The sequence below is a fragment of the Cibotium barometz genome, chromosome 41, assembly GCF_041138505.1.
Source record: "Cibotium barometz isolate CiBa-2024 chromosome 41, ASM4113850v1, whole genome shotgun sequence".
In the NCBI taxonomy this organism is placed as follows: domain Eukaryota; kingdom Viridiplantae; phylum Streptophyta; class Polypodiopsida; order Cyatheales; family Cibotiaceae; genus Cibotium; species Cibotium barometz.
Genome location: NC_141086.1, coordinates 32,141,226 through 32,274,329, shown reverse-complemented (window position 1 = coordinate 32,274,329; position 133,104 = coordinate 32,141,226). Strand labels below are relative to the sequence as shown.

Genomic DNA, 133,104 nt, shown 5'->3' with positions numbered 1-133,104 from the left:
CCTCCTTCACTTGCTTAGCAAGCCTCTCTCTCTCTCTCTCTCTCTCTCTCTCTCTCTCTCTCTCTCTCTCTCTCTCTCTCTCTCTCTCTCTCAGGCCATGTTCAGACTGTACTGACAAAAGAGCTTGCATTTAACCATGCCCACCTCCTTGGACACCAAACGGCAGCACCCTCAATAATATTCTCACACAAACCCTCTTCATCAACAAATGGGCATATCCCAAGTGGTTAGACCCTAGGTTCAATCCCCAGTAACTTTCACACAAGATCACCATCTTATGTATGTTGTCAGAGGGTTCCCGCTCGGTCAACTTGTGGAGGCCGGGAGCTTTTTCTACCTCCCGGACATGTGGGACGTGAAAATAAACAAATCATTTGTTGCCACCTCAAAACACTACATCTTCCACCACTACAATCTAAAAGCTAAACATTCTAGCCTTAGCCTCCATGTTTATGCGAAACAGGGGGGAGGGGGGGGGACTAAAGTTAAGATTAATGGCAAAACTATGTCATTTAAAAAAAAAACATTCAAGCCCTTTTGTCAAACATGCCTAACTACTATAAAAGTACCACCAATGTTATTGCCTACCTTGAAACATTGTGTTGCACTCATCTTTAGTATACTATCTGCTCTCTTCTTCCTCATTCATATCCTTCCAGAATCTACCAAGGTCATCATTGTCTCTTTTCTTCCTCATCCGTATCCTTCTTTAGTCTCCCAAGGTCATTGTTGTCTCTATTATTCCTCTTAGAGGAAAGGATAATAAATTCTTTGTAGACATGATAAAGAAGGATGAAGAGGAAGATAAAATGGACTTGTAGGATGAAGAGGAGGATAAAATGAACTTGTAGGATGAAAAGGAGGATAAAATTAACTTTGAGACACAAGAAGGAGATTTGTCCATATGAGTACATGCACATGCACTTTTTTTACTCTACTTTGATTAAAAGTTTTACTCTACTTTGATTAAAAGTTTACAAAAAAGTACACCACCTGCACACGTATTCATGTGCCACAAAAAACAACTTGCACACAAAAAGTCTTATGAGTTTTTCCAAAAGGTAAAAGTGCATCCTCAAGCACCTTATACTCATGATGTTCTTTATTTTTCGTACGTCAAAATATGAGTGATTTGATTTGTGATTGGATACTTGTGCAATGCTTGCCATTGAAAAAAACTGACCAAAAAAACTCAAAAACTCGTACATGAGTGATTTGACTTGTGATTGGATACTTGTGCAATGCTTGTTACCATTGAAAAAAACTCACCAAAAAAACTCAAAAACTCGTACATAAAAAGAAATTTGCCACATAGATACCCCCCTCAAAAAAAGGGTGTCCTCCATCAATTCAAAAAAGGGTGGCCATCAATAAAATGTGGATTAATCCCAATAGCATACATTTAATGCTACAAAGTGAAAACAATAACAAACTACGAATTCTAAATTGTCTTATTGCATGCTCTAACATGATACAAATTTATTGCCAAAAAAGTGGAACACTTGACAATAAAGGGAATTAAACCTTAGTTTTATGTCAAAATGATTAGATACATCTAAAATTTTACACAACATCTATAAAAAATGGAGTTGCCTAGAGCACACTTTCCCAAGCCAACTGCATTTAGCCATGTGGTGAGCAAGATGAGGATTTTTTTTCATGTGTGCAACGAGAAATCTCTCTCTCTCTCTCTCTCTCTCTCTCTCTCTCTCTCTCTCTCTCTCTAATCAACCAACACTTGCTCAATGTTCCAATACTATGCACTAGCCCACCCTACACTACTTACATGGCTATTATCCTCTAGAGTCCACATTGATAGTCATTCAAATAGATCCATCAACACCCCCCCTCCTTTAGATTGTTGCCTAGCAAACATCATCTCTCTCTCTCTCTCTCTCTCTCTCTCTCTCTCTCTCTCTCTTTGACCTCTCACGGATGTTAAAATCAACGAGTCTATCTATGTATCTCTACCACTCTTACATATCCAATGTGCCACCATAGTTATACACTAGACTGACTACCCACCTCACCTCCAATTCTTAATAACCTCTAAAGTCCACAAAGATGACCAAAAATCTTTAATCCATGCATCTCATTGTCATCCATCTCATTGCCCTCTCTCTCTCTCTCTCTCCCTCTCTCTCTCTCTCTCTCTCTCTCTCTCTCTCTCTCTCTCTCTCTCTGTGTTAACCCATGACGGACATTGAGACGTACTATGTTTTACGTCATTAATTTAAATATTCTGAGTCATGGGCCGGGCTTGTCGGCACCATATGTTAAGGATGAAGGGATTGGGTGATCGCCGATGAGAGGCGCACCTTGAATATCAGTAGGATAAGGGTTAGGATCGGCCGGCTATGTATGGGCGCCCAAGTGTGAACGGCCAAGTAACCTATAAGAGTCAAATGTAACCCTAAAATCCTCATTCTCATGTGTTGTGAATACAAGAGTGCTCTTGCCTTATCTCCCTGGTTTCCTTCTCCTGCGTGTGAGAGAGAGAGAGAGAGAGTGAGAGAGCGATCGAGCATTGTGTAGCGGCACGGCGGCAGAGAGGCGGTAGAGTGGCGACGGCGGCTCCTCCTTCACGGCTGCGCGCGCGAATCCTTCAAGGCGGCGGTTGAGCGGTGAGTGACACACCCTTGCATTGTGTTTGAGCTTCCTTCCCTGGTTGTATGCTTGCAGCCATTCGTGGCTCGCATACGGTGTCCGGCAAGTCCCCAGCTACGACCTGTGCGGCAAAAGCGCACATTTTTGGCGCCACTGCCGGGGAGTTGCCCTGCACCAAGCTCCAGTTTGCAGCTCGAGCTGCTGCGTGAAGTTTAATTTACACTGCAGGAAAGGCGTCTGTGTTGCTGTTGAGGTGTTTCTGTGGTTTTCAATGTCTATTTCTGTAATTTGTCTTCTGCATTTCTGTTTCTTTTGTTATTTTTCCGCTCCGCGTGTGGGCGTGCATTCTGTTATCTGGTTTTCTGCGTGTGAGGGGGGATTTCTGAATCCCTAGACCTGTGCTGTGTGCGAACTGCACCACGGCCAAGGCTGTGAACCTTAGATAGAAACTCTAGAAAACTTATCCCAAACCAAAAAAAAAAATTAATTTTAAAAATAATAAAAATAATAAAAATAAAAAATTAAATTTTTTTTAAAAGAAAAAAACCAAACGTGTGGAGAGGAAAGATTTTTTAATTGGAGAAAAAAATTTTGAAAAGAAAAAACCCAATTGACCCACGACCCCGGCTTCGGTCTCGGTCTCTTGATATATATATATAGGAGAGTGAGCCTCCATAGCTTTCTTTCAAGTGAGAGCTTATGGGAAGTTGTGCCCTATATGTAGCCCACTCCCCAAGGAGTAAAGTGAGCATGTGGGATAAAGCCCTCACCCTTTCCTCCACAAGCAAATAGGCTTTCGTCCCTTCCCCCCAAGGGAAACGGACTGTTTTGAGGACTACAGGAGCTCTAGATAGGCGAACACGGTGCTGTAAAGCACACTAGGACCCTTTGAACGATACGCTCGTTTCGAGCTATCACACACCCTAGTCCAAGTTCGATCGTAAGTAAGGGGGTCAAAAACGAGTTAAAAACAATCTAAAAACAATCTGAAAACAAGTAAAAACGGGGTGCGAAACACCTAAGAAACCACTTGTGTGAGTTTCAAGGGTAGTTACTAACGCACGTAGGGTACCCACGTCACATGCATCTACGTTCTGGTCGGGTCCTAGAGCCTGAACCACTAGAAAGTGTTTCAGTTTATGCAGGCTCACACCATCCCTCCACGTTGGCATCTTGGCCTTCGGCTGGAACCCACGGCTGGAACCCAAGGGAGTGCAACCCAAGATCCACGAATAGTGGATAGTGACTCGTCCTCTGACTCAGAAGCCATGGAAGGACACCCTACCAAGAACCCTGAGGAGACAAGCCAAAACATGCCAGGTTGGGCCCCACAACCCGGATCTAGCATGTTTAGTCGTCTAATAGAGACCTTTAGTAGAGCTACACGCTCTGAACATGCGACAAGCGAAGTAAATGAAGAAGGAGGGGTAGTGGATTCGCCATTCACATCTTATGTAGACCCTACCCTCCCAAAGAGTGTCCACGTGGATATTCTACCCACTTCGTTTAATGAGGGTCCTACTGAGCTACCACATTCCGATGCTCTTCCTAAAGTAGAGGTCCCTAGAAGCCAATCCATAAGAAGTGACATTGCGTCCACTTCAAGAGAACCGTTTGGCACACCAAGTCTAGATGGGATATTTCTCAATGAAAATTGGGAATATGATCTACACACAGAGACTCTAACTGACCTATACACGGGTTACACATACCATGTAGGTTGGTTAGAAGTCCTACGATCTACATCTAGCGCCACTAATCTAGAAGAGCAACAGCAAATGATATGTGAGGTTATTCATAGAATTATCCAATTTGAGAGGCGAAATAGGGGAGTGAGCTTAGTTTCCACTGGCCCTATGAGATTTTTGGATACGGGCAAGGCCAAACAACCAACCCTATCACAATTGGAGACTCCCTCGGTGAGTCCCATAGACCCTTCGTATGTTGTTTCGCCTGGAGTCTCAATGCAGGTTGAGCCCACGAGCAGTAACTTTAGTTTTCCAACCTTGGCTCAACTTTCCATTAAGGAATCCACAATGCCTACCCTAATGATGAGCATGACAGAAAGCACACCTGTTACCACTGTAGTTAGTACGACACCGCTACCTAGTGGAACAGTACATACAACAGTGCGTGCCGGTGCCTATCAACCATATGTACCTATCGCTACTCATGCTCATGTAGCTCCTACGCCTCTTAGTATGCCAATGGCGTATGCTCCACGACCGCCTTATCACAACCCTTATCCAAGAGGAGCTAGGCCTAGTCACATATCATATCCTACATCATTTGCCAACATACTCAGACCAACGCCAACTCCTATCAGCCAGGCTATCCCAGAAGTGCCTCAACCAGCTATGCCTACTCACTTAGGTGATCTCGCAGTGTTTGCTCAGACAATCGGACGATCTATTGCAGAAAACATGCGGGGCATATCGGAGAGAGAGCCTAGAAGCAAGGCAGTACAAGTGGCTAAGCTCACTCAAAACTTCAGTGGTAACGAGGATGTTAGGAAGCACATTGAAGTCTTTGAACACGTGTGTGATTCCTTGGAAGAGCACAATGAGTTGCATAAGTGTAAAGCCTTAGGCTTAACCTTGAGTGGGAAGGCCGGAGATTGGTATCGAACCTTAAGGGTTGAAGAGCGCACTCACTACCCCACTCTCAAGAGATTGTTCTTGAAAGAATACATACGCGAGGGTGTGCTTTGGGGGGTAGCATCTCAACTCCAAAAAGCTGAACGCGAGGAAGGGGAGTCAGTGAGAGACTTTATAAGTCGATTGAAGCATCTAAATTCTCGCTGCACTCCCGATGAACGCTTCAATAACAACCAACTCCTCGATAGATTCATCTGAGGATTGCGCCACGAGGACATTTACAATGGCCTAGTCATTAGAGGTCTTACAACGTGGGAAGCAGTCACTGCCAATGCAATCCAGTTAGAAGACAACTTGATGATTGCAGGTAAAAAGGTGTCTTCAGAAACAAAATCCGTTAGTTCGCAAGTATCTGGGCACGAGCCAATGACGGTGAAACCTATTGCCAAGGAGCCCAAGATATCTGAAATGTCTGTGACCGACCTTACTAAGGCTCTCCAAGAATACTTTAGGGGTAATCGAGCTCCTCAGAATAGCCATATGTACCCAAGGAGAGAGCAACAATGGTGTTTGGTGTGCTTAGGACCACATAGCACGAGTGAATGTCCCACATTCAGAGTCAAATTCAATGGGAATTGCAATGCATGTGGTAAGTACGGCCATCAATCTAAAGATTGCCTAGTACTTAAGCGAATGTTGGCAAACCAGGCACTACTAGCCTGGTCAAACACACCTCAAGTACCCGCGCTAATGCCTGCACAACCTGTCGAGCAACCGTCACAGCACATAGTTCCAAGGAATCCGAATGTAGTCCAGTCTGTGCCGTTACCACCGCCAGTGCTAGGACCACAACCTCCACATCCACCAAGGATTACCCCCGTAAACCAGATGGGTTGTGAGTCACATAGTGCATGTGGGAATTATGAAGAGGAGATAGACCCCACTGCTCCATACGGGATTGATACGTTTGAAATGATTCCCCTGTACTACATGGAGGATCATTTCGGGCAAGTTAAGCATGTATATCAAGCGGGTGCTCTTGCCACAAGAGGGCAAAACCTTAATACCTTGGCGAGGAGACCACCTCTTCAATGCTATGAGTGTGGTGGACCGCATCGTGTAGCGGAGTGCCCTAATAGGCTACAGAAGATCGCTACTCAAATGCAACCAAATCAAGGGAGCACATCGGGAATGCCAGTACTTACATGTAATCGTTGTGGTATAGATCATTTGATTGCTCAATGTCCACATAATCCTAATGCACCCAAGATTACACCATTGAATTTGGTTGAGGTCACCAACCAAGCACGAGGAACCACACCCGTTGTACCCGCGAATGTAGTTACACAATCAATGCTTCAAAATCAAAACTACATTCTTGAAGAGAGGGATACTGCATCAATCGCTCAGGCAAAGAAAAAGAAAACACGGCGGAAGAGATCGCTTAATGCCACGAGCTCCAAGCCTAGTTCAAAGACTAACATAGGGACAGGAGACGACCCCGTGTATATGAATGATCCTGAAGATGATTCCGATTCAATAGAAACCATGGGGACCAAAGCCACTACCTTAAGGGAGGAACCCACTCGTCGGGAGCTCAATGAAGGAGAATCAAGCGAGTACATAAATAAGAGAAAACAGAAGGAAACTTCCTCGGCCCCACAACCAAGTCAGTTAATGCCCTCTCGACCACCCAAACTAACTGAGACTCCCCAAGACAAGCATTGTGGGCCAAAAACCCTTAAGAAAAAGATTGGAACTTACCCAAACCCAGTTAAGGAGATTGAATAAGTGCAACACTTAAGGGGTTTGGTGGAAGAAACACAAAGAGAACTGGAGCCAAACCTGAGAAAAATCAAAATTCTAGACACAGTGTTTCCTACGCAAGTTCAGCCTCACATGAACCATAAACCGTTAGCTATACCTAGTATCATTCAGGAAGAAAGTGAGGATAGGACATCCGGAAGTGGGCAAACACCCTTCTTGCGGGAAAGAATGTTTAGTGAGGGAATGCCTGACCCCATCCATCTTCACCAGTCCCTAGTCAAGGGGCGATGTCTCAAAAAGTATCGTTGAATGTGTCTAAGCTAATGGATTTCATGTCCTCTGAAATCAGAACCACGATTATATCCAAATTATACGGAGCTCCTGAGCTATTCTTAGCTCTTTAGGCTTTTCTCAATGGAGAACTAAAGGCAGGGCTACCACAATTTGCAAATATGGATAGACCTGACACGCTTCAAGATGAAGGGGAGCATTGGGATCTACAACCCAACTTAGATGAAGATTCGATCGTTGAAATACCTGTTAACAAGTTGGGACAGTACTTTGAAGGTGACGAATCTAATGCAACCCTCCCCATTACTACCAAGGGATTAACTCTAAAGGGAATCCTTGATGGTGGTGCTGGCGTGAGCATTGTGACTAAAAACTGTTGGGAATCTATGGGGAGACCTCACCTCGAAGTCACAAACATAGTGGTTAAGATGGCAAACGGAACTATTGCTAAACCTATTGGAATGTTAAGGGACCTTAAGATCAAGGTTCTGGGGTACAAGGTAAGACATACCTTCATTGTAATGGATTTCTCCAAGCATCCTATGTCACAAATGATCTTAGGACGTCCTTTCATGAGGGAAGCACAAATGGTGCATGACTGGTCGAAAAACCATGTCTACCTACAATTCCAGGACTCTGTCATTCGAGTTGATCTTGAGAATGGTCGTGCGCATCCTTTAGGAAGCAAGGTTATCATCGATAATTGATCGGATACCACTGTTCACTCTGCCCCATTAAGGTATTGCTATACATGCAAAAAAGAGACTGATGATGGGAATGATTCTCCTTATATGGATGTCCTACCGGGTATGACTGAGTCGGATAACGTGGATTGGGTACACCTAGCGGCAACCATAGACACATGGGGAAATAGAGGCACAAGCTGTGTAACACCTGACGGGCAAGATATGCCACCGTTAGTGCCAATAAACATGATAGGTGTTATGCACTTGACTCCTGATGGCGAGAACGTGGCAAACTCCACCGACACTGAAAGTAGCGAAGACTCTGACCAATGCAACTCTGAGTATGAATCTCAAGAAGAAACTGACCCTGAGCCTGATGGGAAAAATGAATCAAATATTCACCCAAATGTGGAAGCAAGGTGCTCAAGGCCTAGGACAGTGACCTCCTGCAGTTCATCCGAGAGTGAGGGGGACACAAGTGAAGATCGACCAAGTGAGTTTGAATATGATAGAAACAAAAATCAAAAACTTGGCAAGAAGAAAACGAGACATAAGCGCCAATGCTATCGAGCTAATGTACGAACTGTAATAAACAAGGAAAGATCCACTGCAGAATGGCTTAGTTATGTAGGAGCCATTCACGCTAATCGGAAGTTAGCAGATAATTGGGGACAATACCTCCAAAGTGTCATGTGGTGTATTCCGCAACCTCATGACGTCGCCCAATTAGAAATTGATGAGAAGCCAAAACTAAGTCGTACTGCAAAGGCGACAAAACCAAGAGTTGGCTCAGCAGCAAAAGGAAGTGGAATTGAAAGAAAAAAGCCTGGCACAACAAGAACCAGTAGACTTACACCCCGCACCCGAGCATTTCAAATCATTCACCACAGGGGAACGTAAAGTAGTCTACACAAAAGCCCAACGAACGCCTACCAATGGGAGTAGCGGTGCCTACGATGGCCCTGCGGGTAGTTAAGGAGATAGACTTAGCAGATCCGGGTGAGGAGTCTAAACCAGTTTTTATTGCTCAAGACCTCACTAAGGCGGAAGAAGCTGCACTTATGAGGCTTCTTAAAGAATTCAAGGACATATTTTCTTGGACATATCATGATATGAAGGGTGTTCCGCCCTCGCGGTGGTGCAACACACGATTCCAATGATTAGCACTGCTAAACCAGTCCAGCAACGTCCCTACCCAATGAATCCTAAGTACGCAAAGATTGTACAAGAGGAAATTGAAAAGATTGTAAAATGTGGATTCATATACCCTATTGAGCACTCAGAATGGGTTTCTCCGATAGTCATCGTACCAAAGAAGAATGGGAAACTCAGAGTGTGCGTTGATCTCAAAAAGGTTAATGCATCCACCAGAAGGGATCATTACCCCTTGCCATATTCTGAACATGTGCTTGAAAGAGTGGCTTTATCACGGAGTTTGGAGTGTTTGCCTTTCGCGTCATGGCTTTTGGCTTGACCAATGCACCTACAACATTCCAACGATTGATAAACACGGCCTTTAAGGAATATCTAAGGGACTTCTGTGAACCTTTCTTAGATGATCTTTGTGTTCATTCCTCTTGGGACGAGCACTTGATATGTTTACGAAAAATATTTGAAAGGTGTAGATTATATCGCATCTCCTTGAATCCTTTCAAATGCCAATTCTAGGTTAAACACGGAGTTATCTTAGGGCATATAGTGTCCAAAAATGGGATTTCCACGGACGAGAGTAAAATCAAGGTCATTCTGGAACCGCCGCCACCCACCAACTACAAGAGAGTCCAACGCTTTATGGGCCACGTTGGTTATTATCGAAGGTTTATCCTCTTCTTCGTCGAGATAGCTCGACCATTGTATAAGCTTCTCATCGAGTTTATTTGGACCGAAGAATGTGATCGTGCCTATGAGCTATTAAAGAAGGCCTTGGCAAGTGCTCCAATCTTGAGAATGCCTAACTGGGATTTACTCTTCCATGTGCATATTAATGCATCAAACTTTGCTATTGGGTGTGTGTTGACTCAACCTGGAGAACACAAGCTAGACTACCCCATTAGCTTTGCAGTTGAACGATGCTGAGATGAACTACACCACTACGGAGCGAGAAGGGTTGGCAATGATATATGCAGTGAGGAAATTTCGTTATTACCTCCTTGCCACCAAGTTTGTTTTCTATGTGGATCATCAAGCATTGTTGTATCTGGTAAACAAACCATGCTCCACAGGAAGAATCACACGATGGCTATTGATTCTTCTTGAGTTTGATTTCACTGTTGTTGTGAGACCTGGCAAAAAACATGTTATGGCTGATCATTTGTCTCGCATACCTAATGGTGAGGCTCCTACGGGGGTTGATGATGACTTACCGGACAATGCCTGAATGGAGTGAGAAGATTGTTAACTTTTTGGTTAATGGCTTTCCACCCAAGGAGCTTCGTAAAGATCTAGCTCGAAAGCTGATCAAAGAATGCGAACCCTATTGCCTGATAGCCGGGACTCTTTATAAAAGAGGAAAGGATGACGTTCTTAGGCGTTGTGCCCGCGAGGATGAGTATCTATACATTTTGAAAGAGGCACATATGGGCGTAGCCGGTGGTCACTTCTCAGGAGACTTAACTGCGCGAAAGATCTTACAATCAGGGTATTGGTGGCCCACTATGTTCCAAGACACATCACTCTTTGTGAAGGGTTGCGATGAATGCCAACGATACAAGAAACCCCAACGGAAAGATCAGATGCCCCTACATCCAATCAAAGTAAACCAACCATTTGAAAAGTGGGGTTTAGACTTTGTAGGTCCAATTAGCCCAGCGGCCCGAAACACACAATCTCGCTATATTATTGTGGCCACTGATTATATGACCAAATGGGCTGAAGCGAAAGTGACACGTAAGGCAGATGCGAGGACAACAGCCAAGTTCCTCTTTGAAAATATAATCACACGATTCGGTTGTCCTTTTGAACTTGTGAGCGACAATGGTACGCATTTTATAAATGAAGTGATTAAGGAGCTCACAACAAATTTCATGATATCCCATCATAAATCTACTCCTTATTATCCGCAAGCGAATGGCCAAGCCAAGAGTACCAACAAGACCTTAATCTCTGTTTTGACAAGGACAGTTGAAGCTCATCGCACGGATTGGGATCTAAAGCTTACGACAGCTTTATGGGCTTATCGTACTGCGTACAAAGTGGCTATTGCACACCATTCAAAATGGTATATGGCCAAGAAGCAGTCATGCCATGGGAATTTGTCATTCCTACTCTTCGTGTTGCTACTCAAGAGGGTTGGGATGGTAATCCCTTAGCAGAGCGTCTGTATATCCTTGAGCGGCTAAACGAAGACAGACAATTGGCTGTGTACAATGCCCTTGTGGAGAAGGATAGAAGGAAAAAATGGTTTGATCGCCACCTCAAGGACAAGGACATCAAGGTTGGGGATAAAGTCCTGATGTATGGAGTGTGAAACGAAAAGAAGAAGCTCAAATATGCTGGTAAGGGACCATATAGAGTATGTGAAATTACCCCGTAAAAGGTACCATCAGAGTGGAGACTCTCGACGGAGTTGAAACCATTGGATTCCTTAATGGGAGTAAATTCAAAAGATACTATGACCTCCTGAGCCAGGAGGAGTTACATGCAATCCATCAAAAGAAGGCAGCTAAAGAACAAGTTGAGCTTAAAAAGATACAAGCGAGAGTCGAAGCCAAAGAACGTCAACAGCGTGCTAGGCGACAACGAGAAGCCAACTTGGGAATTATGCAAGTATTTTTCGAGGAAGCAGAGGAGGATGCACTGGAATCTGACCCACCTCTAAGATACCCAATTGAGTTACAGAGTCCTTACGAGGAGGTGCTGTATAATGCATTATTGGATACAGGAGCGCAACTCAATTTGCTATCATATGGCGTGTGGTGTCAACTTGGAAAACCACCTTTATCCAAGAGCGCTATACAAGTTCAAGGAATCAACAAGAAGAAAACCCCTGTCTCAGGAATTCTGCACACTCCGGTTGCCTATGATGACAAGGGGACCGTAATTCAAAGCTTTTTGGTTATGCCTGCTGGTACCATGGAAGGGACTGTAAACTTAGGGTGCAAATGGATGATGGCCACCAAGTGCAATATCGATTGGGTAACCAGACAAGTCACAACGCAAGAACCAACACTAGGTCTGACCGCTCAAAATCCCGCACCTAAGTCATCCACTCAAATATTAGATAATGAAAAATCACAAAGTCCAGTGGCAAAACCATCTTCCATTGTTGGCCACCCCTCTAACGCTTCAACGCCAAGAGTGGAAACAGGCAAGGTGGTCCCTAAAGCTTCGCTTACTATGCCAAAGAGTACATACAAATGGGTCCCCAAAGCTTCGTTAACAGCTACTTCCCCTGCTCAATCTCGTTCAGCCACCAAGAAGCCTCGTAAAAGGAAAGCAGCTACCCACCCGAAAAAGGGCAATGTAACATCACGATGGATCCCTAAAAAATTATTAGTAGCCCAAGGGTACTACGAGGGAAATGACCAGATTTGGGTCCCTAAACATAAGCTGAATCCCTCTACATCACCTGTAAAACCTTGCAAACCAATTGTTGCCACCCCAACGATAATTCAAGAGCGTGGTAAGGGAAAGGTAACAGAGTGCTCCGCACCACTTCTTCCAGAGTTAGTTTGGATTCCCAAACGATATCGATCATTACCACCTAGCTCAGGAAGGGGGGAGCCACATGAAGCTTCTAGCTCCTCATGCCAGGCACACACTCATATAGAAGTTTCTACATGCTCTACACCTACTCTTGTCAACACCCAACAAAAAACCGATGAGTCTACGTCTCCCCTTGTAATAGTATCGTCGGAAACCATTTCCTCCATTCGTCAATGGGAGCGTACACTACCATCTCTGCAATTGGATGTGGCCACAAGGGTCATAAAAAGCTATCTGCCCACATCACAACCTATGACCCACTGGACAAATTGGTTCCAAGAGGCTGCAACATCATTGCAAATAATATGATCTACCCAAGGAAAGGGGGAGCATGTATTCACGCTCGACATTCTAATGCTTCCTCCTCAACCTTTTCCCCTGACCATGTAATTGCCAAATTCAAGGGGATGTATATATATAGCTTCATACATTTAAAAAAAACAAAGAAAAGAAAAACAAAAAATAGTAAAAAGAGCAAGAGCACAAAAACAAGAGAAATATCTGTATACAATCAAGAACTAGATTGTCCTGTCATAAACCTACTGATGCTATATTTGTGTTTACAGATATGGCAGATGCCCGATCATCATACACTTCATCCACTCCTACCTTTGGTGAGAGGTATCATCTGTACCTTTCTCAGATATTCCACATGTGCTACCCTGTAATTGAAACTGAATGGGATCATATAGATGTACTAGCCAGAGAGGAAAATGTTGAGGAATTAGAATGGCTAATTCGCCTATTGACCATGACTGACCCCTACTCCGTAGAGGACATATCCCCGATAGCCCAATACTTTCCTTTTCCACAAGATGACTATCCTCGCATGGTTACATTTTTGATGAGTTTATGTGGATGGGAAAATGAAAAGGAAATATCTGACAATGATGAATGGACGGATGAAACTCATGGCACTACTGAGGTTGACTTTATTTGTTTGGATGATGCGGATAGAGGCTTAGCCTTAGGGCTAGAGCCAGGACTCTACAACATCCTCTTACCGTATCCTCAGTAGTAGTGTGGTGACTGGTAGGTAGGTTAGCGTTTTCAAGTTTTTTCTAGTTTAGATTCCTTAAACAAGTCTAGAAATTTTCACACTAATGTGCCTCTCGAGGTATAGTGCTTGTTAGTTGATTGTACAGGTTGAAAAGTTTGAGGTGGGTTCGCTTTCAAGTCCTGAGACTGCCGCAACGTTCATCAAAATATATCTACATCAAATTGCAAGCTGTCTCGTCAAATCAAGGAGATCTCCAATTACAGGTGTAATTCTTCCATACCCACTCTCTTTTGTTGCTTATGAGAGTAATATATCAAACTACTGACTCCTTGAATATTCTCTCACCCTCGCTATGGTAGGAAGAGTAGGAAATAAAGAGAGGAGCCAAGGGAAGCACCAAGGTGAGAAACCACCTCCCAAAAAATAAAAGTGTATTATTGATGAGCAAGGGAACATCGCCACCATTGAGTCTAGGTTAGAGCTTAAGATAGATACAAAAGGTGACAAAGAAGCTTAAAGGAAGAAATAGAAAGGTAGAAAAGGGGAAGGAGGCCAAAGACCCGGGCAGTTTACTAGCTCTCCAAAATTACCAAGCAGACATCATAATAATATAAGAGACATTATTGACGACTATGTAGTCGTCAAGCCCCCAAGGCTGGATGGGTACAATACCCTATAGCTTTTGCAATCTCATGCAATGAAAGTGCAGATATATAAAGCTACATTGAAAGAAGCATAAAGTGCAGATATATAAAGCTACATTGAAAGAAGCATAAAGTGCAGTGCAGAGACATGTACAACATGGCTAGAGGGAGGAGGGGTACAACAAGGCTAGAGGGAGGAGGGGTACAATACCCTATAGCTTTTGCAATCTCATGCAATGAAAGTGCAGATATATGAAGCTACATTGAAAGAAGCATAAAGTGCAGTGCAGAGACATGTACAACAGGCTAAGGCGCTCCGCTTCATAGAAGGGATTGTGCTTGAAGATAAGCTAAAAGTAGAGGTCAAGATAAAAGAGAAAGTGTCTTTTGAGATTTTGCAATCTCATGCAGTGAAAGTGTAGATGTATGAAGCTACATTGAAAGAAGAACAAAGTGCAGTGCAGAGACTGCACAAGAGGCTAAGGCCCTCCCCATATAAAGGATTGTGCTTGAAGATAAGCAAAAAGTATAGCGATAAAAGAGAAAGTTTCTTCTTAGCACATGCAAAAGATAGCCCTACTGGAATAACACCTATTAAAGTCCTTCTTAGCCCTACTGGAATAACACCTATTAAAGTCCTTCTAGAATAAAGTCCACAAAGATTGTACAGAAAAAATTTAAATCATCAATAAATGAAACACATATTTGGTAGAAGCACACTCTAGGGCTAGCGACATGCTAGTTAAAACATTTAAAATGCAAAGAGCCTTGGAGCAGAATACAAAGGTTGTGTTGTAGAGTAGCATATGAGGGTCAAGGATGACCATGCAAAGCTTTGGGGGAGGAGTTGCAATCTCTAAAGATGCACAAACCTCCTATGTGATAGTGAGAGCCCATGCAATAAAATGAAGATGATTAGATATATCTTGGGTCTCACATTCATTTTCTAGGGGATGTCGCTCGAAGACCCCTCTCCATGGGGGATGGACCTAGTTAGGTGTTGCCAAGCCATACAATCATTCGACCGCACAGGGTCATTTGTCATATAGCTACTAGAACCACCAAGGAATGGAAGAAGGATTATTAAGCTCACTCAAGTAATATTTATAGTTGCAAGACTTATGGTTATTTTTTTTAAAGACAAGCCCAATTTTGTAAGCAAAGCTATTTATAGCTCCTTGGGATATTTTTTGGAAGAAATATTCGCATGTGGAAAGTAGAGCCACGAGAGAGAGAGAGAGAGAGAGAGAGAGAGAGAGAGAGAGAGAGAGAGAGAGAGAGAGAGAGAGAGAGGATGTGAACAAGGAAATAATTTTAAACATAGAAGAAAAATAGCTAGAGATGAAGATGTATGAAGAAGAAAAAAGATGTATGAAGAAGAAAAAGAGGAGAATAAGAAAGGCTGATAATGGGATATATTGAGTCATGGAAAAAGTAACTATAAGAAAATAAAAAATAACTATTACCAGTACATATGCATGTAATATTAGTATATGATCCTATGTATGAGGTAAACTGGCCATGATCAACTAATGGTAACAACTAGTGGTAACTAAAAGAAAATAAAAAACAACTATTACTAGTACGTATGCATGTGATGTGAGTATACGATCCTGTGTATGAGGTAAACTAGCCATGGTCAACTAATGGTAACTAAAAGAAAATAAAACAACTATTACTAGAACATATCCATGTGATATCAATATATGATCCTGTGTTGAGAGGCAAACTAGCCATGATCAACTAATGGTAATGCTCAACCTCATCCAATACCTATATGATAACAACTAATGGTAATGCTCAACCTCATCCAATACCTATATGAAGGTGGCTAGAGAGGCCTCTATGATGGAAGCATGTCATGACATCGAATAGCCTCATGGATCTGTATTTATTTGGCCACAATGCCTTTGGGTCGGAGGGCAGCTAGCTTGTAGAATAGATTGAACTCTATTAGTGTGGTTGGACCATTAATGTGGGTGATGGGCTTTGATGTGGATGCATATAGACTAAAGAAATATGAAATGGCCCTCTGATAAGTATTAGATTTGCCTCTTAGAGCTATCTTAGAAAAGTGGTGCCAAAGTGTAGCACTAGACGATTTTCACAAAACCAGAGGTCTTCCATCGCCTTAAGGTTTTAGGGTATAGATGCTTAGACCAATTTGTGGAAATCTCTAGTTAAGCATGATTGGCGTGAACATAACTGGGATGGGTGACCTCCCATAACTTGGCCCCCACCCAATTTCTAACATGGTATTAGAGCCATAGGTTGAAGTGCAACCTCTAAGCCACTAAGCTGAGCCTTTGAGCCATGAAAACTAAAAAGTTCATCCTCCAAGCTAAGAAAAAGTGGACAAGTTGGAAGGGGTGTTGAGAAAAGTGGTGCCAAGGCATAACACTAGAACATTTATACAAAATGGATAGACCAGAAGCCTTCCATCACCTTAAGGTTTTGGGGTTTGAATGGCTAGACCAATTTGTGGAAACCTCCTATTAAGCATGCATTAGCATGCCCACAACTCGTATGGGTGACCTCTTGAGACTTGGCCCCCCACCGAATTTCCAATATACAAGTCTGCATACATGCTCATGCATCTCTCATCATCATATTGCATCATCTGTTCAAGTGGACCAAACCCCTCTCAAATATTGCATCATCTGTTCAAGTGGACCAAACCCCTCTCAAAAGAGGCAATGGAATCTCCCCCGTATTTTATAGTAGGTTGGGCCACCTAAGCTTATAGTGTGCCTCATTTTCCACCTGTGGTGCTCTACATATCCGATCCTCCGATGAGGAATCATCAACACTATTGCCAGTCTTAACTCTAAGACGATGAGAGGATACCCGATTGGGATTTCGTGCTAAGCTCTGAGGAAGGGGACACACCCATGTCTAATGTATGTGAAGCCCTTGTAGATCCAACTGGATAAAACCATTGATATCCTACTACTATGAGAGGCCCAAGAATGGAGAGTCCAAAGTATATTGGAGATGATCCATCTTGGAGGCCATGAGCCTCAAACCACTCAACTATCTCGGAGTACCATGCTAGTGAGGATAATGATAGTGATAGTGCTGTTGAGGAGGAGGGTAGTCAAGCCATCCTAACCCACTCCCTCCTGATATTGTATCAGAAAGACTCTAGTGCGAGCCTTGGTGGGGGACAATCCATGTTATGTATATCATAGATCCCTGGCGATGTTGGATACTAGGTGATGGGGGCATCTATGACCAACGCAAGGGGGAAAGGGGGGGGCACCCCAAACTTTACTAGTATGACCTTATATGGCACCGATGGCTTACTTCTAATCATGCATGATGACATCATCACTTGTAGCCTCTCTATGCTCTTCCATGTAGCCTTACCTATACTTGCTTCCCAAAAAAATACACCATACATAGCTAGTACAACCTTATGTGGCACTGATGGCTTACTTCTAATCATGATGATAACTTCATTACCTGTAGCCTCTCTATTCGCTTCCATCCAAAAAAAAACTACACCATACATAGTTGGGTGTACCAAAGTGTCAAAAATCCAACACTTTGTACGAGGCTTTTCCATTTTCTTGTAACCTCTCTATGCTCTTCCATATTCTCTTCCAGCCTCTAAAAAATCCAATACTTGGTACGAGGCTCTTCCATATTCTCTTACATATTCTTGTAATCTCTCTATGACATCATTACTTGTAACCTCTCTATGCTCTTCCATATTCTCTTCCATCCACTTACGGGCGGGGAGATCAAGATTAATGTCATATGCATGTACAACGATATGGGCACCACCACTTAAGCCAATGGTGGGCCCTTAACCCCAAAGCTATCCAGAGAGGCCACTATCTCATAAATGTATAGACCACATAGTGTGAGAGATGGTAGGCAACCCTTTTTCACCCCAATGTCCCCAAAGAGTCCATCTAGTGCACAAACCTGTCTCCAATCACTGCCTCATAGAGCCCCTACGAGTGTTCGAATAGAAGGGATTGGTGAAAAGCTTTACGAAAATCCAAAAAGCAACCATATACATGTGACCTCACCTCCTCTATGATGACTGTGTAAATGCTTATTCGTAATCTTCATAGCTATGACGTGGTAGCTATATTATTAAAACACAGGCCTTTGCATGCTCTATCTTAGCCTTATTTAGGAGGATGTAGTCAAGAACCAATTAGGAAAGGTAGCCTTGATCATGTAATCAAGAAAGTGAAATTTCCAAGTTGAAGAAGGTGGCATCAAAGAAAGCTATCGGCAAATTGCAATTCATAATGAAGCTGAAAGGCAAGACTATAAAAATATATGGTGGGGCAAAGCATCACATGACAGTGTGGTAGCAAGTGCTAAAGGAGGCTAAGCAAAAGTAATTCATCCACAATTTAAGCACCATAGCATGAAGGTAGTCCCAAAGCTAGCAAAAAGAATGGATGGTTCATCAGATATCAAATTTTTTCTATCTTCAAATTTTTTGATGTAGTTTTTTGGAGGAGAATTTGGAGTTGTTTTGTTTCTGGAATATTTTGTAACACGTGATGATGGATCTAACATAACTAAGATTTATTTCCAAGGAATACTTTATATAACCCAAGTCTTAAGATGGTTACATTCATAATCAATGATGCCTTGAACACACGACTTTTAATTTCAAGCACATTTTATTCGACTCAAGCCACAAGCGGTTACATTAAGGACTGCCCAAGTCATAAGGAGTTACTCTAGGGAACTATTGATAAATGAGATGATGAAGTGAGGCAATAAACAATGCAATTCCACAACATTGAGCAAGCATCCCACTAGTTCCTATTTATGAGAATTAACTTGATTGGCTAAAAAAGTACCTAGAGTAGCTAAAACAGTGAGAAATTATATTTTTCAAAAGTAAAATTTGTTCACATGTAGCAAATCCATCCACTTTGATCCCTTTACCAACTTGACTACACACCACTTTGGTGACAAATTGTAAGGATTTTAAGTTATAAGTTGATAAAAATTGAAAATGGATAAGTTTTTGGAAGTATGTGAAGGTGTAGATATACCAGACATTTATGCTCATCTCCAAAATATTTTATAATAATTTTCTCTATGTGCATTTTATGATAATTTCTAACGTTTTGAGCAGAAAAGCTTTGTGGGTCTCTATGATCCAAAAGCCCGAAGGGTTTTGCTTAAAGCTTGGTGGGTTTTGCGTTTCATGATCTCAATCCCTGGATTATTTCAGAAATCTCAGTTTTAAGGCAATTTTAGGGCCTTTACAGCAATTGGGTCCCTTCATTTTTCAATTCTAATCAGGTAATGGGCTCTTAACAGCAGTCTAATCAGCTCAAATTTGCTAACAAGCTCATGTAATCTACACTGTTAAATGTTAGATTAATATTATTGATTAAAATTTCCTGTTTTTTTTCTTTTTTCTTTTTGATTTGGCCACATAGCATGGCTAGGGTTTCTTCCAGCTTCCCTTTCACAAGTTTGCATGGCCCCAAACTGGGCAGCCTGTTTGTTGGACGTACGGCCATGCGAAGGAAAAACAGTGTATCCATCTTTGTACGAGCAGCTGCCGTGTCCGCCCCCTCCTTTGTGCCCTCTTCGGACATTGCCCTTGGAGAATTAACACGGCTAGATTTTCCAATTTTGAACCAGGTAAATCACTCAAATCATTGCTAGAGTTTAATTATTGCATGCTTGTCCTTTTTTCCAAGATTCTTTGCGTTGCATTCTTTTGAAAATCTTATTTCCTTGCCTTTGTTTTGGCTTTTTAAAAAAATTGATTTTCTTTTTTCAAGTAGTTCTTTATTGAAACTGTTGATAAATTCCAGTCTTTTAAAGCTTTTCAAACTGCACCACTTATTCTCCTCTCTATTTTAGAAGTTTTTTCTTGATTAATAGCACAATAATGTCCAACCTGGATCAACATACATACATACATTCTAAACCTACTGCACCATGAATGTATGTAATCCTTATGAAGGCGATTTTTTAATCCATAGTGAATCTCTGATAAAAGAATATCTTCAATCTCCGCACGCACGCACGCACGCACGCGCGCGCGCTCATTCTAAACCTACTGCACCATGTATGTTTTTAGCTCCTCTAATGGTAATTCTTTTTTCCTTGCTGAATCCTTGATAAATGAGTTTCTTCGATCTCCACCCACATGCCGCTCGCGCACATACACGCATGCACATACACATACACGCGTGCGCGCCCGTGCACGCTCCTGTGCATGCACTCATGCGGACACGCGCGCACACACACGGGGTGTGAACATGCATGCCCAACCTGCTGCTGCACTACGAATGTACCTAGCTCTCTCTCTCTCTCACACACACACATACACACGGGTGTGTGAACATGCACACCCAACCCTGCCGCACCACGAATGTACTTAGCTCTTATGATGGTAATTAGTCACACTATAACTATATTAAAAAAAACACTAAGTCTACCACACTATGCGTATTAATTTGTTTCCCCCCCCCATTTTTCAGGAGGTGAATGGCTGCAAATTAGTGTATATCGACAATGCAGCCACTTCCCAAAAGCCTGTGGCTGTCTTGGATGTAGTGAGAGAGTATTACGAGACATACAATTCCAATGTGCATCGTGGCATTCATGCCTTAAGGTATGAGGTATTTTGTATGGAGCATATACATCGTTGCATTTGGACAAGTTAGTGTGCGTAAAGTTTTCAATTTTGTGTTCTCTTTCAACTTGGCACATAAGCAACATGAGTTCACTATAGAAAGCTTGTGAACTTTGGCTAGTTAAACTGAGCAGTACTCTCTAAGCTAAGGTGTGAATTACCACTTGCCACTGATCATATAGAGAGCACAAAAGACATATTAATACACCATGTACGAAAGCCACACAATTAAACTTATCCCCCTTATCAAGTTTAAAAGCACATAGAGCAACAAAAAACACAAAGGCTTCATGATGCAATGTTGCCAATCACAATCTCCCAAAGATCTCAAAATCCAATGGCTAAGATTGAATTTGTAGTCTCACCTACCTTCCTTAATATAGCATAGAGTAGTTTAAGTAGCTGCTCGGGGCCCAATGTCAGGAGGTTGCTCTCTCTCTCTCTCTCTCTCTCTCTCTCTCTCTCTCTCTCTCCGGTTGTCCCTTTGCAGACATTGTGGAGTTCTCCCAACAAGGAGACATCCTCTTGTTGGGAGAGTTTAATCCACGAACGAAGGAGATGCAGGTACACATGTATGATTTCCATGAAGATCCATCCATGTATGGTAGCGATCATCATTAGATAATGGGAACATCACTCACTGTGGAAGATGCTTCTTGGATATGGGAGCCATGCATGAGCTGCTCATTTATAATGGGATGTCTGGTTGGCCCACGTTCAGCTAGCCTGACCTGCTTTCCACATAATGGTGGCTCGAGTACTGTGGATTATTTGATGGTGTCTCCTGCTCTTATATGACATATCTGCGAATTCACTATCCCATCATCCACCCATTGGGGCAGATCATACCTACCTCTCTTTCACCATATCTTACTCTCCTAAAGCACTGACACCAAAACCCCCTATATCTACATTCACCATGACCTTGACACAGTTTACATTGATCACTTATACTGCTACAGAGCCACTCTTGATCTCTCATCAGCACTGCTGGCCATTGATCTATCATGCATGAATCTGCCTGAGCAAGCTTGCTGCACACTCTTTGCCCTACAATTAGACAACCAGTGGGTGTGAAAAGGTCGGCATCGCAAGATGTAAAGACTCTGTAGAAAAGATGGGGTCCATCTGCTCAAACTCTGTACCATGAGTTGCCCAATGTTGTACATAAGTACACGCCACTGAGGTGGGCATTGCAAGATGAAAAGACTCCACATCCCCCTCTGAAAAAAGATATCGTCGGACTGAAATAAGCCCAACGTGATTTTGATCCAAATCCAAAAAACTTTGGAAGTACCATTGTGCCTCAGGCACGGTAGCAACCACAGATCCAAAGCATCCCACTTGGTCCAAAAAACCATCCTCCAAAACAACAAGCCTGCAGAACTGGCAAGGGGAGGGGCATCCTCAGAAGCATCACAAAGAGAGGTAGAGATAGACTCCTCACAATGAGGAAGGGAAGCAGGAATATAAACTGCAGTGGTAACAAAGTCCTCAAAAGCATCACAGATAGCAGAAGACTGTTCCAGAAGTAGAATCAGATCCCAAGAATCAGCAACAAATAAATGATCCATGTGAAAGGATCACACCGCAAGGGCAAAACACCCTCCTTGAACACTGCAAAGAACACAAGCTCGGACAAAATAAACTCTGCTCAGGATCTCTGAAAAGATCACCGCTCTCCTCCAAAATCTGTAAACTCGTGTCATAGAAGAAAGTCTCCACAGATACAAAACAGCTCCCGAAATTGATCCTCAAGTGAAGTAGCTGGAGATAGGCCCCCTTTGAGTGTAGAAAACTCCTGTGGGAGGCAAAATGCAGCCAAAACACTGCTATCCAGCAAAAATAGCACTCCACCGCCAACAGAAGGCAAGGAACATGTAGAAACCGGGAAATCGTGTAGGCCAGGAACAAAACACAGGTATAGATGCTCCAAAATCAGCAAAACGCTGACTGAAGTCTGAAATTTAGAATCCTCCTCAAGTACCAAACTGCCTCCAAAGCCACAATCCAAACAAGAAACCCCCTCTGCAAGTGATCTGTGTCCACTGGAGAAGAAAACGCAGCCAAACAAGGGGCTACAAACTTGAAAATTCAGGCCAACCAGTGTCCACACCTCCTATGAGGAAAAACGCTGAAGAGAAGGTACCTTCAAGTCCAACAGATGAAGCCCAGGTGAAGGTAGAGCTACCAACAAGATCAGTTCAGAAAAACGCAGCAACGAAGGTTGCAAATCTGAAAACGCAGAGGTAAAAGGGGCTGTAGAACAGGCTGAATATGGAAACGCTGAAGCCTCATATCAAGAACTGCTGTAGAGAACAAGTACAATAGGGGGGGGGGGGGGGGGAGGGATGGCACAAGATAACCAAAAGGGACAGGCGCTGGCCTAGGGCCTAGTAGAAAGCCCTTTGAAGAGGCCAAAAGGGGAGCCCAGAGAGCTCCAAGAACAAGGCATGGGAAGGCAAGCCCAAACAGGCCAAAAACGCAGCCTGTTGGGACAGCAGTGTTGCTGCCCAAACCCTGAAAAACAGCCGCCTGAGAACCCTTGGAAGGTGCCGCCTGAAGAGCAGGTATGCTGCCCTGAAAAAACACCCCTGTCAGGCCGCCTAGAGGCTGCCAACTGACGCCCTGATGAAGAGGGACTGTAGCCCACTGAATTGGGGATGAGTCAGCCCTTGATTGACCTGAAACACAAGCTTCATCGCGTGAAAAAACGCAGGTCTGTCCACAGGCAGAAAAAACGCAGAAATCAAGAGGTAGAGGAGGGAGCATCCAACGCTGACGATCACCGGCGCTCTGATACCATGATAGAATGTGCAGCGGAAGAAGGGAAAGTGGAAACACAGGAGAGAGAGTGAGAGAGATGGAGAGGAAACACAGGAGAGAGAGAGATGGAGAGGAAACACAGGTGAGATCTTGCTCTCAATATCATCAACAAAAGGAATACATGTCCTGAGCAAGAGGGGAGAACCTTGTATGTGAGGGACTGCAGCAAACAAAGCTAGGCAAGCAGTGAGATGAGGTAGGCATGCCGGCTATATATATGCCGACATGAAGGCAGCCGACTGGTGATAAAGCACCACCTTCACGACAGGGAAAATACCCAGGACCATAAAATGGGGAATAAATATGGGTAAAATATATGTGAGGGGTGACCAGCCCCTTTGACTAACATGGTCAGCCCTAGAGCAGTCACAGGGGACGAAAGGGACGGACTGTTAGAACGGAGGGACGCCGAGTTGGGACGGTTTAGCAACGGGGATGGCAGGGGACGGTCGTACGTCCTCACAAGGGACAGTGAAGGGGACGTCAGCAAGAACGGGGACGGCTGTGGGGGGACGGCAGGGAGCCGTTGCGCGCAGTCAGACTGGTTTTTTTTGCTTGTTTCTAGCCGTTTGCGGGGCCGTTTCTAGCCGTTTGCCTTGGCTGTTTCTAGCCGTTTGGCTTGGCCGTTTGGGAAGGCCTTGAGCCCTTGAGGCTTGGCCCTTGAGGCTTGGGCCGCCTTGGGCCTTGGGCCTTGGGCCTTGGCCCTTGCCTCTCTCTTGCCTTGAGGCTTGGCTTTTAGGCTTGAGCCTTGGGGCCTTGGGCCTTGCCCTTGAGGCTTGGTCCTTGCCTCTCTCTCTCTCTCTCTCTCTCTCTTGCCCTTGCCTCTCTCTCTTGCCTATCTAATATCTATATAAGAACAAGGCTACAAGGCTACAAGCACACACACATCCCTTCAAGTTTTCAAAGTTCAAGCAACTCTCTCTCTCAACTTTCAAGCCTCGCGCCTCAAGCTACACTCTATGAGTGTATCTACTCTCTCTAGTCTCTCTCCCTCAAGCTTCTTCTAACGTAGTAACTTCCAACTTCCAAGCTGCTCACACAAGGCCCTACTAACTACTATCTAGGATTCTAGACTCTCTCTCTCTCTCTCTCTCTCTCTCTCTCTCTCACCTCTCCCTCAAGCCTCTTGAGTCTTCCAACTTTCAAGTCTCTAGAGTCTAGGCCTCTAGGCTCTCTCTCTCTCTCTCTCTCTCTTCGCTGTTCGCCGCCCCCTCACTGCCCGCCTGCTGTTCGCCTGCTCGCCGCCCTCTCACTGCTCACCTGCTGACCTGTCGCCTCCCGCCTGCTGTTCGCCCTGCTCGCCGCCCCCTCACTGCTCGCCTCCCTCTCTCTCCTTGAACCTGTCGCCTCCTCCCAACTTTCTCTCTCTTCGAACCTGCTGCCCTCCCTCCCGCCGGCTGCCCTGTTCGCCGCTTTCTCTCTCGTAGCCGTCCTCTCTGTTCGCCGCACAGTACTGCTGGCACCCACCCTTTCTCAAATATGCAGGCCCGCCTCTCTGTCCTATAGGTTGTGGGCCTCCCTATCCCCACCCACCCTTGCTCAGGCCCCCAAAGCAGCAACATAACTCTCTCTCTCGCTTCTTCCATGGCTTCCCCCTTGCGCAACCCGACAAAGGCGACCTTTATGGTCACAAACAAGAGGATAACAAATGTGGAAAAGGAGATGAAGGAATGGAAGGCAAAGCCAACTTTCTCCAAATGGTATTCAATGAGGGTAAGCGGTGGAAAGAGGAGAAGGAAGACCTCATGGCAGAAGTCAAAGACCTTCACGGGGAAGACCACACGCTCAAAGGCGTAATTTCAGCTCTTCAAGGGGAGCTTGCAGAGGCTAAGGCAAATGGTGGACTTGAAGAAGGTGAAATTCAGCCATCCATGATAGAAGAGCTCAAGGTTATCAAGGAACAAGTACAAGCAATTAAGGAAGAAGAGAAGCAACACGAAGCAAAGACTTCCTCATGGGTGGAGGTCATCACCAAGACTCAAAGGAAGATGGATGAAGCGGAGAAGTGGATAGAGGTCGCCAAGAAGGGTAAAGGTAAGGAGATAACAACCCCTACACCTACAATCATTAACATGACTTTGGAAGAGGAACAACGAAGACGTACACGTGCTTTGCATGTGAGGATTACCGGCCTTAAAGACGGGGATAAAGTTGAAGAGGAGGTGAAAGAGCTTATGGTGTTGATGGGGATTGACAGTCCGGCACACGCAAAAGCCTGGAGAGTGGGCAAAAAAAGCGGAGGCAACGGGGAAACATCAAAGGAAAGAGCTCTCATACTTCGCTTCCCCTCTATTGAGGCGAAGAAGGAGTTCTTGAAGAGGCGACCCACTTTAAAGAATACAGACATTTTTCTTGGTGACGATCTTACTCTTTCACAGCTTGCACATATGAAGGAAGTCATGCCAGAGATTAGGGCGGCAAGAGAAAAGGGAAAGATATAATTTTATAGAGAAGGGAGGGTGGTCATCGTGGAGCGACGCTCTACATGAAGGTGCGAGACCTATGGGACCAAATTAACGCTGGCACAGCCTGGAACTGCAATGGATCCCTCAGACTTGATGTAGGTGCCTTTGAGGACAGCTTTAGAGATAGAGATATAGTCTTCTACTCGGAGACTCACCAGGCCCCTGGTCAGATGATGCCACAGGTGACAGGATACAGATGGGTATCTGGCCTGATCATCTCTCCGAACGATGTGTAGAAGCGGTTGCAGCTCCTCCCTGAAAAGAACTACAACCCCCATCTGGGTGAGACTGAGGGCCGACACAGGCAGATTCCTGTATATTGCCATATGCTATTTTGCTCCTAGTACATTGACATATGCAGCACCGAGAGGGCAGTCTCCTTTCTCTGTGCTAGATGATGACATATGGGAGTTCTCTAGGGATGGAGACATCATCCTGTTAGGGGACTTTAATGCCCGGACGGGCAACCGCCAGACAGCCTTTTATGATACCTCAGAGGAGATGCTCAGAGAGCTGGACACTCTGGATATGGGATTAGACAGACGCTCACAGGATGTGGAGTGCACAGAGTATGGGAGATATTTGGTAGATATGGGGACTGCACATGGGTTGGCCATACTTAATGGCTTGCAGAGGTTTCCGTCAGCAGCTGGATTTACTTGCTTTCCACATAGACATGGTGCTAGCACAGTGGATTATGTTATGGCTATGCCGAGCTTTGTTGCATGCATTGAGGACTTCACAGTTGGATCTCGGCCCATTGTGGTAGTAGTGGATCATGCATTGTTGACATTGACCATCTCTTTTCACTTCACCACAGCTCAGAGGACACGAGGGGCAGATCACACTCGATATACTTTTACTTCTGAGAGTGATGCTGTCTACACAGACGGGATTTATAGACGTCTGTACGCAGAGGAGCCAGGGAGACCTTTGGAGGAGCTGACCCATATACTGACAGAGACTTTACAGGATGCAGCGAGAGAGGCATATCCACATACTCAGCCTGGCCAGAGACAGCGTTCTCGGTGTATGCCCTAGAACAGCTGGTATGATGAGGAGTGCAGAGAGACAAGAGCCCGCCTGTAGCGGGAGGTTGCTTTGGAAGTCACTACTCACCGACAGTCACGTATTGCCTTCCGGCGCCTTGTGCGAAGGAAGAAGCGGGCCTTCCTTGCTCAACCAGCTGTTCTTGAGCCAGGATTCGAGGGAGGCTTGGCGTTTGTTTCATGAGTCCTGCCCTGCTTTGGCCATCACTTCTACAGAGGTCTGGGGTAGCTATGCAGCATCTCTATATACAGTTCCTGGACAGACACCTTTTCCTGACCCGCCAGCACCATGCCCACAGACATGTACTTTCTTTACCGCAGAGATGGTAAGGAAGGCCATTGATAGGATGAAGACTGGGAGAGCATATGATCATGATGGATTGGTTGCTGAGCACTTTATTCATGCGAGAGACATGCTGGCAGAGCTTCTAGCAGTGATGTTCAATCGTGCTATGTGTGAAGGCTTACCTGAGACTTGGAGTAGGTCCACCATCGTGCCTATCTTCAAGTCAGGGGACCCTATGGAGCCAGGGAATTATCGCACTATTATGATTGGTCACACACTAGCACGATTGTATGCATCCATTCTTGAGCAGCAGTTGAGTAGATGGGCAGAGAGAGAGGGCATTCGAGCAGAGGGACATGCAGGGTTTAGGAGAGGTTTCTCTACTCTTGACCACATCTTGACTCTGCTGGCCATTATTGAGGAGGGCAGGTCGCATGGGCGACGGATTTATTGTAGCTTTGTGGACTTCCGCAAAGCATTTGATATAGTGCCCAGAGCCAGATTGATGAGGCGATTACAGGAGATGGGGGTACCCACAGAGCTCATATGGGGGATTATGGCTTTATATAGATCAGTTGCAGGACAAGTACGCACCCCAGAGGGGGTCTCTACTTTGGTTCACTCCACTATAGGAGTGAAGCAAGGTTGCCCGTTGTTTGGTATGTATGTGGATGAGGCTTCTGACTACATTGAGAGATTGGGGGATAGAGGAGCCCAGCTAGCAGGAACATGGATCCCACTATTGTTATATGCTGATGATATTGTGTTGATCTCTGACTCCCCTGAGGGTGTGCAGCGTCATCTGGATGCTTTACATGAGTTTGCACATGATAGTGGATTGTCTGTCAACCTTGGCAAAACCAAGGTTATGGTGTTTAACACCACGCCACAGTGGGTTAGGCGATCAGCTCCCACATTTACATATGGGCAGGAGATTGTGGAGTATACAGATGCATATACATATCTTGGGGTAGTATTCAGTGGGCCAGTGTTTTCGATGAGGAGAGCTGCAGAGACTAGATTGACTAGAGCACATGCAGCCCTGGGTGGTTTGGAGAGGATGTGTTCGCAGGTTCAGTTTCAGGAACCTCGAACGAAACTTTGGCTTTTTGACACTCTAGTGACATCAGCTATGCTTTATGGAGTGTAGATATGGGGACCTTCAGTGGGCCATCACAGCGCAGGCGGATGGTGTTGGGGTAAAGGCATTATGCCCACCCTTATAGTGTGTACTAGCCCATAAGTTTTATAGTACATAGTACACTTAGTACTTTTAATGTACTAAGTGCACTATGTGTACTAGTGCAAATATACATGTGTGATAGGGGAGTCACACACTCATACATTGAGTTGACTTATCCCCACATGTCTCTCTCTCTCTCTCTCTCTCCCCCTTCTTCTCTGTGTATGTCTCCCACATGAAACTCTAACTCTCTACAGCTGAGCTTCCGTAGCTCCTTCAACTGGTATCAGAGCCATGGCGATTGCAACTGCAGCATTTGCTTGAAGAAGCAGGGGTGCGTGTCCACAGGCATTTTTGACGCCAACTGCAAAGGCCACCGGTTTCACCTCTGTAGCTGACTGTGGAGGTAGTAGCTTTCGCTTCACACACCATATCCTCCAGTGCAGGGCAGCGCACAGCATTGAAGAGCCACGGGCAGGGCCGCAGCGTTCTTCCCCTTCCTTCATTGGTCGCTGGTCGCCTGTACGCAGAGCTGTTGAACTAGTCGCAAGCAGGTGGTCAATAAGCGCACGCAGGCGTTGGGCGGATACGCGCATGCAGGCAGGCGGGCGTCCATACTGAGGCGAACACGCCTACGAGCGAGCCGTCGAAGCCAGGCAGTGACTTTGTCGGGAGTGGAAGCGTAGTCAAGGTGTTAGACGTGGACATCGTGCTGGCCGAACATCTCTAAAGTAGCTAGCGTGCTACTCGAAGAAGCGTGGCGTTTCTGGTGCTGGTTAGCGTATTGCTGGCAGCGGCGTACCCATTCGCAGCCTCTTCTACAGTCGCTGCCCTTCAACCATACTTCCGCTTGAGGAGCCCTCCATTGGCTCAGTCTTCTACAGCACGCTTGAGGATACTCACGCCTGAGGAGCCCTTCATCTGCACAATCTTTCTGCAGCAGCATCAGCACGAGTCAGCAAATTTGACGCCCCCCCCTTTTCTGCAACAACAGAAATCAGTTGATTTCAGAGGAAATTGGATGTCAAAATTTGGGGCTTTTGATGTAATTGTGCCATTGGGCATTCATGCATGCTGTATGATGTGAGCAATCTCACATTTGGGGCAAAATTGCAGGAAATTGGAGTGCAAATCAAAGGGCTTTTGTGCCAATTGGGTTGATTTGCATGCAGGCACTGGCATTTGATGTTTTGGGCAATGTTTTGATGCCTGTCAAGCACTCAATGTGCCAGTAAATCAAGGGGCTTTTATGTATTGGATGTATATGTGGCCGGGGGGAAGCATTGTGAAGACTCTGGATGCCTTCATGTGCATTAATGTACCATTCATGATCAGAAATTGATCTTGAATCAAGGGGCTTTTCAAGATTTTGTGCTTGTTGAGCTTGGCAAAGCAGCAGGGAAGACTTTTATGTCTTGAACCCTCAGTAATCCACTTGCAGTCAAGGGGCTTTTGCCCAATTTCTGTCCGGGACTGTTGTATGCAGTGGTGAGGACTGTCAAGGTCTGATTTTCACTCATTTGGACAGCCAGGAGAGCATTTATTGCTACTGTACTTGCTGGTACAGATTTGGTACAACTTTGTACAAGTTTTGGCATGGCTGTACATTGATTTGAGTGAGGAAAAGGTTCATTTTCAGCTGCTGTACTTGCCGGTATAGATTTGGTACATCATTGGTGAGCACTTAGTACTGCTGTACAATACTTTGGAAGGGTAACAGAGCACATCTAAGGTGCTGTCATAAATCTGCAGCAACCAGATTTTGGTGATTTTATCACATTCAGTGGGAAGAGAGTTGCATTCGTGCTTCCGCAGTGGGAGATAAACTTTGGGAGAACAACTGTGAGCACTTTGTGTGCTTTTGGTGCAGTGTTTGCACATCTTGCAGGGAGTCAGGCATTGACAAAGGTTGCATATTGCTATGGCAACCACAGGTGAGAGCTCTTCATTGCTTCACATCAAGAAGCTTGAAGGCTCACATAATTATGACATTTGGCAAACCCAGTGCTATAATGTGTTGCTCCAGAAGAAGCAGCACAAGCCCATCAAAGAAAGGGGTGTAATGCCCGCTTCTCTTACTGCTGAAGAATGGGAAGATATGGATGAGCTAGCAAGATCCACTATCATGTTGTCTGTGTCAGACACTTTACTTTTCAGCATACGTGAAGAGAAGACAGCTTGGGGAATGTGGCAAAGATTGCAGGACTTGTATGCCCAGCAAAGTGCCTCAAGCAAAGTGTATTGGTTGAAGAAACTCATAGGTCTTCAAATGAAGGAAGGGGCATCTATGACAGCCCATCTAAATGAGTTTAATGGTGTTGTCAGCCAGGTCATCAATCAAAAGTTGGCAATGGACGATGAGTTCAAAGCCACCTTTCTCTTATGCACTTTGCCAGAGAGTTGGGACACATTTAGGGCAGCCACTAGCAATTCAAATGCTATGCTGTTATATGCAGATGTGGAGGGTGCTCTCCTTCAAGAGGAGATGAACAGGAAGAACAACTCTGTTGGAAAGTCCAATGCAATGAATGCACGTGGGAGATCCCAGCAAAGGGGTAAAAGCCAAGAACGGGGAAGAAGCAGGTCCCGCTCCAAAAAAGACTTTGAATGCCATTATTGTGGCAAGAAGGGACATTTCAAAAAGCAATGCTACAAATGGAAGAATGATCAAAAGGAAAAGGGCAAAGGAAAAGACAAAGACAAAGATGAAGCCAAAGATGCAAAGCCAAAGGGCAAAAGTGGAGTCAAGATTGAAGAAGTCAATGTGTCACATGCAGGTGACAGTGAGGATGAAGTCCTATTCACGTCTTCACTTGATGCCCATTCACTTCTTGCAGGAGATGGTCATGGTATGCACTCATGGATCATTGATTCAGGTGCCTTCTTTCATGCCACAGGTTGCAGAGACTTGTTTGTCAGGTATACTGCTGGCAATGAAGGAGTAGTTTATTTGGGTGACAACCATGCATGCAAGATTCTTGGCAGAGGTGATGTGAGGCTTGTGTTTTCAGATGGCTCATAGCTTATGCTCCATGATGTTAGGCATGTGCCTGAGATCAAGAAGAACCTGCTTTCTACTGGACAGCTTGATGATGCTGATTATGTTACCACATTTGGTCGTGGAAAGTGGAAGATTAGTAAGGGCTCACTGGTTGTTGCCAGAGGCTCTAAGGTGGACACTCTTTACTTCATGCATGCTAATGTTTGTCATCATGCTAATGTAAATGCAACCGAGCTGCCGGAAATCTCTGTGGCATAGCCGGTTGGGACACATGAGTGTCAAAGGAATGGAGCAATTGTCTCGTTTTGGTTACTTGCCTTCTCTAAAGTTCTCAAGTTTTCAGTTTTGTGAGCATTGTATATATGGCAGGCAACTCCAGTGCCCCCACAAGAAAGCTCTTGGACAGAAAGATGCTCAGTTAGAGCTTGTGCATACAGATGTATGTGAGATGCCTCAGCTTTCTTTGGGAGGGGCAAAATATTTTGTGTCCTTTATTGATGATGCCACACGCAAGGTGTGGGTTTATCCTCTTCGTTTGAAGAGTGATACATTCTCAGTGTTTGAGAAGTTTGTTGCTCATGTTGAGAATCAAACTGCCAAAACACTGAAGGCTTTGCGTTCCAACAATGGTGGAGAGTATATGTCCAAACAGTTTCAAGACTTTTGTGATGCTAAAGGCATCAAGAGTTAGCTCTCTACTCCTTATGATTCTCCACAAAACGGGACAGCAGAGAGGATGAACAGGATCATTCAGGAGAAGGTCCGTTCTATGTTGTCACATGCTGTGTTACCTCATGGTTTTTGGGCTGAAGCTGTTATGACAGCCGTTCATCTTATAAACAAGTCACCTAACACGAGGCTTGGTGGGAAAGTGCCAGAGGAAGTATGGACAGGGAAGCCTCCGTCCTACAAGCACTTGAGAGTGTTTGGTTGCGTTGCGTACGTGCACATACGCAGGGAAATACGCACCAAACTTGATCCTAAGTCTCACAAATGCATATTCCTAGGATATGGTGACAGAGGTGAAATGGGGTATAGACTTTGGGATCCAGTGAATAGAAAGATTATACGCAGCAATGATGTCATTTTTGATGAAACATGCATGTATAAGGAGCCTGGCAGAGTCATCTTTGATGATGATGGACATCATGGACAACAACCAAGGGCTGTAAATCAGCCATTACAGCAACAAAACCAGCCCTTAAATGGTGCTGAAAATGGTCCAAATGGACAGCCAGAGTTGGCAGAAGATATCCCTATGGATATCCCACAGTTAGAGGAGATACCGGGCATGATCTTTCAACCTTATGGCATGGAACAGGAGCCACCAATAGGTGATATGCAGGCTGGACATCAACCTGCAAATGATGGTCATTGGGTACGGAGGTCCACAAGACCCTCCAGAATCCTTGACAGGTTTGTTCCAGGGGTTGACTACTTGATGCTCACTGACTGTGGGGAGCCCTCATGTTATAAGGAGGCTTTACAGAGGGCAGACAAGGCTCTTTGGGAGCGTGCTATGAAGTCAGAGATGGATTCTCTGCACAAAAATGGAACATGGAAGTTGGTGCATTTGCCTACAGGCAAGAAGGTTTTGCCATGCAAGTGGTTTTACAAGCTCAAAGTTGCACCTGATGCAAAGCCAAGATACAAAGCCAGGTTGGTGGCTAAGGGCTTCAAGCAGGAACATGGTGTGGACTTTGATGAGATCTTCTCTCCAGTGGTCAAAATGACCACACTTAGAGCTGTATTAGCTTTGGTTGCTCATGATGATCTGGATTTGATTCAGATGGATGTGAAGACTGCTTTTCTTCACGCCGCACGGTGATCTCCATGAGGAGATATATATGCAACAGCCAGAGGGTTATGCAGTGAATGGAAAGGAGAAGCTTGTATGCAAGCTGAAAAAGAGTCTTTATGGGCTCAAACAGGCACCAAGGGAATGGTATCATAAATTTGATACATTCATGAAATCCCAGGATTTCAGGAGGAGTGACATAGATCACTGCTCTTACACCAAGAAAGCTTTTGATGGCAATCTATTGATCCTCATCTTGTATGTTGATGATATGTTGATTGCCGGGAAATCTCGTAAAGAGATGGATGCCTTGAAGAAGAGGCTGCATCAGACCTTTGATATGAAGGATTTGGGTGATGCAAATCACATTTTGGGTATGCGGATACTTCGGGACAGAAATCAGCATGTGTTGTATTTGTCTCAGAAGGAATACATTGGCAAAGTAATACAGAGGTTCAATATGGAAGGGGGGAAGAAGACTAGTACTCCGTTGCCTCCATATGTGAAACTCAGTGCTATGGACAGCCCACAGTCGGATAGTGACAGGGCTGATATGGCCAAGATTCCGTATGCTTCAGCTTGTGGCAGTCTCATGTATGCCATGGTTGCTACCAGGCCGGACATTGCATTTGCAGTGGGAGTGGTTACTAGATACATGGCCAAACCTGGCAAGAAGCATTGGGAAGCAGTGAAAGGTGTCATGAGATATCTGAAGGGCACACAGGATATGTGCATCTGCTTTGGCAAACAGGATGCATTAGTGCATGGTTACACGCATTCAGATTATGCCGGTCATCCAGATAACCGGAAGTCTACTACCGGTTGTGTGTTTACATTCACAGGAGGTGCTGTGTCATGGATATCCAGGATGCAGAAGTGCACTGCCTTACTACTACAGAGGCCGAGTATATTGCAGCCACAGAGGCTTGCAAGGAGGCATTATGGCTATCTCGGTTAGTGGTTGATTTGGGTTATACAGGGGATATTCCATTGTTGCATTGTGACAGTCAGAGTGCCATCTAGTTGGCAAAGAACCCTGTCTTTCATGCAAAGACGAAGCATGTGGATGTGAAGTATCACTTCATCAGAGAGGTGATAGAGAACAAGCAGATTCAGCTTGTCAAGATTCATACGGATGACAACCCGGCTGATCTGTTGAGAAAGAGTTTGCCTCCAGAGCGGTTTGCTCATTGCAGACACTTGATGGGCATTGGATGAGGCCAGTTTCAGCCTTGATATGGCCTTGTATATTATCATGTACATGCTGATTTTTTCTTTTCCTTCATTTAAGGGCCTTTAAGTGGGAGATTGTTGGGGTAAAGGCATTATGCCCACCCTTATAGTGTGTACTAGCCCATAAGTTTTATAGTACATAGTACACTTAGTACTTTTAATGTACTAAGTGCACTATGTGTACTAGTGCAAATATACATGTGTGATAGGGGAGTCACACACTCATACATTGAGTTGACTTATCCCCACATGTCTCTCTCTCTCCCCCTTCTTCTCTGTGTATGTCTCCCACATGAAACTCTAACTCTCTACAGCTGAGCTTCCATAGCTCCTTCAGATGGAGAGGTATGGAGAGGCCTTTGGTATCTATGATTGCTAGGATGATTAGAGCCAAGGCCGTGGTACCTCATGAGATTATTCGAGCAGAGCTGGCGGCTGCCCCTCTGGTGATTCAGGCTCTTACGAGATCAGTCTCCTACATACATGGCTTGTGGGATCTCCCCCGAGACAAATATGCACGCCTCGCCCTTGAGTCCTCCCGACAGTTAGCTTTACAGGGAGACACGGCTTGTTGGTATGGACAGATGACATCTTGGTTCCAGGCACATGGTTTTAGCATGGACAGATTGCCTCCCTTCCAGTATTCTCTGGATGCACCCTCTGTCACTCTCACATGGACAGAGATTACCAGACTCATCCGTCAGGATTTAGTTCAGCTGGACATTAGGAGGACATGGATACAGCCGACTGAGGAGCTGGGCACGAAGATGGCTTTCTACAGAGAGCATTTTCTTCAACTCACAGCAGATGGTTTTGTTATCAGACCCAGTTACATGGATGTACACTTGTCTCATGCAGTACGATGTGCTATTGGTCAGATTCGCACATCCTCACACCAGCTTGAGATTGAGATTGGCCGATATAGAGGTATACCAGCTGAGGCTAGGATATGCCGAGTATGCCATGGGGAGCCAGAGACAGAGCTGCATTATATATGCCATTGTACTGCATACTATGAGATACGTGGTCATTTCCACTGTTTATTCAGAGAGGGTTTTGGACCACTTTCCAGAGTCATGGGGTACCAGGACCAGAGGTGTTTGGGATTGTTCTTGCTTGAGCTGCGGAGATATAGAGATAGCTTGCTTAGGCGCACAGAGAGCCAGACTCAGAGGCACATTACAGACTTTTTTAGTCCAGCCATCACTGCACCAGATGGACCACAGCAGCAGCAGCAGGACATGGATACCGCCCACACCAGCGGTACACTGATTGATCGTGCGATTGAGCTTGGGTGGTCCAGACGCCCACGACTACGGAGGAGGGCATCCCAGCATAGATGGAGGTTGCAGCGGCGGATCTGGATTATTCTTGCGAGACATGCAGGACACCCAATCAAGGTGCTGACCACAGAGGATATTGAGGAGATCCGCCAGCGTCCGATGCATAGTTACCGCGGAACGGGAACGTTCCGAGAACGTCGGATGCTAGAACGGGAGCGGGAACGGGAACGGGAGCGGATCGGGAACGTCGCGGAACGCCACGTCATATGACATGTCAGCATATGACACAAAAAAATGTAACTTTTTGTATACGGATAGCCAAATATGCTTCATAATATTTGCTCCCCCAAGACATGAACATACATTTCTGCAAGCAAAACTTATTTTTTTATTTTTTTTATTTTTATTTTTTCGGAACGTTTCGGGACGTTCCGGGAACGTGTCTTCGCCCGGAACGGCGTTCCGGCGTTCCAGGAAGGCGGAACGACGTTCCGTGGTAACTATGGTCCGATGCGGCACATATTATGAGATGGAGGCACCTCCATAGTGTACCCCCCCGTCTCATATGATATTGTAGCCCCTCACTCTACTCCACTCACCTCCATAGCGTACCCCCCCCCCCCCCCCCTCACTATATTCACACCCTATAAGGGTTTCTGTTTACCTTCCAGTTCCAGTTTCATTTTCTAGGTGCCAGTAGTATCATCTTTATTTTTCATTTTCTGGTTTTTTATCCAGACATTGTATCAGATCCACCATGATGTAACTTTTTGGTCTCATAGGTCATTATGGCCTTTTGAAGACGTTAATATAACATTTCATTTCATTTCATTTCATTTCTCTCTCTCCCTTTCTAATTTGCTCAAGGCTCAAGACATCTTCAACCATGGCATCCTCCTCACGTTCCGGGGCTTCCCGTAGAAGGACAACGGGATGGACATGGTGGGAGGAGGTTAACTACACCCCATCCGCTCATGGAGGTGGTTCTCGGCCATGGGCATGCAAGCTTTGCCCGTATCGGCGAACGGGTGGCGCCGACAAAGTGCGAGCCCACCTCTTGCATGAGGGTGGGCATGAGGTGAGGTTTTGCACCAATGTCACGCCCGAGAAGAGACGGGAACTTCTTGACAAGCTTGCCGTCTACGAGGTGGTCGAAGCGGCAAGAAGGACACCATGAGTGGCCGTGGATCCCGCAACGATGGGGAGAGGAACTCAAGCCTCTACAATGGAGTCATGTGGTGGATCGGGATCATGCACGCCATCACCTTCACCGTCGAGTTGGGATGTTGCTCCATCTGAATCCGGCCTTCAGAATTTTGACGGGCGGTGAACACACTTAATCACACTTAAATCGCTTTACGAACTGGAATAATAAACTGGGAAGAAGAAGAAAAAGAAAAAAAGTGGAGCTAGAGTGCTCCTGCACAAAAGACCAATTGGCCCCAAAGTGTGGCGCCCCCCGCCGCAGGTATTTATTTATCAATCGAGGTCGGCGTAGCCCTTGTACAATTCCTGAGAAGAAATCCCCTTGCTCCATGTAGAGGAGATCTCCTTGAAGCTTTCACCCAATTTGTGTTGTGGGATACAAGAGCCTTGGCCCCCTATTTATACAAGTTTGGGGGAAAAAGCTATGCTTTTCCCCTTAGAAAAATCTATTACAAAGGCTTTTTTCCCAAAAGACTATCGAATAGTTTTTTTCTCTTTTTTTAAAATAAAATAAAAAATACTATGGGCGCTAGCTTTTCGAAAAATCCCACGCTGCTTTGTTTTGCGCGATTTTGGGGCTACCCGGCGCTTTTTCTTTCCTTCGCTTTTTCCTTGCGCGTTTTGCTGCCGCCCGGTAGCCCATCGCATGTAGCTGCCCATCGCCTCTCTCTTACGCTTGCTGCACAGCGCTCCTGTCTCTCTAGCTTGAGCGCCTGCCTGCCTACGTGGCAGCACCTGCAGCCATGTCAGCTCCTGTTGTGCAGTAGCCAGCTGCCACGTGTCAGCGCCAGCAGTCAGCCGCCAGTGCCACATGGCAGCGCCACGTCACTTGCTGCGTTGGCTGCTGACTGGCTGCACTTGGCCACCTCTACACTGTGACCCGACTGCCCCTTGCTGTACTGGCTGCAACCCTTTCTGCAGAGCTTCTACTGGGCTGATGTGTAGAGCTTCTATTGGCTGATCTGCAGAGCTGCTGCACGTGCAACAAGGCAAGAAAAATTCCCAAAACATATACATGCACATGAGCATGCACACACATGCACACACACACACCAAAACATGTATCTGTACCCACACACGTGTACCATGTTACATAGGCATATACAGAGCAAAACATGATTAGTGAATGTTAAACATGCTTAAAACATAATTACAATGCTTTAAGAAAAGAGGTAAAATACTCAGTCCTGTAGCATACCCCCCTCTTAAAACAAAGCAATCGTCCTTGATTGTTCATTCAAAGGATCTGCGAACTGAAACAGAACCTAAGAAAGCAACGAGAAAACTGTCCTGCCAACTGAAACAGAACATCTGAAAAACATAAATCAAGAGCATCCACCTCGTGAATAGTCATGCTTCCCTGGATGCTTTACCTGTGCCGCTCATGGCCATCCCACAGGACCCATGATCAGCAGTACATCATGAACATGAGTAAACACTGATGCATATCAAATGAAAGTCTAGAATAGGCATCCCCAAAAGATTCGTATATCCATGAATCAAACCATGTGACTAGTACACATATATCATAGAAATCCCATAGGCAGATATACTGTCAGTTCAGTATCTCGGGTGTGCTGATAAGAACACCAAAAGCGACTTCCAGATCTCATCCAAGTGAACTCTGTGACAAGGGAGCGGAGTCACCCCCCTCTTGAGTAACAGGTAGTACTCCAGAATCCACAGCTGAACCTGTTGAAGCACTTTCTAAGGTAGGCTCCAAACCAAAAGCCTCGAGGTAAAGTTGTAGTATCCTCGGTGAATCTGCCAAGTCACCCTCCTCCATCCACTTCGAATCCATAGGTGAATAGTTCACAAACTTCACCAGATATCGACATGAAACTTTTCCTCTGACTTTTCTTTTTTTGTGTGCCAAAATCTGTTCTGGTTGAAGAATCTCATCAAGTTCTTCTACCTCTGGTTGTGTCTCATCAACCTGATATGTAGGCACCTCACATCTGAAAGGTCTAAGAAGACTCACAAAGAATGCATTATGAATCTTCCAATGATCCGGTAACTGAAGACGATAAGAAACATCACTCATCTTCTCAATCACCTAAAAAGGTCCATAGTACCGCATACTCAATTTAGGATATAAACTCTGTTTACCCTTCATTTTCTTAAGTCTAGCCTTCTCAAATCTCAAAAGTACCCAATCACCCAAATCAAAAACCAATGATCGACGGTGTAGGTTTGCTGCTTTCCTCTGTTTCTCTTGAGTACTTTGAAGAGCCACCTTGACCTTCTTGTAAGCCTCATCCATATTCTCCACAAAACGATCTGCCTCAAAGATCTTATCTTTTGTATGTAGGATCGGAGGTACTTTCTTCCCGCCTTCCACAATCTCGAAAGGTGCCTTACCTGTCGAAGTGTGAATGGTGGTGTTGTAAGCAAACTCCACCAAAGGAAGATACCTTTTCCCACTGTTCCTTATGATCCAAAACATAACACTTTAGAAGATCCAGTACAACTGAGTTGGCAATTTCCGATTGCCCATCTGTTTGTGGATGAAAAGACGATGAGAACTTCAATGAGGTCTTCATGTTCTCGAACAATACTCTCCAAAATAAACTCGTCATTCGAGGATCTCGGTCACTGACAATAGATGTGGGCATCCCTTCGTACTTGAAGATATTCGTCAAAAATATCCTCACCATTTGCTCTGCATTAATCTTCTTCCTGACTGGAATGAAATGAGCTTGCCTGTTGAAACGATCCACGATAGTCCAAATGCCATCATTCCCACTCTTTGTCCTAGGAAGATCAAAGATAAAATCCATAGCAATACTCTCCCACGGTCTATCTGGAATAGGCAAAGGATGAAGTAACCCAAGTGTCTTTTGACGGTCAAACTTCACCTTCTGACAAATGATACAATCACAAACAAAAGCATCAGCATCCAAGAAGGTAATGCTTCCAAGTAGAAAGAGCATGAATAATCGCAAGAAGCTCCTTCTCATGTACTTGTAGATTCCTTTTTGCTGGTGACAAAGTTCTATTCTCATAAGCAGTAACATGTCCATCCTGCACAAAAACAGCTCCAATGCTATTTCCGCATGCATCGCACTGTACCACAAAAGGTTTTTGTAAATCTGGTAAAACCAAAACTAGACCAGTGGTGGTTAGCTTTTCCTTAAGCTTGTTGAAAGCTTCCACTTCCTTCTTTGTCCATCGGAATTTTACATCCTTTTTGGTCAGGTGATGTAAAGGTGAAGCAATCTCTGCAAAGAATCGGATAAACCTCCTGTAATATGAACAAAGTCCTAAGAAACTTCTCACATCATGAATAGTCTGCAAATCCGGCCAATTCTTTACCAGTTCAACTTTCGCTGGATCCATCCTGACGCCATCCTTAGACACTATGTGCCCAAGAAAGTGAATCTCTTGCATGAAAAATTCACTCTTCTTTCCGTTGACAACTAACCTATGCTTTTTGAGTTCCTCAAAGACTTTGGTCAAATGCTCTCGATGCTCCTTCTCTGAATGAGAAAACACAATCATATCATCAAAGAAGGTGCCCACAAAAGCGCGGTGGGGTCGACAAATTCCATCCATCATTCTGTTAAAAGTCGCTGGAGCATTCGTAAGACCAAAAGGCATGACCAAAAACTCATAAAGTCCAAAAGTTGTCCTGAAAGCTGTCTTGTGCACATCTTTTGGTCTGATGCGAATTTGATGATACCCACTTTTCAGATCAATGCGACTGAAGTAAGCTGCTCCCTGTAATTGATCCAAAATATCATCGATTCGAGGTATAGGGAACCTGTTCTTGATGGTAATCTTATTCAATGCCCTGTTATCAATGCACATCCGCCAAGAACCATCTTTCTTTTGTACCAAAAGCACTGGTGAACGCGAAGAGCTCGGTTGAATCAACCCTTTGTCCAACAGATCAGAACTTGGCTCATAATCTCTTCTTGTTGGGCAGCACTCACCCTATAGGGTGGCTTATTCGGTGGTGAACTTCGAGGAATCAAATCAATCCCATGATCCTCAGGCCTAGCAGGCGGCAACTCCCCTGGCAAAGTCTCTGAAAAACAATCTCGAAAACTTTTGAGAAAGTCCAACCTTTCCTTGTCCAACTCAGACAGGTTAGAATCTGTGGTATCCTGATTCTCTTTAACAAACACTAAGTAAACAGAAAGATGTTTCTTTATTAAACGAGAAATGGTCGAGGCCGATACAACAGGAATAGATTCTCCTTTAAGCTTTACATCAAGAGTGTGTTCCTTATTCTTGTGAGTGAGAGAGATTGTGAGGATTATGTGGTTAATCCTGCATATTGTGTACTAATTACTACTTAAGTAATTAACTTAGAACAAGAACCTTCAGGAGAACACTTGAGACAAGATTGAATTGACTTGTTGTTATTAAACTGAGTACAATAGGTCTCTTATATAGGAAATGAAGAGACACATTTGAAGAGGCATGTCCTTTGATGAAAGGACATGACCTTAGACGAAAGGGTACAACTTTTAGGCTAAGGGATGTGTCCAGTCGATGTAGAGGCACAACCATTCACTAAGGGATACAACCATTCGTCGAAGAGATGTGGCTATTCGATGAAGAGGTACATCCTTTGACGAAGAGTCGCAACCAGTCGAGGGTAGGGGTTCCCTTTGGCTGGTAACTCTTTGTATCTGCAACAGTAATCAGCAATGAAGAGAGAATCTGATATATAAACACGTCACAATCGTGACATTCCCTCCCATTTAAAATAAAACCCAAGGGTAGTTGTTGAGACTCTGGAAGAAGGGAAATGATTGAATTGCTTCTGCATCCAAAGCTCTAGCTGCTAGATCCCATGTCATGGCATTATTGTTGACCATAACAATCTTGCATATACCAAACTGAATATTAACTGCATCTGCAACTTGTCTCATCTTTACCGAAAGTATGAGAATCATATCTGGAACTCTTTTATTAACATCATTGGTAACTTCGAGCTTTGTCCAAGAAAAGACTGAATCTTTATCTGCTTCAAGTGAAACTATTGGTAAATTATCTGATTGTGTCACCACGCTTTCCGGCTGAGAGGCGACAACCACCTGTTGGATGTCTGAAAGGGATTCCACTGATTTTTCTGGAACACAAAAGTCTTCAAGTGTTGTCGTAGGTTGAGAAGAAATATCTTCCATATGCTTTTCTTTGCTCAGAAAGTTGTTCTCGGGACAAGTTATGTCCAAAGATTTATTTGTAACGACTGAAGTCATGCTGCAAGAGTCTGCATCTGATTTATCCTTTGCACCACTGAAGGTAAGAACTGGAGTCTTCATTTTTGAAGAAGAATCATCATTCACCACGGCGTCCGGTATCTGGTCAGAGACAAAGACTTCGTTTTGCACGAGCGGTGACGAGGCTTTTGTTTTTGCCTGGACCACAGCCAAAGAAGTTGTGTGCATTTGGGAGGCCACACATGAACCAGAACCTCTTGAATCGTCAGCTTTATCAGCGGGTATTAAGGCTTCCAGAGTAGGAGGAGCATGGCATGGCTCGCAAGGGGGAACTTGTCCAGCGTTGCGGCATTCACGACCGAGTACTCGACTAGGGTCGGAAATATGTGCCACTATGTGAGCCCACTTCGAAGAGATTAATGACTCTTCAAGGGGAGATCTTCTGAAAGCTTCATATTGCTGCTTTGGCTTCTGCTGATAGTGATTCAAAGATGGATCTTTCTCATAACTGTTGTAATGCTGAGAATGTTTGCGATGAGCATGCAGAGGCTCGAACGAAGGTATTTCATGTCTGGTGGTCTCTACAGAACTGTGCTGAGGACAAGAAACCTGTTGTGGGTGTTGTACGCCGAGAAGTTGCTTGCCGGGAGCTTGAGGAGGCTTTGGCTCACCATGGATCAAGTGTGACGAAAAGGTAGCCAGAGAAGGCTTCAAGAGTAGTTGAAATGCCTTCATTTTGATTGTGCTAGTAAGAACCATTCAATGGAACATGTTGCATGCCAAGAAAGCCATTGCCGGAGACGAGAGGCGTACATGAAGAGGGCTGCATCCTGGGGGGGTCTGGTTGCCGAATCGCCAACGGAAAGGGGGGGTGCCGGTTCACATTAGCGCACGCCTGTTGGTTTTTTTTTTATAGATTCGCTGGTCGGGGGCTGGCCGTTGGGTTCTCCTTTAAAAAAAAAAAAAAATGTGCGCTGGTGGTTTCCTTGCCCTTCGCTCGCTGGCGGGTGGCCGTTGGGTGCTGGCTGCCGGCTGCTCACGTGGCTGGTGGAAGCCACGTGTATAAAGGCTTAAATATAAGCCTTAGTTGATAGGTGTAAAGGTGACGGCCAGCAAGGGGTGCGTCGCTTCGTAGGGGTGCCGTCAGCAAAGCGAAAAGGTGGCGTCAACCACGAATCGACGATGAGGCGCTTGGTCGGCAGCCTGCATGTACGAGGCTCACGACCGGCAGCTTCTTCCAGCAAGCAAGGGCTCACGCCGGCAGAGGCGAAGAGGGGGGGAAGGGTTGGTCCTTGATGAGGCGCACCCAAACGGGGGAAAGGGGGCTGATTTCGTGCACGCGGAAGGAGGCTGATATGCTCGCGCGTCAATGAGGGAGGCTGATATGCTCGCGCGTCAAAGAGGGGGGCTGAAAAAAATAATTTTTGTGTTTTTTTTTTTGAAGAGGAGAGGTGGATGAGGGAGTGCCGCGGAGAGGGTGAGGGCTTCACAACCCACGGGTAGGAAAAAATTTGCTCTGATACCACTGTGAGGATTATGTGGTTAATCCTGCATATTGTGTACTAATTACTACTTAAGTAATTAACTTAGAACAAGAACCTTCAGGAGAACACTTGAGACAAGATTGAATTGACTTGTTGTTATTAAACTGAGTACAATAGGTCTCTTATATAGGAAATGAAGAGACACATTTGAAGAGGCATGTCCTTTGATGAAAGGACATGACCTTAGACGAAAGGGTACAACTTTTAGGCTAAGGGATGTGTCCAGTCGATGTAGAGGCACAACCATTCACTAAGGGATACAACCATTCGTCGAAGAGATGTGGCTATTCGATGAAGAGGTACATCCTTTGACGAAGAGTCGCAACCAGTCGAGGGTAGGGGTTCCCTTTGGCTGGTAACTCTTTGTATCTGCAACAGTAATCAGCAATGAAGAGAGAATCTGATATATAAACACGTCACAATCGTGACAGAGATTTTCCTGTTGAAAGTATCTACTACCGTTTTAACTTTATGGCACCAAGGCATACCCAACAAAACATCACAACCCTCCAAAGGCATAATGTAGAAATCATCCTCTCTGTCCGTGTAAGTCTGCACACTGAGACGTAGTTTCCCAATGATCGGTGTAACCTCAACTGAATGTCCAAGACAAGCCAAAGTAGCCTCATGCAACACACCCATCTCCTCTTGTAAGATCCCTGTTCCCACCGAGCAACGGATTCGGGGTACTGGCAGCGGAAGTAGCGCTTCTCGCGCGGGACAGGGGTCCCACACTCGGGGCCTCGCCCACGGATATCCGGATAAGAGACTAATCCGTCGGTTGTTCCAAAACCGAACCCGGAAAAACTTCCTTTACCGGAAAGCACGGGCGATTCCACCAGGATAACTTTTTACTCTAACGTAGTCAAGATCATTTCTGATCGAGATGATCCGATTACATCTATAAGATACTTAGTCAGTTCAAGGAAGAACTTGCACTTGGATCATTGGGATCAACGCTTTTTTCCCCATTCAAGAGGCACAGCCGTTGATTCCTATCCATAGAACAGTTTCTGTCCGGGATTTATTATTATTATTTTTTCTATCGTAAAAACAAAAGTTTGAGTCTCGATTTACGGATCCATCAGTCCAGCCTAACCCCATCCAATCCCATGGGTTAGCCAACCGCCCAACCACTGTAGTGATGGGATCCAATTAAAAATTTGGTTAGGTTTTGTCCCGGGTACCAAGGAAAAGAGTTCCAAGGCCCCCTAGCCGGATGTTCATGCAAAATAAAACTAGTCACACCACTCACACACCCAATATGAAATTGCCTTTTTCAACCAGATTCAACCAGTTTAAATCAATCCTTTAATAAAACCATAGTATCATTGATCACCATCTTCCAATTTATCCAATTGATTCTTAATTTCCCATCATTCCTTCATCAGAGTATCTATGGCATCATTGGCAACTAGAACGCTCAGGAGCCGTTTCGATAGTTCCTAGCCCATAATACTTGGCAACATAATCACTTAACAAGATGGACTCTCGTTGAAGATCAGCAAGATCAACCAACAGATCCATATAAGGAGCCATGGACTCATCCATTGAAGACCAGCAAGGTCAATCAACCAGATCCATGCTCGATTTCAGAAAACAACTCCAACTCTGTTTCAATATCTTCCTCGACGCACGCGTGGGTATCCTAGGCAACCCAGAGCCCGAGCACCGTATGGTCAGCACCCTCTAGGATCCTTCGCAGGTAACCTAGCGCTTCACGCATAGGCCGCTTCCTTGGCCCCTCATCCACCGTACCGGAAGCTCACCATTTTAATCGCACCGAGGCTGGTCAAGACCTCGGCCGACCTTGCTACGCGAGACGTCCTTCATTGACTCCCCGTCAGCAGTTGCAACTTTACCATCACGACTTTAATCACAAGACGGTCAAAATGCTCCCCCCAGCATTCTTGACATAAAACAATCATTTACAAACAGCATTTACAAACAGTATTTACAAACAGTTTACAATACAATTTCTATTTTAACTTTCATTTTTCCACATTATCCTTCATCAATCTACATTACTTATTCCATATTCCATTTATATGTATACTCATCCCATCACATCATTTCTATCTCATCACTTCAGATTCCCTCACATCGCATATCGTATATTCACATCCATACATCCACATCTATATGCGTACATTCACATCTACATGCATACATCTACATCTCTATGCATACATCCACATCCACATTCACATTCACCTCCATACATCTACATCTACATGCATACATCCACATCTCCATTCACATATCTATACATCTACATCTACATGCATCCATCCACCTCCACATCCACATCTACATCTATACATCTACATCTACATGCATACATCCATATCTCCATTCCCATCTACATCTATACATCTACATCTACATGCATCCATCTACCCCCACATCCACATCTACATCTATACATCTACATCTACATGTATACATCCACCTCCACATCCACATCCGTATCTATACATCTACATCTACATGTATACATCCACATCCACATCTATACATCTACATCTACATGCATACATCCACATCTCCATTCACATCTACATCTATACATCTACATCTACATGCATCCATCTACCTCCACATCCACATCTACATCTATACATCTACATCTACATGTATACATCCACCTCCACATCCACATCCGTATCTATACATCTACATCTACATGTATACATCCACATCCACATCTATACATCTACATCTACATGCATACATCCACATCTCCATTCATATCTACATCTACATGCATCCATCCACCTCCACATCCACATCTACATCTATACATCTACATCTACATGCAAACATCCACATCTCCATGCATAATAAAATTCTTTTAATTAATCTAGGATGATAGTTCCTAGAATATGGTAGGAAGTCCTCTTTTTATGCTTTGAATGAATTTATTTTATGCATAATTTCTATAAAAATTTTACCATAGCTCCGCTACTATGACTGATAAATCTCAATTTTTTTCTAAGGGATAAAGCTCATTATTAAAGAAATAGTTAGAATGGTCTCTAATTGGATCATCAATCCATAATGGTCTCTAATTGGATCATTAAGAAAACAATTAGAATGGTCTCTAATTGGGTCATCAATCCATAATGGATTGAATCATCAATGTGCATAAACTAAAAGCATAGCAAAAGCCATTAATTTGGCCTCAAGCATAGCTTAATCTTGGATTAAGGAAAAGCTTTATGAAAAGCTTCATTTGGATTGAGAATGGGTCATGAGTATGACCATTTCTTGAGTGAGAGAGAGAAATTATAAAAACCATTAGAATTTAAATATAAGTGGAAATTAACTTCTATAGCATTTATTAAATTATGTAACTCTTCACTACTATTCACCAATTAACTTCAATAGCATTTAAAAAATCCTTATCAATTAAACTTCTCAAGCTTGAGAGGGGTTGAGAAGAGAGAATCATTGAGAAATCATAGAAAAGATCAAAATTCAATATACTTACCTTATGATTTGCTTGATTCTTTATTCACGGTAGAGGCCCCCAACCAATCAATTGGTTTAGTATGTTGATGGAGTCACCAATGGGGATTGAAGAAAGAGAGAAGTGTCAAAAACTAGTGAATTATTAAAGAATTCACAGTTCTTGGCTTAGGTGGAGTAACATAGCATAAGACACTATATATTTTGGCTTAGATGGAGTAGAGTAACAAGGTATAAGACTCTATCTAATTTGGCTTAGGTGGAGTAGAGTAACAAGGCATAAGACTCTATCTTATTTGGCTTAGGTGGAGTAGAGTAACAAGGCATAAGACTCTATCTAATTTGGCTTAGGTGGAGTAGAGTAACAAGGCATAAGACTCTATATTTTTTTTTCAACAAGGGAAGGCTTCTATTTATAGGAAAATTTGAGCTCCTAACCAAACAAACTGATTCTAGAATTTTCCAAGTCAGTTTGGTCACTTTTTGACCATTTTTAGGTCAGTTAAGCTAACTTTTTGGAACTAGACTTGAATTAGGAGAGAGGAGAGATGAAATATCTCAATTTTTATGAGTTTAAAACTCATTCAAGCATGTGAAATATGCACCTCCTTTAAAGAATTCCCCTTCCTTACATATGTGTCAAAATTGTATTGCTCATAGTTTTTTACTAATAAACCTTGTACATTTTCAACTCTTCATCTTATGTGAAATATGCACCTCCTTTAAAGAACTCCTCTTCCTTACATATGTGTCATAGTTTTTTACTAATAAGCCTTGTACATTTTCAACTCTTCATCTTATGTGAAATATGCACCTTCTTTAAAGAACTCCCCTTCCTTACATATGTGTTTATTTACTAATAAACCTTGTACATTTTCAACTCTTCATCTTATGTGAAATATGCACCTCCTTTAAAGAACTCCCCTTTCTTACATATGTGTTTATTTACTAATAAACCTTGTACATTTTCAACTCTTCATCTTATGTGAGCATTTACTCATTTTTGGGTATCTTCTTTTACAATTTGGATTTATCTCCTCCCTACACATGGATTGATGCTATTGGCCCATAGAAACCTTAATTGGACCATAGTCTAAAGATTTCTGAAAATCTAGACCCTTAGGCTAAGGTTCTTTATACCTATTTCCAATTAATTCCAATTGCACATTGGAAAATTCTTTTTAAATTTCTGCTTCAGGGAAACTCATCTGAATTATAAGAGATATTTTTCTATCCAAAAATATTCAAAATCTGAATATTCTCTCTCTAGAATATTTTCTCTCTCTAGGTTAAAACAGTCACAAACAAGATCTCTTATATTTCAGAAAAGGGATTGATTACAGGAGAATATACTAGACATCAAAAAGGGGTTTGGGGAGGAATCTTACATTCTACCCCACTTAAAAAACGCGAGATGTCCTCATCTCGCAACTTGGAATAATTTCGCAAGATGCACGAATATGAGACTTAGAGAAAAATTTTAATCACGATTAACCACCAAGAAAAGTCTTAAAGAGAGCAAGATTCAAAATAAGAACAAGATTTAAACTTTATTCATTCACGGGACTTATACAGTAAAGATAGAAGAACTCTTTACACTTTCATAAGCCCGTCCATCATATGGTCACAAAAGCAGTCCTCACAAGCTGCACAAGTATAGGGTAACTCATCTATGGGAATGATTCTGCTGGTTATTGTCGCACCTATCTCAGTGGTATGAGGTGATCTAAGAAAAGGACCTCTGAGAGGCAAGCCAAAAACGGGATAAAGGCATATCTTCTCATGAGGAAGAAAACACGTCAGTAAGAAGACCCGCTCAGAAAACCCAAGATGCCTTGATCTCATGACGCAGTAGTATCGGGGACCCAAACCCAAAGCTTCAATAACCATGGCCAAGCGGACATTGTTACGAAAGTGCTGCTGACCCCAGGGTGTTACCCTAGTTATGTTTTGATAGGTCCGCCATTTGGTCTGCGCTACAGAAGTTCCTAGGTGAGGAAAAAGTGAGCGCTCATACTGTTCTATAAAGTCTTTCTTCACAGACTCTCTTGCATCTTGAAGGTGAGAAATCATCATGGATAAAACTAGTTCTTGTTGCCAAGCCATGAAGGAGATTAAGAAAGAAAGGAGATTGATGGGAGTAAGATTATTGTGAGCGACAAGTAAAAGTTACGACTTATATAAAGGAAGGAGCTAGCGTAACCTAGAAGCCAACGGTAACTTGCCACTGAAGTTTTACCGTCTTTCCATGATTTGTGTTTGACACATTTTTCTATAGAAGGCATTAAGAATTTTGAGATGAGGAGATAAAAGAAACTTGTAGGCTAAGTCACCTACTTTCATTGAATTCAGATATAAGGATCACAATATCTGGGGGATAACTTCTTATACTCCCCAAGAGATAAAGAACTTCTTTTGGGCCATACTCGAATGAAAACCAAAACCTTGGTATCCAAACACCGATTCTCACTTCTAAACTCATTGTTCTAAAACCTTAAAATAGGCGTGACTCCTGAGAAGTATTTTAGGAAAAGGGGTATTCCTTTTTTAAACAGAAACTTTCTTTTATTTTAGAGATGGAATAATTATAAGATCCGAAAGGGAGATTCTTACTCCTATATACCTCGAAGGCTGGGGAGGAATCTTACATCCTACCCCACTTAAAAAGTGCGAGATGTCCTCATCTCGCAAGGTAGAGGACAGCTCTTATTCTTAAGATCCAATTTTTATTCTGGGGTTGCTTATATTCTGGTCAACCCTACAGAACACTGGGATAAATATCCCTTATATAGAACTCATCATTAAATAACAATTCATTCAGATTATATCATTCATATCTTTAACATGATAATAGTCCATTAGACCGAAAAGTTTCCTTCGGGACATTCCTCCACACGGAAATTTCAGTCAAGCAAGTTCTTAATTTGACATCCCTTAACTTGATCTACCGGTCAAGTATTAACAGTAGCAATCTGACAGCACAACCCACTAATCTCATAGTGAATTGCTGAATTCGTTATCATCATTCTAGTTATGAATATCATCACAGGGACTCGTCCCATTCCCCCTCATTGTGGTTTCATTATATTTCAACTAATTTTTAAAAATCAACATTTTTCAATCAGCATTTTCAATCAGAATCCAAATCAATTCATTCATTCTCAAACAGAATTAAAAATCATATCAATCACATTCGAAATCATCATCTAGATAGCATTAACGCTTATAATTTCAAGTCTTAGATTTACTCGTATATACTGTCAGTAAAGAGCTGCAGTATACTCTCGGTATATACGCGTAGTCACGGCCCTTGGAATTATAATGTAAATACTATCATGTCTAGGCCTCAAGCAAGTCAGGGATTCTATATAATTGCGGTAATTCCATCTGAAGAACCGATTACCAAAATTACGAGTTTCAGTTTGAATATCAAATTGTATGAATTATATCACACAATTATAACCTTTTTGTGTTTCTTGATAAATTTTTGACATATTTGTCTTCTCAGTTGATCTTTATTAACCAAATGCTCTGATACCAACTGTAAGATCCCTGTTCCCACCGAGCAACGGATTCGGGGTACTGGCAGCGGAAGTAGCGCTTCTCGCGCGGGACAGGGGTCCCACACTCGGGGCCTCGCCCACGGATATCCGGATAAGAGACTAATCCGTCGGTTGTTCCAAAACCGAACCCGGAAAAACTTCCTTTACCGGAAAGCACGGGCGATTCCACCAGGATAACTTTTTACTCTAACGTAGTCAAGATCATTTCTGGTCGAGATGATCCGATTACATCTATAAGATACTTAGTCAGTTCAAGGAAGAACTTGCACTTGGATCATTGGGATCAACGCTTTTTTCCCCATTCAAGAGGCATAGCCGTTGATTCCTATCCATAGAACAGTTTCTGTCCGGGATTTATTATTATTATTTTTTCTATCGTAAAAACAAAAGTTTGAGTCTCGATTTACGGATCCATCAGTCCAGCCTAACCCCATCCAATCCCATGGGTTAGCCAACCGCCCAACCACTGTAGTGATGGGATCCAATTAAAAATTTGGTTAGGTTTTGTCCCGGGTACCAAGGAAAAGAGTTCCAAGGCCCCCTAGCCGGATGTTCATGCAAAATAAAACTAGTCACACCACTCACACACCCAATATGAAATTGCCTTTTTCAACCAGATTCAACCAGTTTAAATCAATCCTTTAATAAAACCATAGTATCATTGATCACCATCTTCCAATTTATCCAATTGATTCTTAATTTCCCATCATTCCTTCATCAGAGTATCTATGGCATCATTGGCAACTAGAACGCTCAGGAGCCGTTTCGATAGTTCCTAGCCCATAATACTTGGCAACATAATCACTTAACAAGATGGACTCTCGTTGAAGATCAGCAAGATCAACCAACAGATCCATATAAGGAGCCATGGACTCATCCATTGAAGACCAGCAAGGTCAATCAACCAGATCCATGCTCGATTTCAGAAAACAACTCCAACTCTGTTTCAATATCTTCCTCGACGCACGCGTGGGTATCCTAGGCAACCCAGAGCCCGAGCACCGTATGGTCAGCACCCTCTAGGATCCTTCGCAGGTAACCTAGCGCTTCACGCATAGGCCGCTTCCTTGGCCCCTCATCCACCGTACCGGAAGCTCACCATTTTAATCGCACCGAGGCTGGTCAAGACCTCGGCCGACCTTGCTACGCGAGACGTCCTTCATTGACTCCCCGTCAGCAGTTGCAACTTTACCATCACGACTTTAATCACAAGACGGTCAAAATGCTCCCCCCAGCATTCTTGACATAAAACAATCATTTACAAACAGCATTTACAAACAGTATTTACAAACAGTTTACAATACAATTTCTATTTTAACTTTCATTTTTCCACATTATCCTTCATCAATCTACATTACTTATTCCATATTCCATTTATATGTATACTCATCCCATCACATCATTTCTATCTCATCACTTCAGATTCCCTCACATCGCATATCGTATATTCACATCCATACATCCACATCTATATGCGTACATTCACATCTACATGCATACATCTACATCTCTATGCATACATCCACATCCACATTCACATTCACCTCCATACATCTACATCTACATGCATACATCCACATCTCCATTCACATATCTATACATCTACATCTACATGCATCCATCCACCTCCACATCCACATCTACATCTATACATCTACATCTACATGCATACATCCATATCTCCATTCCCATCTACATCTATACATCTACATCTACATGCATCCATCTACCCCCACATCCACATCTACATCTATACATCTACATCTACATGTATACATCCACCTCCACATCCACATCCGTATCTATACATCTACATCTACATGTATACATCCACATCCACATCTATACATCTACATCTACATGCATACATCCACATCTCCATTCACATCTACATCTATACATCTACATCTACATGCATCCATCTGCCTCCACATCCACATCTACATCTATACATCTACATCTACATGTATACATCCACCTCCACATCCACATCCGTATCTATACATCTACATCTACATGTATACATCCACATCCACATCTATACATCTACATCTACATGCATACATCCACATCTCCATTCACATCTACATCTACATGCATCCATCCACCTCCACCTCCACATCTACATCTATACATCTACATCTACATGCAAACATCCACATCTCCATGCATAATAAAATTCTTTTAATTAATCTAGGATGATAGTTCCTAGAATATGGTAGGAAGTCCTCTTTTTATGCTTTGAATGAATTTATTTTATGCATAATTTCTATAAAAATTTTACCATAGCTCCGCTACTATGACTGATAAATCTCAATTTTTTTCTAAGGGATAAAGCTCATTATTAAAGAAATAATTAGAATGGTCTCTAATTGGATCATCAATCCATAATGGTCTCTAATTGGATCATTAAGAAAACAATTAGAATGGTCTCTAATTGGGTCATCAATCCATAATGGATTGAATCATCAATGTGCATAAACTAAAAGCATAGCAAAAGCCATTAATTTGGCCTCAAGCATAGCTTAATCTTGGATTAAGGAAAAGCTTTATGAAAAGCTTCATTTGGATTGAGAATGGGTCATGAGTATGACCATTTCTTGAGTGAGAGAGAGAAATTATAAAAACCATTAGAATTTAAATATAAGTGAAAATTAACTTCTATAGCATTTATTAAATTATGTAACTCTTCACTACTATTCACCAATTAACTTCAATAGCATTTAAAAAATCCTTACCAATTAAACTTCTCAAGCTTGAGAGGGGTTGAGAAGAGAGAATCATTGAGAAATCATAGAAAAGATCAAAATTCAATATACTTACCTTATGATTTGCTTGATTCTTTATTCACGGTAGAGGCCCCCAACCAATCAATTGGTTTAGTATGTTGATGGAGTCACCAATGGGGATTGAAGAAAGAGAGAAGTGTCAAAAACTAGTGAATTATTAAAGAATTCACAGTTCTTGGCTTAGGTGGAGTAACATAGCATAAGACACTATATATTTTGGCTTAGATGGAGTAGAGTAACAAGGTATAAGACTCTATCTAATTTGGCTTAGGTGGAGTAGAGTAACAAGGCATAAGACTCTATCTTATTTGGCTTAGGTGGAGTAGAGTAACAAGGCATAAGACTCTATCTAATTTGGCTTAGGTGGAGTAGAGTAACAAGGCATAAGACTCTATATTTTTTTTTCAACAAGGGAAGGCTTCTATTTATAGGAAAATTTGAGCTCCTAACCAAACAAACTGATTCTAGAATTTTCCAAGTCAGTTTGGTCACTTTTTGACCATTTTTAGGTCAGTTAAGCTAACTTTTTGGAACTAGACTTGAATTAGGAGAGAGGAGAGATGAAATATCTCAATTTTTATGAGTTTAAAACTCATTCAAGCATGTGAAATATGCACCTCCTTTAAAGAATTCCCCTTCCTTACATATGTGTCAAAATTGTATTGCTCATAGTTTTTTACTAATAAACCTTGTACATTTTCAACTCTTCATCTTATGTGAAATATGCACCTCCTTTAAAGAACTCCTCTTCCTTACATATGTGTCATAGTTTTTTACTAATAAGCCTTGTACATTTTCAACTCTTCATCTTATGTGAAATATGCACCTTCTTTAAAGAACTCCCCTTCCTTACATATGTGTTTATTTACTAATAAACCTTGTACATTTTCAACTCTTCATCTTATGTGAAATATGCACCTCCTTTAAAGAACTCCCCTTTCTTACATATGTGTTTATTTACTAATAAACCTTGTACATTTTCAACTCTTCATCTTATGTGAGCATTTACTCATTTTTGGGTATCTTCTTTTACAATTTGGATTTATCTCCTCCCTACACATGGATTGATGCTATTGGCCCATAGAAACCTTAATTGGACCATAGTCTAAAGATTTCTGAAAATCTAGACCCTTAGGCTAAGGTTCTTTATACCTATTTCCAATTAATTCCAATTGCACATTGGAAAATTCTTTTTAAATTTCTGCTTCAGGGAAACTCATCTGAATTATAAGAGATATTTTTCTATCCAAAAATATTCAAAATCTGAATATTCTCTCTCTAGAATATTTTCTCTCTCTAGGTTAAAACAGTCACAAACAAGATCTCTTATATTTCAGAAAAGGGATTGATTACAGGAGAATATACTAGACATCAAAAAGGGGTTGGGGGAGGAATCTTACACCTCTGGTTTGATGCCCAACTTTGCTGCAAGCTTGATGAAATTTGCACGAGCCCCAGGATCGAAAAAGATCAAAACCTGTTGATCTCGAAGTCTTCTCCATGCTCTGCACAGCTCTGAAGATGCATCCCCTTGCTTCATCCCTATCAAGTAAGGTACTAGTCCAGCAGACGGTTTTTGTTTCTTTGCTTTTGGCTCTTCCTGTGAATCATCTGCGTTTTAAGTGCTCTCTTCGGACACCTATAGTACCGATGTCCCTCTTCTCCACAAGAGAAACATTTGTTGCCAGCTATAAGCTCTTTCTTTTCTTCATCTGTTCTTTGAGATAAGGGTTGAAATTTTCTCTTCTTGGATTGCCCCTTCTCTCGTGGTTCAGTGTTTTTGGTCTCCTTTGACTCCTTTGCCTCTTTTGATACTTTCTTGGAAAAGAGACGTTGATCCTTGAATCCTGACATCTGACCAGTAGCATGGCATATCCAGTCTGAGCATTTTCTATCATCTGAGTCATATTAATGACCTTTGTTTTAATGCAATAATCACGAAGCTCCTTGGGTAACCCATAGCAATATGTCTCTACCTACTCAACTAGTGACACGGGCCTAAAGGATGTGACCGGTAGCAGAGCATCCCAAAATTTCTTGTTATATTCTTCCAGATTGCTACAATCTCTGGAATCTAATCGATGCCAAGTTGTCATAACATCCACCTCAAAAGTCTTTGTCAACCATAAAGAAGAGAAGATTTGCTTGAACTCCACCCAAGTGCGAGGTGCTATTCCCTGATCTTTCGAAGAAGTGTTGACCACCATTGAAGAGCATTTCCCTTTAGGAAAGAAGCTGCCTTCCGTACCTTAGATGCCTCTGTGAAGTTACCACCAGAAAATGCCGACCGTGACATGTCCATACATACCTTGGAGGACAGCTCCTGCGGCCCTATTGGAAGGCTCCCCATCCGCAACAAAGCCCACTACATGCTCGGGGCCAACGATCTCCGTGGTGGTAGCCCACTCTGCCGCAAGCACATCTGTGCTCTTCCCGGTGCCGGATGCATCATGAGATGAGATGAAGTACATCTCTACCACGCCATGAATACTCCTCTTGCGGGTGTCACTCCATCCATCCACAATGAGGGAGACTCCGTTCCTCTCCCACTGCCGCTTTGTGTTGTCGGCCGCTTGCTCTACAATGCGCTTCTCCTTCTTGAGCAATGTAGTGCGCAAGCTCTCGGATGAGGAGGGCATATAGGTTGAGCCATACTCCCCAATCTTCTTAACCATGACCTTGAAGTATTTTCCGACCATTGAGGAGGCCAACACCATGGTCTCCTTTGTCCTCAACCACAAAAGACTTCGGCATGAGTTCAACAAGAGGTCCTCTCTCTCCTTAAATATTCCGACACCCGGTTTGCCTACAACTTTCTCATGTTGGGCCGGTTGAAGGATTGTAGCGGTGCTTTGAGGGGGCTTTTCCTTAGCGACGAGTTTGTCGACATGCAAGAGTCCCGTACAAACACTGGCCAAGAGTGTAGGTTACGGGCGGATGATGCCTCTTGGTGGGAGCGTGTGAAGACCACGGATGCTGTGGTGAGGCCCATAGTCCACCTATTGAGGATTGTAGACGCTATGCAACCATGCATAGGCAAGGTCTACGAGGTCATGGATCGCATGATAGAGAAGTTGAAAGACTTCGTGCATAACGAAGGCAGATACGAGGAGATCCATGCCTTGCGTCTAGGAAGGTGGAATTCCTACTACTCTCCATTGCATGCAGCAGCTTATGTGGTGGACCCAGAATTCCAAGGCAACAAGCAAGAGAGCGACCGGGAGGTGAGCGCTGGATGGAGGATCATCTTGGACTGTCTTGTGCTTGATGCATCGGTTAGGCGCAAGATCAGGGACCAGCTTTCTATGTACAGGTCATTTCATGGCTCCTATGGCTGTCATGATGCACAGATTGACCGCTCCAAAGTTGGTGCTGCTCTATGGTGGGAGGACTATGGTTTGGATGGACCGGAGCTACAGCAGCTTGCCATCCGCATACTTAGCTAGGCTGTCAGCTCCTCTTGCTTTGGAGCAACTTTGGAGTACCTACAGCCACATTGCCTCTAGGAAGAGGAACCGACTCGGGGTAGAGCGTGCCAATGACCTTGTCTTCGTCAGGCGCGAACTTGTTTGGTTCAGCCAAGCTCCTCACCTTTTTGCTCTCCCGTGCTTCTTGTCCAAAAGAAGGATGGGCCATTCCGCATGTGTGTGGATTATAGAGTTCTGAATAAGCTCACCATCAAGAACAGATTTCCAATCCCGCGCATTGATGACATTTTGGATAAGCTTGATGGCTCGGCTTGTTTAAGTCGTATTGATTTGAAGAGTGGTCATCACCAGATATGAGTGATGCTAGAGGATGTCCACAAAACTGCATTCAGGACAGTTTTTGGATTGTATGAGTTTTTGGTGATGCCTTTCGGTCTCACCAATGCCCCAGCCACATTCAATCGTATGATGGATAGGATATTTCGACCCCATCGAAAATTCACAGGTGTATTCTTTGATGACATCTTGGTTTTCTCCAAGCATGAGCAAGAGCATAGGACTCATTTGGCTACAGTGTTTGAAGAGTTGCGGAAGCATAAACTCTTTATTAATGCCAAGAAAAGTGACTTATTTCTTTCAGAGATACACTATTTGGGCCACATTGTATCCAAGGATGGTGTAAGAATGGATCCTGCCAAGATTGAAACCATTCGGAATTGACCAGAGTTGCAAAATGTACATGAGGTACGTAGCTTTCAGGGGTTATGTTCATATTACAGGTGCTTCATAAGGCATTTTGCTATGATTGCCACGCCTTTACATGATCTCACAAAGAAGAAAGCCAAGATGCCTTTTTGCAAATCAAGAATGCTATCATATGTGGACCCGTCTTGATTGTTCCCGACTTGCAAAAGCCATTCATGGTGGAATGTGATGCATGTGGGAATTGTATAGGGGCTGTCCTAAATCAAGGTGGTCATGCAGTTGCATATGAGAGCCGTCGATTGCATGATGCCGAGCTTCATATGGACATCTATAAAAAAGAGCTCTTGGTTGTAATTCATGCCTTAAAGATATGGAAACATTATCTTCTTGGGGCTGAATTTGTAGTCAGGACAGATCATCAAAGCTTGAGATATTTTCTATCTCAAACAAAGCTCTCGGAGAAGTAGATGAGAATGGCAAACTTTCTTTCCACGTTTCATTTTCAGATTGTACATACTCCGGGAAAGAAGAATGTAGTGGTAGATGCATTGTCCAGGAGGCCTTACGTGGCTGCAGTTTCAGTGGCCTCTCATGGGGACTTATCTGCCATGTGAGATTTGTATCATTTGGATGCTGATTATTGCCATATATGGACTGATTTGATGGCTGGTCACTCACATGCCTCTTATGTGATCAAAGAGGGTTATCTTATGAAGGATAACTGCTTAGGTGTGGTGAAGGATATGCGTCCAAAGGTTATGGAGGAATTTCACGCTCCACCTTATGCTGGTCATAGAGGTATCATGCCTACTACACGCATGATTGAGAGAGATTTCTTTTGGCCAAGCATGCGTAAAGACATTGAAGCATATGTACGTGCATGTCTTACTTGCCAAAAGGTGAAATTTGATAGGCAAAAGCCTCCAGGTTTACTTCAGTCATTGCGTATTTCCTCGCGGCCATGGGAAAGCATTACTATGGACTTCATAATGGATTTGCCTAGATCCTAGCATGGGAATGATGCTATTTGGACCATTGTGGACAGGTTTAGTAAGCAAGCTCAGTTCTTTCCCGTCAAGAAAACCATTAAAGTTGATCATATGGTGAAGCTTTTTCTTGCTCACATCTTCAAGCATCATGGTATGCCTAAGTCCATTGTTGGGGATAGAGATCCCAGGACTACGAGCCTTTTCCGGAGGGCTTTATTTGATAATATGGGCACTAAGCTTGAGTTTTCATAAGCTTATCACCTCCAAACGGATGGCCAAAGTGAAGGTGCAAATTCAGCCGTGTTGGATTTGTTGAAGTGTTATGTGGTAGATCAAAAGACTGCGTGGGAGAAGTATCTTCCACTTGTAGAGTTTGCCTACAACAACACAGTTCATGTCTTAATGGGAAAGGCCCCATTTGAGATTATTTATGGTAAGAGTGGTCTTTCCACCCATCCTTCGTACAAAGAATGAGATTTTTGCAGCTGATGAGTATGTACGTGACTTGGATGTAGCCTTTGCTCAGGTGCGGTCAACCATTGCAAGGTCACAAGACAAGCATAAAAGGGTTGCTGACAAGCATAGAAGGGACATGCAAGTCAAGGAAGGTGATTGGGTATTGCTGAAATTTGAGAAAGCTAGGCTTCGGAAGAGGCCAGGACGAGAGGGATCATATCCAAAGCTTTCTACTCGATATCATGGACCCTTCAAAGTGGTTGACAAGATCAATGAAGTGTCCTTCAGGCTTGCTTTACCTAGTCATTGGAAGATTCACAATGCTTTTCATGTGAGTCTTTTGCGGAAGTATGTGGGGCTAGATCCAGAGGAGCCTGTCACAGAAGATTCGCTAGAAGTTGATGAGCTTGAGGAGATCCTTCAGCCAGAGCAGATTGTATTTCACAAGGAGAGGAAGTTACCACATGGGAAACTTTCCAGGAGATACCTTGTGAAATTTAAAAATTATTTGTCAATTAATGCAAAGTGGGTAGATGAGGATTATTTTGTTGACTACCCTCAGCTTTTGGAGGCATATCTTGAGGCTTTTCAGTTGAGGACAACTGTTTAGAAGCCCGGAGGGGATGTCACCATTTGGTCCATCTCCATTTCTGGAGCCACTTCTATGGGACTGTCACTCCATAGAGCGGCCAGATTTGTGCCATGTTCACATGGGGCCAGGCCAGTGTCCCATGTGAAAGGGCCAGTCTTTTGGTGTCACACGGACTAGTGTCACCCGTGTGTGATCAGTGCTGCATCACGTGGACGGGAACCAGTTTCGTGCCACCCGTGTGTGACCTGCTTCGTGCTGTATTGATGGGAGCCTGTTGGTGCCACCTGTGTATGGCCAGGATGGCGTGTTACCTATGGGACTGTAACTCCATAGGAAGACGAGGATATATCTTTGTATTTCTGTCGCGCCAGTTTTGTGCCTGACAGGAACTTCTTGTACAAATTTCATGAAAGAGAGATTTCGTCCATTATTTGTACACATGCATTTATGCCTGCATGCATAAATTTTTTTTGCATGACTTGTTTGCGTGTGTCTGCCTGTTATGCCATGCCAATACACTGGACGGGGACACTCCCAGTGTACCGTGGAGTGCTGTTTGCTGACTCGGTGGTGTGGCGTGTGAACAAGTGGTAAGTATTTTCATTTTGGCCTTTTTAAAAAGTAAAATCTATAAACTATGGTAAACCTTAATATTTATAAGGTAATGTGTTCACACCCATTTTAAATAGGGGCTGGACATTTGTTTTTGAGGGTGCCCAAAGTGTTAAATTGATTTAAGGTTTTATAACCTTAAAAAAAAAAGCTTTGCATGGAACCTTCTTGGGATTTCCCCACGTGTGCGGTTGGTGGGTTCCTTTCTCATCATCGCCTGCTGGCTGGCTACGTTTCTTGCTCCATCGCCTCTCTCTCCAAGGAAGAATTCGGTGATGTACCTGCCTCCTAGCTGCTGGCCACCTGTTCTACCTGAAATGTATCCTACTGATGTTCTTCCCACGTGTTGAATCCAGCCTGTACCTGGCTGTACCCGCCTGCTGTATCTGATGTGCTGGCTGCCCACGTGTACCTGCAAACAGTGCTGGTTGCCTTCTTGTACCTGCAAACTGTGCTGGCTGCCTATGTGTACCTGCAAACTGTGCTGGTTGCCACATTTGTACGGGCTGGTTGCCCTGTTTACATCTGTTGATTGCACCCATTTGGAGTACAACAAAAAGGGAAATGATCTTCTTTGCTGAGATTTGATTTAAAACCTATGCCACGTATTTGTTTCTATATTTTATTTCAAATTCAGATAACAATTAAAGTTAAATGTTGTTATTTCAAGCTTTGTGTACGCAAGTTACACCTCCAGCTACATATACCTTAGAAGGCCATTGGGGATAGTGGTTTTTTCCATGATTGCCCTGACCGCGCCCTCACCTATAGAGGAGGAAGTGAAGGTCATGTGGGTATGAGGAACAACCAGGTACAAAGCTTATCTGGGAGAACCGGGATACGTTCCCTCCGCGGTGTATACCGCGGTGTATATCTGTTGCATGCGTTAGTACGGGCGTGCCTGTTTGTGCACGGTCCCGGAAGACCAGTGAAAGGCAAGTGTGCACCCAGTGAAGGTGGGCATGAGCCCGTGATTTGAGGCTACTTCGACCAACACCTCTACATCGACTTGAACTAGTTTTGTTTGGTTGTTTTCACTCCCTGGTGGAGAAATCTGGCCTCTAAAGAGAGATGACCGGGCTTTGATATCAATGTGACCGCTCCCTACAGGAGGCCTACAGATCGGAAGACAATATACACATATTTAGAACACTCAATCTAACTAATATTAAACAATGGAAACAACATCAGCAACACAAATACTGGAAATACTGAAAATACAAATGACACCAGCACTAGGGCCGGAAGGGCCGCCCCCCCCTCTCAATACTTATTGTATTTCTTGGAGTATTTATATTTGTACAAGTGTCACGGGCGTGAAAGGCCAGATTTTTCCACCAGGGAGTGAAAACAACCAAACAAAATTGGTTCAAGTCGATGTAGAGGTATTGGTCGGAGTAGCCAAAAATCACGGGCTCATTCCCACCTTCACTGGGTGCACACTTGCCTTTCACTGGTCTTCCGGGACCGTGCACAAACAGGCACGCTCGGACTAACGCATGCAACAGATATACACCGCGGAGGGAACGTATCCCGGTTCTCCCAGATAAGCTTTGTACCTGGTTGTTCCTCATACCCACATGACCTTCACTGGCTCTTCTATAGGTGAGGGTGCGGTCAGGGCAATCATGGAAAAAACCACTATCCAATGGCCTTCTAAGGTATATGTAGCTGGAGGTGTAACTTGCCTACACAAAGCTTGAAATAACAACATTTAACTTTAATTGTTATCTGAATTTGAAATAAAATATAGAAACAAATACGTGGCATAGGTTTTAAATCAAATCTCAGCAAAGAAGATCATTTCCCTTTTTGTTGTACTCCAAATGGGTGCAATCAACAGATGTAAACAGGGCAACCAGCCCGTACAAATGTGGCAGCCAGCACAGTTTGTAGGTACACATAGGCAGCCAGCACAGTTTGCAGCAGGTACAAGAAGGTAGCCAGCATTGTTTGCAGGTACACGTGGGCAGCCAGCACATCAGATACAGCAGGCGGGTACAGCCAGGTACAGGCTGGATTCAACACGTGGGAAGGACCATTAGTAGGATACATTTCAGGTAGAACAGGTGGCCAGCAGCTAGGAGGCAGGTACATCACCGAATTCTTCCTTGGAGAGAGAGGCGATGGAGCAAGAAACGCAGCCAGCCAGTAGGCGATGATGAGAAAAGGAACCCACCAACCTCACACATGGGGAAATCCCAAAAAGGTTCCATGCAAAGCTTTTTTTTTAAAAGGCTATAAAACCTTAAATCAATTTAACACTTTGGGCACCCTCAAAAACAAATGTCCAGCCCCTATTTAAAATGGGTGTGAACACATTACCTTATAAATATTAAGGTTTACCATAGTTTATAGATTTTACCTTTTAAAAAGGCCAAAATGAAAATACTTACCACCTGTTCACACGGCACACCACCGAGTCAGCAAACAACACTCCATGGTACACTGGGAGCGTCCCCGTCCAGTGTACTGGTACGGCATAACAGGCTGACATGCAAACAAGTCATGCAAAAACAAATTTATGCATGCAGGCATAAATGCATGTGCATATATAATGGACGAAATCTCCCTTTCATGAAACTTGTACAAGAAGTTCCCGTCGGGCACAAAACTGGCACGACAGAAATACAAAGATATATGCTCGTCGTCCTATGGAGTGACAGTCCCATAGGTAAGACTCCATCCTGGCCATACATGGGTGGCACCAACAGGCTCCCGTCCATACAGCACGGAGAAGGTCACACACGGGTGGCACGAAACTGGTTCCCGTCCATGTGACGCAGCACTGATATCACACACGGGTGACACTAATCTGGCTCCCGTTTGTGTGACACCAAAAGACTGGCTCTTTCACATGGGACACTGGCCTGGCCCCATGTGAACATGGCACAAATCTGGCTGCTCTATGGAGTGAAAGTCCCATAGAAGTGGCTCCAGAAATGGAGATGGACCAAATGGTGACATTTGTAGCCCTTGTTTGGCTGCGTTTTCTTCTCCAGTGGACACAGATCACTTGCAGAGGGGGCCTTTTGTTTGGATTGTGGCTTTGGAGGCAGTTTGGTACTTGAGGAGGACACTTCATTTTTGATTTCAGTCAGCGTTTTGCTGATTTTGGAGCATCTATACCCGTGTTTTGTTCCTGGCCTTCACAATTACCCACTTTCTTCTCGTTCCTTGCCTTTTGTTTGCGGTGAAGTGCTGTTTTTTTACTGGACAACAATGTTTTGGCTGCGTTTTGCTTCCCAAAGGAGTTTTCTACACTCAGAAGGACCCCATCTCCAGCTACTTCATTTGAGAATCGGTTTTGTGAGCTGTTTTGTATCTGTGGAAACTTTTTGTGACAGGAGTTTACAGATTTTGGAGGAGAGTTGTGATCTTTTCAGAGATCCTGAGCAGAGCCTATTTTGTTTGAGCCTGTGGTCTTTGCAGTGTTTGCAGAGAAAGGAGGGTTTTTTACCTGTGAGGTGTGATCCTTTCACATGGATCACTTGTTTGTTGCTGATTCTTGGGATCTTGTTACCATTGCAGTTTATATTCCTACTTCCCTTCCTCATTGTGAGGAGTCTACCTTTGCCTCTCTTTGTGATGCTGCTAAGGATGCCCCTCCCCCTGCCAATTCTACATTTGGTTTGCTGCGGTGTGCAGGTTTGTTGTTTTGGAGGATGGATTTTGGACCTGGTGGGATGCTTTTGATCTGTGGTTGCTAATCGTGCCTGGGGCACAGTGGTACTTCCAAAGTTTTTTTGGATTTGGATCAGAATCAGGTTGGGGTTGTACGAGTCCGACGACATCTTTTTTCAAAGGGGGATGTGGAGTCCTTTCATTTGGCGATGCCCACCTCAGTGGAGTGTGCTTATGTACAGCATTGGGCAACTCATGGTACGGAGTTTGGACAGATGGACCCCATCTTTTCTACAGAGTCTTTATATCTTGCGATGTTGACCTTTTTAGAGGATGCTTTTGTGCAACATTTGGCTACTCTTGGTACAGTGTTGGAGCAGCTTGACTCTATTTTTTTTGAGGGTTCCAGTGAGGAGCAGATTGCTTCTCCCAGGATTGATTATTTTCAGGATCTGATCTTGGTTGGTTATGAGGATTTTCATACCTTCTCCAGGCTGGATACACGACATTCGACTTCGAGGAGCGTTCTTACACTTGGGTTTGGAACCATTATTTGGAGCAGCACGTCGCAACCTACTTGGTTGTTTTCTTCTAGAGGAGCGGTGTACCTGGCAGCTTGTTCTGTTGCTTTTGTAGCTAAGTTGCTAAGAAGATTGCTTGTGGAGCTTTCTTGGTACCTGTTTCTGTAGTCTTTCATCTATGATCGAGGACGGCGTCTCTGGCTTCTTGGAGTTCACTCAGCATCCTATGCTGAGAGGGGGTGTAGCCATCATCCCCTTGTTGCTAACTTCCTGTTTGGTGTCCTATTTTAGCCTCTAGGGCTGACCATGTTAGCTAGACGGGCTGGTCACCCCTCACATATTTTTCCCTTATTTTATCCCCACTTTATGGAGTCTTGGATATTTATCCTAGTCTTAGACATTTATCCCAGTCGTGTGGATGCTAGTCGGCTGCCTACTTTTGGGCATATATATAGCCGGGCTTGCCTCCCTCATTAGTCACTGCATTGTATTGCTTAGCATTGTTTGCTGCAGTCCCTCACATACGAGGTCTTCTCCCCTCTTGCTCGGGACATGTATTCTTGGTTGGTGATATTGAGAGCAGGGTACTATGCACGCATTTGCTCCAAGGTTCCTTGAAATTTGGGTTCTTAGCATACATCGCCTTCATCGGCATGAAATAATCACTATGGTAACTCTCTGTGGTGTGCACTGGATGCAGCCTTCAACTCAAAGCGTTGGCGGCTACCACATTCTCGTTACCAGGCAAATAATCAATCTGAAAGGTAAACTGATAGAGATAATGCCACCCTCGTAACTAGAGGGGACACGAGTCTTGCTGTCACAGATGGGCACGTTTAATACAGAAAACCAGTGGCCCGAATCATAGCATACATTCAACATACATCACAACATAACCATGAATCAACACATCTGTCACATACATCTTGTACATATACATCCTGAAACCACATATGATAATCTTGCACATGACACAACTCTAGGGGCTGAAGTTGGGCCAGCCCCCCGAGGTATCTTTATTACCTACATAGTAATCTCTTGTACAAGATGCAGGTGCCCAGGAGTTCCACTCCTCTGATGGCACCAGATTTATCCAAATCTGTGTAAAACAAAGCAATACAAGCTCTCGGTCACCAACCAGAGCAAGGCAGTCACCAACTGCCCAATAGAGAAAACAAATCCTCGGTCACCTACCAAGGCCAAAGCAGTCACCAACTGTTGTCCAAATAAAGCCAACCCTTGGTCACCAACCAGGGCCAAAGCAATCGCCAACTGCTGTCCAATGAAACCAAGCCCTTGATGATTGTTCCTTAGTTTCACGGCTGTCCACACGATTGTGCAATTCAGCAGCTCCAAACAGGCCCAAAATAGCACTTAGACCAATTGTTTTGCATCCCATGAAGCTGTGTTGAAGCCGGGCACAACCTGTGTCTGCTCCATCTTAAGGAAACCCATGAAGTATGGCTGAGATTTGCTGTAATTCAGTACAGCCAGCCAAAAGAGAAGCAGTAGAGGAAGTCGACTAGCTTTAGGGAGCAATTATGCACAACTCGACTGCCCCTGTATCCTGTATACATCCCGGCCAACACTAGAGAAAAGAGGAAACGATGTTGGCCAGCCCTGTAGCTGATATTTCAACAGTCGACCAGCCACATATTCACTGTTCCATGAGTCGGCCAGCTGTCTGGGAGCAGTAGATGGAGTCGGCCAGCCACACAAGTCTCTTCCTTGTTGTTCAACAGCCCTATGTTCCCTAGAGAAGCAGTCGACTAGCTCTCTTGGCTGCCCTTCCTTGCTCCACACCCCAAGCACCTAGAAAAGCAACTTGTGTTTGGCAAAAATAGTCCCCAGGGTCACTTTTAGCAACTTGTGGGTTTCTGGTCCATGCCCGGGTACCCAAACCTAATTTTTTTTTTTTTTCCGGGAAAAAGATCCTTCTATTAGTTAATGAGAAAACGCCATAAGGCTACAAAGCTCACCTCGCAAGGAGGGATAAAACACAGTGAACTGAGCTCCACCCCCGTGGCTGGCCGCTCTCTGGGGGGGGCTACCTAGTAGTACATATGGGAGGTGAGAAAAGCCAGACTGGAGGCCTGTAGTGCCAAGTGACATCCTCGCCCCTCGCGGTGAGGAAAGGGCCAGGGTGCCAAGTGCGGAGGAAAGCCTTGCGGCGCCCTCTCATGCGATCCGAGTCGCCATGGAGTTTCCCCCAGTGTCCTCTCAAGGTGTGAATGATGTCCACCCAGAGGGCCTATATGACCTCCGCCGGTGGAGTCGCCTGGCGGTCAATGGCCTCCCTGCATCGGGCTCTCCAGTTGAGGCGGTGCTTCTGATTCTCCTCCATGCCGCCCCGAGGGTGCAGCCTACCTTTAGATACATATATGCAGAGGATTGGTCTCACGCCTATGCCCTGGACAGGGCGAAGGCGGAGTGGGGCTGGACACAGAGACAGGTCACCCTCTTTTTGGAGAGACTCCGCACCCGGACAGACAGTGATTATTCTCCCTCCAAGCCGGCGCCCAAGACTCATAGAGTGGAGGGCAGATCATCCGGGCCGGCTGAGAGGGGTGAGCCAGTGGAGGCTGCTTCACTTGCCATAGCTCATCCATGAGGATCCTCTCATGGAACATCCAGGGTCTCGGTGGACATCGCTGCTACATTGGCAGGGGCAGACTTCGCCAGGAGATCCAGAGGGCTCTCGTTGGAGGACCCATCGATATCCTTTTCATCCAGGAGCACCACCTTTCTGCCGGGCGTACCCGCACCTGCGGGAAGATCTTGCCAGGCAGGAGTCACACTTTTTGGTCACCGGCATATGGCTCCCAGGGGAACCAGGGTGGAGTATGCATCTCAGTCAGCGAGCAGCTTCTATCTGAAGTTGTGGACTCTGGCATTCTGGTCCAGGGTCGTGCGCAGTGGATCATCCTTCGGGTTGGGGAAGGCCGCATTGGCTTCCTCAACTTCTACGCCCCTAATGGGGCGACCGGGAGAGCCGAGTTCTGGAGCACCATTAGGCAGTCCCTCCCCTTGGCAGACCACTGGTGCCTCGGAGGGGATTGCAACATGCTGGAGGATGCAGAGGACAGGATGGGGGGCAGCCAGGAGACCATTCATGGGCCGGAGCTAGCTGCCTGGGAGGAACTAGTGCTTCAGGTGAGAGGCCAGGATCCGTGGACTCTCCCGGAGTTTGGCAGGTTGCAGGGGAGCCTATCTTTCTCGCGCTCGGATAGACGGGCCACAGGGGTTAACCTATCCCGCATCGACAGGTTTTACATTGATGAGTGGGCCTGTGATAGAGGTGGCACAGTGGGCATACTTGCAGGCTCCTCGTTTTCAGACCACTATCCAGTGCTTCTCCAGATCGAGGACCCCACGAGAGGAGAGCAGGGCCAGAGCGTCCGGATTCCAGATTGTCTCATAGAGGAGCCCGAGATTGCGATCAGAGTTGAGCAGGTCTGGCAGGAGCTGCAGTTCAGGAGAGGATCTGCAGCCAGCGATCTTGCCAGTGGCTTGCAGGAGATCAGCCAGATGCTCAGACAGGCTGCCTTGGACCGGCTGGAGGCCTTCAGAGAGCAGGAGAGGAGCCTACGGAGGAGTCTAGCGTCCCTCCAGAGACTCCAGGAGAGGGATCCTACGAGCCCTTGGATCTCAGAGCAGATGGAGTCAGCTCGCACGGAGATCAGATCCATCGAGGAGAGGAGGGTGGAGTTCCGATTCCATGCTCGGGCTTCCTTTTGGACACAGGCTGGGGACAGAGTGACTCGAGATTTCTTTGAGGCGACAGGGCCTCGCTTCAGACGAGAGGGTCTCAGGCGTCTCCGGCAGGCTGATGGCCAGGTTGTGGTGGATCCCCCCAGGGTTCGGGCTATAGCCACAGATTTTTACAGGGACCTTCTCTCTGCTGAGCCAGCAGATGACAGGGTGAGAGAGGCTCGGGAGGCAGTCTGGAGCTTCACGAGACCGGTTGTGCCGGCCCATTTACAGCACTCCCTTCTCTCCCCCTTCTCGGATACGGAACTGGAGGAGGCTCTTCAGGCATTACCTCGGGGCAAATGCCCAGGAGAGGACGGTCTTTCGGTGGCTTTCTTCCAGAGGTACTGGGGCCTCTTACACAGGGGCTTCAGATTGGCATTCCAGGAGATTATGGAGTCAGGAGTCATGCCGGACAGCATGGCTGAGGGGTTGATCCACTTGATCCCCAAAGAGGGAGGAGACAGACTGGAGGAGACCGATCACCTTGCTAGGCACGGCCTACAAGGTCCTAGCTAAGGCGATCAGCAGGCGGCTTCAGCCTCACCTTCCGGACATCATCCACTCCACGCAGACTGGCTTCATCCAGGATAGGAGCATTCTGGATAACATTTTCTCCTTCTGGGAGGCTACGGCTCTGGCTAGATTTCGACAGGAGGATCTGGCAGTGCTCCTTCTCGACTTCGAGAAGGCATATGATCGGGTGGACTGGGCCTTCTTGGAAGGCACTATGGAGAGGATGGGCTTCCCCCCTCAGTGGATCCGTGGGGTCTCTGCACTCTACTCATCGGCCCATAGCCAGGTGCTGATACAGGGCGTGCGCGGAGAGAGGTTCCAGCTCTCGCGCTCGGTGCGGCAGGGGTGTCCCTTAGCGCCCTTTCTTTTTCTTTTTGTGGCGGAGGCCATGAGCACTTTTTTGACGGCACAGGATACAGGTTTGCGTGGCCTCCAGCTTCCCATCCGTACCTCGGAGGAGCTCCTAGACTCGGAGTTTGCGGATGACACTGCTGTCTATCTTCAGGGAGGTGAGGAGAACCTCCGCCGCTTCGCCTTAGCCATGGACAGGTTTTGCAGAGCTTCGGGCGCTTTGATCAACTGGCACAAGTCGTGTGGGCTGTGGGTCAGCTCTATGCCCCCCCCGACTTGGAGGCCAGTTGACGGTTTTCAGTGGCTGCCCCCCGGCACTACAGTGCGTTATTTGGGATGTTATGTGGGCATTGACATATCTCCGGAGCAGCAGATAGCCCCCCTTCTTCTGAGCATTCGGAAGAAGCTTCTGTATTGGAGTACCGCTCGTTTATCTCTGGCTGGCCGAGTAGTTGTGGCCAACCAGGTTCTGCTTGCTACTATGTGGTACATCACTTCCTGCTGGGCCTTCTCTCGGGCATGCATTGGCCAGGTGCAGCGGCTCATCAGGAACTTCCTTTGGTCCGGTGGCGACGGGCAGCCCGCCAGGGCCAAGGTGGCTTGGGCGGTGATCACTCAGCCGAGGGAGAGAGGCGGCCTGGGCATTGTTGATCCTATTTGCCAAAGCCGAGCATTGCTTGGCAAGTTGGTAGTTCGTGGCCTCCTGCCAGGCGCTGAGCCGTGGAAGGAGTTTCTTGTTTCTAGGATGCTCAGCCGCACCCCTTCTCTTAGCGGCCCCTGGACCCCCAGCATTAGGTGGATCTTTACAGAGCAGCGATCCAGAGGAGTGGGCCTTGGCTTCGAGGAGCGTTTTGCAGCTAGCCTTCTGAGGGCCTGGTCGCATCTGAGGCCGTCACTCTTCCAGACTCCTCCGGGCACCGATGAGGAGCGCCTGAGGCAGCCATTGATCTGGAACCCCTTGATTCGACTTCCCAGTGGCCATATGGTTGGATCGCGGTCTCACGTGTCGTGGGGCCCGTTGAGCTCCGGCCCAGCCCAGTCCCTAGACGACTGGATATGTTTTCAGCAGCTGCCTCTAGAGGCTCAGGAGAGGAGACTCAGTGGGATGAGGGGCAGAGAGTTGATAAGACAGGACATTGAGGCGGCCATCCCCCGGGAGTGGCGGACCCCAGTACAGGACCCTCCACCTCCACAGTGGATGGGTGTCTTTACTCGGCATGAGATCCTTCTAGCGGTCTGCGGCACAACGGAGAGAGTCGCCCCACTCACTTTCGAGGTGGGAGAGGGTGGCCAGCTTCAGAGGACACGACTAGATTTGGATGGGCTCCAGGGTTGTATTCTTCAGAGGGTGCGGGTGGTCGGCTTTCATCAGAGACAGTGGCATGTAGACCCCTCACCGGCCTCGATAGGGGAGGACTGTTCTTGGAGATTATGGGCTTGGGACAGCAGGCCTCTTATTCGCCTTCAATGGGATCCAGGTGAGTGGTTTTGGCGAGATCCCTACTTGGCCCCTACCAGCCCAGGCATCCCCTTTTTTCAGTACACAGCGAGGCTGGGGCGGCGGATTCAGAGGCACAGGATAGCGAGCACCCCGGCGGCGGCCGAGCATTGGCGGCGACAGGGGCTCTCCCCTGCCTTTCTTAGGGACTTCTGGCAGCGCCTTTGGGCCAGCTTCCGGCCCCGGAAGGTGACGCTTTTTCTCTGGCTCACAGCGCATAGAGGACTGGCTGTGGGGGCTTGGCTAGCTTTTGGCAGACACCCAGCGTCCTGCCCTCGGTGCGGCCATGCACAGGAGTCGCAGCGGCATTGCTTATGGGATTGCCCACAGGCACAGCAGGTCTGGCAGCGCGCTCTCAGGATGGTTTTTGCAGGCTCACCAGGTGAGATGCTGGTGACGTGGGGTGCGGTGGCGTGGGCCACGGACAGCGGCCCGGCCCTTGGATATGAGGACGTCCCTGGCAGCGCGACCATCCAGGTCTCTGACAGGGCGATGGCGGTGGTTCCGACGCCAGACTTCTCTTCGGCAGCCCCTCAGGAGGGGGTCGGGCACAGATGGGAGATGATCAGCAGCAACCCAAACCTAAAAATTGGTCCCAATTCATTAAAATAGTCCAATCCGATGTGAACTCTCTTATAAATTATAAGTTTGTCCATCCAAACTTTAATTAATGTGAACCTGCAACCATAGACTTTAGTAAACAAAGAAATAATAATTAAATAAGGTTTGAGTGTGCACACTTCCCACCTACAAAACACATAAAATTCACCGCCTTAGTCCCAAACAGGTGTGCACACCTGCGTCCACGGGGTGTCCAGGTGGCCCAAATGCCCGTGGACATTCACAGGCAAAATACCATGCAATGTCGAGGCAAACAAAACAGGTCACACATGCAAGTGCAGTTCACAAGCAAATGCTTGTGCGCGATGATTTGGATTAAATCTCCCGACCATGGGCACCACCCATGCTGGTTCCAAATGCTATACTCACTAGAGCCATTGCCCTTGCATGAGCCCAGCTAACTCATCAGGATCACCAACCCTTCCATGAGCTAAGATACTCACTGAACAGAGTCACCAACTCTTTCATGAATTTTGGCAGACACTAGGGTCACCAACCCTTGCATGAATGCATAACTACAGTAGTCAGAATCACCAACTCTAATCACTCATTAAAGTCACCAACTTTTACATGAGTGAATCCATCATGCTCCAAGAAATCCTTCCGCATGGCACAGATCTATGGAGGATTGTGACACCTACTGTGATTGTGTCAACAAATATCTGAGAGATTGGTGATCCGTACGGATCTGGAACTTCGAACCAATCAAATAGTGGCACCACTTCTGAAGGGCATACACCACTGCAAGCAGCTCCTGGTCGTATGTGGAATACCGCAACTCAACACCACGGAGCTTTTGGCTCTCATAGGCAACGGCGTGCCCATGTTGCCGCAACACTATTCCAAGGCCGCCTCCGCTATTGTCATAGAAAACGGTGAAGGGCTCATCCAAATCCGGTAACCGGAGAACGGGAGCAAATAACACAATAACTTTGAGCTTCTCAAAATAGCCTCAATCGGAGTCCAACAAAATACCCGATCCTCTTTTGTAGCATCTGTTAAAAGATTAGTTTCCTTGGGATAATGCTTCACAAGATGCCGATAAAAGACTGTAAGGCCAAGAAATCCATGAAGCTCGTGTACATTTTCTGGTATGGGCCACAAAACAATGGCCTCAATCTTCTCCAGATCCATCGAGATTCCATCCTCGGAGATTACATGTCACAAAAAAGAAATTTTGACCACGAAAAACTCCGTCTTTCGAGGGTGAAGTGGCAAATTATGGGCATCAATCAACCACAAGGCCATCTCCACATGCTTCCCATGCTCATCTTTAGTCTTGCTAAAGACCAAGATAAGAAGACAATGATGAATATCCCAAGGAAAGGTTGGAAGATCCGAGACATCATCCTGCTGAAGGTAGCCAGGGCATTCGTTAACCCAAATGACATCACAAGAAACTCGAACAAACTGAATGAAGTCCGGAAAGCTGTCTTTTGAATATCATCCGGATGTATGCGAACTTGATGGTATGCAGATTTCAGATCTAGCTTCCTAATCACTTCGCCCCTGCGGGCTGATCCAACATGTCATCAATGTGGGGCAGCGGGAACTTGTTTTTGACAGTGAGCTTTTTGAGCACCCAGTAGTCCACACACAGATGCGTACTCTCGTCCTTCTTCTTGACCAAGAGGATTGGAGCTCCAAATGGTGAGGAGCTCGGATGGACCAAGCTTTGGCCAACATTTCCTCTAGCTTGTTGCATGAGCTCTGTCATCTTTGGATGACTCATCTGGTACGGGGCACGAGACAGGTGCTCTGTAGCACTAGGAATGAGATCAATGTGGTTGTCCTCGGCCTATGTTGGAGGTAACTCCTTGGAAAAATCGGCACTGAACAAGTGTCCATGCTTGTCCAAAATGCGCTGTCTATTTGCTGCTAAATCCTCCAAGTTGTTTGGCTGAATAGCCCGAACATATACCATACATGTATGACCACCCTTGCGTACCACCCGTTTCATCTAAAGGGCTGATATAAGGACTCCCCAATCACCTCTAAGGAGCGGCCGAAAGTATCTTGAAAAGTCAACCTATGCTGCTTGTGGTAGATCACGCCCACATGATCATACAACCATTGGTGGCCTAGAATAATATCCATCTGATCCAAACATGCCACCTTGAACGTGCGACATTCGAAAAACTCTCCAAAAGCCAATGGGGCATCCTTCAAGGTCTTTGCAACTTGAAATTGGTTTGATTTCTTCCGCTAGCCTCTGATGGCGATGGCTAGGATTACACCATTGGTGTCCACTATGGTAGGGAATTTCAACCGCTCAACCACATGGTCTCTAATGATGTCCTCCGCATCAAAGAGTATGGACACCGGATGTCCATGAAGCATCCCTCGGCACAACACCGTATAATGCCGGCCGATGACCACTGAGATCCTTCTAGATTGGGTCAAGTGAAGAGCAGCTGTGGTACTGGTGGGAGCGGGAAGGGGAGTAGATGGTGCCAATGTTGTGGATACTGTTGGGGCAAACGAATTGGCCTTCTCCTTGGACTTCTCCTTGCCCTTACCATTCTGCTTCGTTGTGTTCTTCAGACAATCCCTTACAATATGGTCGGTGGAGTCACAATAAAAACGCTGTCCAACAGCCATCTTGGTGCGATGCTCTTTAGGGGTGAGGTGAGTCACCGAGGCTCCCCCACTTGCCTTGTCCTTATCATCCTTGGACTGGCTACCCTTGTCTTTGTCTCTCTACTGCCCCTGTTGTTGAGTTCCAGACTTGGAACTCTCTGGTGTCTTGAGGGTTGTAGCAAGGCGAACTACATTTGAAAGATCACGGGGCCGATGTGCATGAACGTGTGCATGTAAAGACGGTTTCAAACCATCTATAAATTGCTCAACCTGCTCCGACCGTTGGACGGTCCTTGGGAACATGAGCAAAAGCTTCCAGAAACAAGCAAGATAGTTGGTTATCGATTTGCCATGTTTTTGCATAAAACACTCCCACCGTTTCTTCAATTCAGGCTGGTAATCGATGGGGAATAGACTGCTTCAAGACCGCCTTGCAGTAGTCATCTCAACAAGTTACGAAGTGGTGCCTAAGGTGGTCTTCCCACCACCACAAGAGAGCAGCACCTGCCAAAGCCGTACGCACCAAATGGAGTTGAAAAATATCTGAACCACTTGCTGCGGCTACTGCCAATGTGGTAGCCATCTCCCGGCTCAAGTTGGTTACGACTTCTTCGTCCATCTTCCCTTTGAACTAGGAGGCTTCAAAAACTTCATTAATTGAGCTCGTTCCTCACGAGGCATAGAGGAAGAACTTGGCAAACCAGTAGTCCCCCTGATGTCTGGAGAATCCGGTGGAGAGGGACTCCGTGAAGGAGACCGTCAGTGATGCGAATGGCATCTCTTCCGCCGAGTACACGCAGGTGTAGAATGATGACTGCCGGATTGGGAGCAAAACTCATCTAGTAAATCCTTGCCTGCATCCAAAGGAGTGAAAAATTCTCCTCTAGAAAGTTTTGCCACTTTGTCCTTGGAATTTTCCAATACTTGCATGGGCCCTTCGTCCTCAGAATCTTCCAATACTTGCTCTGAAGCACGGGCCCTTGTAGATTCCGAATCCGGAATTCTATGTGCTTGAGGTGCCGACTCCATCTTTCGAGACAGCCAGATGTAGTCTCCATTTTAGCCGCCTGCACGTCCATGGATGCCTTCATACTGAGAAGCAAATCAGTGAGTTGTGAATCCATGACAATATCTAGTGATCAACTACAGGGTGAGGGATTTCAGCCCTATGCGATGAGGTAAGCATTTGGTGGGGCAAGGAAGCACAATATACCCCAAATAACTGAGGTGAACCAAATATTCACATTTCCCTGACCCGAACTTGTACATTCTTTGAATCTAGGTCCTCTACCCTATCCGGGTAGACAACGCACATGGGTGCTAGAAAAGGAAAAAAAATTGCAGGTTCCCTAGGCTCTGATACCAACTGTGGAACATTTGCGCCTATGTGCTAGGGTTTTCCAGAGATAGAAAGAAGAGTGCTGCGGAATCACACATTCAGCACACACGAGAGTCCTAAAGTATTGCTTTGTATTATGTACAAGAAGAAGTGATACAACTGAAATTCAAGTACAGGATGTGGTTGAGAATGAAGATGCCAAATCACTGCCCGGTGACCCATTGTTCACTCTTGGCTAGCACTTTGCCTACAAAGAAACGCTTTGTGAAGTACAACGTTGAGGAAGGCAGATGAATATGATGATTGCTACCCACGCATATATATGCACCAATGCTCCTAGTCAGCCAATACTACTGTTGTTGGCCACTTGTACCGGACTGCCACATCGTCATTGCCACGTGGGAATGCCACCTGTCCTCTGTCCTATCCAACTTTTCCTATCGGTTGCTATCCTATGTCCGGTTGTGCCCTGCATACTCGTAGGTGTGTCACAAGTTGGCCAGAGTCACATGCTGTTAAGATGGATTGTCTTTCCGTTTTCGGTCGACTACAGCATGGACTCCCCTTTTCTTGATCTCTTGCGGTAGGAGATCAATCACGTTATTCGCTTAGATCTGACCCGGCTTCACATAAACTAGACATGGTTATCCTAGGCTAAGTTCTCCATGAAATTTCAGTTCTGCAAAGAGCGCTTCATGAAGACTGCTAAGAATGGATTGATTGAGAGGCCCAAATATCTCTACAGACATTTGTCATATGCTATGAGGATTGCCATTGGCTAGTTGAGAGTATCTTCACATCGCCTCTGGATTGAGACATGCTGAGGACAGGACATTCCACCGGAGAGGCGGATATGCAGATCATGCAGCACCTGGGAGAGAGAGCGAGAGGAGCATTACATGTTTCGATGCCCTTGTCTACTATGAGATACGGGGACGCTTCTACTGTTTTTAAGAGAGGGTTTTAGGTCCTGAGTCCTGACAACTGATGCATTGTGGAGATTAGAGATGTGTGGGTTTAGACTTAGTCGCCATAGAGGTACTATTGAGACAGCAGGTAGATTGAACACCACACAGGAATCCATCACATATTTCTTTAGGGTCCTCGTGTGACGAAGACCTTTGATGAATGTCCAGTCCACTTGAAGTGACGTGGAAACACAGATTTGAAATGTATAGACAGCTTGGCTTTGAACTTACATAGTTCGATGTGGATGCATCCGTGGTTGGGTTCCTCTAACCTACTTTGTTGAGCCTTTAGAGGATCGAATGCCCTCTTTGATCTTCCACACATTTGATCAGCATCCTAGACCATTCAATGTTAGGATCATATGTTGTTTTGTTCTTTGGGATGACTTTTTGTTCTTTGCGATTTGTGGGTGACATTGGCTTTTTTTTTTTTTTTTTGTGTGTGTGTGTGTGTGTGTGTGTGTGTGAGTAGGCGTCTTATGAATGAAAGGGAAATTCTAGCTACATCAAATTTTGTTAGCCTTGTAGCCATTTAAGTGATATGGAGAATGAACTACATTGGTTTTATGCATCTTACAGTCTTGCTTATAGATCAAACTGAAGTTTTAGATAATGATGATGTGTGATTGGAAAAGTAGGAGCTCGATTTGACATTTGAGCGTGTGTACTGATACTTCTTAGTTTTAGTAAAATCTATAAGCTTTACTGTAGATAATTCCTTCCTTATTTTTAGGTCCTTTCTTTCTCTTTCTTCCCTGCTTGGCTTAGCATAAAGGATAAAATTCTTTTTTTTTGTGTGGCGTATATATTTTTAGTTTATTGTGTCCAGCGAGCATAGACTGGCTGCCCAGGTTCCTGCCATACTCTTCACCACCAGGCTACACATACGTGGACGATACTTTATAGTTTTAAACCCAACACATCAAGCTGCTTGCTTTGATTCTTTTTGCAGTGGAATAAAGTGGCTCAATTGAGTGCAAATGAGTAAATCAATCTAGTGTTTTTTTTTTAATTGGGTGCTTTTTAGTGCAAAGGCAACAGATGAGTATGAAGCTGCTAGAAAGAAGGTTGCAAAGTTCATAAATGCACCAAGCTGCGGGGAGGTGGTTTTCACTCGCAACGCTACTGAAGCCATCAACTTACTAGCATACACTTGGGGCTTGACTCACTTAAAACATGGTGATGAGGTTAGGATTGGGTATATAATTTCAGTTATGGAAATATTTGTTCATGATTTTGCAAGTTGTTTTTAGCACTCTCTCTCTCTCTCTCTCTCTCTTTCTCTCTCTTGGGTTTTATCTTGCAATGCCTTTGAGCGTGTCTATATGCTCTCCCTAACCTGCATGCTGCTCTATTGGTCTTTGTCGTGCTTTGATTTGTGCTTCACGCATGGCTGTTTTGCATATTTCACTCTCACTCGTGTGTGTGTGCACGCACACTTTTTTTAAAATTATCTTATGGAGATTTGTGATGTTCTCGTGTTCCTCCTCCTGCATCATCCACCCTTTTCACCCCTGCCAATGTTACACGGGCCCTATTAAAGCTGCACAATGGCCAACTCAAGATCATGAAAGCCTACAGGCTGAGCACTTTAAATATGGACATCAGGTCTGAGCTCCCATCCTTGCAACTCTCTTTAATAGGGCTCTATGGGAGGGGTTCCGTCTTCTTGGACCATCACCACCATCGTCCCTGTCGATAAGGCAGGAGACTTATGTATCCCAGTAACGATAAACTGTCATGATTGGTCATTCAATGGCCAAGATCTATGGATCCATTTTGGAGGCCGAGATTGGCCAATTGGCAGAGTCACAGGGACAGCTGGCTATTGGCCAGGCAGGCTTCACGAGGGACTATTCAACACTGGATCATATATTTACCCTTAAGGCTATTATAGAGGAGGCGAGGGCACAAGATCACCATGTTAGTGCCTGCTTTGTGGATTTCAGGAGGTTTTTGACTCAGTCCCTTGATCTCAGTTGATACATCGCTTACAGGAATCCCATGTCATCACTTTGCCTCACTCATTCATGTGTGTGTGTGTGTGTGCGCGCGCGCGTGTGTATGGACACTTTTTTTTTTAAATTGTCTTATGGAGGTTTGTAATGTGCTCGTGTTCCCTTGTTGTGTATCATCCACCCTTTTCACCCCTGCCAATGTTACGCGGGCCCTGATAAAGCTGCACAATGGCAGAACTCAAGATCATGAAAGCCTGCAGGCTAAGCACTTTAAATATGGACATCAGGTCTGAGCTCCCATCCTTGCAGCTCTCTTTAATAAAGCTCTATGAGAGGGCTTCCCCCTTTCTTGGAACATCAACGCCATCTTCCCTATCGATAAGGCAGGAGACTTATGTATCCCAGTAACTATAGAACTAGCATGATTGGTCATTCAACGGCCAAGATCTATGGATCCATTTTGGCCGAGATTGGCCAATTGGCAGAGTCAGGGGTGGCTGGCAATTGGCCAGGCAGGCTTCACGAGGGACTATTCAACACTGGATCATATATTTACCCTTAAGACTATTATAGAGGAGAGGTGAGGGCACGAGAGGGCCATGTATAGTGCCTGCTTTGTGGATTTCAGGAGGCATCTGACTCAGTCCCTTGATCTCGGTTAACACATCGTTTACAGGAACTCCATGTCACAACTTTGCCCCTAATGCATAATTAAAGCATGTTTAAGCACAACGATGATCACAAGATGTGTATCCAAGTTTGTTTATGTACAGGCACGGAAAGTTTGCCTATGGACATGTTAACATTAAAGCCCAGCTTGGCTGGCACGGAAAGTCCAGCTTGGCTGGCACTGAAGTCCAACTTGGTTGGCATGAAGCCTGGCCTGGCTAGGCACGGGATCACACTAGCTTGGCTTTGTGATCTCATCCCTGGGTCTATTAGCTTGGCTTTTGGCCCAAGACAGGTACAAGGATGTAAATTGAAGTTTTCATAGGCATATGCATCTCATACCTGCTTGGGTGGTTGGATGATTTATTAGATGTGTGCCTTGTTTTCGTATCTTGCATGAGATGGTGGGTCAGTTTCGTGGTGCTGGGGATGCCCGGAACTACTGGCTTCGAGACCATGCGTGTGCCATTGGATTCTAAAACCGGTTGCAGGGCTCCGAAGTTGGGCTAAGAACTCAATGTTTGGTTCACTTTGGGACTTGGAGAAGTTTATTATCTTATTTTCACACCCACTTATTATGGGGTGTGAACACAAAACCTGGTCCGGGTATTTTTAATATGGACTCCCAAACCTTTGTATTTTTATAAGGCACCTTCTTTTGGACATAAGAGAATACCCAAGTCCATTTTCAAGCGTATGTGAACACTTTAGACACTTGTCAAGTTATGCATGCATGTTTAGACACGTGGCAAGCAAAGTGCGCATGTTTTGACCTCTTCTCCTTCTTCCACTCAAGGGGAAACTCATTTTTTCTTCTCTTTCTCTCACCCCTAACACATGCTCTACCTTCCCTACTTGCTGATTTTTCTGATTTTCAGTCCCTCCACTCACCAAACAATGGTTTTTGGACCTCCTCTTTTTCCATCTACATGCTGCCAAGACTGTTTTGAAGCGCCCCCTTTGCTTCTACATGCTGTTTGGGCTGTTCTCACGCAAGAAAACCATAATTTTCAGAAACTCTAACTGCTTTACAAGTGGCCCAGGTGTCTTGGAAGCTATTTTGGGCAATTTCATCACGTAAAGTGTTCCACAAGAGGTATCTGGTGCATGGAAAATTACTCTTTTTGCTGAAATTTCAGGTTTTTCACGCGTAAAATTGTTCTATTTGAAGACTATGGATAGCTCCATTGGTGCATCTAGGGTTATGGGCATAGCTAGAAGGGTTTAGAGGGTGTCTCAAGTGTTTGGCTTGGCCAACCCTCTAGAGCCATGTTGTCCTTAACCCTAGTGTGAAGCTCCACTCTCCCCTCCTGGGTGGTGGTGTTGTTTTCGTTGATTTCATTCATGAAACTTGGAGTTTGGTGCGTGGCACCCACTATCTTGTACCTTGTATCACTCTTTTGGAATATAGTTATTTGTAAAGGGCCCCCCCCCGGCCTTGTTCCGGTCCTAGTGTGGAGTACCGGGTCATTTATGTGTTGAGAGAGAGTGTTGATTTTGTTGTCTAAAGTTATTCTCATTAATGGTTATTGAATCACAAGATTAGGGATGATTAATCCACCGCATTACATTGGTATCAGAGCTGAGATTTCCTTCCCATTGTGGTGGAAGAAGTTCTCTATTGTGTTAAATATCTATTAGTGGGGTGCATTGCGGATGACTAGCCACTCTCCTTTCCACATAAATGCATCACCGGCGGAGGTGCATAAGGTGGTCCAAAACCAATGGAGCCTTCATAAAATACGAGCAACAGAGAGCTCTCCCAAAAGGCAGCTTGAAGAATGTGAGACCCCTACTCCCTAATAGCAAAGAGTAATCAGAGCAGAAGACTAGAGTAAGGGTAGAGAGACTCACTCGGGGTCTCCATACGTCAATATCCCATCGCACAGCAATCCAACGCTTTCTCTACGTAGCTGGATTGGAATCGACCTTATGGTAGGAATTGAGTATGGTTCCTCTACGTAAATGTCCGCTTCATAATTCTCACAAATAAGAGGAATTGGCGACTCCCTTGGGCACAACACACATCTTATTCCTCAATTATGAAGGGGCCTTAACTCCGCTAAAGACTATTACAATCTAAAGGTGATTCCTAGATTTTTCCAAGTTCCTAAGTTTACAAACAGTTTTGGTCTCTTAGGTTTGGAAAGCACATGCAACTCGGGTCTACCCGTTTTCCAATGTTTAAATCCTTTATCAACTTCGACTAGTTCGATAGACTTCGCCTAATCCCTATTGGATCCGCTTTCCAATGTTTAAATCCTTTATCAACTTCAGCTAGTTCCATAGACTTAGCCTAACCCTTGTTGGACAAATTGACGTATTTGGGAATGAAGGATATTGAACAAATAACCTTTTAGTCAATTGTCAAAGGTTGAACACCTATGTAAAATCTTTCAGTAGACCTAGAGAGGGTTACTAGGGAATCTCTACACATGCAACTCGATGGTAGATGCCTTGAATTTAGCTGAACTACAATCAATGAGAGGGAATAGTGGACTAGTGGGGAGAATAATGGAGGAATCTAAGGGGATAGTTTAGGAGCTGATTTGGCTTCTTCTATCCTTGTACTTGCCTATTTAAGAGGCTTCCTAATGAAGAACAACTCATGGGGGGATTATGCATCTTTTTGGCCTCTCCATCTAATACTCATTAATAATTCCTCCTAGGGGTGTGAGGAGCTTCAGTCAAGCAAGGTACATTTGAAGTTTCATGCCTAATCGTGAAGAATCAGATTAGTACCAGTCAAATTCTCAGTTGCCTCTGTTTTCTGAGCTAACTTTGAGTAATAGAGCAATTAAAGATGATAATGATGTTGTTATGGGTTGTTGGTGGTTCTAGCAACTAATCAAGGTGTGGCTAAACACGTTTTGATCATCATTTAGAAAGCCCCCTCATTTGAAGGCCAAAATCAACCCTCCAAAGCTAGTCATTCTTTGCACACAAAACAGAGAGTTAATTTTGATAATTAACTCTTATTAGCACTAATCTTTGAGCTTATGATTGATTCTTGAAGTACAAATCTCAGCTAAAGGAGTTTCTTATCACTCCATCAGTTGCTCGTTACATCATTTTGGTTGATACTTTGTTCATTTGATACCTCCAACTTGCATACTGTCTTTGGTATCACCATATGTATCGAAGTAAGAAGCTCATAATGCCTAGTGATGGGGAATCATCAAATGTAAAATATGTGAACACCATCCATAGGTTGAAATGAAAAAAACTCAAGAAGAAGGTCAACACAATACCCAAACTACATTACTACTCATATGTAAAAATCTTAGGGTTTTCAGAGTTCTTGTGCAACCACATGTATCTGTATGGAGAAGGAGAGCTCTAGGTGTTTTTTTCCTTAGATTTGTAAAGGGGTAGGCGCTACCTTACTTATAAAAGGAAAGACCCTCTTGTTTATCATTCGGTTCATCATGGAGTCCACTAAAATTGATAGATTTGATGGCAAGAGTTTTCACACCTGGCAAACAAGGGTAAAATTTGTTTTATTGAAAAAGGGAAGAACATAGCCAAGAATAAAAAATTAAATACAAAGCAAAAGATGAAAAAGCTCGCTCAATTATAACATTGGGGCTGAGTGATTAGTATGTTCACCACATTGATGGAAAGGATGTCACAATCCTCTAGAGACTTATGCCATGCGGAAGGATTTCTTGGAGCATGATTGATTTACTCATGTAAAAGTTGGTGACTTTAATGAGTGATTTGAGTTGGTGACTCTTAAGTCAGTAAGAAGAATTGGTGACTTTGACTATTGTAGTTATGCATTCATGCAAGGGTTGGTGACCCTAGTGTATGCATAAACTTATGAAAGAGTTGGTGACTCTGTTTAACTCATGGAAGGGTTGGTGGTCTTGGTGAGTTAGCTGGGCTCATGCAAGGGCAATGGCTCTAGTTAGTACAGTATTTGGATCCAACACGGGTGGTGTCCATGGTCGCGAGAGTTTGTGTGTATAAGATAGCAAGTTGGGAGATTTAATCCAAATCATCGCGCACAAGCATTTGCCTCTGAAGTGCACTTGCATGTGTGACTTGTTTTATTTGCCTCGACGTTGCAGGGTATTTTGCTTGTGAATGTCCGGGCATCGAGGATGCCCAGACACCCCTGTGGTGGACGCGAGTGTGCACACTTGTTTGGGACTAAGGCGATGAATTTTATGTGTTTTGTAGGTGGTAAGTGTGCACACTCAACCTTATTTAATTATTATTTCTTTGTTTAATAAAGTCTATGGTTGCAGGTTCACCTTCATTAAAGTTTGGGCAGACAAATTTATAAGAGAGTTCACATTGGGCTGGACTATTTTAATGAACCAGGACCAATTTTCAGGTTTGGACACCCGGGCGTGGACCAGAAACCCACGAGTTGCGAAAAGTGATCTTGGGGGCTATTTTTGCCAGACATGAGTTGCTTTTCTGGGTTTTGGGGTGTGGAGCAAGCCAAGGGCAGCCAGATGGAGCAGGTCAACTTCTTCTGTAGAGAGCATATGGGCTGTGGACAGCAGTAGGAAGTGTGGAAAAGCTGGCCAACTCCATGCGCAAGAGCCGTAGGGCCGTTCGACTTATGGAATAGGGTTAATAGGGCTGGTTGGCTGTTGAAAAACAGGTTACATGGCTGGCCGACGGTGTTTTCTCTCTTCTATTGCTGGTCGGGTTCCACAATTCACAAAGGGCTAGTCGAGTTGCTTAACTGCTCCCTAAAGCTGGTCGTTTTCCTCTATTGCTTTCTCTTTTGGCTGGCAGCTGCTGATTTACAGCAGATTTCAGCAATACTCTTAAGGGTTTCCTTGAGATGGAACAGATATAGGGTGTGCCCGGCTTCAATACAGCTTCAAGGGAAGCAAAACGATCGGCCTAAGTACTGTATTGGGCTTGTTTGGAGCTACTGAATTTTACAATCATGTGGACAGCTGTGAAACTAGGAACAATTGGTGACTGTGTAAGCCCAGGTTGGTGACCAAGGCCAGGTTTCACAATCCTTGGTTGGTGACCAAGGATTTGTTTTCTCTATTAGGCAGTTGGTGACCGAGAGCTTGTATTGTTTGTTTTCCACAAATTTGGATAAATCTGGAGCTAGCTGAGGAGTGGAACTCCCGGACTGCCGCATCTTGTATAAGAGAACATGGTTGCAGGATGTGTATGTGATCTTGCTTTTATTCGGCATTTTGAGGTAGCTTTTTGCAATGAAGACCTCTCGGAGAAGTCTAAACAGAGACATGGTGGATGGCCAAACTCTTGGACCATAGTGTTGCCCGCACATGGACTGAATTCAAAACTCAGTTTTATGATCAATTCTTATCACCAAAATTTGCTAAAAATATGCGCAAAGAATGGGATTGGCTAAAACAAGAAGAAGGGGAGTCGGTGCAGACTTACATCGCCAAATATTGGAAGGTACTGTTGAAAGTTATCCCTTTCGTGACACTCTCTGATGAAGAGAAGAAAAGAAAGTTTGAGTTTGGGTTGCATCCGATCATTCAAGAGAGCCTTGAAGTGTACCCAAACCAAACCTTTCAGCAGTTAATGCATTCGGCTAGCGTGGCAGAGATATTGCACATAAAACATGATAAATCTAAGCCAATTTCAGATTCTTTCAAGGCCAAGAAGAGGGCTGGTTTTTACTAGAAAAAGGGTGGATAGCCCCTAAAAAGTGATCAAAAAGATACCTAGGGTACAAAGGAACGTCCATCCAAGAAGCCGTGGGGCAAACACAATGATCATGGGCTGTCAAAACAGCAAAGGATTGAGTATGCATGCGAGGGAAAATGTATTGGATGTGGAAGTAAAGATCACTTGTATTACGGGTGTCCACGAAACCCTAAAAATGCAGATGGTGGCACCGAAAGCCCTCATGTAAATGTTGTGCCAGATGTACTGGGAAACACAGGACATACTTCAACTAAAAGACTCATATGTAAAGCATGGGGACAACTAAAAGATCAACCTGCACTGTTTCTTTTTGATGATGCATCCACGGACAATTTCGTTTTTGTGTAGATGGCTGCCGTCATAGGATTGGATGTATCAGATTTTGGCACTTAAATGGATGCAGATGCAGCTTTTGAGGGTAAAGGAGTGAATGTAACGCAAATCATTGGCAAGCTTCGCATTCACATACAAGGCCACCTTGATCATGAGAGATTTATGGTTGCTCCTCTCATTGGTTGTGATGTTTTGCTGGGAATGCCTTGGCATGCTCGTATGGAGCCAAAGAAATCATACAAAGAAGAGAAGATCTCATTTATGCATAGAGGTAGAGAGATTGTTATAGATGCTGGTACTCCAGGAAGTACCATACCTATGTCAGAATGCGCAGCGGAGATGATGACAGAATCTGGGAACACGAGCAAACGCAATGCAGAAAACAGCATCACAAGAGAGAGGTTGATAGAGGTGTGTTAACTCTGCTCTATATACACAAAGAAGATCGCGGAATGATACAATATGTGGCAAGGGACTGGGGGCCATTTTATATGGCCCCCCTACAGCAGTCGGCGGGCTGCTGTAGGGCAGCCGACAGAGCCTGAACCTCCATGACCAGCCATGAGGACCAGTCGGCCAGTAGCAAGGTGTCGGACAGCTCATCTAGGGGGTCGTGGACCTGAAGCAACACAGACAGCCAGCCGCAGCATGTCCAGATGCAGTCGGCCAGCTTTAGAGGTCCTCCTTCCACCACGGGGCTGCCACCCAAGCCACAGAAAAATAGAGAAAAACGGGGAAAAAATACGGGGAGTGAGGAAAAATGAGAAAACACCTACAAGGGCGGGCACACCCACAACAAAGGCCCTGGTGTCTACAGAAAGACAGGAGATGACTTCTAACACCCCCTCTCAGCTCCTGGCTGTGAAACCAACCACAGGGAGCTAGGGTGCCGCCTGAGCAAATCCTGAGATAGCGACTTCGTGAAGAGGTCCACCGTACTGTCCTCCGTCGAACAAAACTCTAGCAAGATGTCATCAGCAACGATCTGTTCACGAACAAAGTGCCTCTAGATGACCGTGGGTTCCTCCAGTGGAAGCCCAATCCTGCAATGCAACCTCTGCAACCTCACCACCTCACAAGCAGCATCACAAGCAGCCCGGTACTCTGCCTCTGTCGACGACAAGGCAAAAGATGACTGCCTCTTACTGCTCCATAAAACTGCTCCTGGGCCTGAAGTAGATCTCCTCGTGTCCGGATCTCCTTCCCAAACTGAGTCACTCCAACCGTGGAGTCGGACTCCATCAATCAATCCCGCTCCTGTGTAAAAGAGTCCATGATCCTTCGCATGCCGCAGAAACCACAGGATACGCAATCCTGCCTCCCAAAGAGTCATCTACAACCATGAGCTCAACTGCCTCGTCAGGAAGCTCCCGTCCAATCTGGTGTCCATCAACCAAATCAATGAACCAGTCTGCTTCCGAGTCAAAGAGGCATCACACTGCTCACAAGGATCAACATTTGTTACGGTGCAAAGCCAAATCCTGGAAACCTGCTGAAGACCACGCAAGGCCTTCTCAAACCTGTCAACCACCCCCTCTAAATCCGGAACCACAAAGCCTGGAGAATGCACCTCCTTTTGCAAGTAATCAACTGCCACCTGCCTGGCTTTCCAAGAGGTCCCCGTGGAAAGAACATCCTCATCTAGAGGAGTTTCTTTGTCCCGAATACTACGAGACATCAGAGCATAAGTTACCTGTTCAGTTTCCTCTGACTGACGAAAACATCTGGTCCCGGAAAGCCTGCACCTGCAGCATATCCACACTTAAGTGGCCATTACTAGACTGCCACTCATCACAAACCTGAGGACCTGGGAGAGAGAGTGCTGAAAGCTTGTAAACTCCATTCTCCACTCCGCCTTCCCAAACCACCTGGCCTGTTGCTTTGTCTTGGAGAGCAACAAAATGCTCATCAAACTCCACCCGTACGCCAATCTTGCAAACCTGATGCACTGACAAAACAGATGAAAACCAAGTGACAGGACATACAACACCTGGGAGGAATGCTTCCCCCCTCTGCCATCGGGAACTATCTACATCCTGCCCTCACTGTGAACTGGGATAGTGGATGTACCCCCAGAAAGAATGTGACCAGTATACCTGCAGAGATCCCGTAAATCTAAACGGGAAGGAGTCATGTGCCTGGAAGCACCACTTTCTAGAATCCACTCTCGAGTATCCGTTGCGGAGACTCCTCCAACCTCCTCCCTGCCTTTTGAAAATGAAACAACGGTGTCCATCACCTCCAGGTGCACAAAAGCCGGAGTCTTCATGATTGCTGCTGAGGAATCTTCACCCTTCTCGGTCTTCGGCTTGGGACACTGCCTCCAATAGTGGCCTTTCTTGCCACAATCATTACACGTTCTCTCTGCCTTTAGTTTCTCGCAGTCAGTAAAACAGACTTCTTCTGAGAAGACTTCTCCGATGAAGCCTTCCCTTTGCTCGTGTTACGGCCTTTCGACCGTTGGCCAGTTAAGGCCTCCGAACCTCCACCCTGAGGAGGGTTCGTGAATCGTTCCTCCTGGTCCAAGACCATAGGCACAAGCTTCTCCCACGTGATGGTGCTGATTTTGCCACTGGTAATCAAAGACGAGTAAAATGCTGAGTACTGAGAGGGCAAGTGTGACAACAACGTTATGACCATGTCCTCTGACGATATCTCCTTGCCAGCTTGAAGAACTTGCTGCTAAAGAGCCTGCAGCTTGTTAATATGCTCCCGCATCGTCAACGACTTTGCAGGGCTCATATCCCGCATCTGTACTTCCAAGGAAATCCTCTTCATGGGCGATATCCTGTTGTAAAGAGAAGCCAAATGCTGCCATATACCTCTGGCCAACGTCATATGCTTTACATGATTGATTACCTGCGGTGTGCAGTTGAGGAAGTTAAACGAACGGACCCTGGCGTTGACACGATCCCACATCTGTGCCTGTGCCTCCCGGTCCTTTCGGATCGACGGTAACTCCCCTTCCTCTACTTCCGGCCATGGAACCCCAACAACGACGAAATCAGCGAGGTCGTAAGACTCCAGAATAGATTCCATCATAACCTTCCATATGCCGTAGTTGTTCCCGTCCAACTGACGGTCCACCGGGAACGTGGGGAGTGTAGGGATCTTCACATGCCTCTCGGCCATCTCTAACAGATCTGCCACTGCGGGGATGTACTCTTAAAAAGGGTGGGTGGGTGGGAACAAAGAAGAACTTACACTTGCAAGTGGTTGTCGAGCAAATCAGCCCGCCATCCTCTTGCTTCTCCTCTTTACAAAAACCAAGTAAGAACAAGTAGCTTTCTTTATTACCTTATTGACCTGTACATGACTAACAATAGGTTGTTGTTAGAAGTCATCTCCTATCTTTCTGTAGACACCAGGGCCTTTGTTGTGGGTGTGCCCGCCCTTGTAGGTGTTTTCTCATTTTTCCTCACTCCCCGTATTTTTTCCCCATTTTTTCCTATTTTTCTGTGGCTTGGGTGGCAGCCCCGTGGTGGAAGGAGGACCTCTGAAGCTGGCCGATTGCATCTGGACATGCTGCCTGCTGGCTGTGTGTGTTGCTTCAGGTCCACGACCCCCCCAGATGAGCTAGCCGACACCTTCCTGCTGGCCGACTGGTCCTCATGGCTGGTCGTGGAGGTTCAGGCTCTGTCGGCAGCCCTACAGCAGCCCGACTGCTGTAGGGGAGCCATATAAAATGGCCCCCAGTCCCTTGCCACATATTGTATCATTCCAAGATCTTCTTTGTGTATATAGAGCAGAGTTACACGCCTCTATCTCTCTCTCTCTCTTGTGCTGCTGTTTTCTGCATTGCATTTGCTCGTGTTCCTAGATCTGGTCATCATCTCTGCTGCGCATTCTGACATGGTATGAGAGCCATAGGCCCTTGATAGTTCTTGGGATTTGTGTAAGCAAGAGGGGGACTGTTGGGTTACTGATTGGTGGACTGTACGGGACTGTTTGGGAGAGAGTGCTGAGCATGAAAGAGTGAATGTTGATAAACCAACTCGAGAGTGAGTAGAGTTCTTGCATCGCTATAGTGATTGTTTTCGCGATGCGTTGCCTGCACCTGAGCGTCCTGAAGACCATCGTATTGATGTGATACCTGGTAGCACACCACCCAACGGACCTCCATATAGGGTAAGTGCTAGCAAGCAAGGAGAGATTATGGCGTAGGTGAATGACTTGCCTGAGAAAGGGTTGATACAAGCCAGCTCATCTCCTTATTGTTCACCTGTGTTATTGGTGCAAAAGAAAGATGGAACACATTGGATGTGCGTCGATTATTGTGCCCTTAACAAGGTTACGATAAAGAATAGATTTCCTATTCCGCACATCGATGACATTCTCGACAAGTTGGAAGGTGCAACTTATTTTAGCCGGTGTGATGGCCTGGTCCCCACGGGACCCCAATGGGGCTCACTTCACCTTGCCGACGTGCCGAACGGCACCACGAACGACGGGACCGGCCAACGTTCCCCACGGCTCATGTGGAGCCAACGGCAATGAGGGACTCACGATTTGCTTGCCAAGAGTGAGAGAGGGACGATTGATTGAAAGAAAGACCCGCGGTGGGGTCGAGATTGCTATTAACATGATAAATATTTACAAGAAAGAGAGTCGCTTTTGAGAAGGGACGCGAGTCATGGTCGTCTCGGGGGTGGGGGATTCCCAACCGTGACTTGAGGGGAGGGAGAGGGAGAGTTGAGCGCTTGCTTGAAGGTAGCTTTGAGAGTGATGGTTGCTTGGTTTATTGCTTGGTCCCCCACAAAGAGGCACATTCCTCAGGGTCCCCAAGCAACCCACCAAAGCCCCATCTGGATAGGACTCCCGAGGGGAGGGGGGGCCATCACATACACCCCCCCTTTAAAGAGCTTGAAGTCCCTTTCAGGCCCAAGGAAAAGGCAAAATGCATATGTACACCCTTGTATTGCAAGGCAATACATGACCCTCCAGTGGGTAAGGCATTACATGTTGGTGGCATCATTTGGCAATGTTTCAGGAAACTTATAGAACTGCATGATGAGCTGTTTGTGTGCATCTAATAACTTTGCCTCAGGCACCCAAGAGCAATCTGTCATGGGGCGCCCTTTCCACCTCATGTAGAACTCTGTTTGATTGCGGCGCACTCGGGCCTTTAAAATGATTTTTGGTTCAAAGGGGTTGCAGTTATTGTTGACGAGTGGCACATGGCGGCTGAATCTATCATCGACGTAGAACCTCTTGAGTAAACTGATGTGGAATGCGTTGTGTATTTTGATGGTTTCTGGCAACTCCAGCTTGTATGTGACGCCGTTAAAGCTCTGTAAGATGCGGTATGGCCCATAATAGCAGTGGTTGAATTTTGGGGTGAGGTTGTGGGGCAATGCGATGTTTTGGGCGCTTACAAAAACCAGATCCCCAGGGTGAAATTCATCTTGTCTTCTATGTCGGTTGGCACTTCTGCTTGCTTTGCACTGGGTTCTGCCTGGCTATCTGCATACGTGACTGCCACTGTCTCAAAAATTCATCTGCATCATGATCTTCTGCATGAACAGCTCCTGTGGCAATTGCCAGTGGGGTTATTGTTAGACATCATCCCCTACTTGCTGGCTTCCTATTTGGTGTCCTATTTTAGCCTCTAGGGCTGACCATGTTAGTTAGAGGGGCTGGTCACCCCTCACATATATTATACCCATATTTATTTCCCATTTATGGTCGTGGGTATTTTTCCCAGTCGTGGAGGTACTTTTGCTCCAGTCGGCTGCCTTCATGTAGGTGTATATATAGCCAGCATGCCTCCCTCATATCTCATTGCTTGCCTAGCTTGTCTAGCTGCAGTCCCTCACATACGAGGTTCGCCCCTCTTGCTCGGGACATGTATTCCTCTTGGTGATGATATTGAGAGCAAGTTCTCACCTGTGTTTCCTCTCTCTCTCTCTCTCTCTTTGGGTGGTCCAGACGCCCACGACTACGGAGGAGGGCATCCCAGCATAGACGGAGGTTGCAGCGGCAGATTCGGATTATTCTTGCGAGGCATGCGAGACACCCAGTCAGGGTGCTGACCACAGAGGATATTGAGGAGATCCGCCAGTGTCCGATGCGGCACATATTATGAGATGGAGGTACCTCCATAGTGTACCTTCCAGTTCCAGTTTCATTTTCTAGGTGCCAGTAGTATCATCTTTATTTTTCATTTTCTGGGTTTTTTTATCCAGACATTGTATCAGATCCACCATGATGTAACTTTTGGTCTCATAGGTCATTATGGCCTTTTGAAGACGTTAATATAACATTTCATTTCATTTCATTTCTCTTGTGTTTCCACTTTCCCTTCTTCTGCTGCACATTCTATTATGGTATCAGAGCGCTGGTGATTGTCAGCGTTGGAGGCTCCCTCCTCTACCTCTTCAATTCTGCGGTTTTTTCTGCCTATGGACAGATCTGCGTTTTTTGCTTTGAAGCTTTTCAAGGGCTGATTCACCCCTCTTTTAGTGGGCTGCAGTTCCTCCTCATCAGGGCGTCAGTTGGCAGCCTCTAGGCCGCCTGACAGGGGCGTGTTTTTCTGGACAGCATACCTGCCCTTTCTTGTCGGCACCTTCCAGGGTTCTCAAGCGTTTTTTTTAAGGTCTGGGCAGCAACATAGCTGTCCCAAACAGGTAGCATTTTTGGCTTGTTTGGGCTTGCTTTCCCTAGCCCTGATCTTGGAGCTCTCTGGGCTCCCTTTTGCCTGTCCCTTCTGGTTATCTTGTGCCATCCCTCCCACCCCTTACTGTTCTTGTTCTCTACAGCAGTTCTTAATCTGAGGCTTCAGTGTTTCCATATTCAGCCTATTCTATAGCCCCTTTTACCTTTGCGTTTTCAGATTTGCAGCCATGGTTGCTGCATTTTTCTGAACCGATCTTGCTGGTAGCTCTACCTTCACTTGGGCTTCATCTATTGGACCCGAAGGTACCTTCTCTTTAGCGTTTTTTCCTGATAGGAGGTGTGGACACTGGTTGGCCTGAATTTTCAGGTTTGTAGCCCTTGTTAGTGGACACAGATCACTTGCAGAGTGGGTTTCTTGTTTGGATTGTGGCTTTGGAGGCAGTTTTGTACTTGAGGAGGATTCTGAATTTCAGATTTCAGCCAGCATTTTGCTGATTTTGGAGCATCTATACCTGTGTTTTGTTCCTGGCCTACACGGTTTCCTGGTTTCTACATGTTCCTTGCCTTCTGTTGGCGGTGGAGAGCTATTTTTTTGCTGGATAGCAGTGTTTTGGCTGCGTTTTGCTTCCCACAGGAGTTTTCTACACTCAGAGGGTGGCCTTTCTCTAGCTACTTCACTTGAGGATCAGTTTGGGAAGCTGTTTTGTGTCTGTGGAGACGTTCTTCTGTGACAGGAGTTTCCAGTTTTCTGGAGGAGTGCAGTGATCTTTTCAGAGATCCCGAGCAAAGTTTATTTCATCCGAGCTTGTGTTCTTTTTGCAGTACTTGCAGAACAAGGAGGGTGTTTTGCCCTTGCGGTGTGATCCTTTCACATGGATCCTTTATTTGTTGCTGATTCTTGGGATCTGATTCTACTTTTGGAATAGTCTTCTGCTGTCTGTGATGCTTTTGAGGACTTTGTTACCACTGCAGTTTATATTCCTGCTTCCCTTACTCATTGTGAGGAGTCTACCTCTGCCTCTCTTTGTGATGCTTTTGAGGATGCCCCTCCTCTTGCTAGTTCTTTAGGCTTATTGTTTTGGAGGATGGTTTTTTGGACCCGATGGGATGCTTTGGATATGTGGTTGCTAAGTGTGCCTGGGGCACACTGGTACTTCTAGAGTTTTTTGGATTTGGATCAAAATCAGGTTGGGCTTATATCAGTCCGAGGATATCTTTTTTCAGAGGGGGATGTGGAGTCCTTTCATCTTGCGATGCCCACCTAAGTGGTGTGTACTTATGTACAGCATTGGGCAACTCATGTTATGGAGTTTGAGTAGATGGACCCCATCTTTTCTACAGAGTCTTTACATCTTGTGATGCCGACCTTTTCAGAGAATGCTTTTGTATAGCATTTGGCTACTCTTGGTACAGAGTTGGAGCAGATTGACTCTATTTCTTTTCAGGGTTCCAGTGAGGAGCAGTTTGCTTCTCCTAGGATTGATTATATACAGGATCTGATCTTGGTTGGTTATGAGGTTTTTCATACCTTCTCCAGGTTGGACACACGACATTCGACTTTGGGGAATGTTCTTACACTTGGGTTTGGAACCAATATTTGGAGCAGCACGTCACAGTCTATATGGTTGTTTTCTTCCAGAGAAGCGAGGTATCTGGCAGCTTGTTCTGTTGCTTTTGTAGCTGAGTTGCTAATGAGATTGCTTGTGGAGCTTTCTTGGTACCTGTTTGTGCAGTCTTTCATCTTTGATCGAGGGCGGTGTCTTTGGCTTCTTGGAGTTTGCTCAGCAACCGGTGCCTCCCTCATATCTCATTGCTTGCCTAGCTTGTCTAGCTGCAGTCCCTCCCCTCTTGCTCGGGACATGTATTCCTTTTGGTGATGATATTGAGAGCAGGTTCTCACCTGTGTTTCCTCTCTCTCTCTCTCTCTCTCTCTCTCTCTCTCTCTCTCTCTCTCTCGTGTGTTTCCACTTTCACTTCTTTCGCTGCACATTCTATCAGTTATCACCTCTTTTCCTGTTGCCAGTTCAAAAGGGGAAAACCTAGTAGCATTATGTATGGAACTGTTATAATGAAATTCCAGTATCTCCAAGTACTCTGCCCAGTCTTTCTGATCTACCTTAACATAACTGCGAATATAATCTTCGATTCCTTGGTTGATCCGCTTTGTTTGTCCAGTAGTCTGGGGGTGGTAAGCAGATGAGAATCGAAGTTGAGTGTCCAGTAACTTGAAGAGCTCTCTCCACATCGAGCTCATGAACCTTCCATCCCGATCGGACAGTATGGTCGTCGGTAGCCCATGGTACTTGAAAACGTGTTTGAAGAATAGCTTAGCCGTCTGATATGCAGTGAGGGGCGGTTTGGCGGTAATGAAGTGAGCCTGTTTTGAAAAATAGTCGACCACAACAAAGATGGTGGTAAACCCATGTGACTCGGGCAACTCGACTATGAAGTCCATGCTGACCACAACAAAGATGGTGGTAAACCCATGTGACTCGGGCAACTCGACTATGAAGTCCATGCTGACCACGTCCCATGGTCGAGACGATATTGGCATCATTTGTAACAACCTTGCCGGTTTCACCCGTTGCGCCTTTACCAATTGGCCCGTGGGACATGATCTTACATACACGACCACGTCATCTTGTATTTTTGGCTAATAGAAGAATCTACTCAGTTTCTCAAATGACCGCTTTTGGCCGCCATGGCCTGCCAACTTGCAATCATGGGCTTCCCACAACAATTTGGCTTTCAAGCTAGGCACATCCGGCACATAGATTTTCCCATGGGCATAGAATAGTCCATCCTTAAAATCATATAACCCTGTTGTTGATCGCCCTTTATGCAGGTCGTTGAACATCTTCTGAACTGCGGCGTCTTGTTTGATGGCTGCTCTAATCTCATCCTGGACCCCACTGTCCACTGCATTGACTGCATTAACTTGTGGCATTTGGCTCAATGCATCTGGCATTACATTCTGCTTGCCAGGGTTGTGCATGATGTCTATGTCGAATTCTGCCAAAAGGTCTTGCCACCTTGCTTGCTCTGATACCAAGTGTGATGGCCCGGTCCCCACGGGACCCCAACGGGGCTCACTTCACCTTGCCGACGTGCCAAACGGCACCACACTACGAGTTCCTAGTCATGCCTTTTGGGCTTACAAATGCACCCGCAATCTTCAATAAGATAATGTCTAGGATTTTCGCAGTCCACATTGGGAAGTGTGTGTTCACATTCCTTGATGACATACTAGTCTTCTTAGCCATTGCGGAGCAGAATGAGAAAGATGTGGAGAAAGTCCTGCAACTTTTGCGAGATAATCAGCTCTACATAAACGCCAAAAAGTCTGTCTTTGGTGTTAAAGAACTTAAGTATTTGGACTATATTATCGGTTCCGATGGGATTAGACTGGATCCATCAAAGGTTCAGGAAATCTTAGATTGGGACATTCCTAAGACAGCCCAAGAAATCCGCTCATTTGTAGGTCTTTGTTAGGCCTATAGTATCCATGTCCATCAGTTTTCCAACCTTGCAGCACTTCTTACTGGCTTGCTCAAGGGGGTGAAGACTCGCAAGCAGAAAGTCTCAGTTATAGGCAAGGCGCTTGATGCATTCTGTGCACTCCAGAAAGCTGCCTCAGAAGTGCCTGTATTAAAGTTAGCATCTTGGGATGAACCTTTTGAGGTCATTACTGATGCAAGCAATGTAGCCATAGGTGCAGTTCTCCAGCAGGACAATAGACCCGTGGCATATTATAGTAGAAAGTTGGATGTCACTGAAAAGAATTATTCGGTATATGACAAAGAGCTTTTGGGTGTGATCACAGCGCTCAAACATTGGAAGTCTTTTCTTTATGGACAGGTCTTCACAGTAAAAACAGACCACTTAAGTGACTTCAAACTATGCCCAGTGCCCAGTGGAGTGATCGACAGGCCAGGTGGAATCAACTCTTCCAACAGTTTGGAGGAATGATTGAATATATCCCTGGTAAGTATAACCTAGTAGCAGATGCTCTTAGTCGAAAGACCAACATCCAGGCAGTCCAAGAATCTACCATTCTCGAAATCACGGGGAAGGACTTAGATAGTATGAAAGACCAATATGTCGACTCCCTTGAGTTTGGTACTCGCTACAATTTGGCCCTCAATTCTGAGCCGGGCCATTATTCCATCTAGAACGGTTGGTTGTTCTTCAAGAACCGCCTCTGTGTCATTCGGGAAAAGCGTTCTGCTCTTCTCCATGATGCCCATGACTCCTTAGTTGGAGGACATAGTACCCTCGAGAAATTAGAACGGTCCTTTTATTGGCCAAAGATGAGACGTGATGTCTATTCACATGTTCAAGCCTGTAAGATTTATCAAAAAGTAAAGGTTCCACATACAAAGAAGGCTGGTTTACTTCAACCTTTGTCTATCCCCGACGGACCTTTCATCGACATATCTATGGACTTTGTAGGGTCTCTACCAGCATCCACTGGATCCTGTAACACTCAGTGTTTCACCATTGTGGATCGCTTTAGTAAATTCTGCATGCTCATCCCATGCAAGCATACGGCCACAGCGGATGACTTAGCCTATCTGTTTCTCAAGCATTGGTACCCAGTTTGTGGTTTGCCTAGCACCATCACATCAGATAGAGATTCCAAGTTTACATCGCATTTCTAGAGAGCATTATTTGAAAACTTTGGAACTAAGTTGCAGTTGTCTAGTGCATTCTATCCGTAGACAGATGGCCAAACAAAAATTTATAACCAGTTGGCCTTTGATGTTCTTAAGTCATACTGCATGACCAACAGTCCAAATGGAAACATTATCTTCCATTGGTCCAAGCTATCTTGAATGACACTCATTCATCTAGTGTCGGACGGACTCCATATGAAGCAGCCTTTGGTCGCCGTTTCTCTTCTCTCTTGATGAGATTGGTGTCTCCATCTCTAGAGGCTAATAAAACCACGGAAGCATTTTCCGAAATCATTGAGTCAGTCAAGGACCGCTTGACCAAAGCACAGGAAGCATATAGCAGACAGGCGAAAAAGTCTAGATGAGATGTCCACTTCAAGGAAGGGGATTCGGTCTATCTGCGTATCATGAAACAAAGATTGAAACAAGTGGGCAAACGTTGTCCCAAGCTTTCATTCCGTAGTTTTGGACCTTTTCCAATAGTCAAAAAGTTAACTGATGTCTCCATGAAATTAAAGTTGCCTACCAGTTGGACAATGCATGATGTTTTCCATGTTTCTAGGCTAAAACCATTTGTTGGTCCAGAAGTGTTTGATGTTTCAGATGAACAGTAGCCAGATGTGGTAGACGAAGTAGAAATCATCGAGCCTGAGCAGATCCTTCTTCATCCTTGGAAGCATGGTTCCGATTGACGGATACGTTAGTTCTATACGAAATTCCGAGATCGAGGTACCCACGAAGCCATATGGCTAGATGAGGAGTTCTTCCAAGAGTACCCACAGTTGTTGGCGGACTACTTGGAAGCCATGAACCTGTGGCCAAGCTAAGGAGGAGGGAATGTCACATGCACTCTGCACTCAGTGCATAGTGACAAGATGGCTCATCATCAACAGTGCAACATCTGTACATTATTAGAACCCAATAGGATGATATTTGTCGTATGCCGTGACCCCATTGTATATCCTCAGTCCAGGATAAGTCAGGCACGAGCTACGTAGGTCATTCTCAGCCATAGTCAGTCAGTCAGTCAGTCAGTCTAAGTTCCTTAACCCACTTAAAGAGACGCATTCATGCATATACAGTTAGTAGAAACCTTAGGGTTTGCATCAGAAAACATCCTGCGTATTGCACATCATTCATGCATAACATCTAGACCATTGCAGAAACCCCAGATAGCATCCAGTATTTATCTAGGAATTTTATGGTATTTTTCCCACCATTTTCAGCATTTTATACACATTTAAGCATTCATTATTGGACATGAGCAGTCGGCCAGCTCAGTAGCCAGCCGACTGGCTCATTCAGTCCATATAAATACAGCCCTTGCATAATCATTCCATCATTCTCAAGCGCTTGTCATCCTCGCCTTAGGAGCATAAGCGATTGCAATTTCAGCCACCTCTCTTCAGCGTTTGTCTCTTACAGCCCTAGGCGCCTCAAACGCAAGAGCATTCAGCCATCTATATCAGTAAAACGCATGAGTTCAGCATTCAGCCTTGCGTTTTCTGCATCCATACAGTTTTCAGCATTCATCCATTCATCCATTCATCGTTTTCTGCATCCATACAGTTTTCAGCATTCATCCATTCATCGTTTTGCTCCAGCCACTTGGTGAAGGTAAAAGGTAGCATTCATATACAGTCTAGAACAGTCCCAAACAGCCCCTCTCTCAGCCCTAGCTTTGCATCCCTTCCTCATACCATTGGGAAGAGTGCATAGGCTCAAGATTGGACATCTTTGGTTCTTCTACAGCAGTGCATAGGTCAGCCCAACTCTTGGTCTTCAGAGGTCTTGCGTATGGCCTATCATCAGTCACACCGTCAGTCTCTTTAAAGATAATAAAGCAAATACTATCTCAGTAACGGGATAGGGGACCCTTGAGTGGGTAATTCGGGACCCCATACGGTATACAGTTCTCGTCTCTCTCTCTCTCTCATACTCTAAGTTTGAAGTATTAAAGTGGATTGCTAAACTCGCGAAACTCAGGATACAGAAGACGGTGTGAGCATTTGTGTGACAGGATCCTCCAGTACGAAGACTTCCGCTGCATGTTACATAGGCGGGCTTCGAAACCTTTGGAGTTGGTACACACTGACTTGTGTGGACCTATGCAGACCCCATCCTTCGGAGGTTCTTTGTACTTTATGCTGCTTGTTGATGATTGTAGCAGATTTACATGGATTTATTTCCTTTCACCAAGCTTTTGCTCGGTTCAAGGAGTGGCATGTTATGGTGGAGAAGGAGTCTGGATTGCAGGTGAAGATCCTTCGGGCTGAGAGAGGAGGAGAGTTCTCTTCTAATGCTTTTGTGCGGAACATGGCATCAAGCGGGAGCTGGCCAATACAGGTTCGCTATTCAGAGAATGGAGTAGTTGAGCGTAAGAACAACACTGTGGTGGAGATGGCGAGGACGATTCTGGAGCATCGTGATCTTCCTCGTCCACTTTGGAGAGAGGTTGTGGCTACGATTGTTCATATCCTCAACCGATCTCTGAGGACTTCAGTACCAAAGATGACTCCATTTGAGGCTTAATTTGGTAGGAAACCAAATATCTCCCATTTTCGTGTGTTTGGAAGTGATGTCTATGTTCACATTCCAAAGAAGCAGAGGGGGAAGCTTGTCCTAGAAGCTTGTATTTGTGGGATATAACTCTCTTTCCAAAGGCTACAAGTTATATGACCCAAAGCGGAATGAGGTTGTTGTCAGCAGAGATGTTGTCTTTGATGAGCATGTTCCAGCTTCCACTATTGATGAGCCGCCACTTCTTGGAGAACCACATGAGTCTGAGGATGATTCCCAGCCTATTGTTCCAGCTAGACAGCCTCAGTCAGTTGTAGAGGTTGAGCTTGAGGCTGGAGATGAGCCCCAACAAAACAGCAGGAGGCTCCGCGTTCTGTTTGAGTACCAAAGAGTATCAGACTGCTTGTGGTGCTGCTTGCAAGGTTGTGTGGCTGCGGAGGTTACTTGGTGAGATTGGGTTTCTATAGAAGGAACCCACAGTGATCCAGTGCGATAACCAGAGCTGTATAGCTATTGCTCGGAACCCAGTCTTCCATGCTCGGACCAAGCACATAGAGATACAATATCTCTTTGTTCGTGAGAAGATTTTGGTTGGTGACATCTTGCTTGTTTATTGTTCGATGGAGGACAATGCGGTGGACCTCTTCACGAAGTCTCTACCTTAGGCTATGCTCCAGCAGCACTCCAGCTCACTGGGGACATCCAGGAGCTGAGAGGGGGTGTTAGCAGTCATCTTCTATCTGTACAGTGAGGGCCTTTGTTGTGGGTGTGCCCGCCCAGGAGCCTTTTCTAATTTTTCCCATTTTTCCATATTTCTCCCTATTTTTTTTTGGTCGTGGGGCTGTATTTCTCTGGCCGACTGCACTTGTCTTGGCCGACTGGATTTTTGTCCTGGCCGACATGATTTTTTGCTAGCTGACTACATCTTCTTCAGTTGTGGACATCTTAGGCTTCCTGTTGGCTGTTTTGACCTAGCCGACCAGTACTGGAGGGTGGTACCACCCTTGCCCCCACACCTATTTTTGTATTGTATTCATGTGTATGTAGCAGACTTTATACAGCTTCTCTCTCTCTACACTTCTGCATTTTGTTCTCTTCAGCACTTGTCCTATTTTTCCGTTGTGCACTCCGATAGAGGGCGTCCTTGTTGTGTTAGCACAAACTTCGAAGACTTGCAAAGAAACCTGCAGACGGCCAACTCTTGCTTGATCCAACATTTTTCGGTTGTCCAACCGTTCATGACGAAATATTGCAGCCCACTGCTAGCGAAACTCCACCATCCACACTCCAACACTGATGCATCCTCCGGTTGCCTATGGGGAGAACACTCTAGATAAAGGCTTGGAAAAACGCCGCTATTTACACTCCAGCACTAATGCATCCTCTAGTAGCCTACGGGGAGAACACTCTAGAGAAAGGCTTAGCAAAACTCTGCTATCCACAGTCCAGCACTAATGCATCCTTGGATAGCCTACGGGGAGAACACTCTAGAAAAAGGCCTAGCAAAACTCTGCTATCCGCACTCCAGCACTAGTGCATCGACTCACATAGATCACCATATCTGCATGCATTGACGTATATAGATCACAATACTTGCTTGCACCAACTCCAATGTACCTTGAATAGGAAGAAAGCAGAACCAAGAACAATACTCCCTACTACTAGAAGAGTTGCACCAAATCTGTATTCACCTGTACTGCTCGGCACCTGTATGTCTAGATCACCATCTCCCTGTGGAACATACTCCAAGTAATATCTCCTCTGATACACCAAAGTAAAAACTCGGGATGTTGGTACAATCTCCAAGAAGTGTGTGTATTGTGAAGACATACCCCCTGGTGAAGATAAATCTGGTGATATGTCCTCCTGTGGTACCTCCATGACATCAGTTGCTAAAGATACTCCACCCAATGCAAACGGTAGGTGAGAAGAGTCCTCTTGTACTAGCTCCAAAACTGAAGCAACTGCAACAGAGGCCAAAGATTCTCCACGTAGTGCAGACACGACGATTGTGAAGACTCCCCCCTGGAGACTTGGCTAGAAACTTCCTCTGTTCGTGCCCGTGGCATGATGCAATAAAGCACCCTAGGTGTGTGCTCAACCCGAGAAATGAAAAAATTTGAGACACATGCACATACTTTGTACTATATTTGGTCTCATGGACCCTTGAGGTCTTTTGTAGACGTTAATATAACACACACACACACACACACACACACACACACTCTCTCTCTCTCTTGCCCCGCACGCGCGCATGCACACACGCAACGCACGTGTACATACATAAATATGTATGATCTTAGCTAAATAATGCGAAGATAGCTGTTTACACTGTCTTATATACATTGAATAGATTCATTCTGCCTACGCTCTATTATAAACATGAAGTACTCTCAATTAGAAGGCATACTCAGCAATGTTTTTTTTTGAACTATCAGTAAAATAAGGAACTAAGTAGACCTCTTCCTTTGGGCCCAAATTTTGGCTTCTCATTTTAACTGGATTACTCTTTTTGGGTGGATTCAGTTCAGTTTGCACAATGTATTTTTTTTATTTTTTATATATATATATATTTTCAGAGTACCACATGTTAGATGGGGAGGCCTCTTTACTATAATTGATGTTTTGGCAGGTAATACTTTCAATTGCCGAGCATCACAGCATGATTGTGCCGTGGCAAATTGTTGCGAAGAAAACTGGGGCTGTATTGAGATACATCTCTCTTACCAAAGATGAGGTTGCAGATATGGCTCAGTTGAAGGGTTTGCTGTGCAAAAGGACTAAGCTTGTAGCATTACATCATGTTTCCAATGTCCTAGGTGGGTTTTCAACTTTTAAACTGACCTTTTTGAAGTTTTCTTGACTCCCCCCTCGCTCTCTCGAATCTCACTTACCTTTTGTGTTTAATCCAAGAATTTAAATCCCTCACATAGCCTCGTAGACTGCAATTTGTGTCTTTAAGGCACTTGAATCTTGTGTGTTGCCATTATACATATATACCCACAATTCAAAAGAACTTAATTGACATTGATAATGCTACAAATGTCAAAGCCTTGGAGCTGCAAAAGCTGTCCATCAATGAACTGCTAATGAGTCAATAATTACCTGTTTGCCTTCTATTGGATCTTTTTTGGATGGGCCTCATATTGGCTGTCAACTCCCACTTCATATGCCATGTCAGAACTCAATCATTCACGGTATAGGTTGCTCTCCGCCCTTTAGCAATTGGTATATGTGATTCCTCTACCTTTGTACATGGGCAAATAGCATGTCTAGTTTGCACTGCTTGATTCATTAAATTTTGTACGAGGCTTAAAGCAATTCAAACCTGCCAGGTATTCTTTAAGAATTCACCTAGTTGAATCACTTTAAATTAAGGTACAAATGTGAAGAGGTAATTCAACAGGTATTATTGTCTAGTTGCTCCGTGTATGCTTTGGAAAAATTTTGTTGCTAGATTTTTTTAATAGAAAGGGTAGTGACTGCAGAGCTTTGTGCTACTTGTCTCTACTGAGTTGGTGAAGGAACTGTGCAGGTTCTATCAACCCCGTTGAACAGGTAGTAGAATGGTCAAGGAAATATGGGACAAAAGTGCTTCTTGATGCATGCCAAAGTGTTCCACATATGGCTGTGGATGTCCAAGACCTTGGGATTGATTTCTTGGTTGCTTCTTCACACAAGGTGAAAGTTTTTTACTTGAAAGAGTAGAGTTTAATCATGGATTAATCACAACCTCAGAACGTTGAGATCAAGTTTATTTACACTAATCTTGTTAATAAGGCTGAATTTGAAGATTCGTATAGGCTCCAATTTGGGGGTGGGAGGGTGTTGTTGCATAATTTCATTTCAAGATGATTATTGTGATGCTTCATCCTTTAGCTTTGAGTTATCGTCTGGGGAAAATGCCAATACTTTTAGGTTAAAAGAACTCATTATTAGTAGTTGTTTGGGCTACATGTTGTGCTTTGTGCAAATGCTCATGTTTTTTTGAATGGCACAACAAGCTTGTTTCAGATGTGTGGGCCCACAGGGATCGGATTTCTTTATGGTAGAAGTGAGCTTCTTCAAGATATGCCTCCTTTCCTCGGTAATCTCAAACCCCTCCCCCCTTCCCCCTCAAAAAAAAAGACGACTGCTTTTCTGTTCTAAATTAAAGCCTGCATATTTGCATACACAGTGTGGTTATCTGCTTTTTGTTCCTCTCATGAAGTTTTTGGTTGTGATGGTTGAAAGGAAAGATGGTAAGAATGGTGATACAGCATCCCTGACATCATGGTTGGCTGTCTTTCTGCTGGGTGGTTTCTGTACAGGTCCTGGCCCAACTGGATGTCTCTGCACTCCTCAGGGTATGGGTGGTCTTCCAGTATGCCCACTCTTCTCCTGAGGATTCTGGAGGCAGACATTTCAGTTCTCTTTCCTTTTCGATGCCTGGATAGGGTACCTAGTGGGATGAGCAGCTTGTGGTCTCCACTCGTAGATTAAGTATTTATTTTTACAAGGTACTTCAAGGACACGTAATGACACAGAGTTTTAGGCTGTGTGCCCATATGGAGTAGTTTGGTCTCTTCCTCATGGCGAGATGAAAACCTTTGGAGATTGACACAGGGCCTGTTTGGTCTCTTCCTCATGGTGAAGAGGAAGACCTTTGGAGATAGGCAGAGGGCCACTTCTTCATCTTTTTCACCACTTCGTCGCGGGTGGGGAAAGGTACTATGCTTTGCAGGAAGAAACTAATACTTTGAGAAAGCGGGTGGGCCTACCTACTACTGCATCTCCAGAAGAAGAGGGAGAAGAGAAACTCACAGAGATGTAAGAAAATAGGACCGTAAATGAAGGGAAGTTAAAAGAAAAGAAGATTGATGAGAAGACAGAACAAAAGAGAAGCTATTGTCATTCTGATATTTGGGGTTTTTTTGGGAAACGGCAGGTGTTGTTGGGAAACAACCGAAATGGTGGGGAGGAAATGGCTGAAATGGCCAAAATGTGCCTTTTTGGAAATGGAAACAGCTGTATTGCAGTTCAACCTTGTGACCCCTTGAAACCAACTGAAATGACCTGAAAACTGGTGTTTTGGCCGTTACTGGTAACTATGGATGATATGTTAGCACCACCTCATTTCTAGCTGTATAGTGAGATGGCATTGGTCTTATCAGTGCTGCCCATTTGTCTGCAATTCCTCCAGTAGCCTTCCTATTTTTGCCACCATGTAGTCAGTTTCCCCCCCCTTTTTTTTTTCTTGGGGGTGGTCTCCGCTTGCTGAGGACTGCCGAGGGTGTCGGTATTTCGGATGTTCTAGAGCTGCACCAAAAGATGACCCATCTGATCGCACGTGGAAACCTTCAAATCTTACCCTTTGGTGGAAGGCACAACCAATGAGGCAGTGGAAAATAACGATGTGAGGAGGAACTGTCTCTGGATTGGAAACCGTCACCCTAAGCAATGTAATACTAACTTGAGGTGTCACAATTGTGGTGGGGTATTGGCCCTCGGGGCTGTATTTTAGGGCCCTGTGAGCACACAGAACTCCACCTGAAATCACCTAACTAATCCATGAAGGATGGGAACGGATGTGCACGTTTCTATGTGCTTTTGGGTTGAAAGTTCTGCATTCTGGAATCCTTGTTGTTTCTGAATTTTCTTAGAACCTTTTCTTACGAAGGTGTTGGGCTTTCAGGAGGTGGAGAAATGATAGCGGATGTCTTCCTTGATCATTCTACTTATGCTGAGCCACCTTCCAGGTACATGAGGACATCCTTTTCTTATAAGTTAGACTACATTCATTTTGTTTGATGATGAAAAGCAAAGTAGTTCTGTAAGTGTACCCTAGCTATGGGAATAGGAGAGATGGAAACAGAAACAACATTTTCAGGGAGTCAAAATACCACGTTAGCAAGGGAGATGCAAGCAAGGGAGAGGAGGAAAGGAACAGGGACAGGACAAAGGCATTAAAATATATAGATAAGGAAGGGAGAATATGAGATAGAAGAAAAAGAACGCAGAAATATGTTATTTAGGTTCAAATGGGTAGTTGGTCAGATGCAAGGGTAAGGTGTTTGTTGACAGTTGAATCAAACATCCTAGGAGGAAAACCAACATGCTGTCTCACAAATGAAGCTACTACTTATGGCATTGCTCCACAGAGGAATGGGTTTAGAAGAGGATCTTGTGCCTCCACACCCAGTGCGACTCACCTTAGGTGTGGTTGCCCCAGGGATGGAGACCGGCCCCACCCCCACTACGAGGAGGCTGGCACCGGATTGGCAGTCCATTTGACTTACCAGAAGCTGTCTGTCTTGGTGGCCACTGAGGCATGTGTCACAGATTACACGCATGACTTTTTGACTCCAGCTGGTTGATGATGATGAATTGCATGGCGGCATGGAAGATCTGGTGGGCTCATTTCTGTGAGACCATTGAGGGGACACTGACTCCTCCCACAGACAGTCCATTTCCTCCAGACGGACCTCATCCATATCCTCCACAGTTGATAGGAGTGTCTCCAAGGCAGACCTAGTGTGATGTCTGACCGATGGGCGGCTTTGTGGAGCCTGGGACCCTTTCTTGTTGGGAAGCAAGGATGGCATCACTTTTCACTACAGGCCCTGCTGTGGCTGCTTACCCTTCTGCCTCATATGTCGTCTCCCTTTGAAAGCAGCCAATCCTGTAGCCCTCCACTTTTCCCCCTTTCTCTAGTCTTTTCCTTATAAGAGGGTTGATATTTGTTATATCAGTGTGTGATTGACAACATATCAGAGAAGGATTGAAGATAAAACTAATGTCTTGGAATGTTTTGAATCTTCGGTCAAAGAGCAGTCAGCTTACTGCAGATTGTCACTGCAATTATTTGTCTAAGATTTTTCGTCAAGAATGTATTGCACACGTCTATCCTTTGCTTTCCTAAAAATAGGTTTGAAGCTGGCACTCCTGCCATTGGGGAGGCCATCGGGTTTGGTGCTGCGGTTGATTACCTTACAAACATAGGGATGCAAAGGATCCATGACTACGAAGTAATAAGCTTCTTCTTCTTTTCAATACAGCTGCTCTCTTTGATTGGCAGAGATTAGAAATGAAATCCAATAGGGTGACTTGATATGTCTTGTGCAGGTTGAGCTTTCACATTATCTATACCAAAACTTGTCAGCAGTTCCAAGGGTGCGAATCTATGGGCCTCCTATCAAATCAGAAGGTGGGCGAGCTGCCTTGTGTTCCTTCAATGTAGACGGCATTCATGCGACAGATATTGCAACCTTTCTTGACCAGCAGGTATGCTAAAGCATGCAAGTGGCAAACAATCTGTGCCATCACTTTGTTTTTAGGTTATAATGCGCTCTTCTTCAATATTTTTCCGTTTTGTTGCAAAAATTTTTCTGTGCAGCATGGTGTTGCAGTAAGATCGGGGCATCATTGCACTCAGCCTCTCCACAGACATCTAGGGATCAATGCGAGTGTTCGAGCAAGCCTATATTTTTACAACACGAATGCGGATGTGGATGCCTTCATCAAAGGCCTCCAGGATACCATCAACTTTTTTTCTTCTTTCCAATGAGGACATCCAAAGCATGCATTTTGACAGTAAAGATGTGTGAATTGTTCAATGAGGGATATGAGGTCTAGAGAACCCGCATGGAGTCAGCTTCTTCTGTGTAAAATGGCCTGAAACTGAAAACATTGTAGCAGTGACACCGGTGGTGTTGTAGGCGAGGATCCTTCGGAGTGTAGTCTATTGGCTGATAAAGTGGAAAAGCTGTGCTGGAATGGTGTAAATAATTTGAAGATATACTGATGCATGTGTTGCATAGAAACTTCAACCTTGAGAGGCTTCTTACCTGTAGGGCATGTATGCCACCTATTTTGCAAGTCAGACAATCGCATGTGTGGGGTGCTAACTGTCATGTTTGTGAAAGAAATATAATAGTCAACATGTTTATGTCCAACCTTCAAATTTTCTTCTTAAGTTTGCCATGCTTTAGTTGTTTGTAGTTCTAGTATTGATTATGGAGATATCAAAACAGGTGTCTGCTCCACCTCACTTGTTAGTGGGATGAGCTGCATTGGCCCATGCCCTTTGAGAAGACATGGAATGTTGGAATGTTGCATGCATTTCAGGAAGAGGGATTGTTGTACGCTGTACATTCGAAAAATAGAAAGAAAGAATGATTTTATTAACATCTAAGAAACATCTACAAAAGACCCAAAGGGTCTATGAGACCCAAGGGTCTGAGAGTAGGCGAGTATGTCCAATCTTTTGACTCGTGGGGGGTCAACCTTGGGGTTAGGGATCTGTGACTCTCATTTCATATTGAGTTGGCGCCGCCGTGATAAGATTTAGACTAGGACAATACATCCAAGTCCACCACCAAGTTCCTGTTTGAGATGATCATGAGCAGGTTTGGATGTCCGATTGAGCTGTCAGTGATCAGGGCAAACATTTTTTGAATGACGTCATCCGCCTATTGGTCACCCAACACTTGATCACCCATAAGAAGTCCACCGTCTATTATCCGTAGGCCAATGGTCAAGCAAAGTCCACAAACAAAATCCTACAAACGGATCCTTGAGAAGCTGGTGAATGAACATCGCACAGATTGGGATGAAAAACTGTATTTGGCATTATGGGAATCTCGTACTACGTATAAAATCTCTACAGGGATGACTCCAGTAAAACTGGTATATGGCACTGAATTAGTGGTGCCAATGGAGTTTGTGGTACCCAATCTCATGATGGTCACAGAAAAAAAATTGAGTCCGGAGGAATCCCTTAAACAATGATTGGATCAGCTCATGCAGTTGGATGAGGACAGACTCACCAGTTTCTTCATTACCATAGTGATCCAGAAGAGGAGGAAGAAGTGGGTGGACCGACATCCTAGGTTTCGGCTGTTTGAAGAAGAAGACTCGGTCCTCCTATTCCAATCATGGATGGGTCTGCGTCCGGGGAAATTGAAGCTCCGATGGAGTGGACCATTCTGGATAGTAGAAAAGTTCTATGATGGAACCTTCCTACTAGGAACACTCACAGGGGAACGGTTCCAAAAGCCGGTGAACGGCTTCCGCCTTCAACCATACAGAGGGCCGATGCCACTGAATCCTTTCATTAATGAGGTGCACCAACCATCCACTACTTGGAGGCCGATCAAATTAATGAGCCTGCGCGCTTCAAAAAACCATCATTGCAGATTCTTCTCCAGAATTTATTTTTTTAATACTCATTAATCATGCTAACTTGAGGATAGTGTGGCAGTCATGCACAACACATCGCACAAAAACTATTTTTAGGTTCTTTGTGAATGCCGTTACCTTCTCACTTTCTTCTACCTTCGTGCATGCAGTTGAACGCCTTGCACCCTGTCCTAACCTTCGTAATTCTGCCATAAGTTTCATAGCCGTGCCTGCAACCATGCTACTTGCTGCATCTTATTTGCTCGCACAGAACTTCACTCTCCACCATCAGCACATCACAGGCGTAGGTACCATGGTGACGTTTGACCCCTTAACCAACGTAGACAAAGATGATGGTGTGCAGGCATGGCTGGGGAAGACCAGACTTGCAGACTTCATGAACATGCCATGGCATACGATCCCGATGCACCTAGCCGCCACCGAAGAAATTATAAGGTTGCTACGAGGAAGTAACTCCATCACATTCGGGGGGTGGAAACGCAGCTAACAAAAGCTTTAGTTGCAGAAAGACTCATGCTGCCCCACGAAGGTCTCACAGAGGTCGCCCCGGCAGCGCATGAGTTAATGGTCAGGTACTTTGGAGAAAAGGTGAATGAAGAGCACAGGCTGGCTCCAATAACCAAAACTCCACAACGTTAACCTGCTATACAAGGTGTTTTTGGAGATGTGGTGGTTGCAGAACAAGACCCAGCACATCTCTACAGCAGCCATGGGGTGGATACGGAAGGCGGAAAGGGGGCGAAAATATCAACTCGGCGTCCCTGTGATTCACAAAGTTGTAGAGAGAGATGGCCCGCCTGGTGAAGAGTAACATCCACACCAAGGTGGGATAATTGCTGACGGTCCTCTTCCCGTTCAGCGACAGGCAACATGCGAATCCGCCTAACAAAGCGGGGGTACAACCTGCCCAAGCCCAACAGCAGGACCAGCAACCAGCACTGAACCTTACACAGGTAGTCAGCTTGGAGCGGACGGTCAGCCAGACCTCCAACAAGGTCCTCTAAAGAAAAGAAGCAACGGGTGTAGACAAAGCCTCTAACCGAGAAGACGGCTGCAACCGAACAACCGGGTCCGACAGCTCCGACCCAATCGGTGATCATCTCCAACCAGGTGGGTCCCTCTAGGCCATCCCAACAAATTGACCTCCCCACAGCCAAACGCTATGCAGAGAATTTGGTGCGCTGCTTCGAGGGCAAAGATCCATTTGGGACAAGCCAGGCAGAAACCCAGATGCTCCGGCTGCAAACGATCAGGAGGCTCCAACAAGAGAATACAAACCTCCAACAACAGGTGGGAGATGCCCAACATAAGGTAGCAGACGCAAAGGAGGAGGGGCTGAAAGCAGCCACCGTCTTTATGGGCTTCATGGACTCCGTCACAAAAACAAAAAACTAAAACATCAGACTCGGACGAGCTTCCTCGAGGCTCAAATCAAATCCCTCACCGACCCCTCCTCCAACACCATCCAGATAGATACGGAGATGTTGGCTGAGCTGTCCGATACACTGCGAGAAGACCTGGCCGCTCAATGGGACATCCTCATGGACCAGCTTCAGCTAATCCTCATAGGCTAGTACAAGCCTCTTGCCATCCTCCTGAGGGATGAGGCCGACTCGGATGATGACGAGGATGCCCAATCAGGAGCCCCGAGTAGAATGCCAATCCAAACATAAAGCATTGTACAGAGGACGATAACGACTCCGACCCAACCCGCCCCTCTTAAAGGACCGACTCCTTCATCCGCAAAGGACGACCTCGTGCTAAAAATGGAACAGCTCAAGCAAGAGCTCAGCAGGTATAAAGAGAAAAATGCAAAGCTGACCGCCTTGGGGAAGAGGCCTCTCCAAGTCCAAGAGGAGCGGGTCAACATGCAAAACCTCCAACTGGCCATGGTATCTGACTCCGGAGTAGCGTCCTCAACAATAGATTGCAGGATCGGATGGCCCCGCCATGAAGATGGCCTACAAAGATAAACACAAACAGGCCCTGCAGGACATAGATGACATTCAGGCTCATATTGATGAGCTGAAGACCATACTAGCTGACAAGAAGCCTCCGGCTCGGTGGGAAGCACCAAAACACGCATGAAAATATTCAGACGGCCATCGCCACCCTTGAAGAGGCCAAGAATGTAACACTCCAAGCCGACATGTCAGCTGCCAGAGCGGAGATCTCTGACCTACAACAAGAGACAACCTCACTCAGATTATCTGCTAAGGGTGTGCCTACATCCAAATCCTCGCTGTGATTTACTGCTAATCTCCCTAAACCTTGGGCCTGACGGTGGATGGACACCTTTCTGCAGCAGCATCATGCCCTCCTACACCTTACCCTGGCTGTGGCTCCTCTGGCTCCGGCCGGTCCAAACAATCTGATCCAACCTACCTGCTGTTGCTGCTGCTGCTGCTGCTGCCAACAATGCTGCTGGAGATGATGAGTTGGGCAGGGTGGAGGACTGGCGCCTCCGGAGCCGAGGGATCAAGAATGTCCCCAAGCACATCCGGGTTAGAATTGTTGGAAGTGCAATGCTGAGGAGGATACCAAGGAGTTTCCTTCACCATACCGACAACCTCAAGGGAAGACTATGGGTTTGAGTTGTCGGATTGGGAATCCGACCCACTGGGTGTGCCTAGTGTTGGGGCCGGACATATGGGCAAGTCGGAACACCATAGTTGTGGCTAGTCGGGTACTTGTAATGAATTCGCCTTAGCCATCATGGGTGTAACACAACCGTTTCTCAGAGCACGGGAGCTTAGTTGTAACAGCACCTTGAGCAGTTTAATTTTGTAATGAGAATCAGGACAATGGTGGTTGTTGTGGTCAGTAGTTGTTGGTTGTTGTTGGCTGATCAATCGAGTGTCATCTTTGTATATCAGTCTTTTTGGTAATATATCAATGCTGATTCATTCCTTGTAATTGTATTCGTCTCTTGTGACTGTATTTATGTTTTGTCTTATGCTCTTTTCTGTGTATTTGTTCGGAGTTACATGTGTATGCTACATGCATAACCAAAAAAAAAAAAACTTGTAGGTTATTGGGCAATGGTCACCCGATAATAGTGGTAATTAGGAGGTGCTAGCAAGAGTCTATCCTTGCACAAATACTATTGGAGGAGATACTAATTGAGTAACTATCCTACGCTCAACAATTCTATAATCCCCTATTCATACTTGACGATAATCATATGATTAGGCTCCCTTAGCATAGCTTTTTTGGCATAGTCCAAAAGTCTAAAAGGCTATTGAAATTTTTAGGAGGAGATACAATCCTCTCATCCACTTTCTCCTTAATTCTCAAAGTGTTCTCCATGGACTCTTTGCTATTAGTTTTAATAGCTTCTAGTCTTCTCTGCATGCAAACACACTCAATAAGGTTCTCATTTGACCATACCTTCATTTAAGATAAGAGGATCATGGGTGGTCAGATGCACTATCTTTTAAAGTGAGATCATCACCAATGACTCTCCTAGATCTTAAACACATGAGAATTGGTCTAGGCTACCCAAATTCCACTTACCACACTTGTTCAATGTTTTATAAACTTTATGGTTTTCACAAAAATGAGTTTTTCAAAAGCGTGGCAATAGCCTGCGAACGTGTGAAAATCTAGAGTTTTTCATGGTGATGTCTCTACTTTGTAACGTGTTTTTTCAATGTAGGAAGTATGCATTATACTCCAATAATCCAAATATGGACCTAGACTTGAGTTTTTCACAACATGAACTATCTAGTTTTTTACGGCATGAAAAAGACTTTCACGGTGTGAAAACATTTGTTGCCAAGAAAGTTGCTTCACCTTCCTACAAGGATTCACTCACCTCTTACTACCTACTTTATATCACTGAGCATAGATAGGAAGGTGAAGCAATCCTATATCTGCTCTCAACACTCTCTTTCTCACACAGAGAGAAAAGAGAAAGAGCAAGTAGAAGACTTGGAAACTCATTTTTTAGCACAAAGGATAATCATCCCAATTCAATAAAAAAGTTTGAACCAATGGATGAGCCAGACTCAAATTAAAAAGAGGGGGATAATATGTATGCATCCTTTCTTCCCTCCATATTTTAGAATTCGATGCATGTGCTTGCAACCATTAATGTGCTATCAACCAAAGGAACAAAGTACACTGACTTGATAGAACAAGGTCCTTCAACCTCTATATTCATGAGATGAAGAAGTTGGAAATTTTTGGTATAGCCAAAGAGTAATTCTAATAGCTCAAGGCTATTATTAGGGTGTCACTAGATTTTTGATACCTTAGATGAAGGAGCTTGAGAGAAGCTATGTTAGTGACACTAATGGGGTGGGTAACCCACAACATTGGCAATAGGAAAGCTTGCAAGAAGCCACAAAAACCTTAGCAGATTTGGAGAAAGAAGGCGCAAGAACCTTCTTGCCACAATAAAGCACTATCCCACTAGAGGAAGCCAACAATGAAGTAAAATAGGTAGTAGTCTGCACCCCTGCTCCAAAGGAAAGGTAAAAGTGGTGGATACATAAAGACCTAACCCCAAAAAAGAGATGGAACCACAAGAACCTGTTGCTATGTCAAAGAACACCTTGATCCACTGTATGGAGGAGTTCAATGTTCCAAAAAACACCAATGTACGAATTTTTTTAAAAAAAATCACGATTTTGGCACATTTTAGAGCTTGGATATTAAATTGTAGGGGATGCCAAAAAAAGCTACATGGAGGTTTGGAGGTTCTAATTTGCAAATTGAGAGTTTGAGACACTTATTCTTGTTTTCGTCCTTTCTATGTCTGTAGGAAGCAAAGAAGCTTTTCAATTGATTGTCCCTTAAATCAAACACGGAACACCAAAGATTGGGCTTGAATGAGGGAGTGAAAGCAGAGGACAAACACGATTGTGGATTACAAAGGGTTGTCACATACTTCTTGCTTCATCAAAATTTATCGCACAAGGAGGTCCCCATAATCAAACTAAAAGAAAAATGTCTTGTTCCCCCAATCCTCAAGATGGTTGACATTGAGAAAGAAAACCTTTTGTCTTATGATTGAGGACATGGGGTAGGTTCAAAAAAAGGAAAAATAACCAAACCCAACCATGACAACTTTAAGATATACCGTTCACATGTTTTTGTATTAAAGTGCTAGATCAAATTTTTTGGGCAAATAGCATTGTATACAATTCAATGTTGAGCAAGTTAAAATAATTCTTAACAAGGAAAGAGAGAAACTTAGATTCCAAGATGCAAGTAAGCCATACTAAAGGAAAAGAATAGCCAAAATTCAAGTGCTCGCAATGTCTCTTGCTCCTTTTGTTAAGAAATGGTTACCACAATTGAACAAGGAAAAATGGCAAAATTGAGCAACCAAAAAAAAACTCCAAATGGTTTGAGTAAAATAAAATCTAGGTACAAATTTTTTTTATAGTCATCACACATCTCTCTCATTCCAATGGGGACAAGACCTCAAACTTCATTTTGAGAACAATAAAAACTTTTTTTTGGACGTGCATATGCCATACACACTAGTGTTTACAAAAAGCACACCTTTAGTGTATTTTTCACGACTGATTTTCTAAAAAACCGGTTGAAATTTAGACTCGTCTTGAAAAAACGACTATTTTTGACACATTTTAGTTATAATACTAACTACTCTCATAATTTTTAACCAAAAAAAATTGTCAAATTCTGACCTCCTCCTTTTCCCCATTGGATGAAAAAACATTTTGTGTGATTTATTGATATACAGCATATTGTAGACAAGACTAGATAAAACAAACTTGAATTTGAGGGCGAGACAAAATAAAACTCAAAGTCTACCTCAAACTTGAATTTGAGGGTGAGACAAAATAAAACAAGTCTAAGACGGGGCCTCAAACTTGAATTTGAGTGAGGCAAGAAAGAATCCAAGTCTAAAAAGAGGAGAACAAGTTTAAAATACGACCGTCTAATTTAAATTTCTCTGTACAATTTGAATTTGGTGCTGGAGCAGAACATCTTTCCCTCTCACAATGATGTCTTTGATACGTCATTCTCCTCTCTTCTTGAGAAGCTAGGCCAGTCATCATGATGGTTGTTTTTTAAAATTTTGGCGACTACTAGAAGGGAGCAACATACTCCGTGAGAGGACCCCTCATATCCTCTACAATGTGAGGACAAGGTAACTATCGGGTGTCTAGTTGGGGATGGAACCTAGTACCTCGAGGTTACAAGCCACCCCCAATAACCACTAGAACAAGCGTCCCTGCTATTGCTTGACATAAGGTGGAGTCCGTGCTGTTGCTTGACGTAAGGACGGGGGCAAATGCTAGGTGGACAAGGTGCCACAGATGGTCCATATTACACAAGACATAGGCAGCTTCATGGTGTAGGGAATGGTCATCGGGAGGACCATTCGTTCCGGTCAGGTGATTGGCAATAGCCGGGAGCCAGCACAGTAGGAATGGTTTGACCGGGGAACCATTCCCGGTCGTCAAGGTTCTCTCGGGAGGGCACGAGGTCGATTTTCCTTCATGCAAGGTGTACACGTCAGCTCCTCGAATTTTACACGTCAGCTTTTGGAATGAAGGCGATCATTACACGTCAGCTTTTGGAATGTCACATTCCAAGTATCACTGTGAATCACGGTTTGCCATGTCAGCACATTGTAGCAAGTTCGCAGGTCAATGCTGACGTGCTGCCTTAGAATCTGGCCGACGGAAGCACAAGTCCACACGGCTCCCATCCGATATGCCACGTATATGTTGGTTGACCTTAGACCATACAATATGCCACGTATATGTTGGTTGACCTTAGATCATGTATATCACAAAATTTGAGATTTAATATGTAATTAATATATTCAAACTCTCAATTCATGTATTACATTTTTTTTTCATTGAATTTGTTTGATTTTGGTGTTTGATTTTGGTTGGTTCACTTTTTTTAAAGTGTTTGTTATGTTCATTCATTGGTTCGAGCGGCTCAAATGTAAACTTGAGCCAAACTTATGTATTTGGTGATCAAGTCATGTATTGAATTTTGTTTTCGTTATAATTTTTGGTCATTTTACTAGACTATTGGAAAGGCTCAAACTTAAGTTTGAGCCAAACTTAACCATTTGGTGGTCAGGTCATGTATTGAATTTTGTTTTTGTTATAATTTATTTTGTTTTTGGTCATTTTAGTAGACTGGTTGATTTTTTTGAAGTGTTTTTCATGTTCATTATTTGGAGGCTCAAAATTAAGTTGGATCCAAACTTAAGTTTGAGCCAAACTTAAACATTTGGTGTTCTGCTCTATCAAGAGGCTTAAGCGCAAGTTTGAGTACCTTACTCTATCTTTCTTATTTGGTGCCTTGCACTATGAAGAAGGTTAAACTTAAGTTTGAGCCTCAAACTGAAGCAATTTTCTCATTTGTTTCATGCGTGATGGAATGTTTAGAACCTTTCCACTTTATATGTAATCTTGCAAGCAATGTTAAAATCCTTTGTGCTCCATAATGCTCAAATGCAAATTGGAGCCTTTTGATCTAGAATGCACTAATACGATGAGGATCAAACTTGGGTAACTTCAAATAGTGCCCCTAAATCTCTCTCTCTCTCTCTCTCTCTCTCTCTCTCTCTCTCTATCAAAATATAATTAACTACACTTTGTTTTTTTTGAAAACTTTATATAAAATATTTCACACATAAAATTAAAAGGTAAGATTGAGCATCTTTACATGCATCTTTTTGACATATACATGTCTCTTCCTTGAAAAAATCAAAACAAACAAGGAGGGTAATTCACAAGAAGGTGCTCCAGTATTGTCATGTAATCTCCTAAAGAAGAAAAAAAGTAGATAAATCTCTCCAAAATACTTCACAAATCTCTCCAAAAAAAAAGATAAATCTCTCCAAAATTCGTTAAAAATGGCACTTGAATAAGTGCCAAAATTCCTAAATTGGTCTTAAAAAAATGAGTTACAGAATCTATAGCACCTTTCATCAAGATCTAGGGAGAAATCCTGGTATCATTTGTGAAAGTTCTCAAACATAGTCATGATAAAGCTACCAATGAGAAAAATAGAAAAAAGGGCCAACATAGTTTACACATGTTTTCACGTGTGAAAAACTAATAGTCAATCAACGTGTTGTGAATAGCTCCTAGTTTTTCACATCCAAAATAGTCTCCCAAGAAACAAAATGAATCGTGAATAGCTCCTAGTTTTTCACATCCAAAAAAGTCTCCCAAGAAACAAAAGGAATCCTAATAAAACACACCATTTGAACACCAATAACCTCTAGATCATCTTGAAAGCCATTAAAAACCATTTATATAAAAGAGCTTCACATGTGAAAAACTGATAGTTATTCACATCGCTAATAAGTTAGAGTTTTTCATGTGATCAAAAGTTCTTTATCCTTGACTCCTTCATGTGTGAAATGCATCCTCATGTCATCTAAGTGATGCAGGAAGTCCAAAATCATCAAATCATAGAACTTTTCACATGGAAAATGACATTTTTTCATGCCATGAATAGGTTTTCACATCTTGAACAGTAAAAAATTTCAAGAACCAAATCCCTGCATGACGTGTATGAATAGAATCAATCCCTACATGTATAGGTTTTCATGTCTTGAATAATAAAACTTTAAAAGAACCAATCCTTGCATGAATAGGTTTTTCCATCTTGAACAATAAAAATTTAAAAGCACGAATCATTCAAGTGCATTAATGACAGTCATCATGTCATCTTATGTTTTCCTTTTTGGGTCTTTGTTTTGCTATAGTTTGCTGTCTTTGTTGTATTTTTTCTTTGTCACTTTTCTTTTTCTCCTCTGCTCTTCCACCGCTCTCTTCTACTTCTGTTTAAATGCAGTATCACATTAGTGTAGCATCATCAGCAGCAGTATCTTGAGTAGTTTATCTTTATCATTTCAGTAGCATTATTAGCAATGTCATCAGCAGTATATTTAGTAGCATCATTTTTATCACTATCATCATCTACCATAGCATCCATATCATCATCACCTCCTCATGCTCCTATGAGCCCTTTTTTTATGTATGCCCTATCTCTATTTAACTAAGAGATTGCATGCCCTTCACCATACACATGGGTGGACTCAAACTCTCTCTCATACACACATAAATCTAGTCTAGAATCTATTATTTTCTAAATACATCTTCTAGGAAACCCAAATTCACCTCACTATGCATTCCCAACATGAATAATCATAAAGGCATTTGCACATGAAAAGCTAGTTTGCCTTTTTTATGTTGTGATTAGCCTTATTGTTTTTTCATTTCTACATCTCTTCTCTAGAAAATTACAAAACATACCATTGACATATCAAATCATCAATTTGTCATTTTAATTTCATTTTCGACTATCTTTCTCTACATGTGAATAATTTTCATTTTCACATCTAAAAAATCACTCACTAGTTTTTCACGTCCATCGTTCTTCTTCAATAATCCCACAAAACCTTCTTCTCCTCTCACACATTAATTTTTAAATGATGCACTCCTGTTTTCATGCTAACTTCCAAATGATCTACTAACTCCAAAACACACACATCTTTTGCACATGAATATCTATGTCAATCATACTATTGGAAACACTCTAGTTTTTCATGTAAACAATTCAACACAGCACAACACCTAACTCTGTTATTAAGTTTTCACTAAGTTTCAAGAGAAAAAAAGACTCATGGTTTTTTATGCCTAGAAATATACTCGAATTTCTATACAACTTCCACTACATCAGAGATCATCTTAGATCACACAAACACAAAAATTGTTATGCTTTCTTCTCATGATAGAATTATATTTTTTCATGCTGTAACATCCCCAGATGTTAATCATGAAATTATCCATGATTAACCTCATGGATTTTTTCATGCTGTGATTAACATCCTTGGATTTCCACTTCTAGAACATGAATGTCTAGTGGATTTTCACTTCTAAAACCTGAAGGTCTAACTCTTCCAACAGCTTCCAGACCCTCTCTACAGCTTCTAGGGTCTCAAACATAGGCTCATCATTAAAATTTATGCTTGTTAAAAACACCTAAGTTTTCACACCGTGAGTGGACAACATTTAGACTCTGCTTGCAGAGTCTACCTATTGTTCATAAGTATCTCCTCTAGATGCTCTACTAAATCTTCTAACTTCATCAAATTACATTATGTGAGTACTTTGAGGAGTGACTCATATAAGACAATGTAAAAAAAATTAAAACCCATCTTAGCCTTGCATAATCAAGTAATTTTAGTGGGTCTTTCCATCAAGATACAAATGCCTCTCCTCAATGTGGGTGCACTAGCTCATCCACCATCATGTCCTCATTTTGTTGTCACACCTAAATGCTCCATGGCTATGGGAGCAAAAATATTTACCTAGATGGAGGCAAGAAGAAAATGGCCTTTGTAGTGGTACTCTTACAAACAGGTGGATGGAAAAGAAGCTAATGAGAGGGAGAAACCTACAAGAAAACCTATTCAAGCTAGCAAACCATCGAGCATGCAAGAATCCAATCGAACACAAGCAAGCAAGAGAGTAGGGAAGAGAGAGAGAGCTCACAAGTATTCTCTATTGTAAGGGAATGAAAGAGGGAGAGCTCACAAGTATTCTCTATTGTAAGGGAATGAAAGAGAGTAGGAAGTGGAGAGCTCAAAAGTATTCTCTATTACTTAATGTCAAAATTGACTTTTATACAAATAGCTAGTGTTCACTTGGGTAATCATGATTTAAAAACAATCCTGGGCCATTAGTTCTAGCATTAAGTAAGTATATTCATAAAATGTGTGACTTCCCTATTCGGTATTAAACTTAAGGTAAGGCTACTTCATAAAGTCCACCACCATCTTACAAAAAGATGGGCTTCCATTATATCCGTAGGTAAGATGGCAAAGCACCTTATAGTAGGTCGAGAGTGGGTGAAACCATGTTAACCTAGATGGTTAATATATCCCCCGTTGTAATGGTGATATCACATCCTTGCATCACCGAGCTTGGGTGGTTCAGATTCTATCAATTCTAGAGGTGTGGATGGTTAAAGACGTAGTTAGGTTGGTTAAGGGGGAGTTGATAAAAGGGGGGCCCCAAAAAAAAAGGCGATAAAAATTTAATGGCCCCATGGGGTTATTTCAAAACAAAAGGGGGGAGGGGGGTTATTTCAAAACAAAAGGGGGGAGGGGGGCTATTTCAAAACAAAAGGGGGAAGGCATAGGGTTTGTATAAAAAAGGTGTATGTGTGTGTGTGTGTGTGTGTGTGTGTGTGTGTCTTGGGATTATGCATGTGTAGGTGTCTATGTGTGTGGAGAATATGCATGTGTGAAAGTGTGTGTATATGTAAAAGTGTGTGTATATGTAAATATGTGTGTACATGTGCACATGGATAGAGGGTGTGTGTGCACATGCATGTGTGTGTTTTGGGATAGAGGGTGTGTGTGCACATGCACATGTGTGTTTTGGGATTGTATTGTAGTTGGATGTGTTTTAGTTTATGCAAGTGTTGTGTGTGAGAGTGTTGTGTTTTTGTTTGTGTGCACGTGGCAGTGGTGTTTTATGTGAGCAAATGCAAGGGGGGGGGGTGTTCATAAAAAAAGTAGAGAAAGGGGGGTTGTGGATTATTTTAAAAAGGTGGGGGGTGTGTGTAGAAGGTGTGCATATGGGGGTGTTTTAAATTTTTATTGCTTTTTGGTTTGGTTTGGTTTTATTTTTTATCATTCACACATGTATATGTGTCTATGCAATTGATAAAGGTGCTATGTTACATATGTAATCAATAGGGTTTAAGGATTTTGGCTTCCCTTGTGAGTTCATTGAGCGAAGATAAAATCAATTGCCTATCCATAATGAAAGCTTTAATGCCACTACCACTGGCTTTAATGTTTGTACAATTGATAAAGGTGCTACGTTTCATATGTATATAATGGGATTTAAGGATTCTGACTTACCTTATGAGATCATTTATCCAATATTAAAAAAAACCACTTGGCTATCCATGACGACAACTTTAATGCCACAGTTGGCTTTGGTCGTCGTGATTGAGATTTGTTCTTCTAGTTACAAATTGGTGAGTTGGTATTGTGGGGTAGCACACAAGGAGTTTTGTGGGACCATGGTGATCCCTCTAATCCTTAGGGATTTTCTATGGTGATCCCTCTAATCCTTAGGGATTAGAGGGATTTTCTATGGTGATCCCTCTAATCCTTAGGGATGTTCTATGGTGCAAAGGGAGTGTTTGCATAGTGTGTGACCACCACTTGTCTATGAAAGGCATGCCACGGGATTAATAATGGAGATTGTATTCTTAGATTAATAGACAACTGGTGATCCCTCTAATCCTTAGGGATGTTCTATGGTGCAAAGGGAGTGTTTACATAGTGTGTGATCACCACTTGTCTATGAAAGGCATGCCACGGGATTCATAATGGAGATTGTATTCTTAGATTAAGTGTTCGCATAAACCTAGGCAGCTGTGGATAGCCATGGACCTATTTTTTAAGTATGGATGCCCAAGGTGTGAAGGCTATGGACCAAGATAAGGTTCATTATGTATACTCACCATTCATTCTCTTATGCTAATTCAAGAGAGTGCTCTTCTTCTCTACACTCTTGTGCTATTGCTTTCTTGCTTGTCTTTTGCTTGTTTTAGCTCCTGTGTGCTTGCTTGCATGTGTGTGATTGAGTGAGAGAGAGGAGGGTTAAGATTCCATTGGAGTGTGGCGGGCAGTATTAGAGCGGAGCTTGGAGTGTGGCTGCATGGCAATAAGCTCTCCTATGAGAATCTGAGCATAAGCAATCAACGAGGTGAGTGACACATCTTGTTTATGCAATTGTAGGCTAGGTTATGGTAAATTAACATCTTGGTTTGAGTTGTTTATGCTCCCGAGTGCGGTGAGGCAAGGCCCCACGACATTGGCTAGTTCCTACACTCTTTCTATGGTGAAAGGGCTTCCCATAATTGGCACCACTGCCAGGGAATAGCCCTACCACATAGCCACAATGCATTTTGAATGCATGTGTGTGTGTGTGTGTGTATCTTTGAATTTTGTTTTCTATTTTGCATGAAGGGTAGAAATGAATAGATGGAAATGTGTCCATTTTGCGGCAATGTTTGCATTCTAGTTGATTTCTACAATTTCTACACTTTGTTCAAATTCCTACACATTGTCCAATTTCTACTTGTTTTTCATTTCTTGTGAGTGTTGCAATTAGTTCATTTAGATTAATTCCTCTTTCACATTTCAATTGCAAGTCCAATTTCTAAATTCTGTATTTTTTTTGTTTTTGCATGTTTTTTCAATTTGAAATTTAAAAACAGTTAAATTAAGCATGAAATGGAAAGAATTGGGTAAAACAGAGCATATAATTAGTTTCCTAGCATAGGGTTTATCCAATTTTGACTCATAATATGGAGAAATTGGGATAATAATATAAAATAGGGGAGGATTTGGTGCGCACAAAAAATTTTATGTTTTTTGCATTCTCTGTAATTTTGCATTAGTGTAATTAGCATAGGATAATTACACTTAATCATCTCCCTAATTCGGGACATCGTGATTGGCTGGTCACATTTAATGCGTGTAGGCTTTTAGGCCAGTAGCCACAAATTTTTGAAAGTATGTTTTGTGTGGCTGGACGTATTTAATGCGTGCAGGCCCTAAGTCAAAGATCCCAAGAAAACCCCCTTTTCAGTGAAACTGTAAACAGTAAACAATAAATAGCAAAAATAAAAAGTAAAAAGTAAACGAAAGAAATAAGAAATAAAATGTGAAAAGTTAAAAGGGGAAAAGTTAAAAGGTTGGGGGGGAAAAAAGAATATAGAAATTTTTCAGAAAGTGCTCGCACAAACTTGTTTATTATATGTTTTTTTAGGCTGTTGCGATCCCATTAACGTAACTTGTGCGACACCCAAAAATTTACAATTTTACATGAACTTTCTTAACTATGGGAGCCAACACCTGCAGTGCTTGACTCACCTGGAAAAAGTACACTATTTTTGGTGTGCCAGATGGGTTAAGAAACACAAAACATGCGTTTCATAAAAACTTAGGCCAATTCAAAAAATTTTAATAGAAAAATAAAATTTTAAAAATTTCCTAACTTGTCTAGGGAATCTGTAGGACCTACTTGGATCCTATAATCACATGCACCTATGATCTGGGCGTGTATTAGAGGCCAAAATAGATGATAGTATATCTATCGAGAACTAGGTACGCATAGCATATCTATCGAGAACTAGGTACGCACTAGCGTACACTAGGCTTATAACCTTTGATCAGAACCCAGTTTAGTTTTGTATAAGGACCTCTGCTATAGGGACCAATGAGACATCTTCCAATTTTGACTCAATGCGAGGATTCCTAGCCCCCAAGAAGTGAGAATCCTCATTAGAGCTAATCCAGCTACTAATATTTTTGGCCGCGTAGCTAGCTACCTCCTCAGAGGTCTGGCCTTAACCACTACCTCTGAGACAAACCTTACGACCTACAGGTGATATGATGAAGGAGTTGTGGTTAGCTCTAGAGAGACACCTGCTCTACTCTCATTGTTTGCACGTAGGGAGTGTTCGTGTTGGTATCCCTATCCATACAGCTGCTGTTGCACCTGCTCCAACTGTGACCATCGAACCACCCCTTGCACAAGTGCTTATGCCTGATGGTAGGACATTAGAGAAGAAGTGCAGGCGGTAGAGGCATTGATCCAAGCTGCTAGAGAAAAGGAGGGAGACACCTTGTAACAACTGGCACAACATCAATTAGTAGCCCAATCAGCCCAATACGAGTCCCATGCCAGGACTGCGCAAGTAGTGTCCGATAGTCTCGATACAAGCAATAACATTGTGTCTACATCGGGGAAACATGTAGGCATGCAAATCATGGATCAATGTCTTCTCACAAATGATTGGGAGTACGACGCATTCATAGAGACTCTTATGGATTTTTCCAGAGGCCAAACGTATGGCGTTAGTTAGAAAGGGATTGTCTAGTCCATATCTGGACCCACAATAGAGGAGGAATGATTGTAGAATATTTGCGATTGTATATATAGGGTCATTGAACATGAAAGGATCCAAAGACCCATGGTGCAGATTGGGACGTCCAAGGCAAGGATGCCCACAATGAGCGAAATGGTAACACCTCTTGTGAGCCCAACGGATCCTACTTTTGTAGTATCACCTGGCTATACCATGGACCAACCCACATCTTGTAACCCACAAGGCCATGCTATAGGGACTTAAGGGCAGACTAGCATGAGCTTCACTTTCTTAGATCCAAGAGCTACCCCTACCCAAGACAATATTAATTCATTGCCTCCTCCAATGAATGGAATTGCATCAACTATGGCACCTAGGACACATGCAAAATTGCCTCTAAGCCACATGCCCACGGTTACTCACGATAGCCAAACCACTTCACACATGGAGCCCCTTATGCTTGGCATATCTAGTTTGACCATTCCTAGAGGGGTCACATCTTATTCTAGTGCACCCATGACACATCCCCTTCTTAGAGTAAATGGGCTACCAACTCCTACTGCTGCGAGACCAACTGCACCTTATGTCCACATGAGTAGAGCACCTCTTGGGGTGCTAATAGGGCACATGCCTTATGTCGCACATCTACCCCTACCAGGGTTTAGACCAATGCATCCTCATGCAGCGCCACGTGTTGCACCTCCACCTGCTCCTATCATTGATCCAGTTACTTTTGCACAGGCCTTAGGAAGAGCGGTAGTGAAAAACATAGCACCTATTGTGTTGAGAGATGGTGGTGGTCAACAGAGCCATGGGAAGGCTGCTCAGATAGCCAAGCTAACCCAGAAGTTGAATGGTGACTCATGATCCTAGGAGACATTTGGAAGTTTTTGATCAAGTGTGTGAAGCCCTAGGAGAACGAAACTAGGTTTCCAAGACCAATGCCTTTAGTTTAACATTAGATGGGTAGGTAGGGGATTGGTATAGAACTCTCAGGGTTGAGGAACGCTTGAACTTTACCACTTTTAGAAGATTGTTCTGAAGCAATTTGCATGTGAACTGAGTCTTATGGGGTGTAGCTTCCCATCTACACAAAGCCGAGAGAGAGGAAGAGGAGTCGATTAGAGATTTTATTAGCCATCTCAAGCATTTGAGCTCTTGTTGCCTTCTACGTGAACGCTATTCGAATAATAAATTATTGGATAGGTTCATCCACGGACTTAACCATGAAGTGATCTATAATGCCTTAGTCATTAGAGGAATCACTACATGGGATGAAGTCACAACAAATTCCATCCAACTAGAGGATAATCTCATGGTCAAAGGATCTAAAGCATTAGATTCTAAGTCTATTGCCTCTGGAGTCACGAGACATAGTACTTCTATAATTAAACCCCTTGCTAAAGGTGACTCTTTAGTGGAGATGAATTTCATGGATTTCATGGATTTCATGAAAGCACTCCAAGAGGGAATGAAGGCCAATAGAGCCTTTGAAAATGTACATATGTACCCAAGGCGAGAGCTTCAATGGTGTTCAATATGCCAGAAAGGACATTCAACAAGTGAATGTCTAGTTCTAAGGGCACGCTATAATGGTAATTGTACCTTTTGTGGATGTTATGGTCATGATTCTGCATAGTACCACACGTGTTTGCAAACCCTTGATAATGCTTCTAGGTCTCAACAATTAGCTTTACTAGCCCCATTGCAACCCCACGAGTCATAATGTCCCCAACAACATCTCAACCCAATGCAGATCAAACAACACAACAACCCATTGCAAGGTGGATTTACAATGCATAGAATGTGTTGTTACCTCCACCAGTGTTGGGACCTCAACCACCTCCCTCGAGGATCACACCTCTTAATCAAGTAAGCTTTGAGGAGACTATTGATTACCAAGAATATGAGATAGATATCGAATCCACCCCCAAATCTTTGAGGACCCCACAGAGCTTCATCTTGACTATTATGCAGTGGATGGCAAAGGAGGAGTCAAGCCAGTTTACCAACTTGCTGCAATGGGTAGGGACCGGGACATTAATGCCACAACTAGAATAATGCCTCTTCAATGCTATCACTGTCAAGGTCCCCATTGAGTTTCGGAATGCCCTCTCAAGTTTCCCCATCTTAACCAAGTAGTGCCCTTAAACATGCCACTGGCTAGAAGAATGCCTCTTCAATGCTACCACTATCAAGGTCCCCATTGAGTTTTGGAATGCCCTCTCAAGTTTCCCCATCTCAGCCAAGCAGTGCCCTCAAACATGCCACTGGCTACTACCTTTAACCATTGAGGCATATATCATTGGATTAAAGACTACCCCAACAAGATTGTGGTGACAAGTCCATCATGGAAGAGACTGAGGCCTCCACCTCTCATAGTTTGATCCCTGATTGGTTCAAGGGACAACTACTATATAGAAATGCTGAGCCCATCTCGAAAATGGATTTCCCAGTCTCATCGGAACCTACTTATAGAAAACAAGTCATGAATGCACCTCTAAATATCCCCAAATTGTTAGAATTTATGGCCTCACAAACCAGTACAACTATAATAGCCCGATTGAGTGGAGATCCTGAATTGTTTGAAGCAATGAGAGCTCTCCTTAATAGAGAACTCAATGTTGGATTACCACCATTTGTTGACATGCATAAGGCACATCCCCAATATACAATGGAGACACCTCGAGTTGTACCTGAATTGATATTCCTAGTGGAAGAAGAAAATACCAGATCCATGGTTAAAATTCCACTTAATAAGCTGGGACAATATTTAGAAGGTGATGAATATAACACATTACTACCAATTACGGTCAAGGGCATCACAGTAATGAGAGTCCTAGATGTTGGTGTGGGAGTGAGCATAATCACCAAGAAATGCTGGGAGAAGATAGCCAAGCCACGTCTAGAAGTCTTAGACATCATTGTCAAGATGGGTGACGAGATTATCGCCAAACCTATTAGGGTGCTACGCGATTTGAAGATCAAGGTTCTTAAACATTGGGTCAAACATACCTTCAATATTATGGACTTTTCCAAACAACAAGAATAATATGAAATGATCTTAGGATGCTCATTCATGAGAGAAGCAAAGATGATTTATGTGACTGGTCCTCCAAACACCATGTTTACCTCCAATTCAATGATTCCATCATCAAGGTTGCTCTTGTAACTGGCTGCATACATCCCATTGGTAGTGGAGGACTCTTTGAAAACCATTCACACACCACCACTCATTCAATCCCATTGCAATATTGCTATACTTGTAGAGAGGAGACTGAGGTAGGAAAGTATCTAGCCCACAAGGATGCATGCAAAAAAGCTAGTAAGCCTGAAGATGATCTTAACTGGATACATATGATGGCTACAATCAATAGCTAGGGTGCTAGAGGATCGACATGGGTTACACCTGAAGGTGTGTTAAGGCTCACTATAACCCTCCATGAAACACATCCAAAAAGAGATTACCTGGTGAACCGCAACTGTCGTTGAGGATCTTTCCAATGGCTGAGATCGTAACCCCAAGCTCAACAACTCTTGAGAAGCAATTCCACCGCGCCTCCCGCAAACGTTGTCACACCATCGCGTTGCACTACGGGTACTCGTCTCTCCTCTCACCTCACTTCACTCACACACACTCACACTCACTAGCATACATTAGGGAGAGATTAGCAAGAGGATTAGCAAGAGCAAGCTTGACTCAATTGCACAATGGGAGAGTATGTTGTATTATGAAAGATATTCACTTATATACATGGCCACCATAAGTGTTCACACTCACTTAAACTGTGGTGGGGCAGGCTGGGAACTTTAGGCTTATAAAAGGCCTAATGTTATTACAATGACTACTCTCATAATATATCTATGAAGTATATCACTTAGGAATTCATCCTATCTTGCTACCACATGCTCTTGAAGCGGGAATCGCCATAAATACTCCGTCACACCATTACGGGCACCCGTCCAAGTTGTAGCTTTGGACACTATTGCTTCATATCTTGAATGTATAACCCTTTGGTGTATTTATCATGACTCCTTGATGTAAGATAATGGTGGTAGATCTTGTTAACCCTAGAATTGGGTTAACATCCCCCCCTTCCTGATGGTGATCGCATCCTCGTGATCGCGTTGAAGACCTTTGTGTTGGGAGAATGGACAAGCTTTGTTGATGGCTTTGAAGTTGATTGATACTCAATGGTCTTTGTCTCTCCAGAAGGAATAAGAAAAGCTAGTTAGTGAATGAAAAGGTTAGTGGTTTATTGAGAATTCCTAACGGGGTGGGGTGTTTGTGGATGATTGCATATTTGTGTGAGCATGTTTTTTTTTTGGGGGCTTTTTGCTTACTTTGTTTTTGGTAATCATAAGCAATGCTACATGTGATTTGTGTTAGTGGGGATGCTAAGAGATGTTAATAATGGAAAAGAAGAGAGGGAAAGATCTGGAGGAACGTAGACTAAATCATCAAAACGAGATGGTGATTCTCAATTCCTCATTTGATTCGTTCAAAAGCGACATTCATCATTTGAAGAAATTGGCCTTCGATGATGTCCCTTTGTGTGGTAGGATTCTTGGCAAATGTTGTTGAGTAGGACCTATTCTTGCTTTCTTCTGCTGCCCATAAGATTTTTGGCACTGCTGGTGCTGCTGGGGAAACACCATTGTTTCTTCCATCCTCTTAGAGCTCTAGCTCCCATATGCAAGATTCACTATTGCCTTTTCATTTGGAAGGTGCACTGTGAAGAAATTGTGTAGATAAGGTTTGAGTGATAGAAAAGGAATTACAGTAGTTCGGGAAAATTGTGTGTTGAAAGTGTGGGTGAGTACTTGGTAGTACCTAGAGAAAAGTTACACTTAGTTTTACATTCAATTTTGTTATTTTCCGTCACTAATTCCTATAGCGTGAGCTAGCAATTGGTGACACATAGTGTATTGTTTTTTCTAAAAATCACAATTTATGTCTTACATTGCATTCCTAATCCTTGGCACATATGTTTTTATGTATATTTAAGTGCTCTCACGAAGCAAATATACATGAAGTAGAAGAATTGAGTCATATAGACTCTTATTGAATTGCTTTGTGGTGTTGAAGTAGCCTTGATGCACTCATAAGTCTCCATTGCAGACATGGGTATTGATTTTTGAATTTGTTGCTCAAATGTTATCGAGGTAGTAGGTAAGGCTGCTGATTGTTTGCTTGAACACACAAGCTCTTGAATGCACGAGAGTGATTGAATGATTTTCTTCTTGTTGCTTGGGCCTCCATTCTTGTCGAACTTTAGGTGAAGCTGTTGGGGTTGAAGTCAGTGGTGAGGCTTTCTTCACATTGTTTGATTTAGGCAACCATATGATGGGATTACCATCATAGTATCCTTGTTGTTGAAGCAAATGCACAGGCACCCATCTCTGATAAACATTATAAAAAGGTGGCATATGTGCTTAGTGCTGAGGCTTTCTTCTTTGTACAAGCTTAGGGGACTTTGTGATACGCTTGGGGATCCAAGCTTTGGTATTTCTTTGGTAGTACCCTTGTGCTTGTAGTAATGTTTTTGGTACCCACACTAGTTGACTTGGTGGAGTTCTTCAAAGGAACTCGATGCAATGGATACAAACTAAGCCTAATACAAACTATGTGCAAGCCCTCAGAACATGAAAAACCACAATAACAACAACAAAAGCAACAAATTAAGATAAAAACTAAGCAAAAAGCATTCTTACAAAAATAAAAAAGAGAGCTATTCTACACCAAATCACCATCAAATCCATATCCTTTTCGTGGGAAACCATTAATCAAGATAATGGACAATGGGTAATGCGTAGATTAGAGAAAAAATGATGGAAAAAGCCAAGGGACGGCTCCATGGCAGCGACGCCAAAAAATGTTAAGGCTCACCCTAACCCTCCTTGAAACACATCCAAAAAGAGATTACTTGGTGAACCACCAGCTGTCGTGAGTGAGGATCTTTCCAATGGCCGAGCTTGTAACCCTTGAGGTCTCCAAGCTCTACAACTCCTTGAGAAGCAATTCCACCGCGCCTCTCGCGAGAGCGTTGTCACACCGCCGTGTTGCACTATGGGTACTCGTCCCTCCTCTCACCTAACTTCACTCACACACACTCACTACTAGCATGCATTAGGGAGATAGATTAGCAAGAGGATTAGCAAGAGCAAGTTTGACTCAATTGCACAATGGGAGGGTATGTTGTATTATGAGAGATATTCACTTATATACATGTTTACACTCTGGTCAGCTGCTGGGAACTTTATGGATGAGAGGGAAGAAGAACCATTTTTTTTTTTGGTCAGATTATCTACCATCTACACCAGCCATCTTAGAAATAGTCACTAATAGTTTTGAGTGGTTTCAAACACTAGGCTATGGCTAGAAGCATATATGATACACATAGATATCTTCAACTTCGTGGGAGCACATTATATCACCAACATGGCATTCTTAAAATTTATCAAAACATCTATACGTACTCAAAATCCATGCTTATTTATTTGGTCAATGATTTTATAATAGAGAAAATAGAATATATTCAAATAGTGTGAGAGAGAAGCTATTGACGTATTCTTTACTTTCTTAAAGTCACCACCACCACCACCTAACCCAAGAGGAGGGGGAAAGATTTGAGGATAAATACTCATATACTTACCCTATTAACAACCCCTTTACATCCTTTTCCTCGAACACAAAGCTCCACTCAGCTAATGTTAATTCTTTTTCTCCTCCTTATCTTGATTTCTCTACTAGCCCACTCAACCCTAAGGAATTACCAACTTCAGAGAAGATGCAATAAGACACCCTCTACTAATGTGATGAGCACTCCATCTATGATTTTATAACCTATGTAGGATCACACAAGAAGTGATTGGAGGCATTGTCACTTACAGACTATTAAGAATTGAAGGGATGATCTGGATAGGTAACCCACTACGAAAACCAAAGTTGATGTGTAAGTCTCTAATTGTGTAAGAATTTATCCAGAGGCCTATACCTCCACTCCAAAAAAGAAGCATCCATGAGATGCCATGGATACTACCACTCCAAATAAGTAGCCATGGATTCAGTATCCAATTAGAGCACCAAGGCCAAATTGGATAGAGATTATGTGATGGTAGGTGAAGGAACTCTATGGGAGAACGTGGCCAAGCACATCAGTTAGCCAACTTGTAAAACTACAGGATTCATTGGAAATCCACTTTGCCCCACTTACAGATGCTGGAAGTAGATGAAGTATTGAATCAAATTGTGTCAACCACCCCCCCTTCTTAAAGCTTTTCGTATACAGCCATGGCAAAGGCCAGTAGGTGCTCCTTTGGATTGGAGCTTGGAAAAACATAACATGCAGGTACATGGAGCTAATCGTGGTACTTCTTGACCAACAAATGGAAAGGTATAAGGCCTACAATTCTCTCCTTTGACATGAATCAAGGACCCACTAAAGAAGTAATGATGTACTACTATCATTGTCTTTGATGCTTTCCATTCTATATGCATCATACTTTTAAAGACATGGTTGATATAGGCTTCTAGGACACCATACCCATACTTCAAGAGAATACTCAAGTACAAAGCCATTATTAAAATAGGGTAACACTTACAAAATTAGGACTAATCCCTAAGAGAAACACTTGTAAAACTTGGATCAGCCCCTCAAAAAGTTCTCTCAAAAAAACTAATTCTCTATGTTTTTAATAGTTAAATTATCCTTGTAGAATTGCTTAATTCTCTCTATGTAGAACCTAAGATCTCAATGCACTTAAGATAAGAAAAATCTCATTTATCTTGAATCAATAAGAAATTGACACGTGGTAGATAAGGTTAAATCTTTGTGTTTAGCTTTACAAATTTTCTTACATAATTGAGTTCTTCATGTTTGGCTCTTCAAGTTGAAATAAGATCCCTAGTTGGGGTGTTGATACCCATCCTACTATATGCAGATGACATTGTCCTTATCTCAGACACTCTTGAGGGACTACATAGACACTTGGATGGATTGCAGGCTTTTTGTGTGGACAAAGATCTCACAGTGAACCTTAGTAAAACCAAGGTTATGACATTTAATACCACACAAGCATGGGTGACTAGAGCACAGACGCAGTTTACGTTTAGAGGAGAGCCAGTTGAGCATGTCAGATCCTATGTGTACTTGGGGGGGTGACCTTCAGAGGGCCACGATTTTCTATGAGGGAGACAGGAGAGGCTAGACTAGCATGAGGATTTGTAGCTTTGGGGGCACTTGAGAGACAGTGCGCAAACATATAGTTTCAGGAGCCACGCATGAAACTATGGCTATTTGACACTCTGGTTACATCGACACTTCTCTATGGAGGAGAGATATGGGGGACTAGTCTTTTCCATAAGAGGAGGGAGCCATTTGCAAGACATGATGGACCAGAGAGAGACTATTACGATGGATGGTAGCATATGGAAAGGCCATTAGTGATGATGATTACACGCATGATTTGGATCAAGTCATTTGTACCACATGAGATCATCAGGGCAGAGATGGGGGGCTGCCCCAATGGTTACTGAGGGTTTGTTTCGTGCAATTACTTTTCTCCATAGAATATGGGAGCTCTCTCAGCAGAAATACCCTTGCCTAGCACTCACCTCCTCCAAATAGCTTGCAGATGAGGGAGACACCCAATGTTGGTATGCCCAGATGGTTGGCCTTGCATGGCATCAGTATTGATGCACTCCCGCCTTTTGCTTACAGCTTGGACTTCCCGTTCTTAGATCTCAGCCATTCAGAACTGAATCGAGTGATCAAGATGGACATTGTGAGACTAGATACAGAGAGGACATGGGTCAGGTCCCCTCGCAGCGTTGGGCATGAAAATGGCACACTACCATAGTCTATTGCTACACCTCTCTTCGGACGGGTTTATTATACGCCATGCTTACATATGGAAACACACCTCTCACATGGTATTCGCAGTGCTATTGGACAGATTCGCACCTCTTCACACCGGCTGAGGATGGAGACAGGTCGATATGAGGATATATCACTAGAGGACAGGGTCTCAGCATTGGAAGGCAGTTAAACGCATCTTTCGCTACTTGAGTGGCACCATACATCTTGGGTTGTTTTATCCCAAGGGGGGATCGTTGCCGCCAGATTTGCATGCTTTTTCGGACTCAGATTGGGCTGGTTGCTATGACACAAGAGTGTCCACAAGTGGTTTTTGTTTCATGCTCGGTAGCTCATGCATATCTTGGTTGAGCAAGAAGCAACCTACTGTGGCCACTTTGAGTTGTAAAGTTGAGTACAGGGCAGCTTTCACAGCTACGGTTGAGTGTGTGTGGCTCAGACGGCTTATGGCTGACTTGGGTGTTGAACAGGAGTCTGCCACCTCTATCTTCACTGACAGTCAGCAGTTGCGAGAAACCCAGTTTTTCATGCTCGCACAAAGCACATTGAGGTGCATTATCACTATGTCAGGGAGAGACTCTCAGCAGGAGAGATCAGCTTGGCCTATGTGCCAACACAGGACAACCTCGCCGATCTTTTCACAAAGGCGCTTCCTCGTGAGAAGTTCGAAGCTTTCCGCAAAGCTTTGGGCTTGCTCCCCTTTGTGGATTGATCTACTTCGGGCATGGCACTCCCCTATACATGAGTGCCAGCTCTCGTTCACACCATCACTCCCAGGGGGGATTTGTTGCCATATATATAGGCAGTGATGTGTGTGAACACACTTAGGACCGCCGGGGCACTTTTTCCCTCTTTACGAGGTTTTTTCCCCCGGCTTGTATATACGCCCATCATTTCTAGGGCTAACATATCTTTTGTACATTGACACAATCTAATACATTGTGTGTTGTGTGCATTCTTGCTTCTTCTTCTCCAAGCTTTGTGTGCTTTCCTGCAACCCTAATTCCAACAGAATTCACATCTTTCCAGATTGTTCCACATCAATCCATATTACTTAACCCAAATCCAAATCGTATGTGTATCCATTCTTGACCAGATACATCATTTTTCATCCCATCACATCAGATTCATTCACTTCACATAACATCCATTCCTATCTTTCTTAATTTACATTACGTCTTATCACATCCATTTCTCATTACATCTTATTCGTTTTCACATCTTATATTATTCATTCACATTCTGATTCACATGACATCTCATCTCATCCAATTGCTCATATCGACTTCATATCCATTCACATACATATTCACATTCATTATTCCACATACACATCCACATTT

The 133,104-nt window shown here is 44.2% G+C and overlaps 1 protein-coding gene across 1 annotated transcript; it reads left to right on the top strand.

Annotated features, from left to right (window-relative positions):
- Positions 1–19,350: 19,350 nt before the first annotated feature.
- CPNIFS (chloroplastic NIFS-like cysteine desulfurase) lies at positions 19,351–106,720 on the top strand. Its single transcript, XM_086780197.1, has 11 exons — positions 19,351–19,582; positions 19,723–19,930; positions 20,779–20,912; positions 77,382–77,541; positions 101,419–101,605; positions 102,322–102,467; positions 102,801–102,873; positions 104,461–104,524; positions 105,694–105,793; positions 105,891–106,049; positions 106,162–106,720. The coding sequence occupies exons 2-11, from the start codon at positions 19,724–19,726 to the stop codon at positions 106,330–106,332; spliced, it is 1,401 nt and encodes a 466-aa protein (XP_086636323.1). The 5' UTR covers positions 19,351–19,582; position 19,723; the 3' UTR covers positions 106,333–106,720.
- The last annotated feature ends 26,384 nt before the right edge of the window (positions 106,721–133,104 follow it).

Coding starts and splice junctions, on each gene's coding strand:
- CPNIFS (XM_086780197.1), top strand. CDS start 19,724: ATGGCTAGGGTTTCTTCCAGCTTCCCTTTCACAAGTTTGCATGGCCCC. Junction 102,468..102,800: donor TGGTTGCTTCTTCACACAAG/GTGAAAGTTTTT, acceptor AGCTTGTTTCAG/ATGTGTGGGCCCACAGGGAT. Junction 104,525..105,693: donor TATGCTGAGCCACCTTCCAG/GTACATGAGGAC, acceptor TCCTAAAAATAG/GTTTGAAGCTGGCACTCCTG.